The sequence below is a fragment of the Mchenga conophoros genome, linkage group LG6 (genome assembly GCF_057382185.1).
Source record: "Mchenga conophoros isolate Kocher_MC1m ecotype Shallow Benthic linkage group LG6, M_conophoros_male_GT1.1, whole genome shotgun sequence".
Classification (NCBI taxonomy): Eukaryota; Metazoa; Chordata; class Actinopteri; order Cichliformes; family Cichlidae; genus Mchenga; species Mchenga conophoros.
The window spans coordinates 13,261,821-13,383,801 of record NC_140531.1 but is presented as its reverse complement, the minus strand read 5'-3'; the positions used below and the strand labels follow the sequence as shown (position 1 = coordinate 13,383,801).

The window sequence follows — 121,981 nt, the reverse complement described above, 5'->3', positions numbered from 1 at the left end:
TTCCGCATGAGGACCTGGAGAAGTTTATTCACGCTTTTGTGACCTCCAGGTTGGATTATTGTAACTCCTTGTACTATGGTCTTCCCTCTTCTCTTCTTCTTAAACTGCAAACAGTCCAAAATGCAGCAGCCCGCCTTTTGACTGGTACCAGGAAATTTTGCCATATTACCCCTGTCCTAGCTAGCCTGCATTGGCTGCCCATAAAGTACCGTATTCAATTTAAAATATTACTCCTTACTTTCAAAACTATTAATAAATTAGCGCCAAGTTATCTTAGTGAACTTCTCAAACCACATACTCCTGCTAGAACACTCAGATCTGCCACTCAACTACTTCTGACCCAACCCAGATCTCGACTGAAGTCCCGGGGTGACCGTGCGTTTGCTCTGGCTGCCCCGGTACTGTGGAATACCCTTCCTCTCGACCTCCGCGCATCTGATTCCATTGCACTGTTCAAATCACGATTAAAAACCCACTTATTCAATCTTGCCTTTCCCTCTAGTTAATATTTCTTTTATGATTTTATATCATGCACTTTTATGCTCATTTAAATTCTTGTTTGCTCTGTACCTGTTGCTTTCCTATGTATTAGTGACAGTTATCTGCTTGCATATTTAGTACTTGCTTTGGTCCTATTTCTATTATCCTCCTCCTATACTCTATTTTACTTGTTAAGCACCTTGGCATACCCTTGGTTTTTAAGTGTGCTTTATAAATAAAGTTTATTATTATTATTATTATCAGAAGGAAAGAGCAATTATTTCCTTTGTAAGCACAATTTTCGGCACGTTGCTTATGATCAGACTCTCAGAGGGAAATGATCTCATATTTAAAGGCACTTGTGATATTATTAGTCATAATTATTAGGAGCTCTTCAAGTAACAGCACTGTTTTGGCAACAAGACTCAATTGGATTCTGGCACACATGCATGCTGATTTTCTGGAGAAGAGAATAGATTCCAGGCATATTTCCCAAGTCCCTGTACCTCCTGCTTCAGGTAGGTTGTCTTAAATGTATGACTGGAAGCTACTGTCTTGTGTTGAAGTGCGTGTGTGTATATGTTTGTGCTCCAAAATAAAAAAGAATCCACACCATTGTGTTAATGGTCTTATTTCTTTGTCTTAGAACAAAAGCTAAAGTAAATTGATCAGACTCAACAACTTAATGCACAGCTGGAACCTCAACTGGAATCTGGAGTAGTCACAATGAATAACCCATCTCCCCCCACAACTCCTCACTACAGAGGGGGCTGAGCTCCTTCTCCTTCTTTACCCTCTCTGCCATGAAGAACGCATCAGGAAATCATTCATACCATTCTCTAAAAAACACTCCGTGCTCTCCTTTTTGTGACAGGTAAACACACCTGTCAGGCTTCCACAGTTTCCACACACATTTACAAATTTTTGTATCAAACATTTTTTGCTGTTCTTCTTAGATTAGTGGTGTACATTTATTAATGCCATTTACACTATTTGCTAGAATTCTCTTTACACTGAAAAAAAGGGATTGGCCAGCTTTTGGATTTACATAAGCATCTTGCGTGTATTTAACACAAGTGCCTCATGCTTTAAAGCTAAGTGTAACTATATAGTGTAGAAACTACATGATATGCAGAGAGGCTAGATTAAATTGTTCATATCATGTTCGAGTGCAGTCAATAACTTACTACGACACTGCACGGGATTTCAGTCTCACGCGCTTTGGATCATGGTTTCAGGAAGGCATCCATCTCAGTCAAGTTGAGCAGTCGCCTCTACTTTTTTTGGTATACCGTAAAAGGTAAATTGGGTGGTTGTTACATTAAAAAAGTCTAACTTGTAATTTGAACACAATAATTTCATGTTTCTATGAACGTAATTAAATCATGAAGGATCTGTGTGAAATTCAACAACTTAATTTGTTCTTGTTGACATGATACAATCTAGTAAGAGTGGTTAGTTTCTGAACTCATGAAATTCACAAGATCACGCGAGATGTCAAACTGCAGGAAAACCACTGGAGTTATAAGAGGCAGACAACTACACACACACCACGTGCATGCTATTGCTATTTATTGTGGATTAACCTGTCAAGGACAAAAACATACAAAAAAATTCTGCATCAAGCCTTGAAATCATAGCTTTCCTACTTTTGTTAAGTCTGGATTGGTAGCATGGTGGTTAGTGCTGTTGCTTCACAGTAAGAAGGTCCTGGGTTCAAATCCACATTCTGGCTAGTTTGCAGGTTTCTCTCTGGGTATTCTGGTTTCTTCCCACAGTTAAAAGTCGTGCAGTTGTTAGAGTTAGGTTAACTGGTGATTCTAAATTACCTGTCAATGTAAGCGCAAATAGTGGTTTGCGATAGACTTGTGAGCTGTCCAGGGTGTACCCTGCCTTGTAACTATCCCTTCAGGGTTATTTCCCAACCCCCCTGCAACCAGGATAAAGATAGGAGGAAGTTGTAGATCCATTCAGTTTTCATGGTAACCAGACTCTAGACTTTGTTGAACATTATGTAATATGAAGACAACATGTCGTACTTAAGTGACCAAGTAGTATTGGGGTAAAAGTTATTGAATAGTGTTGAAATAAAATGACAAAATTGTGAAGGATTAAAATATTCCAAGAGCTCAACTTACTTCATTTAAACATGTTTCAATCGCGTTTTATGAACACAAAATGCACGTTTATTGAATATGAAAAAGTTGTGTTGATTTAACTCAGTTGTTTAAGTTTCTGCCAAAGCAAAACATTTGTGTGCAACCAATGTCCACTATTGAATCAAGTAAATCCAACATGGCCTTTTTTTCAGTTTACTGTATATAACATTTTGCACTGCCTCACATATAAGGCCTTCAGTATGGACAATTGGTACTTTTGTCAAAGTTGTTTTTATTGTAGATTATACTATTTTTATCCTTTGTGCTGCTAGCGCAACACTGCCCTTTATATTTTGATTACATTTCAGTAATTTAAGTTTATCTATTGAAAGTAATCATGTTGACCACTGGGAGTCGCCAAATTTCTTGGTGGAGGTCTACACAAGCTGACATCTAAACTTAACACAAAAAGTACAAAAACTTGTGTTTGGTGGATTATTTCTTTGTTGTAACAATGCTTCTTAGCAACAAAAATTACACCATTAGAAAGTCTTTTTATTTCCCCTAAAATGGTGTCACATTTATTAGAAAAATGCATTTGTGGGTTGAGCAGCAAAGTTGAGTATCTGAGTTGCGCCCATGAAGAACTTGCCAAACTTCTCTGCCAGTACCAAAAAGCTTGTTCTGCTGTTGACTTTTGTTTGAACTTCTGGTACCCCAGGTGCTGACATTCAGGCTCCTGACTGACACCAGCAGCAGAACCCTGCTACAGTTGGTGTCTGCTCCACGCAGACACATGGCACAGACACATGTGACTGATCTGGACATGGCTCATGCCACAGGGTAACCTGAAAATGGTGTTCTGCAAAGCCAAGCTACAGCATTTTTTGAATCTCCAAACTGAAGGCCAGGTTCCATATAATGGATGTGAGACACACGCCACAAAGTGGGCGTGCCAAGAAGACCAATTCCTCAACTTGTCAGCACTTAGGAACTGTAGGCAGTCTTTTACAGATTTGCAGTGAAGGTTTCCAGGACAAAGAGAAAACCAGACAATCCAGAACAGACTGCACACAGCTAATCTCTGGTCTCATAGAGCTGTCAGGAGGCCTGCCATAACTGCCCTTCACTGTCAGGCCCGTTTACACTGGTGTCACCAACATGTGCACTGGAACCTGAAGCTGTGGAGGAACGTTACGTTCAGTGATGAGTCCAGATTCTGCTGGATCATGGGGTCGAAGTGTGGAGAAGACACAGAGAACACTATGCTGATTGCTGCACTGATAGAATAACAGCTTTTGGTGGAGGCAGTGTGACAGTGTGTGGCAGCATCTCCCTCACTGGAAAAATAGGGCTCATCTTTACTGGAAGCAATCTCAGTGCAGAGAAATATCAAGATGAGATGGCAACCAGTGGCAATCCCATATCTCCACAGTCTGAGACTCAACTCTGTCCTCTAAGATGACAAAAACCTGCTCACACACAGTGGGGTTTTTCAGAGACTGCCTCCAGAATTTGGGATTGGAGAGGATGGAACGGAGCGACCTCAACCCCACTGAACACTTATGGGATCACAACCTGTTTGTGCCAGAGTGACCAAAACAACCGTACTGGGTGATGTGACAAATGCTGGTTGAAGAATGAGACAGTAGTAGTTGCAATGATGAGGTGACAGGCTGCTGTGGTTGTGTATGGTTCTTCCACATGCTACTGTCCTTTTTTTCAGTTTTAACAGTTATATTATGCCTGCAAAGCTGTTGGATAATCCCAGTCTTCATGCATTGTGTGGTGTGTGGCCTGTCCATGTGACTCCCTTTCTGAGTTTATCCTCTTATAATGGCTTGCATCTGAAAGTATCACTCATCCTGCTGAGCTGCTTGTCTGCTAGTATCAGTTTGAGCAGAGCCATGGAGAGACATGGGCAGAAAGTGGTGCTGATCACAGGCTGTTCCTCCGGCATCGGCCTGAGGATTGCCGTAATGCTGGCCGAGGATGAAAAGCAGCGCTATCACGGTGGGTACATGAGTGAGGAAGGTAGATGATACCTATATATTAGATTTTAACTGGTCTGGCACGAGAACAGGCTACAGTTGTGTTAAAAGACATAGGGAAACAGACAAAGTTCAGTGAAATAATTAAAAACTAATATAATTTATCACAGGAGCTTTATCCTCTACTGTCTTTTTTTAGTGTTGTTAAGTTGTAAAATGATCGTGTTTGTAATGCAACACTCTTAAAAAACAAATAAGTCTCTTACAAAGCTATTGGCTGAAATTTTTACTTTATGTAGAACCTGGAGGCCAAAGTTGACCTTCTTTGGAGCTCTTTGCTTCAGAAATGCAAAAGCGGAGGTGCAAATACCAATGATTTGAGGATATTTAAAGGAAATGGTTCATGTCCTCATCAACAGTATTCTGCCACATATATCATACAGTGGGGCAAAAAAGTATTTAGTCAGCCACCGATTGTGCAAGTTCCCCCACCTAAAATGATGACAGAGGTCAGTAATTTGCACCAGAGGTACACTTCAACTGTGAGAGACAGAATGTGGAAAAAAAATCCATGAATCCACATGGTAGGATTTGTAAAGAATTTATTCGTAAATTAGAGTGGAAAATAAGTGTTGCTCGGCGACAGCCCCAAAACATCACTGCTCTCGAGAAGATCTGCATGGAGGAATGGGCCAAAATACCAGCTACTGTGTGTGCAAACCTGGTAAAGACCTATAGTAAACGTTTGACCTCTGTTATTGCCAACAGAGGTTATGTTACAAAGTATTGAGTTGTATTTTTGTTATTGACCAAATACTTATTTTCCACCCTGATTTACGAATAAATTCTTTACAAATCCTACCATGTGGATTCATGGATTTTTTTTTTCACATTCTGTCTCTCACAGTTGAAGTGTACCTCTGGTGCAAATTACTGACCTCTGTCATCATTTTAGGTGGGGGAACTTGCACAATCGGTGGCTGACTAAATACTTTTTTGCCCCACTGTATATATTTCCTGAAGAGAACTGCTGTCATTTTCTCAGGTTATCGCCAAAAAACCTGTTAGCTCTACAAAACAGATCTCCAGTACTTGCACAGCTTGTTACAGACATGTGCGCCAGCATGAGAAGCAATTTTTTGCCAGTCTGCACTGAAATACAGCGCGTCGAGTTTTGCCAGAGAAACTAAGACTCTGCAGCATCAGACCAGATCTAATCCAAATCAAAGCTGCGTGCACTCCTTCAAAGGCTGCCTCCTACGCCCTCTCTGTTACATCCAATACCAAACTGTAGGAACACACGGCCTGTGTTAAAAATCATTACATCACCCAGTCACAGCTAATTATATATGTATGTAATGCTGCCTTTCTACTGTTCCATTTCTCCTGCTAGTCATATTAATGCCTCTCTGTGTCTTTTGATACTATTAAACAGTCATAAACAATGATATCATAGCATGGGAAAAATGCATACTTATACTCTGCTGCTGTAACAAAGCAAATTTCTTAACTGTGGGACTATTAAAGGCTATCTTGTCTTATCTTATGTTAAATGGTAAATGAACTGGTTCGTATATAGCACTTTTCCAATTTGATCGAGCACTTAGAGTGCTTCATACAACATGTCACATTCACTCAATCACACAGTGATTAATGTATTGGGAAACTCAAAAGTAGACTTTGGCATCCAGAGCAGTGAGAGATCAAATCACCAACCTTCAGATTACATGTCCTGCTCTACCTCTAGAACCATAGCCAAGAATTACTTGTTCAGAGGATGAAAAATGTAACTAGAAAGATTATGGACTTCGAAGCGGTCAGTGATTGTCAGTGGTGCTCAGGGTATTGCTCCAACATTAAGGCCAGAAACTGCATTTTGCAGTGAAAGGAAACACTCTCCTAGCTCGCTACATGCTGCTGTGTAGATGTCTGTGTTGCCAATTTCGACCTTAGTCTCTCTTAAAACATCAGACAACAGGTAAAAAGAGGAAGCCAGCCACAGTTAGTGTAATAATTGCTTTATTCAAGGATCTCACGGACGAGGCTGTGAAGGCTGACTGGGCTATTTTTGGAGCAGGCAGGTGATGTGTCATGGCAAGGCTAATGCCAGTCTGCATACTATGCATCATCACAGAAAGCTACTTAAGGTTTATCATTACTATGGTGGCTATCTATAGCATAAATTCCCCTTCTGCTATTTAGAAAGTGACAACTAATAAATAAGACATGTTTGAATCATGAAAAGTAGGCATGTGCGCACAGGATGAAGGCCATGTGTGTGGACTTTATCCTGTATGTTTACCTATAGGATATTATTCCACCTGACTCACAGCTGTTGATCGCATTGTGAACAGTAAGAGCTGTGAGAACTGTTTTATTGATAGCTTTATATATAGTATTTGGCCAGTGCGATCCTCTATGCTGTTGCATGCTGGGGGAGCAGGCTGAGGGTCGCAGATGCCAACAGACTTAATAAACTGATCCGTAAGGCCAGCAATGTTGTGGGGATGGAGCTGGACTCCCTCAAGGTGGTGTCGGAGAGGCGGATGCTGTCCAAGATAAAGACAATGTTGGATAACACCTCCCACCCACTCCATGACATGTTGGTCAGTCACAGGAGCTCGTTCAGTGAGAGACTGAGATTACCGAAAAGCACCACTGAACGACACAGGAAATCATTCCTGCCTGTGGCCATCTCCCTGTACAACGCATCCACTTAACACACTGTTTGCTGCTACAACTACACATGTTTCTTTTCCAACTATTTATTTATGAGTGACTTATGTATGTATGTATGTATGTATATATATGTATATATTGTACTATTCTTAGTTAGTGTATTGTCTGTCTTGTCTTAATGTTGGTTTAAAATGGAGCACTGTAACAAAAAATAATTTCCCCCAGGGATCAATAAAGTATTCTGATTCTGATTCTGATTTTGTGCTTTGCGGCCACTTTCCAGCCATCACCACCTGAACTTCCCTCTCCTCCATGTCCGGCATCACTGAAACAGGGAAAATGCATTTTCTAAAGTGCTTTCAGCTTCCCTGCCAGCCACCCTGGCAGTGCCCCTCGAGCCCGCTGCACCAACCCTCCCCTCCAGCGGAGCACACCCCTCTGCCACAGGCATGTACACAAGGACAGGCTCATTCAGATTGAAAATTCTCACGTAAAAGCTCAAAAATATGTGTAAATCCTATGTTGATGCTGCACCAGAGCCTTTCATTGGGTGAAATAAAAAACACTGTTTTTGTGCTCATTCATACCTTGTCAGTTTGAATACCGCTGTAGACACTGAACTTAGTCTGACTCTGCAATGTTGTCTGCATATAAGCATTTTACCTGCGGTTTCCTAATCATTTATTTACAGATGGAAGGTTGCATTGGTTCACGGTGCGTAAGATACATCTTCTAGGTTCTCAGGGGTTACGGGGCTGTTTTGGTCTGGTCGTTCAAAATCAGCAAGAGCTGATCAAGCCCAGACTTGCATCCAAACAGAAGCTACCCATGGATCAGCTTTTAATCCAAAGCCATCCAGTGGCTTTGTCTGTGGCTTCAATCTTGGATTTGGTCGATTAAGGCCTTTCCAGAGGAACAGTCCTGCAAAACCTCTCCAGCCAACCTCTGTGAGCTTATAGATCTTCCAGCTCCTGAGTTCCAGTGTGATCAGGTGTTTTGTCAGCTAAGATGATGATCATCTCTGATGGCTGGAGTGAAGTCGTGACATTATGTTGCAAAAACTTCAGTTGTTTGTCAAGGGCAACATGCAGTTGCCAATTCAAGTTTGTAGAGAGAAGCCCCGTCCTTGTTTTTGGCTTGAGGCAGGGTTTCTCTCCAGTTTTCACAGAGGAGGTCTTCTTTATAGCACGATGGCTCTAGCTGGATGGGGTGGCAGTGGCTAAACTCAGCAAACCAAAGTTTTTGCCACTTCTCAGCACGACTGCATTTCCATGTCCTTGCGAAATCATCACTGGGAACTTGTTCCTGCTTTTGATATGACTGTGTAAACATTTATTGTTTCTTTCTTTTGTTGTAATTTTAATATGTGTGTCTGAAACAGATGACAGAAACAAATGAGACACTGAGTCTCAGTGGGATTACCTATAAATAATGGTTAAATAAAAATGTCGCGTTTCTGTGGCAATCTTGTTTTTGCAAAGCTGATAGAGATGAAACAAATCACAGAATGAGGCTAAGATAACAAAACATGTGAACATTAATCCCAGCTTATTATTTTTTGTCTTTTTTCTCTTTTCTGTCACCATGTTGTCTGCAGTAATAGCTACGATGCGTGACCTGAAACGTAAAGATAATCTGGTGAAAGCTGCTGGGGATTTGTACGGCAAAACTGTTTTTGTGGCTGAACTGGACGTCTGCAGTGACGAGTCGGTGAAACAGTGTGTCGACAGCATCAAAGATCGACACATAGACATCCTCAGTGAGTACAACGAAGGCATCACTATACTTTGATACTATACTATATCACCTTTTCTTCAATTCATCCTTTTTCTCCAAACCAGTAAGTAATGCAGGCATCGGCCTGGTGGGTCCAGTGGAGAGCATCCCTATGGACGAGATGAACAACGTCTTTGAGACCAACTTCTATGGATTCGTTCGTCTGATCAAGGAGGTGATGCCTGACATGAAGAATAGGAGAGCGGGACGCATCATAGTGATCAGCAGTGTGATGGGACTCCAAGGTGAGCAGACGTAGACGTATGAAGGGAGAGGAGGTGTGGCGGGGGAAGTAACACGTCTGTCAGCTTCAGTTTGACGGTTAGGCGGGTGGACAGCAGGCTAATGGAAGTGCGGACATATGAAGAGACTAATGTGTATGACTTCAGAAACGTGTGAACAGCCGATCTGTGAGGTTACATGTACGCTTTGTTTTTCACAGGGGTGGCGTTTAACGAGGTATACGCAGCTTCCAAGTTTGCTCTTGAGGGCTTCTGCGAGGGTCTGGCTGCGCAGCTTTTGAGTTTTAATGTCATGTGAGTACAACTGACTGTTAAAAAGACAGTAATCAGTGGCTGTGAATAAAAGATGAACAAACAAACTTTGAGGTTACCCATTAGTCACTGAATTTCCATTAGTTTGGGAAGCCTCAAGCTGAAAGTTTTTTCACCGTCACACTGTTGACATTTTGAAGGCAAAGCATGGGGTGGAACTGATTTAGGAACATTACATTTCAGTGTAGTAATCTGTCAAGGTAGGCCCGCCTGTAGAGAGTATAAAAGATGGATGTAGACTCTGTGACATTATCCAGGGATTTTGGACTCCACAAAATGCTGCAAAAGAAAAACTTCTTGGATGGCCTGTACCAAACAGCAAATCAAAATATTACTCAGATTATCCATTAAATAAAGCTTCAAAAGGCTCCAATAGCACACACATGGTGCAGAAGTTCGGTTTAATGCACTGAAGTAGTGACCGTCTAGCAGGCTGTAAGTACCTGTGCTGGGATACCTGTCAATCAAAGAGGCCTCCCCCTAATTCCAGCATCAAGTAGGATAAGCTGCAAAAGTAAAAAAAAATATACAAATAACTGCTTCATGTTACTGTTTTGGTTGGTACACTACTACTTTGGTGCAAACTGAAATGTTCAACAAATATTCAACATTATCGTGACATTTTGTCCAAACATTTATGGTCCCAAGAGGATCCGTCTAATAACCTCGAGACATTTCACAAAAAACAATAAATATCAACGTAATGGCCGAGCTAAGGAACATTTCAGGGATCAACAGGCATGTTAGATGACTTACTCTAAAAAAAACTTACATGGCAATCCACTGTCCAAAAATTTTGTTAGTTGAATTTCAATCTGAAAAAAGGGATTAAACAAATAACTGATAAAACCAACAGAACAGCATAAGAATGTTTTGGTTTGGGGGTTTTTTCCCTCCTTTTTTCATTCAAAACAGTTTAACTATCCAGTTGTGTCAAAAATCCGAGCAAACTTGTGTTTAAAACAGTGAAAGCTCATTTTAATCTATTTAACTAAGCCATGTGGTTTACTTCTTTGTTGTGTGTTTTTCTCTCCGTAGATTATCAATGCTGGAGCCAGGCCCCGTGCACACAGAATTTGAGTTAAAGATGATTCAGGGCATGAAAGAGAAGGAGTGGCCTGGTGTTGATCCCGACACAGTGAATTACTTCAGGAATTTCTATCTCCCTGGTGCTGTGGATATATTTGAGATACTGGGACAAACACCTGATCACATTGCCAAAGTAAGTTCATAAACTGTGTCATTATGACTCACTCAGTCTAATCCATCTGACTCCTTTTGGATTAATCCTTTAAGTCTGACTGCAGATGGTGTCTTTCCATTTGTCTTATCTTTCTTTGTAGCGTACAATGAGCATGATCGAAGCCAGCAATCCATATTTCCACAATCTGACCAGCCCGCTGTACTCACCCATTTTAGCGCTGAAATATGGCGATGAAACTGGACACCTGTCTCTCCAGGCCTTGTACTGCATGCTCTTTACCCTGCGTCCTTTGATGAACGTCGGCATGCCCGTCCTGAAGTGCCTCACCTTTGGGTTCGTGAGGAAATGGAGAATTTCACCAAACTAGTGTGCAACAGTCTGAATAATAACACAAACACTATGAGTGTCTACTTTTGGGCTTTTGCAAAAAATGCATTTTGCTAATATGAACAACCCAAAGTTGCAAATCAATCGCAAATAAAGAAGACGATAAGAAATCTAATCTTACACTAACATTTTCAACGAGTTTTGTCACTTTTCACATTTCACGCTGTTGATATGCAGTCTGCATTGTAGTGAAGAGAAATACACTATACTCCCAAAAGTATTCACTTATCCTCCTTTGCATTCATATCACATTAAGTGACATCACATTCATAATCCATAGTGTTCAATATGATGCTAGTCCACTCTTTGAAGTTATAACAGCTTCAACTCTTCTGGGGAGGCTTTCCACGAGGCTTAGGAATGTGTTTCTGGGAATTTTGATCATTCTTCCAGAAGCACATTTCTAAGGTCAGACAATGATGTTGGATGAGGAGGCCAGTCAAGGTTTTCTACACCCAACTTCAATGTCTTATCGGACCGAGCTTTCTCCACTAGTGCTCAGAGATGTTAGAACAGTTCCCAAAATCAGCTGGAAGCATGAAATTATCCAAAATATCTTGGTATGCGGAAGGATTAAGAGTATATTTCACTGGAACTAAGGTGCCGAGCCAAACTCCTGAAAAACAAAGCCACACCATAATCCTCCCTCCACCAAACTTTACACTTGGCACAGTGCAGTCAGACAAATACGGTCCAAACTCACATTTTCACCACTGCATCCAACGCTTTGCATTCTGCATTCTGTTAATGTAAAGCTTGGATGGAAACCCTTTCCATGAAGCTCTCTACATACTGCTCTTGAGCTGATCTGAAGGCCACATGAAGTTTGGAGGTCTACACACTCTGCAGAAAGCTGGCGACCTCCGGACACTATACTCCTCAGCATCCACTTTTACATGGCCTCCCACTTCGTGGCTGTCTTGGTTTGGTTCCCAATCACTTCCACTTTGTTATACTACCGCTAGGAGTTGGCTGTGGAATATTTAGTAGTGAGGAAATTTCACAACCTTATTTGTTGCACAGGTGGCATCATGTCACGGTACCATGCTCGAATTCACTGAGCTCCTGAGAGCGAGCCATTCTTTCACAAATGTTTGCATGTGCATGTAGTAATTCAAGAATTTGGATCACTGAGTGAATACTTTTGACAATATAATGTATCTATGTTCTCCTTTATAGGATGTTATGTTTCTGAATATGAAGAAACTGTAGCCCAGTTCAGTTTAATTGATGCAGATTTTAAAGGATGTTATCCTATGCAGACTGCTAAACGAGCAGGATTCACGCTTACAAGACAACATAGCATTGCTTTACTTCATTGTTTTATCCTCATCAGTCCAAGACACTCTAATTTGTTCAGAGAGAACTCCATCACGTCTGTAGCCTGATCTGTAGCCACTGCATCATTGTTTGATTTCTTTTTCTCATCAGTATATTAAAGTAAACATCTTTGGGATTAAACATGGCAAATTATGTCTTTCAAAACTGTGCTAGCTGCTTCTCGCAGTCTTCAGAAAACACGGCTCTGTACAAAACCCGTCTATCTTTCCACTAATAAAACTGTAATAGTAATCTATTTTAATAAGATTATGCAATAAAATCACCTCGTGTCACCTATTATCATTAAGGATTTTTAATTAATAAATAAATAAAATATTGATTAATTATTAATTTATTAAGTTATTTAAGTCATTCAAAGTTTTTGTTACATTATTTGCATTTTTAGCCCAGTTAAAATACTTTGGCCTCGTTTGGATTTTTTTGTAGGCAGCTTGCTAGTTGGGTAATTTTTTTACTGCTAATAATTTAAGACGTTCAAAGAATTTCAGCAGGCTGAAAAAAATTAGTTTGGCAGCAATTTGATGCATTTTATTTTTACTGATATAAGCTAAACGTGATTTTGTAAGTTTAACAGTTAGCACGGGCGCTGTGGTAGGCTTGTTGTGAGCTAGTTAGTGATGCTACACACTTGTGTTGCTCTCATTGTCAATATGTTTGACAATATTTTTGAGTCTCCACAGAGGCCCAGAGTTGCTGATAATATCAAAATTAAATCTGGAAATGTAATGTTGTCTTTTGAGATTTTAGCATAAGACTGACAATGATATCAAACTGAAGATTTAAAGTTTTACATCCATTGCAGATTGAGAGCTCTGGAGCCTGAAAACTTTAAATAAAATGTTCGACTTATAAACACAACAGCAAAGGTTTCATAGAAGCACAATTTATTATTTTCATTTTACAGCAGGACCCAGAATCTGCTTTGTTATCAATAGCTATAATTACCCTGGAGGGGGGTAATGGATGAGGGAGATCATCAGGACCAAGCTGGGCCTGGATTCCTGGGTCCAGAGGTTTAGAGCCGCTTTCTCCCTCTCTTTCTTCACCGCTATCCTGTGCCAGATGTTCTGTTGACCAAGTGAGGTAGAAATCATGTCAGAAACATCTTCACCAGCAGCCTCCTCAGAGGGAAATCGTCTTCAGGCGTCCACCATAGATCCCCCACTGATGTTGAACAAAAACAGCACTTTTTGAACACTGTAACAGCGACCTTTGCTTTGTGTAATGTTACAAGTAGGCTATTTCACATGATCCTCAGATAATGCACAGAGACTCTGGACTTTTACATACTGATGGTATGTACAGGATGTATGTACAGGACTATTCAGTCCTGTAGAAATGATATCTTTAAAATATTATTCTGTATGGCAAAATGCACTGTAAAAGAATTCCTGATTAAAGTTTTCAGATCAGCATTTAAATACAGAACTTTGACTTTACGCCAGGTTTTATTTAATGCCGTCAAAGAACTTTATTTCTGCAGCTGACAATCAAAGCTGTCATCAAAATGCTGCACCCCAATTTTAATAGTAAAAATAAAACTTATGAGAATGATTATCCCTTAAAGACAAATCAGCGTGATGAGGACTAATAATAATTTTAAAAGGAATCTTTGGGGATAACAGGCGGCGGGGTTTATGACCTGGGACTCTCCACCATCGGGTGTTAGAATTGAAGAAGCTCCTGGAGGTGAAACGTCTTCAAGAAACGTAAAGAAGTCCAGCCGCTTTTCTTTCCAAGCTCCTTAGTTTATGACCTACACTGCAGCCAGACACGAGGGGGCGGCAGCAACGCTCGGGTTCATTTACCTACCGCTGATCGACTCATCGGCGCTCGACTGCTCGTGCCTGGCGATGTGAGTCGCGGGAAATTAGAACTAAATCGATAGCTGCCAAATCGACCGTCAAAACAAACTTGTAGCCCGGTGTAGTCACTGAAGAGCTCACCTTATGAAATAGCATGAACTACAGTAAAAGGCAAGTTGCACATTTAATAAAGTATCGGTGTTTATCAATAGCGGTGTAAGCTTCGGCTGTTGGCTGCTAACGTTTATGTTTCGTGTGGGTTTTTCAGTTAAAGAAAAATCACGTTATTGTCAAGTGAGCTAAAGTTTTAGGGAAATCTATATGGCAAAGGTTACGTCTGCCAGCTGTGCTAGCGCCATAGAAGCCGTGTCATGGCTACATTTAAGTCTTAGTCGTGTGTTGCTGTGACCAGAGAGCAGCATGGAGACCACTGTGGGAGATATTCTGCACTGTGAGGAGCAGCTGAGATCTACGCTGCATTCTGATGATAAGGAGAAGGTAACCTGCATTTGTCCTCACACCTGAGCCACATAAAATGCTGCCATGACCTCTGAGATTAATGTTGTCTTTTCTCAGCTTCGTAGGAAGTTGGCTGAATTACAAAGGGAATATCTCAGGACAGCCCAGAGACTGCAGGTGAGTGTCTTTCATTGTGCTATAAAAAGAAAAATGTAAAGAGCATTTTTGTCTCATATATATATATATATGCATACATCTGCAAACAGCGTGCCGAGCGCTTGGAGGCAGTACAGAAACATGTGAGGAGCAGGATCGCTGAACAAAACCACCTGGAGCAAAGAGACACGGAGGCTGCATCAAATCTCTGTCTCAATCCTTCTTCATTGATACTGAACCGCAGCGGTGACACAGCTCAGGGCTTAACTCAGAGCCAGAGACACACTGAAGGTAACACTTGATCATGGGACATTTGCTTTGTCATATGGATGAGACTACACTGTTATTACTGTCAGAGGCACAGCGTGTTTGGCCTGTAATAAAAGCAGAAAGTGAAATTCACAAATCATCTGATTTTTCGCCAGGTCCAGCTGAATCTGACAACTCAAGGAGAAACCAGGTGATCAAGTTCTCACTTCCATCTGATGCTTGCCCGCAAACGCCAGATCTCAGCCATGCTGAACCTACAGATTATAGAACAGGTTCTTCCCTGCGCCTCAGGTCACGACGCAGCCGCCTACGCTGGGAAAGTAGGAGCACAGAGAACAATGAAAAGGGACAGGAGCAGGGTGAGGGGATGGAAAGTGCCAAAAGAGCAGGAGAGGAGGAGAAACTCACATCAGATGAAGCAGATGCTATAAATGAAAGTGAAGAGCTTTTTTCTGGTACAGATTCTGAGTCTCCCTCTCTGCTGCTTACACACTGGAGCACACATGGATATACTGAACCAGGGGATATTCAGGGAAAAGACATCCCTAGATCCCAAGAACAAAAGGAAAAAGATGCTGAGGAAAAAGGTGAAGGGGAGAAAGAACCTGAGTCATTGTTGCTCACAACACAAACTGAAAACAAGGGGCAGGATGACACACAAAACAAACCGAGAAAAGAAGGGGCGAGAGGAGAGGATGGTGGAAATAGTAGAGGACGGAATGAAGAGAACATTAGTAAAGACACTGAACAAAATGTAGGGGACAAAACAGAAAGTAAAAAAAGGCATGATTATAGTGTGGAAGTAAAAGAGGAAAAGAATGAGTTGACTGGAGGTGGAAAAAGTGGGAGCCTTATGGACTCCTGTACATTAGTGGAGGGACTACTTTTCCCAGTGGAATACTACGTTCGAACCACAAGACGGATGACATTTTCACAGAGCCAGCCTGACATGCAGGCTGTAATAGAGTCCCAGCTGAGCAGGGGACGACATCGCAGGAGTCGAGGTCGTGCCAAAGGACAGAACAGGAGCACACAGAGCAGCGACCTTTCACAGCCGCACACTCAGACAGATTTCTTCTCTCTAACAACTGCATCTGGGGACCCTAACAAACCATCACAGGCTGTTGCATCTGTGTGTGCATCTGCTGAACACAGCCAGAACTCTGGTAAGATTTCAGCTTGTCAGATGGACTCTAGTTTTTCTCCCACGTCTGCTCGTCCAGCACGAGGCCGGAAGAGGAAGAGAGGCACGGGGAGAGGGAGATCTCAGACCGGACGAGCCTCTAGTTTGAACACACATCAGTCACCAGGTGAGCAAACCTCAGATGATCCCCAACCTACAGACATTCCAGTCTCTTCCTGTCAGTCTCTCCAAGAAGCTGATGGACCAGAGCCATGCCCAATCCCAGGAGAAACTGACCTAGCAACAAATGAACCACAGCACGTGCCCACACACATCACTGATCCTCCGCTTACTTCTGGAGATAATAGAGCTTCTTCCAGCTCTGCCTCTGGACATCCAGAGGAGGTCTATGAAATCTTTATGAAGAGGAACAACAAGGCTTACAGATCCCCACACATGAACCAAAGTAAGACTTGTATGAGTATGAATCAAATAGAGCCCAGCGTATATTTCGGGTAATATCAGATATTTGTTGATAGATCTGTATCTGCATTTATAATGGCTGATAAATTCAAATTTTAAGAAAGACATGAAATAACTTGTTAGGAGGGCACTCTCCAAGGTCCCAACAACCAGCTAATCTGAGCAGAGTCGGCAGTAAATGAATAATCTCTGATTTGTTGTCCCAGTGAAACAAGTGAACTTTTTAACAGCATTATTACATTACCTCAGTAAGGACTCGTAAATAACCACATACAACAAACGTTAGAATAATCTGTTTTTCATGTGTCTGAAAGAAAGAAATATTGGCTCATATATTGCATGTTTAAATGACAATTGTCTATCATTATTGGTCATATATTTGTTGGGCTCTGGTATCAGTCTTTGTCTATGTGTCTGTGCATCATTATAAAAATACCCTGAGACCTATGTTCACTCTATAAAGTGAATTGTGACGAAAGGGTGAGCGCAAGATCTATTTACACCCATTTCTAAAACAACCTTCCTCCTTAAGGTTATGTTCATGTCTATATGCTTTATCTGACACATATTCCACGCGTTCAGATTATAAAAACATCACAGAAATTGGAGAGACTCATCTCAAAGACTTTTGGATTAATTTGACTGTTGTGGCCAAAGAGACAGCGTTAAAAACATTATTTGCGTTGCACATTTTGATACAGCACAATGTTTCGATGCAGTTATGTAGTGGTATAAAGCAATGAGTGCCTCTGCAGTGTAGTGGTTAGCACATTTGCCTTACATGCAAAACATTCTTGGTTTAAGACTGGGAGGAGATGGTTTAAAATCTGGGCCAAATCAAGCGTGCATCCATCTGCTGTGCAGTCCCTTGGGAAATAAGAGATCAGCAGAAATTCCCAAACATGTTGCTGAGACCCACTTGAATGCACAGTTTGCTGCAATATACAGCCGCAATTTTTAATTCAGTGTGTCACACTTTGCATGCACTCTTTTAATTTTTTCCATAATAACCCTTCAAAAAGAACCTTCTGTCTTCAGCGTGAATCCTAACCCTCAGTGCACAGTTGCCATATGGTGGTGATTAAAGGGGTAGAAATGCCAAAGAAATGACGGCATTAGGTTAATTATAAGAATGGAAACTGGAAACTTTTGTTGTGTGAAGGAAACCACAGCCAATGCAGAGAACTGCACTTCTTCTTTTGATACAAGAAGTGCATCTAAGATGACACAGAGGCTATTTTGTGAGGAGATGAATGTAGATGTGCACTGAAAGTCTGGCTTGGTGTCTGGTGTCAGTTTAACTGTTTTAAAGTTCCCTGAACAGACCTACTGACATGATGACTGACAGGTTGTTCCTTCAGTCAGGTCATCACCCAGTATATACATAACAAGTTCTATATACAGTGACGAGCATGTTTTTGACTGAAGCTTTTATTTTCCACTTTGTGTTCTTCAGGTACATCGAGCTGGCGATCTCTCCTCTTGCCCTCCTTGTCACCGGCTCAAACGTCTCTGCTTCGTCTTCCCTCTCTGTTGTCTGGCCCGCTGATGAACTTGGACACCCACCAAGATTTTCATCTCCCAGATGACCAGTTTGCCTCCCTGAAGCTCCTCAAGCTTCGCCAAGTCACTGGAGAATCTGCAGTTGAACCTTTCTCATCCCCATCTTACAACACACGCAGCAGCTGGCGCCGCTTTGACTTTCGATGCACCGGCGCTGATGCAGCGACGCCTCTTCCTCTCCCGCTAAGCCTCACACCCACAATTGCAAGTTCACCAGGTCATAATGCAGAACAGCTGGCTGCTACCCAGTCCATACACATCCAGAGTGTATCAGAAGAACACAGGCTTACAGATAAAGTGATGAAGCACTCCTTCACTGAAGAGCAGCAGAGCTTGGCAGAGACTCACTCTAGCCCAACAGAGCCAGTGGGGCAAAAGTGTGCTAATGTCTGTAAGGAAACTGTGATTGTGAACTCTCATATTGAACTTCAGACTCTCATGAACTCTGCAGACAGACCAGTCTGCACAGAGAATGATGATGTCATCAATCACCCAGAAAAACTTAAAGTAAAACATCCTGAACCTGAAAAACACACATATTGTGGTGTGGTCCATGCTTCAGAGGATCTGAGGTGTATAAATCACAGTGAAGAAGATAAAGTTACCACTGAGCTGGTTTCCTTTGAGTCACCTGTAGAGGAACTCTCCTCCAGCAGCTGCGCTGATAAACAAGCATGTAATGAAACAAACCCTCCAGGAGAACCTCTGAAGACTCCAAACAGACTTCCTGAAAATCAGACCAAATCTTCACACGGTGTCATCTCTCAGCTCATGTTGAGTTCCCCTCTGGCTTCAGCACCCTCCCTCTTTATAACCCCACACCTGCCTTCATCCACCCTAAGTACCAGCCCAAAACTACCCTCCCTAGGTCTCACCCCCCACCCTGTCACCTGCAGCCTCCCTCTGACCTCCTCCCCCTCTGCCCCTTGTCTCAACCTGCCTCCACCATACAGCCCTTCCAGACAGGTTCTCTCTCCTCCACCCCTGTCTCCCTGTCCCTCCATCACTTACCTCCCTCCTAGCCCCTCTGCTCTCTCTCCATCTGGAGAGATCCACCATTTATCTAAGCCACCAGTTAGGGCCAATCAGCATCACACAGTTGAACTCACTTCTCCCCCGAGTCCCTCCGGCCATCAGCTGGAGGACTCAGCTGGGCAGTTGGACCTGAGAACAGAGGAAACGAAAGAAGAACTTGTAATTAGACACATGCACACATTGAGGGTAAAAAAACTGTTTTATCTGTTGCTGTATAGTTAAAGATTATTATTTAGCTTAAATATAATTTAAGGGTGTGTGCATCTAAAGCATCCGTGACATTGTTCTTGAGTGAGTTACAGTTTTTTGTGTGTGTTCAGGCTGCAGCAGGAGGCATTCTGGTAGATGCTTGCTGTTTTCCTGGATCCTCAGACACTTTGTGTGTAGCAGCAGCAGGAAAGTGGGCAGTGTGCCTTTGGAGTCAAGCTTCAGCATCTGAATGGAAATTAATACACACCTGGACCTTTAGTGAGGTGAGTTTCTTATGGGCCTGCATATCAGAATGACTCTGTGGAGGTTTGAACATTAGCTAGAACTACTTTTTCTTTTTTACTGTTCCACTGATTAACACCTGGTTTCAGTAATCTGCCAGGAGCCCTAGCTATACAATATAAATACATAGTTAAAGATGAGCGTAAAGAATCCACGTATTAGAATAAGTTTCATCTTTGTTGTAGCTCAGTGTTATTGCACAAACAATATAAATTATACATAAATGTGATTAGTAAACTGCAGTTTGAATGTTTGGGAGATGCATAAAATCACATGGCAGTAATTGGTGTTTATTTGCAGCCAGTGATCAGTGTGTTTCATGTCCCGGATGCTGCTGGGCTGATCTGTGTGACTCTGGGTCAGCTGGAAATCAGAGAAGTGAGGTGAATACTAAACCGTAAATGATTATCTCTACCATGTACTGTCATGTAAAAACTAAGTACACCCCTCCTGCTTCCATAGGTATTAAGAGGGTAAGGACCAGCCAGGTGCTACTGATTAACTGCACTTGATTAACTGATCATCGACAAATCAAATTCTACAGGCCTCGATTAAAATGTTGCAGTTCATGACGTTACAATTAGAAAAATACAGAAAATGAGTGGTTTGTTTGGAAGGTTTGCCAATAGAAAGGCTCTCAACAAAAGTGGAGATGTTTGGCAACAATACAGCAACATATTTGGAGAAAACCAAACACAGCACATCAGCACAAACAGCTCATACCAGCTGTAAAGCACGGGTGATGATTCTGACTTGCTTTGCAGTCACAGGACCAGTGTACCTTGCAGTCGTTGAGTTGATTAAAGTATTTAAGAATCAAATGTGAGGGAATCTGTCTGACACCTAAAGCGTGTCCCAAATTGGTTTTAACAGCAGGACAATGATTCCAAGTCTAGCAGCAAATCTATAACACAATATCTGAAAAAGAAAAGGATTCAGGTGCAACGATGCCGTCAAAGTCCAGACCTCAGCTTCAACCAAATGCTGGGGCAGGACCTTAAGAGAGCTGTGCTTGCAGACCTAAATGAACTGAAGCAACACTGTAAAAAAGAGTGGACCAAAATCCCTCCACAACGATGTGAGAGACTGACAAAATCATACAGGAAACCATTATTTCAAGTTATTCCTGCTAAAGGCGGTTCTACAAGCTGCTGAATCACGGGGTGTGTTTTTGCTTCGCCTGTGCAAATGAGCAGTTTTCATTAAGTTCAGTATAGTTTGTAAAATATTTGTATGTTGTCTGTGTGCACAGAGTGCTGTCATGCTCCAGCCTCATGCAAATATTGCTCTGTGCGGGGATTCTTCAGGCAGTGATTGGTGTGTCCCGGTCCAGAGTGGTGACCACCTCCCACTCAGCCACAGGTTCCACTCTGCAGGTGTTTACGCTGTCAGACTACAGGTAACACATCACAGTTTTCCTCTCCGCTGTCGCCTTTCATTGTGTCGATGTCACAGACTACATCTGCATTTGGGGTCCGAAGCTTACATAGAGTTGTCACGATTCGTGTCTCACTTCTCTTTTTTTCTTTTTCTTTTTCTCTCAGCTCACCAAACTCTCAGACTCTGGTATCTCCAGGTGTTTGCGTGGGAGCGCTTGCACCAGTTGACGGACTTCCTGATGCTCTCATTGGTACAGATGAGGGCGGACACCTTTTTGTCTGGTAAACATAAATGTGATGATAAAAAGTCTAATTTAAAGATCAAGACTGCTGAATTCTGTTTCGGGTTTCTCTTTGGCTCTTCATTCGTTTCTGATGTTGTTAGAATCAGTTATTCAAACAGAGCTAATGACATCAGTAGGCTTGTGCTCCATCGGGACCACCTGACCAGTCAGTGTGTCAACTGACAACAGATGGGACAAGAGGAAGTTTAAAGACTCATCTGTTTGTTTCTGCTGCCCCCTACAGACAGAAAAAACAGCTTAAATAACACAAAACAAAACGTAATCCTCCTGTCGTTTTGTTTTTGATAGAAAGAAATGTGATTTCAGCAGCAGCTTCATCTTTACCTCGAAGCTGCTCCCGCTTACAGTTAAATTGTTTCTGTTTGTTGTAGGAATCTAAAGACTGGACAGCTGCTGTGCAGAGTCCTCTTTGGAGAGGGTTTTTCTCACACAGCCTGCCTCAGAGGATATTCCTCCTGTGTAAGTAAAAGCAGTAAAAACAAAAAAACCATGCCCCTGTAACGCTGTCATTCTTTACATGATATAAGTCCTTTGCGTGTTTGTGCACAGGGAGTGTTGTTTGTCCTGCTGCAGCATCAGTTTCTAAGCTCTTTAGAAGACGAAGAAAAAGAAGGAAAAATAAAAGATCCTAAGACTGCATTTTTCTCCTTGGTCGCCATTAACCCTCTAAGTGGAAAATCCATCCCCGCTACTCAGCTGTACCCACCGGAAACCTGGGCTGGCAGGTGAGATGAGGAATGGAAGACGAGGTTTGTGTTTCTGCGTCACTTTTCAAACACACTGGCATATTTACATCTGTCACTTTGCTCTACAGGCTGTGTGAAGCCGACGTCAGTGGCTCCGGCGTGGTGGGCCTGAGTCAGAACGGCTGCGCCTGTGTGTGGGAGCTCGGGCACCCGGGGGCTTCGAGGATGGTGTGGGCTCCAGAGAGTGAAGGCTGGCAGCTGGCTCGATGGGGGGGATTAAACACGCTGGTGACTGGACATCACAACGGAGACGTGACTTTATACTGCTACAGTCAGAACTCACGCTGCTGCTAAAAACGGACTTTTAGACGACTTTTTAATCAAATATAAACATCTTTGTTTCAGTCTGCGTTGACATAAAGACATTGGGGGGTTTCAGCGTCATGGTGGGGCACGGACACGTTCCCTTCATTTGATTTGGTTACTGCTGTAAACTGTATTGCATTTCAGGAATTTACCTTCAGCTTGAGTAAATTTAACATAAAAATCCAAAAACATGAGCTTTCATGTACTGTAAACTGAGCATGTACCATAAACCAGTCGCTGCTGTACAAGCTTTCTAACACGTCACACCCTAGAGCTCCTTTTAGGTCACTGTAACGTCAGACTGGAAATGTGTGTTTTATTACTGCAGCTGTTTTTGACTTGTTTATGTATGTGTATGTTGTATTTGTTATATAGAAAAGAAATCTTACTAAAGTTGGTTTTAAGATTTACATTAAACATTTGTGAATTCTTTATTTTCTGTACATTTTATCTACTTTAAGCCACAACTGTGGCTCAAAACAACAGACCATGTTTTTAAAAAGTATGCAGCGTTGGAAATACGATTACTCGAGTATATTACTGAAATGGATCCTGTAGTAATAAAATTACTAAAGGCCAGAAGTTTACTTACACTCATCATGGACGTGAACGTCGGCTGTCCGTGTTAAACGTCCCCTAGAAAGATGACCAGATCCTTTTTGATAATCATCAGCAAGCTTTTGTCATAATTCTGTCCTGATATTTAATCGTAATTCTTGTCAGAATTGGTGGTGAATTTAAACAAGTTGATCGGGCATGAACCCGGCTTTAAATGTTTGTCGACAAATATTTAAAAGGGGGTTTGGGAACAAGATTTTAGAGGTTTGGTGTTAGCCTGCTTTATCCAATCAAAAACCAGTTTTGATGTGTCCTTTTAAATAATTATTAAAACAGTGAATATTTTTGAGTTTGAGGTGAAACTTAAGAATTTTAAGGCATTTTTCCATCCTCATAATTTCATCCACTTTCTTCAATGCACCAGTAGCACTGGCAGCAAAATAGTCCCAGAGCATGATGCTACCCCCACTGTGCCTGTCAGTTGGTACAGCTGACTACAGTGTTCTGTAGTTTTACTCCCCCAAACTCCTACTCTTGTCACTGTGACCAAATAGTTCAAGCTTTATCTTGTCTGACCATAAAACACGTGGGCTGTCCGTGAGTTCTTTGGACTTTATTTTGAAAAAATCCAAAATAAACTCAAGCTTGTGCACTCTTACTTTTTAAAAAGTCATAACAGATGTATGTTATGAAATGAAAGTTAGAGAAATCATTAAAAGCCCAAAATAACCGTGAGCTTACCAGGTATAAAAGCTATATAATTTAAATTTCATATTATATTATTTACCAGCTACAGGACAGTTAAAAAATAATGCAATACATCCGGTTTGGGGGGGGGGTTGTTTCAAATTCTTACCCCAAAATATACACTTTCCGGACACTTTAGCCCCTCCCCCTTCACCTTCAGGGCTGCTTTAATTAATCGTAGCAAAGATTACAAAAGGTGCAGGAAACATTCCTTGGAAATCGTGGCCCATGTTGCCATGATAGCATCACACAGATAGTGTAGATTTGTCCATGATGTGAATTTCACCACATCCCAAAAGTGCTCTATTTATAGATCTGGTGACTGTGGAAATGAGTGCAGTAAACTCATTGTCATCTTCAAAAAAGCAGCCAGAGAAGATTTGAACTTTGTGACATGGTGCATTATCCCACTGGAAGCAGCCATCAGAAGATGGGTACACTGTACTCATGATGGATGAACGTGCACAGCAACAATTTGCCTTCTAAATGTTGCAGCAGAAATCGAGACTCATCAGCCATGAAACATTTTTCCCATCTGTTGTCCAAATGTATTGGTTCTTAGCTGACAGGAGTGGCACATGTGGTGTAGTCTTCTGCTGCTGCAGTCCAAGATTCAATGTGTTGTGCTTTCAGAGATGCTCTTCTGCATATTTTTGTTTGTAACACCTTAGCGATGACTGTGTGGGAAAATCCCAGCAGATCAGCAGTTTCTGAAATACCCCGAGCCGTCTGTCTGTCACCAACAACCATGGAACATTCAAAGTCACTTAAATTACCTTTCTTCCCTATGCTGATGCTCAGGTTTATGCCTAAATGAAGAGGTTTGCTGCTGGTGATTGGCTGAATAGATGTTTGCATTACCAAGAAGTAAAACAGATGTACCTAACAAAGGGGGAGGTGATTGTTTATTTCCCTTTATGTAATAATGCCACCACAATGTTTCTCCTTATAAATATTATTTAACTGTCTCTGTAGTTACTATTCAATAGTTCTCCCCTAATGAAATATTCAGTTTTTCATTTCCCCTGTAGATTGTTTTCCATTTCATCATTAATAGTTTACTGGACCATGGTCACATTTTTTTCTTTAAGCAAATCTTTACGAGCCACAGTCATAAAAATAGGTGAGTTCCCAGTCAGGTCGTTGGTGACCAGCAGGCAACAGTGGGGTTCAGTTATTAATGAGTTCGACCCTACCACGTGGCCATTAATTGCTCATAAATTGCCCATAGGTGTGAATCTGAGTGTGAATGGTTGTTTGTCTCTATGTGTAGCCCTGTGACCCTGATAAGCAGAAGAGAATATATATATATATATATATATATATATATATATATATATATATTTAATACAGTACTTTTGTTCCATACACCACCACGGTATGTTGAAGCAATCAAGATGTGACTGAAGTTACTGATGTTTAGGAATTACTGACAATATTTTCAGATGCTCCATTTCCACAGACAGTAATAATTGCACAATTAAATAATAAGCGATATCGAAGTCACATGGGGTAGGATGCACTGGCCAGCTAAGCAACACCAAAGGCCTGAAAGAGACAAGTGAAGTGGATGATCACATGATCCTTTTTATGGTTCAAACCAGGGGTCTCAAACAGGGGCCAGAATGGGCCCAGTACAGACTCCAATCCACTGGATGGCTTTGGACAATGTGAAGGGCAACAGAAATTTTGGACTTTTAATTGCACTTCCATAGATTTTTTTTAGCTTTTTCTACTGATCAAGATTTCCCCCATAGCCATTCATACCAAACCACAGTAATTAAGTTCCAGATTTCTGTAATTTTACACATTTACTTCAGTTTAAGTCTCATCCTGACAGATTTATTTCAAATACTGCAGCAGCACTTCATTATAATGTAGAAAAAGACAATCTGTTAAAATAATACTTCAGCATTAAGGCATCTCTAGGATTAATGTGTAGTTAAAGTTCAGTACATTGACAGAAAGGACAGTTTCACTGGTCTGATGCAGATGAGATCAAAATGGGTTCTACATCAATGATTTAAAGCATCTCACCAAGTCAGAAAATGAAATTCAAGAGTGTTTAAGTGTGTAATATCAGAGGACACCTGCATTTATATTAAAGGGGGAAAAAAGAGAAAGTAGCTTACCTCAACATGTGACCTGAGAAGGGGTGAATCCTGTGCTGGGTGCATGAAAACAGGATATCCGTCCACGATTTCAGTCATACCATGAGTAGAAGTTCAGCCAGTTCTCAGCTGGTGTGGTATTTATTTGTTTTTCCCCCAGTTAACCACCCTGACTTGTAATACTAATCTTTGTTGCTGACAAATATCCAGATTGTACACTACCCCCCCTGAAGACATGAAGTGCCTTGTACAAGAGAATCTTTATTTAAACACAGGTAAAATTAATCCATCTTTACAACATGTCTTCATATTCATCAGTATGTACATGTTTGTACAACTTGTTGAAAATGCCATCTAAAAATAGAATTATAAAAAGTAAAACTAACAGAGAAAGAATGTACATGATGCAGACGTATTAACATGGTCCATTTCTCTACACACGACACAGAAAAAACAAACTAGAGAAGCAGACCAGAGAAGCTTTCGTCCACCCACACAGCCGGCCCGAGTCTCAACCTCCCACCTCACAGTCTGTCCACTCAGCATCGAGTTTGAAAAGCAGGACTTTATGTACAAACAAAAGATGCAGAGGAAACCTCGGAGGACCGTTCCAACTTTAAGTTCAATGTAAACCAAGGGAACATTCACGTTTTCCCGTCTAGACTCATCTGAACACACACACAGTCTGTGCTGTCAGCAGGAACGCAAGCTTCATCGAGAAAGTTACAAGAACAAGAGAGTTTCTATAAACAGGAAGACAATTTTTTAAAAGAGAAAACAGCGGCTGAAAGATGGGAATTTTCCATGTACAACATATATAAGATGAATTGTCACAGTAGGTGTGAAAGTGTTGGCAATAAAAAAGGATTACAACATGACCCATAAAACAGATGAAGACTGAAAGTTCGAGCCCGTCCTGAACTCACGGAGAAGCAGCCGGTGATTAAAGACACTTGGGGACTAATGTGCGGCGGGAGTTGGCTTGCTGTCCAACAGTTTCTCCACCATGAGCTTGGCGTAACGAATGCGGCTCGCCAGCTCCTTACTGCAACCGAACTCCTCCAGAAGAGACAGCTTGTAGGTGCGGAAGTCTCGTTTCTCATCTATGTAGGTCACTGCAGCCATCAGCGGACACAGGATCAGCTTGGTGTGGTCCTGCCAGAGACAAAGTAACAAAAGCATGAATAAAGGATCTGTATATGCCATCACAAGACAGGTAAACCAGTTAAGGACCGTAGGAAGGTGGTGTGGCGTCCTACCTGGAAGAAATTGATCTGAACCGTGCCGTTAGTGAGGTGCAGCACAATGGCGCTTTTGGTTCTGAACCAGAGGGAAAGGTACGGCAGTCGTGCCAGCTCATCTCCTTCCCGACGTGCTATGTTTGCGCCAGCCTTCAGCAGGTGCTCGCTCATGTAATTGCGGAAGTATTTCAGCAATGTTATCTACAAAGAAGAGAGAAACACTGAGTTGAGTATGAAAACGAGGGCGGAGACCATTTAAAACCTCGTCTCACACACAAAACAAAAGGTCTAACTTCTTACCTTCTTGTTGAGAGTGGAAGGGAAAGAGCGCACGCTCATGTAGGATTCAGTTGCAGTCTTGTCGATGTACTGCAGGCTGTCTCCGTCAGCGTACATGATCAGACGGGTGTAGTCGTTAAACAGAACGCCAACGCTGTTGTCACACAGCTGATATCCTGAAATGAAGATGAGAAACTCTTGTTTGAAATATTCATAAACACAAAATGTACTTAGCACAACGCTCAATACTTAAAATAACCAAATAACCTGCATTTAGACCAAAGTGTAAGACGAGGCACCCTACTTGTTAGTTAAGCAACACCTCAGTCAATCTAAGGCCAATTCCTTACAACAACGCTTGCTCTGTGGTTTCTTTTGAACTAGCAAACACGTCATCTGTGCTCCGAATTACAGTGAGCGTAATTCCTGCAATTGTTTGCAATAGATATTAACCGATGCATAAAGAGTATAAAAACTGGGACATAGATTCTGAGGTTCAAAAGTGAAGTTTAACCACAAGTCCCTTAAACGTGTCTTCTATTTAATGACCACCAGGGGGCGAAAGCCCAAGGTTGCAAAAAGAAATCCAGTCGCATGGCAGTCAAATAAATCCATGTGAAAACCTGCAGCTTTGGCATCACTAGCTCCACCTGTCTTATACCATCTGATCACTTTTGACTCCAAAATAAAGGAAATCTATATCTCTCTATATCTATATGCTCGCCCCAGCCCACCGATGGAGGCCAATGACTACCAATTTTCACAGTGAAAGTATAAATTCTCTTTAGGGTTCAATATTACACTATTAGTATTAGACAACTTCATAAATGAGCCAATATCACAGTTGTGTTTCCTTTGTTTTGGGGTTTTGTTCTGAACTAGGTGTTCAAGTGCAGATGGATGGATGTGGAGTCTAAGTGTAATACTTACCCAGTCCATATTTATCAGAGTAGTCCACCCATTTGCTGATCCAGAAGATGGGGATGCATGCAGGATCCTCTGCCTCCTCTGTTTATTAAAAGAATTTACATCTCTGTATGAAGCACTGACACGCAGATTATCCAGCTTAATGAAATATGCAGCACAGTCATAAAAAGACAGCACTCACCTTGGCGGACGAATGCCTTCTCAGAAGGCTTGGCAGCAATGATGCTGTTGAGCTGCTGCAGCATGTCTTTGAGGTGGTTCTCCGACGGTTCAACCTCCCTACACACAGATTACACCAGTCAAAACATCCAAATACATAAATGTGTCACAAAAAGCAAACCTGTACTTTATAAATATTTCCATTATTTCAAATTCAGTGGGACAAACATCTCACCGTGGTGCAGGCTCGTCCTTCATCTCCACCTTCTCCGTCCCTACTGGAAACACAAACCCGTATCATTAACATTCCTGCAAAAACTAAAATAATTCATCTCCAATATTTCAGCCTTGCTTTAAGCGTCTGAAGAGTTGGGGCTTCTTTCAACTCTCTTCCTGCTGGGAGGATTACCTTTGTTATTTATAGCTGTCAACGGGCGTCTCTGGCTGAGCTCGGTGGCTGTGGAAGGGGCAATAGAGAATCGCGGGGGCACTGTGAGACAAGTCGTGGGCAGGCGCAAGGGGATGTAGCCGGACGTGAAGAACTCGTCCGCTTGCAGCTCAGCAATGGTGGGTCTCTGGGTGGGATCGGCATGCAGCATCCTTTTGATGAGGGTGGTCGCTGCTGGGTTGATATGCTGCACGAAGACAATTGCCTTTAAGTTGATACGACTTAAACGAAAAAGCATCTTTGTATACAATTTTTTTTCTTTAAAAAAAAAAAAAAAAAAAAGCATCGTGTTAAACCGCCTCACCCAGGGGATTGTGTAGTTGTTTTTCTTGATGCGGTTGTAGGTCTCCTTCAGACAGGAGGTCTCAAATGGAGGCTTGCCCACCAACAAAGTGTACCTAAGAATTCAGACAAGGAGGAGGTAAAAGTGACTGTGCAGATTTTTGTTTTTAAAAAACTTTTAACTTTCTAATACATCATTAGAAGTAAGTCTTGGGAAAATATAAAACCATTAGGACTCATAAGGCTGCATTTTGTAAAAAGACAAAAAACCTATATTAAACAAGCAGATGTGCAAAGCTTGGCATTGGCATCAGAATGGACACTACAAGGTGTGAATGACTCAGTGGCCGTAACACCTCCGTTTCCAGGTGTGCTTGTGTATTCAGACTTACAATATACACCCAAGTGACCAGACATCCACTTCGTAGCTGTGGCCTTTCTTGCAGAGCACTTCAGGAGCTATGTAGTTAGGTGTTCCACACAAGGTCTTCTTCCGCTCACCATCAAACTCAATCTTTGTGGCAAGGCCAAAATCCCCTGTTTTAAAAGAAAAAAAGGGGGACATAACTGTAAAGAGGCACACTTGTGTGCAAAAGTTCATTCTTGAAGTATGAGAAATTACTGACGCAAGGACCTGGGTGTGCCTCATCCTTTTCTTCTAAAACCAGCAGGTTGCTGATATACCCAGTTGACATTTAGAGTCCCTGCCATCATGCTGAGTTGAGCAAATTACCTATCTTGACATCCATGTCGTCGTTGAGGAAGATGTTGCCCAGTTTCAGGTCTCTGTGGATCACTTTGTTGTTGTGCAGGTACTGGATACCCTTGAGCAGCTGAGTCATGTAGTATCGGGCCTCAGGCTCTGTGACAGCCTTACGACGCTTGTGCAGCTCCAGCAGGGACTGAATTGGATAAGAAAATGATTTTAAACTGGGGCACTGAGACAGTAAAGCAGCAACAAATATCAAGTATATCGGATGGTTACCATGTAGTGTAGAAAGAAAGGATTTTAAAAAGTACTAATGCCATCAAAATACTGAGTTTAGGAATAGTGGCTCATTTGAATTATGTTCAGAGCTCCTGTGGTTTTAAACAGGCCAAGCTTCCTGCACTGTGACGGGAAGAGACCGCCAGGGTAACCGTTGGCCGTCCGCAGTTAACAGAAAGGACACTTTCTCTGCACTCACCCTTCTCCTGCAGATTTCCAGGACGACAAACACAAAATCATCGTCCTCGAAGAACCCGTGGAAGCCCACGACGTTGGGGTGGTTGAGGCTTTGGTGAATGGAGATTTCCGAAGTCATCTTCTCCCTCTGGTGCTGCTTCAGGATCAGCGATTTGGGCACGATCTTTCCGGCGAAAACCTGCTTTGTCTCCACGTCTGTGATTTCGTAGCATTTTGCAAAACCACCTTTTCCGAGGAATCTCCCCCTAGTGTATCGTCTCATGGTGCGTGGGTCGACCAGAACATCTGGGATTTCTTTTAGAGTGGCCGATTTTGGGTCGACGTGCGGCATCGGGTTCGCCGGCTTTGCAACACCAGCGCTCATTTTGGATTAAAGTGCTCTTAGCCGGGAGTAAAAAGAAACGTTTTAAAGCCCCTTTGCAATAGAGTTATTAATGATAAACCCCAAGGAAGAGAGTATTGTTAACCCTACCTTAACTGACGTTAGTTTGGCCTTGGAAGCTAGCGTGCTCCCTGCACTTCTGAATTTAAATCAAAACTAGCTATAATACGCTTTAGACGCGGTTATTACTTAAACATTTCATTGACAATTAAAACACGGTGCAACTAGACTATAATTATTTTTTAAAAACGAAAATATTGAATAAAGTAATCGCCAGAGTTGTCCGTCGATGGCTGCAGCGTTAACCCGTCCTGCCTTTTGACAACAGTTTCTGCTACAAGTTTAAAATGCTGCCTCGGTCGTTACGGTGCTCTCTGATTGGTCCGCTCGATTTGAATTCTAAGGTATTGCAGCAAAGCATCGTGGGAGATTCAGGCAAACATAGCCAATCACTAAACGAGTATGTCACATTCCGCAGTGTTATTGGCTGAATCCCTGTTGTTGGTTTGTCCTTGTTTTCTCTAAGCGAGTACTGATGGGAAATGTAGTCGGGGTGGGCTTTAATCGTGACATACATCCGTTTTTTTCCCTTTCTTCTTCTTTTTTTTTTTTTTACCCAAGTAGATAACGTGGATTTAATGGTCATTTGATTTTTTTTCTTCTTCTTTTTTAAACTAAAAGCCCGGAATAAATAGTCGTCATCGTGGATTGTTGTAACCGATTTAGTTTTAGTCGAGGCAGCAGTCTATAGGCTAATTTATATGAGACTACTCACTGCAATAACCTTTGCTTATTTATACGCTGACCTCACTAGTTTTCGATAAGTATTGTTTCGTTATTACTCGTGTAATACTACTTTTCGTAATTATCAGTCGTGAGGTTGTCCAGTTTAATTAACTCTAAAGCATAACCAGCTACAACATGTAGACTGTACATTCATGTAAAACACACAACCTATTGTTATTACTGTTTTTAGCCAGTAGGGGGCACTGTCACTCCTATAACTTCCCGAATGCAATATAAAGCTATAACTTCATAGGGTCCCAATATTAACATATGTTGATATCACTACCATAACAAATTGCTGTTGTTGAAGGCTGTAGTTATACAGTGAACCAAAGGACTGAATTTCTTTGAATGGACTGTTCAAAAAGTGTCACCATATTTCCATTAAAACCTTTTCTGGATCAAGTATGATCGAGTGTTAGTCAGTGCAACGTCTGTGTTTCATTAGTTTCATTAAAAACTTTTGTGTACATTCAGGATATATTATAGTTCCACACAATAATTGATGGGATTGTCATTGCAACACCAACTAGACTTAACTTCAGGCGGAGCATTCATGAAAAAGGTTATGTAAATAATTTTTCACTGGAAGTGTAACTATGGAAAGAAGAATGATTAAGAATTGCGTGGAGTGGAAACAAAATTTGTGGCAAACATGGTCCACCTTGAAAGTCATGATAAACCAACCACCCAGGCCTTTGCTTCACCCCAGTCTTGACTCCATGGCTACAGCCTTGCTCTGCGTCATTGCCTTTAATGCCTTTTACTTCTAGCCTGCTGCTTCTACAATTGCCACTAATGCTAGTTCTGGTAAATGACAATTATTATCACACTCAATAAATAAAAATAAGAAAAACTGTATGTTGGCTTTACAAAAACCTTAATTGCTACGAAAGCTGATACACTTTATATATAGTGCTGTAATATTCTCTGAACCCTCCACCCCTGAGGTGCACTGGTGGATCATTTATGCTGTGTGTGTGTGTGTGTGTGTGTGTGTGTGTGTGTGTGTGTGTGTGTGGTTACTGTAAATCTATGCTAAGCTGTCATGAGTGTTCATCTCAGGCCTGATGAAACATTTCTGTTGTGATGGAAATAGTCTCTTCTAGCATCACAGCCTCCGTCCATAGTGCACTCAGTTGTTTCTCAAGAATGAAAATAATGGGATTCATCTTCATCCAAGACAAACACACATGGCATGTTTCAGAGATTTCTCTTAATCACATCATTGTCACCCATCTGTTTATATGTATTTTGAATCATTGTGCTTTTATTTATTCTGTATTTTTATCATCTTGTTTCATAAGATGTGTATATTGGTTTTCTTTTTTATTGATCTGTTCCTTATCTAAATGACTGAGAAGCCTGTCCAAGAGCACAGGTGTTCTTTTATTCTTGCCACGTGCAGCTGACAAATAAAGTAATTCAAACTTTAATTTTCATGTTGTTCACTCTTCTTGGTAAAAGATAAACAAAAGCTTTTAATCCAACAGTGTGACATTTTTGATGTGTAATGATGCAGATTCATCCTTGTCAGGAGCCTCTGTTCTTTAGCCCTTGTGTGCTGCATGAGCCTCTGCTCCTCATTCATATTAATGCTTTTGTGGCAGACACGATTAATATCTGCTTAGCAACAGATTTTACAACTGACATGGTGATAAAGAGAGGAAAATAAGAGGAGAACAAGTGGATGAAGAGAGGACAGATGATGAGACCAGCGTGTTTGCTTAGCCCCTTTGTTCTACTTCATATAAGTGTCTGTGTGTGTGTCTAAAACGTCACGACACAACTTCAAGCAAAGAAAGGAGCTATTTTTATGATGCACTATCTCACGCTAAGCCGAAAATGGCGCTTGTTGTTCATTATCACTAGAAAAAAATATGCTCATCGGCTTTGTACATCGATTTAATAACTCAGAGGAACGATTTTAAGATGTAAATCTTGGAAAGCTTGGAATGCGAGGATGTTAGGAATAAATGGAAGAGACTCCCATCAGAAATATTTTCTCAGAGGATAAATTTGAATAGTCACAGTAATTTGTAACTGATTTTCAGTGTCCATTTTCTCTAAAAAAAAAATATCACAGCATCGACAGACTGTGGGTTCAATTGCCAATTGCCATTCTGGTCACGTCCTCAGGGGCCCATGTATATTTGCGGGTACATCCAAGAGAAGAATTTAAAAAGACCAGAACTGTATCATCTCAAACTTTACTCATATTTTAACAAAACATAGATATAGTCTTTTGTTTAGTTTTTTTTTTTATATCATAACTGGTAAAATCTAGTAGTTTTATTTGCATTTGACCTGCCTTTTCCTCCCCTACACTGATAAAACTAATGGTATCTCCCAAGGTCAGCTAGCTACTTCCAAAATAAACGAAACAACATGAGAAAAAAAAAAAGGGGGGGGGGGTGTCTAGTTTTTTTTTTTTTTTAGAAAGTTTCCAGAAAGAGCCAGGCTGCCTTCACAAGATCATTTATCCATTAATTTATTCATTCACTTATTTATTGACAAAAAAAGAAGTTTATAAATGTTCTAAGTGGGGACCTCACAAAAGTGCTTTTTCTCATAAAAGCTCTCTGGGCTCTATCACTGAAAAAAAAAAGGCCATGTTGGATTTACTTGATTCAATAGTGGACATTGGTTGCACACAAATGTTTTGCTTTGGCAGAAACTTAAACAACTGAGTTAAATCAACTTTTTCATAATCAATAAACATCGGCATTTTGTGTTCATAAAACGCGATTGAAACATGTTCAGATGAAGTAAGTTGAGCTCTTGGAATATTTTAATCCTTCACAGTTTTGTCATTTTATTTCAACACTATTCAATAACTTTTATCCCAATACTATTGGTCACTTAAATACTACATGCTGTCTTCATATTACGTAATGTTCAACAACGGGCAGGGATAGCTCAGTAGGTAGAGTGGTGGCCCCATGATCGGAAGGTCGGGGGTTCGACTCCACTGAGCAAGGTACCATCCCTACACACTGCTCCCCGGGCGCTGCACTGGTGGCTGCCCACTGCTTCACTGGGTGAATGGGTTAAATGCAGAGGAACTGGTTACCATAAAAATTGAATAGGTCTTCAACAACTACCATCCTTCTATCTTTATCCTGGTTGCAGGGGGGTTGGGAAATAACCCTGAAGTGATAGGTTACAAGGCAGGGTACACCCTGGACAGCTGACTAGTCTATCACATAGAAACAAACAACCATTTACACTTACATTCACAGGTAATTTAGAATCACCAGTTAACCCTAACTCTAACAACTGCATGACTTTTAACTGCGGGAGGAAACCAGAATACCCAGAGAGAAACCTGCAAACTAGCCAGAATGTGGGTTTGAACACAGGACCTTCTTACTGTGAAGCAACAGCACTAACCACCATGCCAACAACCTAGCAAATGTAGGAAAGCTATGATTTCCTGTATTTGATGCAGAATTTTTTTGTTTTTGTAATAATCCACAATAAATAGCAATAGCATGCACGTGGTGTGTGTGTAGTTGTCTGCCTCTTATAACTCCAGTGATTTTCCTGCAGTTTGAAATCTTGTGCGATCTTGTGAATTCCATGAGTTCAGCAACTAAGCACTCTTACTAGATTGTATCATGTAATGTCAACAAGAACAAATTAAGTTGTTGAATTTCGTACAGATTCTTCATGATTTAATTACGTTCATAGAAACATGAAATTATTGTGTTTAAATTACAAGTTAGACTTTTTTTTAATGTAACAACCACCCAATTTACTTTTTTTGGTATACTAAAAAACAGTAGAGGTGGCTGCTCGACTTGACTGAGATGGATGCCTTCCTGAAACCACGATCTAAAGAGCGCGAGTCTGAAACCCGTGCAGTGTCGCGGGATTTAACATTGATATATTATTGACTTACTTCACTTGAACATGATATGAACAATTTAATCTAGCCTCTCTGCATATCATGTAGTTTCTACACTATGCAGTTAAAGTTAACTTTAAAGCATGAGGCACTTGTGTTAAATACACGCAAGATGCTTATGTAAATCCAGGAGCTGGCCAATCCCTTTTTTTCAGTGTACTCTATTGTTTCAACACTCATCCGGGAGCGGGACTGTAGCAGTCTACTGGCAAGAGAGGTGCTGAAAGGAGGAAAAAGAGGAGACCACCAAACAGACAAAGGGAATGAGAGGAGAAAAAGAACAGGTGTGTGTGCTTTGATGGTTACTTTAACCATCACATTATGAGATTTCTGATTATTGAAGAAAGAAAAAAGCTCTAGTGCCCATCAGACACTTGTTCACATTGGTGTTTAACTCTATGATCCACGCATAGACAGACTCGTTTGAGATGTGCCAAGACCAGTGGAAGGTTTACAAATGAAGCACCGGACACATTTTACAACAAAGTTATTTTACTGACACCATATAAAAATGTACACACAAAACAGGACTCAAATAAAGTGCATCATCCCGTTTGCTCCCCTTAAACTATGAGCATTACAGGCCCCGATGGCTTTCAGACACATTAAAGTGACCCGAGGAGCCGTCACCCGTGAACAGGTGTTAAACTGCAACACGCTCCAAAGCGTAACATTTTAGAGTGAGAACGGGCTCGAAACTGAGCAGGCGCAGTCCAGCTGCAGCGGTTTCTACGACAGAACACAGCTGTTGTGCTTCTTCGGCGAGGGTCTCTTCCTAGCTCGGGGCCTAGGCACGGTGTCTCTGCGTGTCCACGCCGCGGGGCTCAGTCGTGGCGGCAGGTTCACCTGTTGCAGCAGCGAGCTGAACACCCCGACCGCGTTTCTGCCCGTGCTCGCGGACGCCTCCACGAAGTCTGCGCCCCACTCAGCCTCCACCGTGGCCATGGCGTCACAGGCAACCGGCGCTCGACCTTCGCTCTCGGTCAGATCCGCTTTGCTGCGGACCACGGTGATGGGCACGCTCCTGCCGCCGCCGCGCAGCTCCAGAATCTCGGCGCGCAGTCGACGCACCTCCTCGAAGGAGTCGGGCTCGTCTGCCGCGTACACCAGGGCGAAGGCGTCGCTGTGTCGGATGCAGAGCTCCCTCATAGCCGGGAACGAGTAGCTGCCGCTCGTGTCCAGTATCTCCAGCCGCATCTTCTCCTCAGAGCCCGCGGTGTCATACTCGAGCACGTGAAGCTCCTCGACAGTGCGCGTGTACTTGTGCTCGAATCCGTCGTGGAGGAATCGGTGGATGAGCGCGGTCTTGCCAACCCCCGCTGCTCCCAGGAATACAAGCCGGACCGTGTTGGGACGCCCTGACGGAGACATCCCGACGATCCCGGCGCACGTGCAGCTTTATGCAGCTCCATGCAGCCAGGCTATTTATAGGCTGCTCCACCGATACGACCCCACCCGGTCGTTCTCCGCTCAAAATCGCTCAAGTTCAGACTCTGAAAGCCACGGAGCACACCCGATTTGGCAGCATGGAAACATAAATGATTTATGGATTTAATGTCTTTTCAGCGCTTATGTCAACATGTGTGAAAGAGTCGAACACGTGCGTTTGTTTGCAGCGTTTGTGAGTCATGGAACTCAATGCCAGTGTATTTCACAGGAACCCGGATATCATAAATCATTTCCACAGTTCACAACAGTGTGCATACAATAACAAGCTTCTGTCGAAGCTTTGTAGTTAATTTACAACCCATGGTTAGCCCTTTTACATCCCACCATTGCGTTTGCTTATTTACTGCAATGATCCTAATCCCCCCCCCCCCCCCTTTTTATTTTTTATTAATGGAACAATGGGGATGCTATACCTTTCTGAATCCTCATCGTAAAATTTAATTCTTGCAGCACTCTACTTCCCACCAGCAGAAATACAGCTCTGGCGGTGAGCAAGAACCCCCACCTGCTGATCAAACCCTGTGTTTGCAAAGGGTGGCCAATCAGAAGAAAGCTGGCTAAAAAAAACAGCTAGGAGGGAGCTGCAACTTGTTACTTGACAGAGGATGAATTAAGGGACTGCTACAAGGCCCAGTATAAAATAAATCATGATTCTGAACTGCGAAGAAGTTATTTTGATTTTCCTATCTAAAAGAAGCATGTAAGTCCCATTTCAGGTTCAGTGGTCAAACTTGAGACTTAACCACAGTGAGTCTGTCACCAGTAAATCTTCCCCTTCCCAACTAAATGTGTGCACCGTCTTCTGCTCTGTGATTACACCTTTGCTTTTGAATTATTGGCTCATTTCTCTCATTCCTTTGACTCAACATTTCCACCCACACCTGAATTTGTTATTGTGGTCACAACCTGAAGTCTGGTGGTAATAAAAAAAAAAAAAAAAACAGTCATACATGCTCGCAAACAAGGTCCTGTCACGTGCAGTTATGTTTACACCATGTGTGGAAGGTTTTTTTTTAATGACAGTCCTGCCACAAAGACCCATTGTTTGATGCAAATACACATGCTCTATAATCTGATGATTAAAGCGCACTACCTGTAATTAAAAGCGCTGCTGGCCTTCCAAAAGAAATTTGGCAAGCATCAGGCTGCCCAGTGGTAACTGGCTGTGCGGACCTACCAGCACCACCCTGAAGAAGCTGTCAGTGGTGTGATGATGCGAACACATTGACCGCACAGCAGGTGGCTGGCATGAGTAGAATTTATGTGATGCAAGTAATGGGGTTTAGAAAACTGTACTCGCTAAATTTTTCTTATGAAGCGTGTAATTACTGTCACGAAGTCATGGGCGTAACATTGCTGAACATTGCTGAACATTGGGGGGTCAAGATCTCTGTCTAAATAAATAAAAAAATCTGGGTAAATTCACAGATGATTAAACATGCAACTATTCTGCTGGTAATAACTGAAATGAGTAAAGAAAATCAACAGCCTATTTATGCAAGATAATTCATAATTTTATTGGGGGGTCATAACCCCCCTAACTCCCCCTGGAAATTACGCCCCTGCACGAAGTACAGAACTAAATTCTCTGTGTCTCGCTGACCAACTCTGTCTGGCGGGACGTGGCTATCACTTGGTAAATAGGTACTGTGATAGCTTGTCATTGTGCGCGTGTATTTGGGTGAGTGCATTTGCGTCTCTTATCTGTACCCTTGAAGAAGTGTATGCAGTAATATAAAGGAGCAAATAAGATGGGAACAAACTGTAAAAACAGAACAAGCCAACCTTGAAACTGACCTGAGGCCTGCTGGAACTCTCGTATAAGTGGTTGCAGCTTTAAGGGGGGGTTCTAAGTGCTTTGGGTCATTCCAGAATCTGGGTAAATCCATATGGTAGCTGCGAGGTGTGAAACACAAATTACCGGTAATACAACAATTTAGAACAACAAAAAAAAGTAGTGTGAAATTTCTTTTACACACTTGGCTTTTGTGCATTAAAACATTTTCAGATTGAAATCAGCAATGGCTTCACTGAAACATATTCCAGAAAGCTGGAAACACTTATTACCCTTCTGTCTATCCATTTTCTTCTGCTTATTTAAGTCAGGGCTGTGGGAAGGAGCTGGAGCCTATCCCAGCTGCCGTGGGCTGAGACACTGGGTAGACTCTGAACAGGTCACCAGTCTGTCATAGGGCTAAGACATAGAAACACACAACCATTCACACCTATGGGAAATTTTAAATCACCAATTAACATAATTCCTCACAGAAAGGCTGCAGCCAGGTGATGGATATGAACCCAGGACCTTTGGATTGTGAGACAATGCACCAGAATACTGCTCCACATACTCACCTAAAATATAAATATAAATATAAATGTTGCCAGGGCAATATTTGCCTTAATGCACAGTTATAATAATCATTTATCTTAATTAATAATATTAATTATAATAATATTTATCTTAATTAATAATATTAATTAAGGATATAGTTTAAGCTAGGAATAACAGAAGTGCCCATATACTTTGGTGATAAAGTGAAAATCAGGTTTAAAGCATTTTTAAATGATGTACACTAGATGGCAGCAGTAGACACATTAAAAAAGCATTGAGACAGTTGGAGTTGCAATTAAAAACTGGGAAGTTGCTGCTGTTGCAAGTATGTGATCTGTGCAGAAGTAACAGCAAAGAGTCATCGATATGTTACACAGGAATCATGGGTATAAATAATGAAATCGGCTTCATATCTTACAGTAGCTTACCCTTAAACAAAGTCTGTCCTGTCTCAGTCAGAGAGGCACATTAAAAGAAAACGTTTTCATGCAGTTTAGATGATTCTGAAGTGTGTCAACTGTGGGCTTCTTCAAAACACTAGCATCTGCTGCAGTTCTCTGATATATGTGTACATGTTTAGACATCCTTGTGAGGACAGAAAATTGCAATGCTACTGTACATGTGGGGACCAACAGTCACCTCTCCCCACGAGTTTGAAGGCATGTTTGAGGCTCAAACTGTGGTTTTAGTGTCAGGGTTACAATTAGGTTATAGTTAGATTTAGGCTAAGGGTTAGGGTTAGGCATTCATTTTTGATGGTTAGGGTAAGAGGCTGGGGAAGGCATTATGTCACTTAGATGTCCTCATTAAGACATGAACATGAGTGAGTGTGTATTTTATTATGGTTATGGTTTTTTACTTCAAGAATCATAAAAGATTTAACGTCCTTTTATGAGTTTGCATAAAGGGACACTGCTGCTAGACATAGTGTATGAGAACACTGTCATTGTGAGTGTGGTACATTCTAGTATTAGCATGTTACTCAAGAGTTCTCCCACTGGTATGACTATAGACACATTACATAATTTATCCTAAAAAAAGAATATATATATATATATATATATAAAAATAAAATAAAAAAACAACTGTTCTTACAGTTTTCTCAGGATGGTAAAACGCTGTCCCATTTCACTTTGAGGAGTTTCTTTATCACGTTTATTGCCCAGGAGAAAGAAAACCTCATTCCTGCTTTGTCTTCACTTCTGTTCATTGCTCTGTCCCTCCGCTCCAGTGCCATGTGAGCTTTTTTCTGGCAGGAGGATTTGGCTCAAACCCGACATGTGCTTTCTCTTAAAGACTTTATGCACACAGACTGAAAAAGGCATGGGAGGTTATCATATTACCTTGAGCACAGTGGACGCTCCAATCCTTTTAATAAGCACTCAGGCTTTTAATTTCCACAGTCCTCATGTGAGTGTGTCAGAAACTGTGTTTGTAGTTACACAGGGCGGTTCTGTTTTGGTTATTACAAGGTTTGCTGGGATTATTCAGCAATGTGTGTTCCATCTTTCAACAGTCATCTTCCTAAAGCCTCGCTCCTGCATTACTTGTTGCCATGGCAACACGCAGAGACCCTGCAGTGAAAGATGAAGGATGATCGTTCGTCTGCTTTTGCGTGTATTCAAACACGTAAGTTTTGCACCCATTATAGCGTTCAAGAGTTGAGATTTGGTCTGCAGAAGAGAGAAAGTGGAGTAGGTTACCTCGTTCTTGAGCTCGGCTGGCTTTCTCCTCTACCGTTTTGGCTCAGTGCACTCTCAGGGGGACGTGATGCAGGCTCTGTCTTCCTTCTCCCACACACAACAGCATTTGCTAAATAGCCTCATCAGAACAAGATGGTTGGAGGAAAAAATCTATGAAAAGAATAATAATGTAGGTCCACCTTCTTTTCTGTTTAGGTGTAACATGAAGAAACATGTGACCCAAATGCTGAGCTCAGTTGTTGCACAGACAGATCAGCTGAGCCCTGTTATTGATCCATATGCACAATTTAATAACAATAAAAACAGCATTATTAAGTATTATCAGGTTTATCTTTTTCACTATGTGCATTTTGTTCAAGCTGTCATCTCTCGACTCGAGCTGTTCAGTTTTAAAGTTACATCTATCAAGCGGATTCCTGTAAAGGGGCAGGATGACTTCTTGCTCCCAGAGTAGCTATCTTACCTAATCATGTGATCTGCAATATTGCTCTCACTTCCTTTTTCGGACTTGTTTTTATGGGATCAATTCAGTTATATTACGGGCAAGATTAGACCAGAGGCAGGGAACTTGTGAAGCTGTACTTTGAGCATGCTCAAAATGAAATTGTAAGCACACTACCATTTTGCAGCAGCAGAGCCAAGGGCTGGCTATATACACCTTATAAAATGTCTTGTCACTGCACACAATCATCATGATTGGAATATGACTGAAATGATCCTATAAAAACCAGAACAAGGAAGTGAGTGATTAGGCAAGACAGCTGCTCTGGCAGCAAGAAATCGCAGGTGCAAGCTTAACACTGAATAACTTACAAGTTATTGTAAGCACATTGTAAGAACTTTGGATTGAAAGGTCGTCAGGCAGTGAGGAAGCGTGTAGTTTCACACATCACATCCAGTTTAAATAACTCTGAAAAGTGATTTGTGCCCAAGGCTTCATAAGGAGATATCACTAACCCTTTCATCAAGGTTCACCACTTATAACTTTTATACTGTCCCTGTTTCTACAGTTATTGTTCCCATCAATCCTCTTCCGCTTATCTTTATCAGGGTCACATACAACCAACAATTTAAACTGCCATTAAAGAATTTAGTGTTGCATTGAAAAAGTTATTATAGGAGTTCTCATGGTGTAGTCCTGCCCAAACAAGCAAGGAATAAAGATATTTTGGCCTACATCAGTTTGCCCCACATAAAATAAATGAATGTCATATCAGTTTCTGTAACACTCTAATTGGCTGTAGATGGAAGCAGATGAACATGTAGATGGAAGTTAGTGTGAATCTTTAGAAATAATCCCTCAAACCCACAAATGCCCTCTCTTTGTGGAGCTAACCCTTTCAAGTAAAATCAACCAAGAGAAAAACAAGACGATCCACTGTTGAGAAGGTAAACTTTATTGGACTTTTCACTTGATTGAAATGTACGAGCATGAAAGGGAAAAGACAGAGTACTCTATGAAAGGCACAGCCAGAGAGATGACTCCACCATTGTGTTTACACACCAGCAGCAGCAGCAGCAGCAGCAGCACACAATCCAAGGCGGGCACTTCATCACCACAAACATGTGCTTTTAACGTAGTTCAAAAAGGACGCTGTAATATTGTGCTCATTTTTGGGCGCTGTGTTAGAACAGCTGGAATTAATGCATTTTTATTTATATGCATTTGTGTGCGTTTGAGTGCGTTGTGTGTCATTATTGTGCTAAGGCGACTCCTTCACTCGGTGAGTGAGTTTCGAAGCTCCTTTCAAACTGTTTTTATTTTATTCACCAAGAGTGTACAGGCAAAAAAAGACACATCTGCCAGCCCCTGGCTCTGTGTTTCCCATGGTTGCTATGGTTTCAATAATTGAGTGACAAAAAAAGAGCAGTATTTACAGCAGACGCGTGTAAATCAGTAACATTCCTTCATCTGATGAGCATTATGCGTTACACTTTGAACGAGAATAGGAGATGTAAGCAGCGTATAGAGGCAGCAGGACAATTAGCAGGAGAAGGTTAGATACTGCGAGTTATGGGTTATAGTATTCAACACGTTCATTTACACCATTAGTTACCACAGATAGGCACAACTTATAACAATAACTGTCCTGACGGTTATCAGGTACGGCATGTGTAAAGTTTAACTGGGAGTGAAACAAATACTGTGCAATCACACTACAATGCATTCAGTTAACAGCAAGTCGTTGTAAATCCAAGCCTCCAGTACAAAGACCAGTAAGATGAGATCATTACTGAGAAATTTTTAAAAAACAACAAAAACAAAACACCTTTAGCACTTTGGTTCCTCTCGTCAGCGTCATTTTTCCGCCACCCATCCAAACAAATTCAGAACTGCGCACACGCACACAGGCACGCACACATATGCAAAAGAAAGAAAGAACTGCTACCTACACTAACTACCTCTAGTTTGAAGCATAGTGGAGAAGTCCAGCTGTGCTTTCTCAATATTCCCAGAGGGTGGCGCTCTCCAGGGAGTCTGCACTCGCCTTGAGCCCTCCAGCGTGATCCCCTTTGAGATACTTCCCCCTCAGAGTACGAATGGCCATCTTGTTGAGGTCACAGAACTCGAGCAGGAACTGGACAGGCGATGAGTCGCCGCACACAATGGCTGTGCCATCTCCAAAACACCAGTACTTCCCCTGGGAGTCTGGACAAACAACACACTTAATGAGGCTCCGCAGACACACAGTACACATATATAAGTATATCAATTTTATCAATTTAGTTTAGGAATTCAAGGAAAAGATATGTGACATAATTTTATTTAAATGTTTAAAATACTTTGGGATCAGAATTTGCTGGCCAACAATACAATACAAGATGAAAAATAATGCATCATACTGGCTCCCTGTCAAGCCTGAGTATGATGGTTCAAATGGGAGATGGCCCCGGGTGAGTGATCCATACAGCTATAATGGCTTTCCCATTAGATGCTTAAATATTGACTTTCCCTTAAGCAGGGTGGGGTTGAAGAGGGTTGGGTTGTGGAGAACACTATTTTAAACACCATGGCAAACATCACCACATTCATTAGAAAATCAAATCAAAGCCACGAGACAAGAAAATAGAAGCATTGTTTATTGAACGATCTGAATCTGATACAGGCTCTTTTGCTACAGAGGTTTCAGTCAGCTTCTTTGTCTCATTCTAGCACAACTGCTGTGTTGTGTAGGTAGCTTCAGTTATATTAAGTATATCTATGACAAAACACTAAATATAACTGCACATTTCTTGTTATCCACATTAGACCCGGCTCCCTGGAAAGTATTCAAATGCATTAACTAGTCTCACATAAGTCACGTTCTGTGACTTCTAGTAAGAAAAAAACAGTATGACCTGCCAAAACAACACATTGCATCTAAGTGACACACAATTTTATTGTTCTATTCAAACAGTTACCCACCTTTGAAGGAGTAAGCACCATTGTGGAACTCCAGCTGAAAAACATCGTAGGATGCTCGGTTGGAGTCTAGGGTTGCCGTTCCAGCTTTTCGAGCCCCGATGAACCCGTGCTCCCCGCGGAGGACGATGATTGGACGGTTGATGAGCTTCATCAGGAACTGTTCGGCCTCCCCTGAAGTGAAAAAAGATTAAGGTTGGACCAAACTACTCTGTGGCTTGTTTCATAAAAGCACCTTACGCGGGTATATGGGGGCATTAGAGGACGTGGCATAGGTAACTCGAACATCTGCGCAGGCACCATCAATGCTGAACCATAACATCTTTTTTTCACACATATCACATTTAATATGTTGATATGTGCATCAAAGCTTTTTTTTGGTGAAAACGTTGTATTTGGGAATGTAAGGAGCATGGCTGACCTGCGCTGTCAATGGTAGCAGCCAGCTGCCCGTTCTTCTTAGCAGTCACATACTTGCCATTGGCTGCACGGATACACACACGGCCGTCACGCCACTCCAATTCAAAGTAACTGTTGGCAGACCTGAAACACACCCACACAATAAACAAGCCAGTTATTCCACTGAATGTTGGTTATGCATGAAATAAAATGGGTGTTAACCAACATTCAACATTATATGGTGTGTGCGTATGTGTGTTGTTACTTGGTGGAGGCAGTGCACTGCAGTCCTCCGGTAGCTGTGAGTGTCCAGTATTTTCCAGCAGCGGTCCTGAAAGCACACTTCCTGTCCTCACGGCTCATCTCCAGCTGAAAGACTTCCTGGTCCCCTTCCTCATCCTGATTGGCTGACAAATCCATGCCTAGAAAAGTGGGGCAGACTGCTGTCAGCTTTCCTTCTTGTCTCTGGATGTCTGAAACTTTCAAACCCTTAAATTTATGAACTTTCTCCCGAGAGACTCTTAAAGCCAGAGGATGTCTCAAACTCACAAAGATCTGGGCCTTACTGCACCCATTCAGTGGATTCACCAGTCCTGAATGGGACTAGATAAAAGAAGAAGAAGTAGATGTGGTCATTTGAGCAGAGTAACGATAAAGTAGAAAGTTTTTCCTCATCATTAAATGTTTCATTGATCAGTTAGAATTCTAATGTGTCGAGAACATCTCTGCTTATGATCCATTTGTCAGCCTGCTGACTCAAAACACGTACACTCCAACTATATGCTAAAGATTTGAAACTCAAAAGCAAACCATTCAAATCAAGTGCTGTGTAAAAACAAATGTGTGTGTTACATAGCCATATGTTAACACGCCTTGATCCAGAGCTGATCCAGTCAGCTGCTCCATGCAGAATTGTCTGCTGCTGATCAGGGGGATGACCACTGAGTTGGAGCCATGTTTGAGGTCAAATGACAAGTGCCCCTTAAATGTTCCCCACTTTAAGCTGTAATTCGTTTCACTTCATCTGCAAGGGGAAATAGCTACTTGAGTTCACCCCCAATCTGCTGTTTTTTTCTCCCTTTTTCTTTGTTTTTTACTGGACAACTATATTAAAGTGAATTAATTGTTTTTAAAAAGGCAGCCATCTGCAAATATAGGCTCTGAGACTAAAACCAAAACAATGAGCTAAATTGTAGAGCTGAAAAATAATTGTGAGTTCATCAAAACAAGAAAGAGTTCACCCATAAATCAAATCATGAATTAAATACATGTGCTGTAATGATATTTGTCTAAGCTTTTTTGGTGTGAGTTGCCAGTTTTGCAGATATAAGCGGTTTTCCTACAATATAATGGAACTAAATGGCACATAAAATTGCATTTTAAAAATTCAACTGCAATGTATTTTACATAAATCATGACATGGTTGCTCAGAACAAATCCACCAACCTTGTAATGAACAATTACATGAAGGGACTGGTATTCCACCATATCCCTCCATAGAGGGAATCGTGTTCTTACATATGAGGAGATGTTAGTGAGACCGTGATCAGAGTTAATGTATTTGGATATTAAGTTTAAACCAAGCATGAAAATGGAGAAGAGATGTGATTCAAGTAACAGTTTACAGAGAAGATAAATTACAGAGAAACAGCAGTTCTCTAGGCAAAAATGCCTTGTTGATGTCAGAGTTCAGAGAAGAATGGTCAGACTGCTTCAAGCTGATAGGACAGCAACAGGAAGGCAACCTCTGGACTGTACAGCATAGAAGATCTCACTGAGTGCCAGTCTTGTCAGCTAAGAACAGGAAACTGAGGCTACAATTTACAGAAGCTTACCAAACCTGGACAACAAAAGACTGGAAAAAGCTTTTCTTACTCTGTTGAGTTTCAATTTCTGCTGCAACATTTGGATAATTGGTTCAGGATTTGATATAAACAACATGAAAACATGGATCTATTTTACTGTATATTACTGGCTCAGGCTGGTGGTGTAATGGTGTGGTGGATATTTTCTTGTCATACTTTGGGCCCCTCAGTACCAACTGACCATTGTTTGAACACCATAGCCTACCTGAGTATTGTCGCTGACCATGTCCATCCCTTTGTGGCCGCAGCATACCACACCACGTCACAAAGCTTAAATCATCTTAAACCGGTACATGGAAACAAATTCACTGTACTCAAATAGCCTCCACAGTCATCCAGTAGAGCACCTTTGGGATGTGGTGAAATGGCAGAGCCCCATCATCTCTGCAACCCACATCGAGACAACATATTTTGAATACCAGAAGAAGAAACGTGTTAATATGTTTGAATATGAATTTAGCGCGAGTTTAACACATCTATTGATAGGGAAAATGGTTCCAGACAAAGAGCAAAAAGATTTGACCAGTAGATTTCTTACAAAGACACGAAACTGGACTCAGCCTCGCATTACATAAAACCAGTCCACCTTGGAAGAGTTGAGAGAGTAAAAATGTCTCTGTCCTCATTACTGACACCCAAGCTGCCAGTTAACAAAATGCTTGTGCAATGCCCATATTGAGCCCACTGAACCATTAGTGGTTTGTACAAATGCAGCAGCACTGTTATTTCTTTAACAAAGAAAGGAAATTGTGATGAATTATAAGTCCAAGTCCCCTGGTCCTGCTTTCCATCAGCCTTTCAATTATGGTCACAATTTAGGTCACAAGTCACTGCCTTACATACACTGACCTCATTCAAGCAAACCATCCTCTATTTCCCTTGGTATGCTCTCTGTCTGTCTCACACTCACTCACACACTGATAAATCCCCGCTAATGTTGTGCACAGAATCAATTAGAGACCGGGAGGCAACGAGACAATGAGGTTGCATGTGGGATAAAGACCTGTGTAAGGCACACCTCGCTCTTTGTGGCCCGCGTTCTCTGCCTCTCCACCATTTTCCCATTGTCTCCAAAGCAAATCTGCCCTCGTTTTCTGTCTGTTCTGAGATAAAGAACGATGCACAGCTGCAGACTGAAGCTGACCCGGGGCCAGCAACCACAGAGCAGGGGTAGAATTACTGCAGGAAAAATGTTAAACTGGCAGGGACTGCCCCCCGCCCCCCAACAACTACAAAAAAAGAGCGGAGGGGAGGGGGGCGATAATGAAAAACACATGGTGTGGGAGGAAAATGAGCTAACGGGGGTCTCTAATTCTGCTCTACTTTTTCATGCAGACACGCAACAGCTGCCTCCTGCTGTGTCCAGCTATGCGGTGACCTCACGGTGAAACTGCATTTCTTTTACTTGGTGTCTCTTGGGTCAGTGCAGCTGTACAGCCTCACCTTGCCTTGTGGAGACGTTTCTCTCGTTGCCTGCAGTCAGCACGACCTGCGCGTGGCTGCGCTCCAGGCCGAACTGTTCATCCTTTCCCACCCGGGTGCTCCTCCCAGACTTCATAGTGCCGGTGGGGCCTACGGGGGCCAGGTAGCGACCGTTACAGTCGCGGAATGCCACTTTCCCGGAGTGGAACTCGAGCATGTAGCCGGTATCCTTGTCCGTTGCGGTGGACAGGTTGCCGTCGTTGCGCAAAAACCGGTTGTCAGAAGTCTCGAGGTGGTAGCGCTGATCGCGGTACACCAGGGTCACAAGCGAGTCGACCCCCCAGGGGACATCCCGATCTATTGACACCTCCTGCCGGGCGCTCAGGTGGGCGAAGCGCTTGCGGGCGAAGCTGTAGAGGTTGACCTGCGGGTGCACGGCCAGGTGCATGCTCCATCTCTCCGCCGGCGAGGCGGTCTGCGCAAAGCAGGTGATCCGGTCCTCGCTGCCGCCGAGGAAGCGGCCGTAGGGCTCGGACTGCAACGACCACCGCCCGTCCTCGTGCACCGTTATGACGAAGCGGCAGTCCCGCTCGCGCGTCTCGCTGTCCGCGGTAACGTTGCCGTCTTTGTCCGTGGCGAGGTAGCGGCCCAGGTGGGACAGGAGGAACACGGCGCTGTCGTCTTCCCCTGTCTGCTCCAGGGTCCACGTCTGCTTCTTCTTCAGGCTGCTGGCCGAGGCGTTGATTTTGAAGCCGAATGTTTCCGCAGTCAGATACTTGCCCTCGCTGTTGATGAGGCCCAGAGGGATCTGCAGCAGGTCCCCGTCGGCGCCGTTTGAGGACATGATTGCAGCTTGACAAGAGGAGCAAAGAAAGGAGATGCTGGTCTTATAGAGAGGGATAGACAGACGGACAGAGGGAGGGAGAAAGACTGTGGGGGTGTTTGAAGGAGAGAGAGAGCTGCTGCTGATGGTGCTGATGGTGATCAGTGTCCCCTAACTGGGTAAAAATCCGGACTGGCTCGCTGGAGCTGCAGGAGTTGCAAGCTTGTGAGTTGTTTTTTTTTCCAAGGCAGTACACGCCCCAGATACAGGCAGAGGAGCTGGAGGGAGATGACTGCAATTTTGACAAACCACTCCACCCCTGCACTGATCTTCACATAGCCCCACACATATAACCAGTATCATCCACACCATCAGCACTAACTTTTCCATTGCTCCTGGAGAACTCTGTGGATTCACCACCTAACAGATTTGGTATGTTTGTGCTGGAAAGAGGCAGAAAAAGGCCATTTTCTGACAATGTCAGCATACAGAAGGCCATGTGCTGGGATCTCTTATGAGTCAAATGTCCCCTCTGAATCTGATGTGGGGTAGTTTGTAGTTTAATGTTCTCTTCCCCCTGTAGTTTTCACAAAATCTGTGCTGAAAAAAAATTACCAAACAAAAGATACTGAGTGTGGAACAATGCAAACATTGTGTTTTCACACATGAACATCGGAGAGATCAGAGACAAAAGTGCGAATTTACTCAGTTGTTTCCCTTCATTGAAATTCCACCCATTTTCCATCCTGTAGTCTGATCAGCCCTTCCGTCCTTCTCCCCCGTGCTTTGTCATAACTCCTGTCTACACATCCACCTATACTCTGAGAGAGAAAGAGAGAGAGAACGGCGGGTGCTTATCCTTTCCTCACGCCCACAACCCCAGGAGAGCTTTCTGAGGTATAAAAAGCTCCATGAGAAGCTAAATGAAGCTTTTCTCTTTTCTTCTTCTTTTCTTTTCCAGTAGTTGAACATATAATTGATTATGGTAATGGTGTTTTGATTTTGTACCGCAAAGTTATCTTCCTCATAGCTATAAGCCAGTGAAGTTTTCTCACAGCAGCTTTGCCTGTGTAGAGCTAAAAACCTTAATTCCTAATGTAATTCGAGGATGTAGTTGAAAGACGGGATAGTTCATGAACAGTTCACTTTGTATGCATACATTTTCAGTTACTTGGTTTTAATTTAGGGAGATTAGTGGCTTGCAAATTTGCTGCATGAAAAATTGGTGTGCTGCTGAGTCAGTAACCTGATAAAAATCAGGAAAATCTTTGACAACTTTTCACTTTAAGCTTTTGATCTTTGATAACTGTAAAACAAACGGAGGTTTTTGATTGGTTGATTGATTGATCTGGTCAAGATGAGCATTTTGATGGCACTACTTTTGCATCCCATGCTTGGATCTTTATTTATCATTAGTTATGGCTTATAAAATAATTAGATAATTGGTTATAAATCGCTAAAACGAGTAGCACGATATACCCAAAACAAAGAGAAGGGGTAGCAAGAGAGGAAAGGAATCCCAGATTTGCCCCACCAACAACATTGTCCAATGAAATGAACATGTAGGATAAGCAAACCATGAAAAGTACGGATTTTATATGAGCTTGTGCATATAGTTTGAAGCGGGAGGTTGTGCAGGACATGAAACCTGTGCTGGGACACAGCCTGCAAAGTTAGTGCGGAGGTGGGATATCTGGGGGAGAGGATATCTTACAGCTGGGACTACATCGCCCCCATCTGGCTTTTTGGAGAAAAGCAGCAAGGACAAGAATCTCGGAAAGAAAAAAAAGCAAATTCATCAAGTTAAGGAGAGTCTGGATGTTTTTCATTACCTAACAGTAAAGTCCTTGAGTCTTGGTAATGAACACTGAGTTGTGTATACTTTTGAAGTATAATGCCTGGTTGCCTGTATTTTAGATAGCTCGTGGTGAGAAAGTGTAATGAAGTATAACTCAGCTTGCTCAAATGATACAGTATTTACTACTCAAGTAATGTGAAGCACTGTAAGCCCCGTGAAGCATTCACGGGGCTTACAGTGCTGCGTTCACCCCCTTCCCATTTAATCACGTGTCAGATCATCAAACAAATGTTAATATCAGAAAACGATAATCAAGATTAACACAATATTTTATAATTATTATTTAATTTTTTAAAGAGAAAATGAACCAAACCTACTTGCCCCTATTAAATCATGAATGACCGGGGTTAAATTTCAATTCCACTAGCCAGAGCCCGGCCTGATTACTGGCGGAAGCACTGAATCAAGTTAAATGACAAAATGAAATAGACTAAAAGATCTCATAAAACAACAGCTGAGAAGCAAAATGATTGACAACTATCAGTCTAGATGGTGCTACAAAGGTACAATTACATCATTCACAGGCAGAAAGGTTTTCTATCAGGGAGTTTTCCTTTCATCCCTTTATCTGGATAAAAACAGAAATTCTCTCTTGAGAAGGAGAGACTCCAAAGGGAAACTTTGATATTTAAGATCATTGTTTGAGGACACCGGGCATCATGGTGGTCCAGTGGTTAGGACTCTTGCTTCAAAGCAAGAAGTCACTGGGTTTGAATTCATCTCACTGGTAGGGGTCGTTTCTGTGTGACCTTTGGATGGTTTCCCCTGATAATCTAGTTTTCTCCCACAGTCCAATGGTAAATTGGACCATACTTGTCTAGAATATGTCCCCTTTGCCCTGTGACAGCGGGGATAGGGTCCAGCTTTAGTAGGTGTTGACCAAAATGAAAAGACATCGTGGATGGTTTGTGGGAAGTCTTTATTTTATTATAAACTATGTGATGAAGTCAAGTTATTCAGCAGACATCTGCCCCTCCCTGAGCCTGGTTCTGCCGGAGGTCTCTTCCTGTTAAAGGGGAAGAAACCACTGTTGCCACGTTCATGTTCAAAGTGAGTCATCTGATTGTTTTCTCTGTATCATTGTGTTATTGTATTTTTTGTATTATTGCAGGGTATCTACCTTTCAATATAAAATGCCTTACGATGACTGCTGTTGCGTTTTTCTGTTACATAAATAAAATTGAAATGAATTTTAATTATACCATTATCATCTCTCTGTATATGAGCAAAATAGGTGACTGGTTTTATTCTAAAGATACAGACTGGTGAAGCTCTCTAAGAAAAAAGGGACAGCTGTACGATTAAATGGGTTACAATGACTTTGCTCTCCCTGAACAAAAATATGCTGGTCTGCCTGGTTGTGTGGCACTGGGGGTCCAGCACCTGTGTAAACAGTATGAGAAAATGATACAGGAACATGGCCACTCAGCTCGCTGCAGAGTTTGCAGCAAAGAGGAGAATTTGAGGAATGACAAAACTCAACTCCTGACAGTGGACATACAAAAGAGAAAGATTTGATCAGGTTTTTTTCAATTCAGGCAAATATTCTGAACAAGCCAAACTTACTCAGCATCAGAGAGGCTGATACATGTTTGATGTTAGGACAACACCCCTGTGTCTTCTATAAGGCAATAGGACTATTAGGTTCTGTCAGTTATTCTTTGAACTCCTCTTATTAGTTTTTCTGACTTTTTCAAACTGAGCTCAAAGGTTACTTTTACATCCTCATCCCCTTGACTCATGCTATATGGAACCAAGAATGGGTTCAAACAACTGGACTTCAGAATGGTCATATCTGGGCAACTGAATGGCTTTGCAAAGTGATAATAGAAGTCGATAATAATGTTATATTGGATATCTCAAGTTTTTTAGATCGTAAAGGATTAAAAACATTGTTACTCTTTAGTTTTAAAACGCACGTGAATGTTTTGCGCCTTTGTATATCCACTATGATGTATTACAGCGGTGTAAGCTGTAATGCACAAGTAAAAACTAACACACTTCCATCTGTTAATCATCTGTTTTGTAAATTATGGAGGTTTTTTTGGTCCACCCCAGATAGGATCAAATTGGGCTGTATGTGTCCCACGGACCTGAATGATTCTGGGAAGAAGAACCCACTTTCAGCCCCTCCTTGTAGCACCACTCCGAGAGCAGCGGGCAAAACACTACCTGGGCTGTGCTCTATCAAGGTAAACAGAGCTAACGGGTACAACCGGCCAATATTTTCAAAATAAGTTTCTTGTTTAAAGAAATGCGTTGCCCTTCGCTTGAAATCGAAGCGTAGTTTGCCAACTTAAAACACATTATTTCATAAACTACCATTAAATTAAGATAAGCATCACGCGTCACGTTTACTTTCGCCTGTCACGCGTTTACGTTTTTATTTTGAAGACGTCCTCATACAGTTCCGGCACCGCTCGGATTCTTTCTTGGTAATTTGACATCGCTGGTTAACGGCAGCCTGGTTGCTAGACGACTCAATCTGCGACGCCGATGGGAAATCAGTAACCTCTGTACCGAAAGACAGCCGCATTTTAACAGTTTTAAGGAAGCTATGCTCTACAGCCCACGTTACCGTATGAACTGCTTATTATTAAGGAAAGTTAGCTGTCCCAAAACACGTAAATTCCCAGTTGTAGCATAGCTAGCGTCTCTTTTGTTGCCCCCTCTGTGTATTTCTTAGCAAGAGAGGAGGCGACGTGAAGTGAGATTTGGGAGTTGGGAAAAGATGACCGAATTAGAAGTGGAAAAAGTCGAGTTTTCCAACCTAACATAACATTTATTTACTAGCGATGTTCAGTGCCAATGCTAAGACGTCTTTTCAGGCGAGTGATGTCCAAACAGATGAAGACTACGAGGAGCTGGTGAGTGTTCTGATCTGGCTGGGTTAAAGATACAGCTGTTTACTTAAAACTGACTTTACAGTGGTTCTTGTTGGAATTGCTTATTAAAAGCCTATAAGGTTCTATAATTTAAAGCCATGGTAGTTTATGGCAGTTGTTTTCAGCACTTTTGACTTCTCAATCAGAGGGGATTTCTGTCTTAGTATGGGTGTCTTACGCCTCCTAGGTTGAGGATGGCTTCTCGCTCCCTGCTGATGTTCCAGTAAAGGTAAACAAATGGACTCGTGAATCTAATCTGTGCCACATGAACACATTGTTATGTCTTTGTTTTTATGGCTGGGACATTTCCTTTGCTTTCGACGTGCTCTTCCGCATGAAACCAGTTTCATAAATACTCCTGTCATCTGCTTTGCCCCCTTCGTGTTTGTCCTCTATCAGAAAACGAAAAAGAAAGTCTCTTCTGGCAAGCCTCCTCCTTCTCCAGGTGAGTCCTGTTCGGCTGCACTGTAGGTAGTATTTTCAGACTCTGTAGGAAAACCCACCTTGAAAGTTATGTTTGCTTTTGTATTTGTAGGGTCTCCATACCTCACCAGTCTGAATGTGAATCACAGGAGAGCAGCAGTGGGTGCTTGGAGACTACCAAGGGCCTCTCTGGGGGACACCAGATTGGACACTCCCGGGGAGACTGGCCCAGCTCGCCTTACTTCCCTCAGCAACGGCCTTGGTAGGTGTCATGAAGGCACAACAAGCTCTGTGAATGGTGCCTACATAAATACATTAACAGTGAATGGGTTTATCTGCTTGCTTGAAATGAAACAGTTTATGGAAGGCTGTACAGCAAAAACAAGGAGGTAAAGGGAAATATAGGTTTTCAGTGATTTCGTCACATATCTGAACTTAAATGCATTATTCATGCTCTGCAGCGCGTCCTCGAAAAGTGTGAAAAGGCATGAGTCAGATGCAGTATTGACTCGTGTTGGAACAGTTTGTGTAAGCCAAACTTCTTTTTAATGTTTATTAGCACATCATCTAGGCTTAAAAACAAGCATGGCACAGGCATCTAACACTGCGTTATTAAAAACAATAGAAATCTGCCAAATGAATCAGGAAACCGAAGCATGTTGACAAGTAGCCTCTGTCTGTTTCTCTTTTTCAGATGTGTCTCAAACTCTGAGATCAGAGTGTGACGCCACACCAGAGCTCCTCATGCAGACCCTGAGCACGAGGAAATCCAAACATCTCCACTCTGCTTCCAACGGTGAGAGAACGCGTTTGTGTATCAGACTTAGAAATGGAGCGAAGAGGGAGACAGAGCTGAAGGTCAGGTTTTTGTGCTGAACAGGAGACGCTTAAAAAAAGGAAAAATACTGGCTGTGAAGGGAGTATGATGTGATATTAGTGCAGTCAGTGTTGTTTTTCACGACTTACAAAACCAAGCATGTGTTGTCTTCTTTGTGAAATCATTTACCTTCTCCCATCATTTGCAGGTTTGACTTTAGTTACAAGTGATTTCATGAAGAAGGAGGACATGTACGATGAGATCATTCACCTCAAGAAGGTAAGGAGTAACACAATCACACGTTAAAACAAGACATGCATGCCTGCACATCGGTGTAGTGACTTTTCCATCTCGTTTTTGTTCTTCTTCTCAAAAATTCTTCCTCTTTAATTTAGTCAGGCTTCTTTAAAATGTAAATCCTTATGCACTTATTATATGTTTGAGTAGTCACTGGTGCTGTTCTCTGCAGAGCCTTCATGAGCAGAAATCTGACAACCAGCAAATGAAAGCCAAAATACGACGCCTGGAGGAAGACAATGCCAAGAGAGAGAAACAGATAGAATCACTGTTGGATCCCACTAAGGTAAGAATAGAAAATTATTTGTTTTTTATTTTTTCGTGTGTCGTTTTTTTGTCAAAGAAACTAAAATGATGGAAAAAAAAAACCCCAACTGTGCAATGTTTTTCCTGTAGGGATCTGAATATACGCGTAGTTTGGTAGATAGGAAAAGAGAAGGGAGCGTGGTGAGTATATCCAGTGGGTTAGTGAACATGCCGGGAATAAATGTAATTTTTAGGATGTGTTTATAACAAGAAAAGCTGATCCTCTTTGTCAAGGTTATCAATGGACTGAGGCAGAGGATCCTAAAGCTGGAGCAGCAGTGCAGAGAGAAAGAAAACGCCCTGAGGTAATGCCGTCCTCCAACTTTGTCTCTGTATGTTTGGTTTCTGTGTAAAACAGAATGATGCTCATGTGATTTATTTATTTTTTTGCTTGTTCAGTAAACTGCAAAGTGAGCTGAGGGCCACCAACCTGGAAGAACTGAAGATTCGAGTCAAATCATACTTTGAGGAGGTAAAATCAGTCCCACTTTGCCCACTGTGAGTTTGGTGGTGTGTAAAGGAGTTCAGTAAAGTGGGTCTGTTTGCCTTTCCTTTTAGATCCAGAGACTGAGGATGCTTCTAGAAGCAGCTGAGAAAAGGTGACTGACACACACGTGTCTGAGTGTAGCCGAGTTCAGGAGAATCACGGATCTCCGTCGTCATCATTATAAAAGGTTAACGAATAAACGAGTATGTTTCTGGCATTGAGACTTCCTTATCTGCTCTGTTGCAGCTGTCGAGCCGAGAGCAAATGCTCCCAGAGGCAGCAAAAAGCTTTGAGCTCCACAGTTCACCGTCTGACTGAGAACCTGGAGCAGCTTCAACAAGAGAACGTGGCACTCAGAGAAGAACTCAACACCGACAGTCCTGCTGGAGGAGCCAAAGGTCTTTTCTCACACGCCACAACGTAGTGCTGAAAAAACCAGCAAGAGTCAGATATCAGTGTAAAACGCCTACAACTCGCTGTATATTTTACATACAGTATGTACATATGTATAAAACCGGGAGGAGTAAAAAACCAATGATACTGGAACCAGTGTGTTCTATATGTTGATTTAGGGTCCCGTTAAAGGAGCTTGTACTAGAAACATGCCTTCCTGTCTCCTAGTAAAGCTCGCTGCTATAAAACAATTGTATTGTTTTTAAATCCTAATTGGTTAATACAGTTTTTCTTTATGATCTACGTAGGTTGCCATTACTGATTACATTCCAGCTAACATTAAGTGCAATGCAAAGACAAAGGAAACAAAGGAATTGGTATTAGTCTTTACATCTGTGCTGTTGGGCGAAAGGGGCAAAAAGTCCTTGTGGTCATGGATGCAGGCAGCTTCCAGAAGACTCAAAAGTTGTAGTTTTTAAGCCACAACTAAAACAAAATGCTGTGCCTCCAATTAAACACACAAGGAGACTAAATGCACTTTGGTCACAAGTGAAAATCCTGGAGATCAAGAGGATGGTCATAAAGTGGTTACAGTTTTCTGCTGTGTGCTGTAATGTTACTGAAAATAGTGTAATGATGTGTCCCAGATTACAGAGAGTGGAGTAAACAGAGACTGTTGAGACGGCTGTTGGAGGTGGAGAAGGTGAGAGGAAGCCGTAACCAGTTGTTCATATAAACACGAGCAGTTGCCTGCCTCTGTTTCTAAGCTCGCAGCTAACAGACTCTCTCCTCCTGTCAGAGGCTGGAAGACAGCAAAAGACACGCCCAGTCACCAAAGAGCGCCATCCTATTGGATAAGGAAGTCCAGACCACACTCACTGAGAGTCTGGCGTTTACCATGGCAACAGAGGCAGTGGTCTCCGGGGGAACGCTCACTGATGAAAGGGAGGAGGTTTCGGAGTTGAGGGAACGCTTGAGCCAATTGGAGGAGGAGAAAATGGCACTTGAAGAGTTGCTGTCAAGTAGAGAGTGAGTGACGAGCAGCCTGAGACTGCTCAGTTAAAAAACAAAACACTACTTCTAAATGTAAAAGTCTAATAAATGAATGATGTGAACCTACCACATTATTACATCCGTAACAGCAGCTGTTGTTCTCTATACTTAATCTGTGTTGTCTGTGGTTCCAGTGATGAACTGAAACAGCTGAAGGCTGAAAGAGAAAAACTTGAGAAAGCGACAAAACAGTGGAAAGCTGAACAGAAAAAACTACACGATGAAGAGAGACGGCAGCATAAGTACACTTTCACTCCTGCATTTGGTGTTTGACATGGGTGTGATTCAGTGTGTCCACACTTTTCTTCAATTTGCATTGTTCATAAAATTGATCATTGTAGTTTTAAGTTAAAAGCCAAGTGTAATTCCATTTTAAGTCTTAAGTAATAGATAAATATGTAATAATAATACTAATACTAATAATTATGATGATTTGCAGGTGGAGTTTGCTTTTCATGCAAAGTTGTGTTTATTTACTGCTTTGCACGCGTGTGTTTTGTGTTTCCCAGACAGGAGTTGAAACAGTTGCGAACTCGGATCCAAACTCTGGAGGAGGAAAACAGTAAACTTGCACAGGCTGAGCTTTCCTCTCTTCCTCCCACATTGGCAGAGGAGACTCAGGGCAGCACAGGTGTGAGAGAGGGAGAGGAGAGGGACACGGGGAGCAAAGAGGAGGCAGAGGGAGGTGAGGAATCAGTCACAGATGACGGAGAGAAAGAAGAAATGGAGAAAGCAGCATTAGACATTCAGATATGCTGGAGGGAGCACAGAAACAGGGTATGTAACACGCTTATGCAAAGGAAGTTATTAATATCTGATAGAAATGTTATGTAAAAAAAAAAAATGTCTAGACACTGGCCCAGATTTCTCTTTCTGTCCATATCCGTCCTCTGCATTCTCTTTTAAGGACACGGTGATGCTGCAGTCAGCTTTAAGAGGCCACCTCTTCAGAGACTCGCAGCTGAAGGAGCTACCGGAAGATGCACTGAATCAGGTTTTACCCACACGCTTCCATGCGATGCACTCATATCAAGCCGTACTTGTAAAGCATCGAGAACAGTGTACTAATAAAAACAATAAATGCTACTTTTCATGGATACTTGAAGACTCATGTCTCGTGTTAAGGTTAATTTGAGCATAACGAGTGCTGATTTTGTTTTTCTAATGCTGGGTAATGATCAGCAGGTGTGTGAAGTATTTTCAGCAATGAAGGACTTAAATGTAATTTTGTTTTTCTTTCTTTTTTTCCTTCAAACCCAAACAAAAGGGGAAAAATTGATTAAACCAGAAATTACTTGTGTGCTGATGTACTTCCAACAATCCTACTAGAGATCATGATGTCCTTAATAAGCCAGAGTCAGCGTTGCAGCTAACACAAATAACCACTAGGTGGCTCTAAAAAACATTTTCTGGTGGGTTGGCTGTAAGCTTTTGTCCCTGCTGAAGCTTTCTTATCTCTTCCCCCTTTTTTGCTGTTTCCAGGTTGAAAAATCCTCAAACTTCAGCGATGAAGCTTCCTCCGTTGGTGACACGCTGGATGATGACGCCTTGACGATGATACAGTCGGCGTGCAGGGGACATCTGGCTCGATGTAGTCTTGCACAAGAAAGGTGACTCATTTATGCACTGAATTAAAAACCAAAACAACAAACAAACAGTCAAACCAAAGAAAAAAATCCACAATTGCTTGTTTGCGTTTGTGTGTTAGGTCTGTGCCTTCTTTAATGGAAAACAATTTTCCCACGCTGGCACCAAGAGGAAGTGCATTACCACACCCACCCAGCAAAAAAGGTGAGGTTCTCGCCATCTTTTAAAAATTGTTTCTATGCAAACACATCCACAGCAAACTATCAAAATATTCATCAGAACACAGCAAAAAACCAAAAAAAGTCACAGCTCTCCATCCATCTTCAGTTCAGGGATAGGGGTTGATGCACCCCAACACGCTGTACAAATGTATTCAGTGCCTTCGTGCTACACTGTAACTGCTCAGTGCTCAGACTTCATATTCACTGATGTATGCACCTCCCTGCTCTCAGGTTCCAAATCACTTATGATTCCTTCCCCCCGGCACTGCTTTGAGTATTGATGGATTTCGCTGGAGCAGTAATGTAATTCTATTGTCCCTGTCTGCTCAGCACCAGCGAGGGCACCGTCTGCCTCAAATAAAATAAAGACTTAAGAGGGCACTCAGCAGACCTTCACACCACTACTGCCTCTACTTTACTAGGAGTAAAAAAGACTGTTTAGGAGCTTAACTGTTTAAACAGAGGCGCAAATGACAAGAAGAAAAAAAGAGTTTGGAAAAATATCCCCCAAACTCTCTGCAAGTAATTCAATGTTAATTAAACTATACAGAATTATATTTAATGCGCTCACGTCAAGCGATCGCAACATCCGCGATGACTCAGGTCTGTCGCAGCTTCCCATCAGCAGAGCCATCACACAAACGATTGCAGGGATTTGACTGTGTCATGCTGTGATGCAGTTCATTTCAGCGCCGAAGTAGAACCATTTTTTCCTGTTAAATGCCAAAATAGGAAATCAGATGATGACAGTGATTAATTATGAACAGATCGAATGAGCATGGAACTTTCCATGTGACTGAACCGCTCTGTGAATTATCCTCAATCCTTCCTAAGCAAGAAAGTTAGGAGTTCTCTGAGAACATTGTGCGAAGCTGTTTCTGTTTCAGGAGTCCTGCCTTCACATCTGTCTGCCCTAACTGACTCCCCCATTACTTTCCCCGCCATGTCCCAGAGTATTGAGCATGTCACAGCATGCTTGTGCATAGAGCAAAGCAGTGATGTCAGCATTTTCCCCCCTATAATCTTACAAGGATGCCTCTGCATTTGATACCTTGTGGGCTTCACTGAGAGAGTTTAACCTGCATCGTTCCAGCTTCTTTTCGATCTGAGAACACGTGCTTTCTTATGGAGCTTTACAGTGTGTCGTATTGTGTCATGCTTCACTGGTTACATTGTAGTTATATTTTATAAGTTGTAAAGGACAGCCTCCAGTGAAGCTGTTTTTTACCATCTTCATTTGATGTTTTTAATAATGTGGTGAAAGGCCTATCATGAGCAACATGAACTCCCTCGCTGAGCTGTTCTAGATTCCTACAGACAGGGTTTTATTTGTTGAAAAGTTTAGTCAATGCCACGAGAGAAGAAATGGTCCATATTTAAATGCATGCTGTTAGCACTATAGCATCTGTACATGTGTCTCTGAGGGTGTGGCTGAATGGCATTAATTACTCTTTGCTGTTCTGTTAATAAGATGCTGCATCTCTCAGTGATGATGGTGAAGAGGAAGGTGTAAAGAAAAATACCCGGCCTGCGTCTAACATCTCTGCCTCCAGGAAGACACTCACAAAAGGTCAGACAGAGGTCACAGCAAGTGTTTATTTCTTTCATGGCCTTTGTTCTTAAATGTAAGTGTTAAAGGTAATTATAGAGGAGTGCGTCCACACACCTATAAACATGCGTGCTGTATGTCTCCTGCAGCCCAGAGCGAGTCTCGTGACATCGATGAAGACGCCGCTTTCTATTCTGATGATTCTGATGACATCATCGTGTCTCCGTCACGCCCATCGAGAAGCTGAGTAGTCACTAAGTATAGTTACTGAGTATAGTTACTAAGAAGTTTAACTTCTTACTGAAGCTGCAAATAAAAGCTGGGCTGTTCCAATAATGTTTGTAATATCAATGACAATATTCACTGTGTAACACGAGCTGCTCCCATGCCAATGCCAATAACAGGAATATTCTCAGAACGTGTCTCAGTGTTGATGTAAGGTTATGAGATGTTTTTTTTTTCTTTAATCAGACAAGAACATAAAACGAACAGCCCATTTTTGTTGAGTGTGTTATTCTTGAGCCAAATATCTCTGTTTAATTAGTCAGATTTATTTTTGCTTCTTTTTGCCTGCTGCATGGGAATTCAAATTGAAATTACAGTAATAAATGCATTTATTTCTGCTAACCTAGCAGGCATCACTTTAAATTCATCTGGCTTCATCAGGCTGTAATAATCCATAAAATCACATTTGCACATGCCTTATTTGGTAATACATGAAAGTCAGCACACTAATATATTTTGCATGCTTAGTTCGTTATAGCTGAGTCTGCGGTGTGGTTGAGGGAAAGCTCTTAACTGATGCACTATTGAGCCAAACTGTGAATAAGTTATAGATCAGGCTGCTGCAATACTGAAACGGTGAGAGCAGGGGAGGATACACAGGGACTGTGTCTAATGCCAATAATACTTGTGCTTTAAAACAGACAAATGAGTCAATAAAATCAACGATCGAGTGCATTTGTCTCCACATGATCAGTGTAACTTAATTTCTGATACAGTAAATAAAATGTTTTTCTAATAAAATCTCCAGTCTCATGTGGTCCTTCCCAGAAACTATTACCTGTACTTACACTTTGTGCTTATTTTCCCAAACACTTCTGAGAGAAGTAGCATGTACCCCCTATTTTTTTTTGTTGTTACACCCTTTGTGTCCATACACTTCTTAATGTTTGAAGTCAGCTAATATCAGTTCCACTGTGTATAAAATCAAGCACATAGCCATGCCGTCTGTCTTTACAAACCTTTGTGAATAATGTGTAGTTTTAAAGAGATGGCTGAGTGTTGTGCTGTAATAGGAACCACAACAAAAGCTGATTGAGGTGTAGTGAGAAAAAAAATCACCAACACTCTGCTGACTTTAGAACTGCACAGCTCCAGACCTGCTCTGGCACTGAGGATTGTACAAAAACCTCCCAACAGTATCATGATCAAGAGTTTTAGCTGAAACAAAAGAGAAACTCTTTACTAAAACTCCTCAGAATAGTGACAGAGTTAAGTGTCATTACTCCATAATGTTGTTCATGGATCTCTTCTCATGTAGAGAATAAGTCTGAGAACAAAAGGGGTGCCTCTGGGGAAAACACAGAGAACAACCAGTGAAATATAGGATTTTATTTCAAAATGTATGTATTTGAAATTAGCCCAGTGTTAAAAGTACAAGTGAAAATATAATTTCTATGTATTTATTATAATGTAATAAAAAATCACCCTCAACACTGAAGATGTGCATCCCCTGAGTCTGCAACCCTCAACCTCTGATATCATATTTATTTATATTTATTATTGGTAGGAGACATTAATATTGTTTGGGACTGTTTTTCTGATTTTTTTTTTTCAAATTTGGAAATATTCCAGGAAAACATTTAAAACAATTTCTAGTGAAAGACCCATTGTGTTGCTTTCCACCTGTGTCGTAGTCATATAGGCTTTCTAAAATAATCTTCACCATTGTGGAGGATAAAACGTCTAATGTGTACTTCCACCACTTCAACACCAGGGGGAGGCTTTTTTGCGCATTTGCCCTCTCACATACACATCTACAAACTCAGGCGCGCGCTTGCAGAAACACACGCGCTCACACGCGCGCGGAGCTGCCGCAAAGCCCCGTCCTTCAGGGCTTTTAAAGCACCGTGTTTGCTTCACGCTCCAACAATACCATCCAATTGAAGAGCCACAACGCTGAACCGGCGGTCACTGTGGGAAGACCGCCGACGAGCACGAACCGTGAGCAGGGGAGGACAGCAACTGTATTATTATTAAAAAAATAGATAGTGGTTTGCTGGTCAGATAATTTAACCCCTAATCTGCCGTGACGCTTTTGCGGAGGGTGAAGGCAGTCGAAACGGGAGGACGTCTCGGTGAAATGTGAGCGGACCGGGTCGGTGACCGTTATTCCGTTCTTTTCAATGTGGATGGGACTACAAGCGACTCGCTCGTTGCAGCTAGCTCGGTCCGGCCGCGTTGATGCAGCAACAGCGCACGGCTGTCGTGCTCAAATCTACCGCCGGATTCGGGAAGACAATAGGTGAAGTATACGCCGGTCTGGACCTCCAAGACTATACCAAACGAGGGTCTGCATCCGCTTGGGCTTCACTAGGTAGGTCATAACACGGTTCCTACCCACCCCAGCACACGGACTTGGATGTCCACAGGCACGCAGACCTCAAAATGAATTCTTCTTTTTCTCCCTTCTCGTTGCCTTGACGACTCTGTGGTACTGCGGTAGATTTAATGGACAAAGCGGGATAGAGCTAGCTAATCTGGGTTTGCTAACATTTTATTGAGCGCTGCGATAGATAAATAAGGCTTGAATGCTGAATGTGTAAGGGTACCCGCGAAGGGGCTGACCTACATGTACCCATACAGTAAATTCAGTACAACGGCCATCCCCCCCTCCCGTTCAAGACACATTTATTTCACGAAGCCTGTGTTTTTGCAGTATGGGCGTAAATTGGGTGACGCTGTCATGGATGCTCTTGTCATGCCATAATTCATGTACAGGTTTAACGTTTGGGCGAAATGTACACTTACTGAATGTCTTGTCGGGCTTTAATTACATTTAATAGGTTATCGGTGATAATTGTTGTGCGGTTGTTATATAGTATAATATAGTTATTATAATGCATTGTGATACTGGCAATAAGCCAAACATACATCACTGTAAAGGAAGGCAACCTCCCAAATAGTAAAGTCATATGTCATATTGCAGTCTTTTTGCCTTTGTAACAAAACACACAGAAACCTGTAACCCCTGTGTTTTACAGCAGGGGTGTTTTATATTGGTCCAATGGGAAATGATCACGAAAGATTCAGCAGCTATACTCTTATTGAAATTAATAAATTGTGAAAATATATGCATAACTAATGAATAAAGAGGGTATCCATTATATTGGCATTTTTGACCCGCCCTGTTAGTGGGTATTGATTACTGTTAGGTCATCACATTAGCCTTATGATAACATGCGAATGCTGCGTCTTACTCTTCATCTAATGCGTTTGGTGACATTAAAAGTTGCTTCGTGTCCTCCTCAGATGCAGTGATTGGCTGTTTCTTTTACAGTGTCCCTGTGAGGAATCGGGCTAAAGAGTGAAGTGAGAGCCGGCAGGCAGCTGCATCAGGATGGCGGCCGTGGTGAATTATTCTCCGCCTTGGTGGGTGAATCTGCTCCACCGGTTGCCTCATTTCAACATCGAGTTTCAGACAGTGAGCAGCGACTTCAGGCCAGAGGACTCTGAGTACCAGAAGGTAAGACAAGTGCGGGAGAATAATTACCTCCCACTCAGAAATTCATCATCTCCTTCATCGTGCAGCATTGCCTCATCATCGTACCTCCTGCCACATGCCCACACTGTAATTTCACAGCAGAGTGGCCAAGTGGTGACTGAAGCCGTCCTGCAGCCAGAGTTGTGGGGTCTCTCCCTGCATCGATCAGTGCGCTGTATGAATGTGTGTGTGTGTGTGTGAGAGAGAAAAAAAGAGAGAATAAAATCTGTGAGCCTATTCTTGTTCCACAGTCATAGACAGATGAATCTATATAAATAGATACTGCATATGAATAGCCTGACTCTGTAGAAAAGCGAGAAGGTAAAGGAATCTTTCTGTCTTCCATTTATTTTCTGCCAAATACGTTTGTAGTCCACGTAGAGAGTAAATAAGGGAATAGAAATGCAATCTCAAACCCACTCGTGCTTGTCTGACAGTGGTTTAGCCTCTATTAGCCTTTTTAAAGACGTATTTACATTTGTAAACAGTGACTGGTTCATTGAACTGAAGTCTTGCAACAGATATCCGGATATTTGAATTGCACTGTAAGTCCCAGACCGTGGAGAACCTGTAAATCAATGAATTTAGTAATCAGTTAAGACTTATTTTTTTGCAAATTAAATTTAGTTTGCTGTAGAACTCCTATTCTGACACATAAAATATCCAACATAACACAGCGTAGTACTAAGCACCGAAGGTACTTATAATTTCAAAAAATAAAATCAAACGAAGTAAGTAAACACTGTTTTACACTCTGAAACTATAAACCTTTGTTAACAGTGCTCCTGGTGTTTTTTTCACCTTGTAAAGCGCGTGGCATGATGCAGTGTTGGTAGGCTGGAGCAGCTACACAGAGCTGTGCAGGACCCCGTCTACGTGCTGAAACTGTACTGTCACCTGATGGCAGTGCCAAAAACACATGGAGCAGTCAGTAATGTGGGCTGTTTGTCCCATTGTTTGTGCTTTGACCCCTGTCATGATCAAACAGGAAAAAACAATGAAAAAAGACATTGTCTGAGGTCTTGTGATTTTTATTTTTTTATATTTACATTTTTTTGCCCTTCTTCTTGTTCATCGAGAACTCTGCTGTTGTTCCCCTCAATCTCCAAGCCAACTAGTCAGCCAATTAGCAGTCAACCTATGAATAGCATGATCGACGTTGGTTAAATTCCCATAATTCTTCACTCTGTTTAGCAAAAAAGGTACCAGTTGGACACCAGCACAGGCCATGAATCCATATTAAGTCGGTGTAATCATCTGTGGACAGATTGGGGTTTTTTTTTTACCTTTCAATGATAAAATGTGGTGGTTTGTGAAAGTATCATCACTCTTGATGAACTGCTTGCAGCTCATACATATATGCAATCTGCAGAGGTGGGACCAAGTCATTGTTTTGCAAGTCTCAAGTAAGTCTCAAGTCTTTATCCTCAAGTCTCAAGTCAAGTCTCAAGTAATGTCAGGCAAGTCAGAGTCGAGTCTCAAGTCACTGGTGTAAAAGTCCGAGTCAAGTCACAAGTCTGAAACTTTGAATTTCAAGTCCTTTCGAGTCTTTAAAAAAAAAACGAAAAAATAATGTTGCAGTTATGCTAAATGTAAATATTAGACCATGTAATTTTAAAATCTGTGTTTTTCTCAACACATGACAAAATAGTGAACTTAGAAAATATACACAAATTGTGAAATTACACCTCTTTAAAATGCAGCTCAATTAAACTTAGCTCCAAGAATAATTTTCACCGACAGTTCTGAGATACGCTGCATGTTATTCTTGGATGCGGTTGTAGGACCAGCTTTAAAATCGCATGACAAAGATATCATACACATTAAAAAGAACTGTATCACCAACGTAGCCTGGAAAACATTTGCTAGTTAGATGAAGTCAGCTATCTCATTGTAGCATATTTATATGCATATTTATAATCATACGGTTCTTGGAGTGAGTGCATACACTCGTGAAGTTTAGTAACTTCAGGTCACTGCAACAAGTCCAGGTACAGTTTACCGACGGATGGGTGCAGGACCTTGAAATGCACCGTGTAGAACGAAAGACCATCGTACGTATCATAAGTTTACCAGTCTCACAAATCGTCTTCATAAATACACATTCGTTAACCGTTTATTAATAGGACCTTTGAGCTCAACGGTAATTAATTAGTAGTGGAAATCATTTCTGGTAGCATCACAGAAATGTAGCAGTGACAACAATATTGTATGCTGTAATCGTACTGGGCAATTAGTGATACAAAAAAACCTGTTTTATCCTGTGAATAAAAGTATATGTTTTTGTCAGTGTACCATAATAACAGAAGCGAAACGCAATATTGTGTCAGGACAATTCACTATTTATGCACAATAAATAAAGGAGCATAGCGCGACAATTTCTGTTCAGCGCCAGACTTGCTTGTAACCTATATCACTAATTATGTTATGAAAATGACGTATTAACTACTAAAAAATATTGACCTTCGTGTAAATGCTTGGAGCAGACTAACCTGTGAGCTGGAGGGTTCTGGGACGTTATATTTGATCTTTGAATGGCTGCAATCCAGGCCATCCGTCGCGTCTTTGTTACTTCGGAAACATGGCTTGAACAATTTCTCTTCAACGACGTAATCCGATAACAACCGATCTCTTTACCCGTCGGCTTCCCGTGGCTGTCATGCGACCGGCTATTGCAGTTAATTATACAACAGCTTCTTGACATTTTTGTGTTTCTTTTTATCGCTGTGTGACTGATTTCAATTGAAAGCCTGCGTGCGCTACTACCGCTTGCCACGAGTTCCCAGAATCCTTTGCGGTTCTACCCGTGAATGACGTCACATTTTCAATCTCTATATAATATGCATGTTAAATTTTATATTTTGGGTAAAATATCAAGTCTTTTCAAGTAAACCGGTTCAAGTCCAATTCAAGTCCCAAGTCATTGGTGTAAAAGTCCAAGTCAAGTCACAAGTCTTAGAACATTTTTTCAAGTCAAGTCTAAAGTCATAAAATTAATGACTCGAGTCTGACTCGAGTCCAAGTCATGTGACTCGAGTCCACACCTCTGGCAATCTGTAATATGAGGTAGTGAGTAGGAATTGATTTCTTGGCTCTCTAGACACCATTAGAAGTGTAGGAACCAATGGCCACAAATAAATCACAGACAATTTTGAAAACCTATTAATATGTAAAGTCATTTATCACTGGCAGAAATCCCAATGTGATTGTCCTACTTGTATATCATTATCAGTGTAATATCTGCTGATTTGCGAGGGTTGGTTGGACAAAATATGCAGTCAGCACTTTGTGCTCTCCGATGGTCCGTTTTTCCACAAATTTTCAGCATTTTATTGGATTAAAATGAACCTGATACTTGGAAAAAACTAATGAGGAAAAATCCCAAATTAGATTTCTTTGAAAGCATAAAACTAATTGATATCATTCTTGGATTAAACACTGACTGAGTCAGGAACGGTGCATTGGAAAGCAGCTTCATCTTGAAAGGGGGGGGGGGATTTGCCCCAGTTTTGCTGCATTTCATTAGAATCCTCAAACAAGGTGACTCCCAGGTCTCTGCAGCAGTAAACCCAGCCTCGCTAGGCCATATAAAGCAAAGGCACATCACTCAGGATCTCACATTTCATGCACCGCAGTCATCCCTCAATGCATTTGCTGACACTACGGGGAGAGAAGGGAGGGCGTACAAGTTCATGCGCTGAGCGTGGGAAGGCACCCACAGCCACGAACAAGGGGAGGGAGATGAGAACCGTAGAGAGAAGAAGGGAGAGAGGAGGAGGAGGAGGAAGAGGAGTGAGAAACATAAAAAAGGGACTGATTGGAGCCGAGAGGAGAGAGAGAAGGCTCCATGAGCCATGGGAGGTGCTTCCAAATTGCCAAATAGCCACTTCCTGCGAGCTATTCAGTGTTTAACTAAGGGCCTTTGTAGATGTGTGTGCCAATGTGTTTGCCCACTGGAATTTTAAGGACCCCCCTTTTAGACTAATTACATCCTGACATATTTTAGCAAACGAGGCGGTTTCTATGTCAGTGAGGATTTTGTGCTATGACCATACGTTTGTTTGTACAGCTGTAGACGTTGCGTGCACTGTATTTATATATATATATATATATATATATATATATATATATATATATATATATATATATATATATATATACACACACACACACACATACATACATATATGTCACGTACAGTATGTTCGCTTTCTGTGTCAGCGCATTTAGAGCTTGCTCGTTGAGATGAGGTCACACAGCTCCCTTGGGGGGGTTTCGTGTGTGTTATTTCGCAAGTGTGTGTGTGTGTGTGAGTGAATGTAGGGGTTCCATTCAGGGTGAAATCGTTAATTCTGGCTAGACGCAGAGGAGGGAGAGATAGAGGTTGAGAAGGACAAGGAGAAGGAGGGTGAGTTGGACTGGGGGGAGGGTGAAGGGGAGGGCTGGAGTCTGTTGTGGAAGAATGCTCTCTTTCTTTCTTTCACTCTTTCACTGAAGCCCGTCTTTAGATTGGCTCAGTATATCTGTCTCAAAGGCTTTCATGCATCTACTCATCCAGCTGAGAAGCACATAAACACTCGGGCGCACACATAACAAACAAGGTCTTACACAGTGTCTTTCAGCACACGGTGTTCGTCACCGCACCACGACATTTCTCACACACACACACACACACACACACACACACACACACACACACACACACACACACACACACACACACAATAGAGAGAGATTCTTCTGTGCAGTGTTTTTCTTTCTGATGTGATTTGGCTCGGGTTCATTTGCATTCAGCTTTTGAAGCTGGTCACAAAAAAAAAGAAAAAAGCTCTCCTCTCACACCATGTCTCACTCACTCACTGGTCTGTGATGACTTTGACTGTAGTGGGGATGCTGACTCTGTGGCTTTGTGAAGAAAACCGTTTGCGTTTTTTTTCCTGGATAGCTGAAATAGGAGCTCTTATCCTGAGGTTCTGCATTTGTGTTCATCTGTTTGCGTTATGGTGGAATCGCAAAGTCAGCTCGCAGCCACAGTTAAGCAGCTGCAGAACATTACAGAGGAATCATGTGACCTGTAATAACACACACTTTCATATTGCCAGCTGTGGAAAGTAAGTCAGTAATTGGTATTTTGGATGGTTTGCTACAGTTTGCACTGAAGAAGGCATTTCCTCGTAGCAGTTTAGAAAGATGATGCTAGCGTTGAATGTTTTTTGTGTGCGCTGTCCATGCCTTTATGCTTTGGTAGCTCTTTGACCCAGTGGCACAGGTGAATATTAACAGAATGAACTTGAGGTCAGTGAATGCCTCAGGAAAGAAGTTGAGAGGATAGTAGGCCAAATTACAGAGTAACACACAGGCAGGGAGAGTGCAAGGACAACTCAGTGAAGTGGAAGTGATTGATCCTGTCATCTCAAACACACACACACATGCATGCACACTTGTGGGAGTGCATGTACACACACTTAAATGGGCAGATTGAAAGTAGATCAGTGTGCCGGGGTGTTTAACGTTTAGCCCCTCCTCCAGCCTGCAAGCTGATCTCTAGTGTGGAGATGTGCACGCACGCACACACTAATGTACACCCAGGCTCACCATGCTTATTAGGGGCTAATTGATCCACGCCTAATCTGCACTGATGGTTTGTTAGCCTGACAGTTAATCTAACAGCCATCAAGCACACCAGGAGGAGTTCTATGAGTACTAGGTCAGTTGTTGTTGCTTTGTAAACATAACAGTCATGACTCGCTGATTTGCACTTTTCACTGGCAGGTGATCATTCAAATCATATTTCCTGCAAACTGTGAGATATCTTTCATTTCTAGCTGCTTAAACATAAACTTTCACTTCATTACGTCTCTTAACCACACTAAGCACTGAGTAATTTTGGGGTTTGATAATCTTGATAAGCTTTATCGGAAATGGTGTCGGTGGAAGGGTGACTGTGAAGAAGTAATTCTTTAGGAGGGGAAAGAGGGAGAGAAAGCTGAGGTATGCCAAATTACACAAGAACTGCACTGAAAATCAGTGGCAGTGGGACTTACGGGGTGACGAATCCAAATTTGAAAGCTTTTGTCCAAAGTGTTGTTAGTCTGCACAGAAGAGGTAGAACAGTGAGTGTCTACAGCCATCTGTAAAACAGGGTGGAGACTGTCATTGTTTTGGGAGAATTATGAACAGAGAAAAGTATCATCAGATTTTGATCCACCGTGCAATACCATCTGGAAAGCATCTCATTGGCAAATCCTTTATTTTTCAGCATGACAATGATCCCAAACAGTGCTACAAAGGCATACCTGGATAGAAAAACTATCGGGCATGAATACTATCAGTGATAGCATTGGCCTTAGAGGAGGATCATCTTTATGGAACAAAACGCAGCCAGCATCCAAAGAAGAGCTTTGAATGTCCTTCAAGAAGCCTGGAATAAGAAATTAGAAGAAAGTTTGCCTAAAACGGTTTCGTCTGTGCTGAAGAATAAAAGGGGTTTAATATTCCAAATATTGACTTTCAAGCTCACTAAAATTGTACAAACTCTGTTTATGCCTTATATGGCGTATCTTATTAATTTTCATTTACACGTGTTTAGGTAAATTTCAATGGTGTTTTAAGACTTTTGCATTGGATTGTATATGTAATTCTTTATATGAACAGACTTAATAGTCTGTAGTATAGTTTATCTATAGATAGCTTTATTGTATGTAGTTGATTTTAGTTGCATTTGTTTGAACTACTTGCTTTTTTGATGATCTGTTTACTAGTTGTTTTTCAGACGCCCAGGTTTTCTGTGAAAATTGCTTTTTTAAAATCAAAAATGCACACTCTGAAAATGTGAGTTTATTGATGAAAAAATGACATTTAATTCGTTTTTAAATACTGTTTTGACTAATGCCAATTTTTAAGCCCTGCAGTTTGATTTCATGGCCTAGCCTACGTTTTTCATGAGTTTAAGCTGTGTTTGGAGGCTTGGGTTTTCACCTTTCAGCCCATCATATGGAAACAGGAGATTTTCTCTGTGTTCACAGTGAGTTTCTTTCCAATGTTGTAGCAAAGCATGTCGCAGCCTTGCTGTCTCACTCATGCTCTGTGTTTAATTGGGTTAACCAAACAATTGTATTAACCCTGAAAGACATGCTATAAACAGTCCAAAAATATTTCCCTGCCTAGCAACAGTAAGGCTGTAAATAAGACTTGCAAACACAAAAACAAATCTGCAGAAAGAATTACCTAGTCCCCTGATATCTGATGATCTTCTCATTCATTCAGGCCAGTACAGTATTCTTTTTTTCTTTTCCATTTTGGCTTAGTCATTGCATGAAACTGTTTCAGTGCCGAAGGCTGTCTTCAGACTGCAGGCAGAAGTCTAGTTATTTTTTCTGGTTTCTGAACTGAAATTTACATTCACAATTCTATTATGTAGTTAAAATAGCCTGTGACAACCTGAAAATTGTCTCTGTGAAGCAATTCATGGTACAATGCCACCACTCATGGCTCCGACTCTGCACCCACACATGCCACAAGAAATGCCATAATTAAAAAGCTGGCTGTCGTCTTTGTGCTCTTTGTCATCTGCTCACAAATTTTCCCACACAAACTTATGAAGTAGAAAATGTAAACACTAACTGTGACCTCCATGTTTATTTCTGTATGACATGTGACGTCTTTGCCATTGTTCTTTTGGGCATGTGAGTCACCACAGCATCATGAGCAGTTTGCTCTGAAATCAGATCTCGGCCACTTGAAAAAAAACATAATCCAACCAAAATTGAACTCTTATGAAAGGGGAAACCGTGAATTCATGTAATAATATTACTTTCTCTCCATGAATGTGTCCTACTAGTGACATGTATCATAATGTATATGTGCAGTTTCATTGCCAGTCTGTTACGGTTAATCTGTATCTCCATTTAGTTTAAATCCCTTTGTTGATTTTACATACACACATACCTATACATAATACCATAGACTAAGAATCAGGAAACTCATGTCATTTCCTCTCTCATCATCTTTAATCTGTTGGGAGGAGACAGTCAGGGATAGCTGGGTAATAACCAGATTTCTTCTCCTTGTCCTCCTCCTTCTTTCTGATGAGCAGGGCTCAACATTGCTAATAGCACATTTGCTGAGATGGACCCTCACTAATGAATATTTTTTCTTACAGTCAGAATTTGCACAATAAAATACTTAAATTTTTTAAAATAAAACTACTGGAGGGGATAATTTAAGACAGACCTGTTTGTTTTGTACAGCACAGCTATTTTAGGAATAAGCGTGTGGTAGTGTAATAAGACAACTTTTAAAACTACACAAATGGCAGACAATGGCCAAGGGACGTAGTGTGTAAACATCGCCAACACTGTGGACTCCATAACTGCAGAGCTCCAAACCTCCTCTGGCATTAACATCAGCAAAAAACTGCACCGGGAGCTTCGTTGGCTAGATTTTCAATGCTAAGCAGCTCCTGTAGGTATAAAGTATAGCTAGCTCAGTACTTTTGTCCATATACTATAGTTGTAACTTATCTTGTAATGAGGTACATCACATTTAAACATTGCACCAGGTCACAGCCATAACTGTAGGATCTCACACAGTAGACTGATGCGTTTAGTAAATAATGATGCCTGGCATGTTTCACTACACATATACTGTATGAAAAATTTTGCTGTAGTATTCTAATGAACCCATACCTGATTAGATTGGCTCTAGCCCCCTATGTGTTGGTATGGTGCTATAGTGCTGTTACATGTGCCTCAGCTCACACACCAAGAAGCACTGACATTATTAGGGTGCATAGTTTTTCTTAATGTGAAAAGAGATTTGTGCCTTCAAAGACAAGTTATCACTTATATGCTTTTGTGAGTAGCTAGCGTGAATTGTACTGCTTACTGAAAAAGTCCAATTTAAAGAGGCAGTGAAAGTAGAAATAGAAGTGAGAACATTGCAGTTTTAGCTGGCCCCTCATTCTAACATTTTAGACTAAGATGCTGAACACGCAAACGTGGCACAGTCTCTTACTAACAGGTTAGCACTGTTTTTTGTGCTCATGCTAGCATGCTAACATTGGCGTCTAGCTCAGTTGGATTTCCAGCTCAGAAAGTCCTTTACTTCAAAAGTAGTGCCATGCCTAGTGGTTTTGACATCGTATTGAATATAGGTGCTTAGCAACTCGTTTAGACCCATATTTACACATAGCTGGTTCAATCCTTAGGAGGATGTTCATGTTTCTCCATTATTTTTTCATTGGAACCATTCTAAGAGGCTCAAGGAAGAAGACCTTTAAAACTGCAGTGATTGTCTGTTTTTCTTCGTGTGTGTGTTCTTTTTTTTGCTCTTCTAATCCTTGCACGAATCCTGTTGGGTTAAGAGACACAGTCCCAGAGATTGCTTTTCCTGATATATTTTAATAAGCTTAAAGATGTAAGGGCATTGCCGTCTGGAAATCAGCAAAAATATGAGGTCAGTAGCAAAAAAGCAGCAGTTTAAAATCTTGGGAAGTCAGGAAGTGTTTGTGGAGTCCCATTGTGTTTATCATCAAGGGTCCCCAGAGTTGCACTGTTGCAGTTTGTCACCATGTAGCTCCGTGGCAGAATTCCTTTGTCTGCCTTAAGTAGTCTAGCAGGTGGAGATTTTTGGTTTTCCAGAAACGTGTAATTGTCCCTCATGGTCCTCCAGTACAATGACTTTTCCAGACAGTCCCAGAGGGGAAAGAAAAATCAACATTTCAGCGTGTGTGTAAGATAAAAAAAGATTTCATCAGTCCCAGCCAAACTGCTGTAACAGCTCTCGTGTCTGTCTTTACCGGCTTCTTCCTTTTTTAGAGTTCACTTCAGTCATTTTTCACATCTGCTTCCTTGTACGTCTCTCCAGCGTGTCTTTTTTTGTTTCAAATTTACTCCCCCTACTTCTCCTTCTGTCTACCCCCATCACCCCCACCCTCTTTTACACTTCAAAGCTTTTAGAGGGTATGTGATCTGTGTGGTGGGTCTCTGGTGCATACAGCTCCCCAGCAGCAGCGCTTCCTCTCACTTGTGGAGGTGTGTGTGTGCATGTGCTTGATGGTGTGCAAATACAGGAGAAGGTAAAAATTTTATGGTGTCTATCAAAAGCCCATTTAACAGTCACTATTTTGGGGGCCTCAAGTAGCAGGAGACAGGAACACAGTTTTGCAAATACATTCACATGTGTCTGGCAAATCATGTGGTCTGTTGGTGTGTCTGGTTTCTGTTCATATCAGCTAATTTGCTTCCTTAACCCACATCCTAAATGGCCCACTTCCTTGTGATAAAGGAAACCTCTCAAACACGATGCATCTGAATGAATCAAGACAAAGTTTAATGGAAAACGTGTAACACAAACTGTACAAAAATCACAAATGTCTTGTTTTTGCTAATTGGTTTTTTGTTTTTTCTCTCACTCTTTCCTCAGTCTGTGTTGCTCCTCGGTGCTGTGGCGTTGCTGTGTTTGGGCCTGGACCTTATTTTCCTCCTTTTCTACTCTTTCTGGCTTTGCTGCCGGCGGCGCAAGAGTGATGAGTCCTCACACTCCCATATGCACTCCCAGCAGCCTAGCGCTGACTGCTGCTGCACCGCTTGGTGCGTCATCATTGCCACACTCGTCTGCAGGTGAGACGTTATTCCTATGAGATCGACTCTTCTGTACAATGTGATGAAGCTGTTTGTGCTTGAGTGCGTTTAGCAACATCCACCTTTGCATCACAGTCTGTAAGATGAGTAAGGGAGGATTGTGTCTCATTGACTTTGAATGAAGTAATGTCGTGTGTTGCTGAACTGAATTGTGGATCTGCTGCTTCACTTTACTTATGCTGAAAAGTTGATGAAAGTTCAGAATGTCGAGCACCATATCAGCCACGTTTATTCAAATGGTCCAGCACTAGCTAGCTCTCGTTAATGTAAAGGTATCCACAGCAACTTGGTTGGCTTGCCTTAAGAGTGCCAGTGTTGCTAATACTTTATTTAAAGTTAGAAGTTGGAAATGTTGACTTCCAAGACTGAATTTATAACTGGAACGCCCCCTCAAGTTGGATTTCCAGCTCAGAAAGTCCTTTACTTCAAAATCCATGTTGGTGGAAGTGCACATAAAAACTGCAAAACCTCTCATCTGTACTACTACTGTTTTGTATTTGTGACTTACTAATAAATAAGTCACACACAGAGACCCAACCAGGCTCCATCTTTGTGTTTAAGGGCAGAAAAACAGACATTATACTGTATTGCTAGATGGATGCTTCTACATTGCTAGGAGCAAAACAAATCCTCTTCTTTCCTTTCTTTTCCGGCTTGAACGCAGTCAAGTCAGGAGTGATGTCATTCCCTGCTTTGACATCTGACTTCGGAGGTAAATGAAGCGCAGCATTAGACCATCAATCCTGCAAAAAAACAAAACAAAAGTCAGGGATGCCTTTGTTTGGCAGTGCTTAAGTGTAAATGCTCCCATAGGGCTGAGCCAGCATAATTAGCTATTCACTTGGAAGAGTTGCCCTCTAGCCCTGGACTCAAATTTTCTCAGGGGGTTGCTAAGAAAAGCGTTATACAGCCAGTTAGTGTACAGCGTGCAGCTGAAAAGGGATAGCAGGCTTGTAGTGCTTGACTAACAGGCTGAGCAGTGATGACTTAAGGCAAACGTTTTAATTTTCTTCAATCAGAACAAGTTTCTCTCATCATTACTTTGGAGCAGTGAGTAGCATGAGCAGAATGACTTTGGATTTTTTATTTGTCTCTTACTTGTATTATATGTGTATAACAAACACATGCAGTCAACATGTAAATAATTTTTGAATTAGTTATCATTAATAACTAGTTTTGTCTTAGCACACATTGCATCCAAGGTATACAGGAGAGCATTTCTGAAGCATCCTTGAAGCAAAAGGTCTACAGCAGCGGAAAACCACACCAAGTGACACTACAGTCAGCAAAGAGCAGGAAACTGAGGCTACAATTCACTCAGGCTCGCTGGCCTCAAGCCCTGTATTAACAGTTCAGGCTGCTGCTGGTGTAATGGTGTGGGAGATTGTTTTCTTGGCACACTTTGGGCCCCTTAGTATCAACTGATCATCATTTAAATACTATGACCACAGTATACCCATCTTCTGATGCAGGATAATTAATCATCTCAAACTGGTTTCTTTACATATTACAGTGACTTGCCTATACTCAGGTGCAGCATTTTGTAGTTATTTAAGATCGTGATCGTTTCCCCTCTCTCCACTGCTCTGTTTCAACATGCGTGTGTGAGTGTGTTTATCTGCTTTGCCATGTGTATGTTAGTGTGTGTTACGACCCGGCTCAGCACCCCACAGTGTTATTGCCATCACCTGGCCAACAACACTCACAAGTGATCCAACAAAATAGCCATATTCCCCACAACACTAAAGGTCACATCACAAAACGCTCACCTCACAAGGATCTCATTAGCATCTATCAACACTGACATATGCACACACATGGTGTACACACAATGCCAACTTAAAAAACAGCCTACCTCCCTCAGCTACAGACCATAATCATGAATGGTCTCAAACCTCCTACCAAGTTTGGTGCCACTGATTCACTATGTGCAACTCCCAGCCTAAAACACTAAAAACAACAAAACCCTTACTTTTCCTACCCTAGTCTTCAGTGGTGTACCAGGCTCGAGGCAACTTTAAACGCGAACTCGAGAGCAGGCAGCAGACCAGAGATAGTCTCCTACCAAACTCTGAAGCGTACCCCCACCCAGGATAGCCACCAAACACAATAAACTAAAACAATAAAGCAAAACAACAAACAAGTGCTTCGATGGAAGGGCAGCACAGCCACCCAGCTGAAACACACTAAAGGGAGTTTGCACAATTACACTGAACACCATCACTCACCCACTTAAAAGCAAAACAAAAAACCTGATATTCAGTCTCCACTAAAACGTCCAAAGATCCCGGACGAGCCCCCACTTATGTTACGACCCGGCTCAAAAGCCGCAACATAAAAAAAAAAGGAGATGAATAACAGAGTGTGGGTGAGAAGAGGTTTCATCCTAAAATGGAAAACCAGGTTGGCTAAAATGGCTGGTGCCACCAAGGCAAAGACTAGTGCACTGCCGGGAAGCTTGCCTCAGGTATGCTTTTATCCACACCTGACTAGGTGTGGCCAATTAGCACCAGCTGAAAACACTGAGACGATTAGAAGCTGCACAGGGACGTAACAGTGTGTTTATCTATTTAACCATATGTGTGTATGTGGGGCTAGCCAAGTAGAACATATAAAGTAAAGATAACAAAAGTGTGCAGATCAATGATAACTCGTCATGACACTGTAAGCGCTATAAAATCTTTCCAGAAAGTGTTAATGCCTGAAATGGTACGCCTCATGGTGGGTAAGCTAGTCCCGATGAGAGAATTAGCAGGTCTATTACAGCTGCACGCCCTGACAGGACAATAGATAAATAAAAAGAGGCCGAGGGTAAGAAGCTGACAGTGAAATGCAGAATAGGTGGCAATGGTGGCAAGTCACCATTCCAGCTGCTGTATCACATGCATGAAGCCCATGTGGCATATTTGGGAGCCAGCCAGGTGGTGACACTTCAGTGTTTGTGTTTATCTGACTCTGAAGGCTTTGTACGCTCTGGGTTCTTTAACCCAAGTGACCCAGTGGTAGGATATTTTGACCACAGATAGTGGAGTGTGTGTGGGCTCTGCTCTTACACAAAGACACAGACGAGCACATTTCTGCCTGCTTAGAGACACACAGACTGTTCCTCTTTCAGTTACCCTCTCATCAATTTTATGCCTCTCCTCTGCTGACTTTTTCCTTCCTCTCTTTCCATTTCTACATCTCTAGTCCTCCTCCTTTATTTATTATTTCTCTCTGTTCGGCCTTCTTCCTGGCCTAGAAAGGTTGCCATGGAGACAGAAGCAGATTTGATGCAGAGACGAGAAATGAATTATACAGTCGGGGAAGCTGTCTTTGTGTATGTGTGTGTGTGCATGTACGCACATTAGCGTGATTCAGAGCTGAAGATCGTTGTTTTGGAGGTTTTCATATGTTATGATTAGCTGTAATATTTCTTATTGAATATGGATCCGAGTATATGTGAACGCATTTGCGTGTGATTTTGTGTGCGTGCGGTTCCATGCGTTTTGTTTTTTTGGGTTTTTTTTTGGTTGGTCCACAATTTAATATGACATCATGTGTTATTTTTGGCTCAGCTCCAGCTACATGTGGGCTTCCTTCATTTGTGTGCAGCTGTAGTGTGTTTATACAGGAGACTCTGTAGCTTGCTTTAGGTTTTTTTTTGCTGTTGTTGTGAAAAGATCAGCCAAAAAACAAAAAGATCAACATATTTGATTATTAGTTATTTTCTCAAATAACAAACTGGCTGCCAAGAATGAACTGAACACTGTATCTGAGTAACTGATTGTAAAATGCATATTCAAAAACACATAGAGAACAGGTAAGGTAACATGAACTGCTGAACTGTGGATCAATGTAAATGGCTGGATTCCTGTGAAATTTGAATCTAGTAGAATGATCAAAACAATTACATAGAGAGATCATTGGATCAAAAAATATGCATAGCTCAAATGGCTGTTGCTGAAAAAAAAAAGTCAGCCATGTGTCTCATTTTCTCATATAATATTAGTGAGAATATCCAAAAGCAGAACACAGAGGGAGGCAGGGAAAGCAATAGAAAATGAGCATTTACTGTCAGATCAAACCCAGTCCAGAGTCCAGTCTGAAAAGGTAAACAAGAATCCATAAAGAAGCACCAAAAGAACAAGGAGCAAGGGAACAAACGGGAGAACAACAGGGAACAAACAGACGAGCCGACACACATTGATCGGTGTCTAGATGCAGGTGAAAACAGTGAACAGCGGACCGTCTCGAAGGAGGGAAACAAAAGCAGGAAGTAAAGCCAAAACAAGGCACACGAGAAAACTAACCTTCAAAGTAAAAATGGTAGAGGCAAATAACTAATGACGAGACATGAAGACAGCAACGCTGAACAAGGTGACAGAATCTTTGGGACTCACACAGAGGGAGAAAACAGTAAAACTACGGTAATAAAAACCACGGGCACTATGACACTCACCCTGTATGTATCATACACTTTGTATCAATTTTGATTAATCAAAATGTTTTTGATGACATTATTGCGGATAATGTATGAAATTAGAGCCAGAAAGGAGGCCTGGCCAGCACGAATTGGATTGGTGAATCCCCCAGAATAGTCTTAAGCTGCTTTGTTAGTAGCGGTTTTAATCATCAGAATGCTGTCTGCTAACTGAATGCATTTATTTTGGACTGCAGTGAATCTGTTTGCACTGGAAGTGATCATAACCCAGCGTTGTATTCAGCGTTTACTTTCTTATCTGCTGAGCTCCGTCTGACTGCACTTAAGTGTGCTCATTTAGGTAGAACAAAGCATTTTTAGCTCATGAAGTCAGTTCATTTCAGTTGAAAGTGGACTGAAGCAGAAACTAAACAGAGCGCAGTTTCTTTGAGGTGACCTCGTTAAGAACAGCTTGCTGTTCCTAAAAGGCAAAAAGATGTTCTAGTAACGTATTTGTATTCTCCCGTTTGGAGGTTGTTTGTGTTATCAGAACTAAGCTGGATAGTGTTTACTGTCTCTTATTTGATTTCTCAACTTTTGCCTTAAAGGAGGATCTCTGTCTGTTTCATATCCTAAGCTTATGCAATCTCCTGATAGGAGCAGCTGGTATTAAAACCAGGGAGATAAAACTCATGGAGAGAGGAAAGGAGGGATAAAAGGGAACTAAGGGACAGAATGGGTGTTGGGTGAGAAGAAGAGGATGTGTAAACAGGAGCTGAGGGAGGTGGTTGACTGTTTAAGCTGAGATCACATGGAGGATGGAGTGAGATGATGGGAGGCAGGGATGGGTGGGGAAATGATAACTGATGAAGTAGACAGTGGCTACATCAACGCACAAAGCACATTAAAGGGCTACTGTGCTTGTTTTTTATCACCACTCTGTTTTTCTTCTGTGTTTGCGGTTTTATGTCATGTATGTCATAAAGCTCTGAAACACACACGCAGACACACACACAGCGCAGACCCTGTTGTAAGAGGGGCTACTCAAAATCTAATGGGCTAGAATGAATAGCTGTAATAAGGGCCATAAATTTCTCTCTACAAATCTGTCTGGTGTTATTGTGCAGACAGCATCATCAATACAAAAGCATACAGTCGGGCACATGCATACAAGGGGAGGGCAGGAGCTTTTACAGGCTGAGTGAGGCTATAAAAGCATGGTGAGGAGGGGGGATGTCGGGGAAAAGGGGTCAGGAGTGACAAAACACAGAGTGGAGAAGATTTCTGTAACGGTGGTGGTGTTGGGCGGGCGACGGGTTAGTCGTAGCGTGAACATGGTTAAGGAGGACGTGGGCTTGAAATAAAGGAAAGTTGGGGGCCAGTAACCCCAGATATCGCAGCATATGTAATGTGTGAACGTGGGTGCAGAGCTGCAGAAGGATCATATTATTTGCGGTCTGGTGACCCAATTATTGTTTGGGCTCCGTGTGTGTGTGTGTGTGTGAGTGTGTGTGAATCATTTCTGGTAGTCCTGTGCTTGCCCGAGGCTTTAGGGTGACACCAAAGCCGAAAAGCCAAAGTGCTCAATGTCGCCTGTTGCTGGTTGAAAGAGCAACTGCACTCAGCAGTTCAACTGTCAGTGGGTAGTTCTGTATGATATGAATTTAAAGGTTAAATTATGTGCTGTGTTTACATGTGGGATGTCTTGTTTTCTGCCTCCTAGCGCTGGCATAGCCGTAGGATTCTATGGAAACGGAGAGTCGAGTGATGGAGCCGCGCGTTTAGCGTACTCCTTCCGTCATGCCAACCGCACCGTGTCTGGAGTGGAGAAACTGGTGAGTTGTCCACTGATTGCAAAAAATGTATTTATTTATTTATGGAAAACCTTCCTAATGACAGTTTTTTCTTTCTAGGTTTCAGACAGCGCCCTAGCCTTAAACCAGACTGTGGAGGAGAACTTGGTCCAGTTAGAGACAGCCTTCCAGGATCAGACAGATTATGTGTCCATCGTCCAGAAGCTCCAGGGACAGCTGGATGAGCTGGTGAGGCTGATGGTTGATGTTCCCTTCTGGTCCAATACTGAGATCTCCCTGGAGGACTTGGCCCGTAAAACGGAGGCCTTTGACTTTTACAGGTAACTACTGACCAGCATGGATTTTGTTTCTTACTCAGACTCAAGACTACTCTTACATTCTCTCATACACAAAGTGTTATACTGTAAGGTTAACTATTAAAACCACAGATGATGGACCATGTGTTCTGGTCATATCCTCAATCAAATCAAATAAGAATTTAAATATTTTAGGTGCACAACAGCAGAATTCAACAAATGTTAGCAAGAAAAGGCAAAATAACCAGTTCTAGTTCTAACCAGAATGAAGGCCACTCGCTTCCTCTGACAGACACATTGGATCAACAATGTCATGATGCACCTTTAAACGGAGAGGCTGAGATACATGCTAAAAGGAGCTCTTAAAAGCTATTCATGGATTATGTGGAGATTGTATCCTTCGCAGTAGTTTGTGAATGAATGGGTACTCTGATCTCATTCTTTAACTGTGAATGGCTTTCATCCCTCTTTTTCTGTTCATGTTAACCTGCTTTGTTGTTTTTGGGGCAATGACAGAAAAAGTGGTTGATAAAAAAAACAGATTGTGATGCTGTTACGTGTCGAGTCTTCTAGTAAAGCTTTAATTAGCTTTTCCTTTGCATTGCATATGTATCTGTTTGACTTGGTGTTGTATGTTTGTATGAAACACTGTGATAATTATTTTTATTTACAGGTGGTTGGGGTACCTTGGCCTGTTGCTCTTTGATGTTCTCATTTGTCTTCTGGTGCTGTTTGGACTGATACGCAACTCTAGAGGCACTCTTATTGGGTATGCTACCTTACATCACACACCAAAGCCTGCTCCTATTGGACAGATCAAATTGTGTCCTGCCTCTGTGTGTGCTGAGACTGCCTCCTGTATAACGTGTTGGTAAGCTGAATCTTGCTTTAAAAAGATATTTTTTTTGGGGGGGGTTGTTCTTCAGAGTGTGTCTGCTGGGTGTTCTGACTTTGATCATCAGCTGGGGATCGCTGGGCCTGGAGCTGGCTGTCGCTGCTGTAAGTGTAACCATGGCAACACTGCTGAGCTCTCCGGCTCTGCAGTGATGTAATCTTTACCCACTGCTCGAGTGAGTTTGTTCAGCACGTTACTGTAGCCTGATGTGTCATGTGCACTCGCCCCCCACAGTCAGCCAGCGACTTCTGCGTCTCCCCCGATACCTACATCACCAGGGTGACCAAGGAAAACGATGTCATTAACCAAGGTATGGAGACGAGAAAATAAATCATTGGCCTTTTTTCAAAACCTTTTGTGCTTCTTTCACATAATCATAAAATGAATTTAACAAATTGTATTGCGGTGTTGTTGGCTTTGAAATGATGGCTTTTAAGATGGGGACCAGGTCTGTGACCACTTGCAGTCAGTTGCCCTCTGTAAAGCAACTTTGGTGGATGAAACAGCAAGAAGTGCTGTTAACCTATGTGCCATCAGGTTGCGACTGGATGGAATCAAGTTGGAAATGAGGTCAAATCTGATAACAGCAATTAACTGATATATATCGACGCTAATTGGATATCTGTTGTTGTCTACATGCACAGAAATTTACTTACAGTCAGAGTCCAGCCAGAACCTCATAGATGTGATGTAGTTTCTTCAGGACAGTGAATTAACTGAAAAATGACAGGTTGTCTGTAACTTTGCTTTTATATAGAAATACAACCAGTGCAGTCGAATCTTCTGTTGGACAGAGATAATCACACACGAGTTACACTCATTGGCGCAGACTGACTCAGACTGTGAGCGTGTCTGTGTTTATGAATTATATTAATTTCACAGCTTTGCCAATCTGTCTGAGAGGGATTGCAGTCAGTCCAAGTTGGGTCACAATTCTTTGGAGACACACGACCTGTCGAGACCCATTGTGGTTGAAAGTAGTGCTGAGACACTTAGGATGTCGCATGCTTGACCTGTGGCAGGAAAAAACTAAAGAAAAAAAAGTAAATTAAAAGCAATCATAAGGCAAGGAGGTTATTATCCTATTTCTGTTGTTGTGTGACTGATCCATAATCCACCTGTATTGACATTGGCTGTAGTGTGTCTAAACGGTGCTGGTAAGATAGGCATGAAGTGCTACAGGGCTAAAACAGCCTTTTCCAGTCTTGCAGACCACTGCCATCTATTTCAAAGTCTGTAAATCTGTGTGCAGTCCAAACCTTAAACCACAACTGTGGTCATAAGACGAGCTCATGAAGTGTTTCTGTGTTTTCATTTACTCGTTTTTATCTTCTAACGATTTACTTGTTGAAGCTGATTCTCATTTAACACTTTTAGTTGCAGTATGCGATAGCCACATCTCCATTATGGTTTTTACATCATTAATGAAGTCTAAGGGAAGTTAACAATTAAAATATGTCAGATTCCCCCCCCCCCCCCCCCCCCCCCCCCCCAAAAAAAAATTAAAATCTGGTGGCTTTGTGCAAATAGTGATATTTCTTTTTTCAAATTTATATTATTTATATATCACACATAATTATAGTTTATATTATAATTTTTCCCATTTGTTTATCATATGCAAATTTTTCCTGTCTACTTGCAGTTTCTTCACAGCCCCACCAGGGGTCTGTGGCCTACCATTTGGGAATCTCTGGATAAAAGAATATTTACAGTTATTTATGCTGCTTGAAGACAAAAGCATCCCACATTTTGTTTTGGTTTTCACCAAATAAAATATCAGAATTTAAAGAAAGGGTGCGACACTTTTGGATCCAGAAGTCCTGGAGAAGGGATTGTCATGTTTAGAAATTCTCTGTTAATTATAAATCCTGAACATTTTATGGTAAAGGGATGTAGGGTACGACCCTTTATATGCAAATGCTGCATATTGACAAAAAGTGTGAGCTGAAATGTCTCAAACAGAGTCCATTTTCCTCACTGACAGTTGAATCTCACCCTGACATGTTGGTGCTATTTAAAGAAACAAGTGTGTGTGTTTGTGTGTGTGTGTATCCAGCAGGATTGTGTTTGATTGGCACTCTGGTATCTAAAAGCTCTCACTCTCTCTCTGTGCTCACTGCAATGCATCAGCAACCCTGTACTCCCTGCTCGCTCTGCCCTTGCTTGTCTCACATTCAGAAAAAAACCCCAACCTGACTACATTTCGTTTTTCATTTAATTGCATTTGTTCTCTCTTTCCATCCTGTTATATCCCTCTTTACTTCTCAGTTGCTCCGTTTCTTTGTCTCCATTTCTCTCCCTCGCTCGCCTCCTTTCACTCATCTAATGACTTCTGTTTGTCTGTCAGTTGTTTCCGCTTTGTCTGTTTGCTGTAGCGCACAGATGTTGCCTCTTTAACACACACACACTGAATTATGCCTGAGTGGAATTGCAATCATGGCTCAATACAGTCATACTGGATATTATTTTACACATGAGGTTTTTAAATGAAACTGTGCAGTCCAAACGTTCCCATCGTCATAGTGATCTGTATTTACTGGCATGTTCGCAGATATCCTGCAGTATTACCTGACCTGCAGCTCTGGACAGATTAACCCCTTTCAGCAGGTGAGGTCTTTGTCATTGCTGTTGCATCGTTGGAACACAGTTTTCTGCAATTTCTTCCTTTCACGAGGCTGTTTTGCTTTGTTTTTTTGTTTTTTGCAGAGGCTGTCGGGGAGCCACAAAGCATTGGTGGAGATGCAGGATGATGTGGCAGAGTTACTGAGATCAGCAGCACGTGACTTTGCCAGCACCAAGGTGTGTCTGTGTGTCTAGATGTACATAAGAGCAGATATTTACAGTATATTTGAGCATACATGTGTAACCTTCGCTCTGCGTGTGCAGGGGAATCTCGAGCAAATCCAGTCTGTGCTGAATTCCACCGAGGTGGGCCTGCACCAGCTGACTGCTCTCGTCGACTGTCGCAGCCTGCACATGGTGAGTTACAGGGTGTGTTGTGGTAAAGATAACGTCCGTAATTGAAGCTTAAAGTAGACGTGTGCAGTGACTCTACGGCACGGCTGACACCGTTTTACGCTGTGCAGTTACATTTCTGTTGAGATGCACACCAGATCATGACGCAGGCTTTCAGAGGTTATGGTGAAGTAGAAATCCCCTGCGACTTCTCTCCTCTCCTCGTGTGGTGGAAACATGCACAGTAGCTTTATTTTTTTTTCCTTTGTGTGACTGTAAATAAGGAATTGATTCATTAAAGGACTACTTTAGGGCCAAAGCTCTCCTCTACTCACCTCTCCTCGTAGGACTACGTCCAAGCACTGACTGGCTTGTGTTATGATGGCGTGGAGGGTCTCATCTACCTGGTTCTCTTCTCCTTTGTCACTGCTCTGATGTTCTCCTCTATTGTGTGCAGTGTGCCGCACACCTGGCCTGGCAAGAGGTAACACACACCCACCCTCACATTCTCTCATTCACACACACACACGCACACACACACACACACACACACACACACACACACACACACACACACACACACACACACACACACGCACACACACAAGCCTTTACATCCTTAAATCCATCTCTTCAGTTAACTAATGACTGACACATCACTAGCTCGTTAACATCTTACTGTAACTGTCTAACTGATCTCAGCTGGTGGACTCGATAACAGTGGGAAGACCCATAAAGAATCGACTCGGTGCCCATGCATGTCATTCTTTTTTAAGTGTACCTGCCTCCCAGACTGTCGTATCACTCTGTACTCTGTACTATCTTCTTGCCATCTTTGCATCTATACAGTTTATTTTATCGTTTGCCGGTGGACAAACCGGCAAACCGTTTGGCTGAACATTGTTTGTATGTTTGTACATACTTCTCATTTTTCTTTTCTCCTCTTTGGACTTGGAGCACCAATGTCGTGTTAGACTTTATATCACCACAGTTTTTTTTTTTTTTTTGTTTGTTTCCGTGCCCCACTTCCTCCTTATGTTCTTTCCCTTCCTCCTCTCCCCTGTGTCCTGATTTGGAAATGCTTTGGGCTTCAACGAATGGTGATGCATATGACCCCCACGGTCAGATTAACCACCGCTACCATTCATACAAATATTCGAACGAGCAAATAATTCTGCGATAAAATCAGAGAAAGAGACAGGTAGACTTTGCTCGCAGTGACCGTGTCACTCCGGTGAAGGATTTGAATATTGAAACAGCTGTGCCATGATAGTTTTTTTCTTTTGCTTCCTTTTACACTTGCTGTTTGCGGGCATAAATCAGCATGAATCGCAGTGTATGACCCAACAGGTATGAAAAATAATCAATCTCTCAGAACAAGTGCTCACTGGGTCTCTTGCCTGTAAAGACTGACTGTGTCGCAAACTCCATTTTGGTTTAATGAGTAACACGTCTCCATCTGGTGGCCAGTTGGGGCAACAACACCTGTCGCTTATTGTCTCTGTTAACACGGGGCTTAGGCTAATTTATTCATCATACAGCTTCCTGCCTCTTTACCTTAATTGAAACTCTTTCAGTCTGATGATATATTCTTAGCATATGGACAGCTGATATAGAGTTGCAAAAAAAAAATCACTGGAAAAAAAGAACCTTATAAATAATAAAGCCTACACGTACACATGCATTACTGTGACTGACCTTACTTAACAGAATCCAGTGCTTTTCTGCAGCTGCATCCAACTTCCAAATCAGCACGTATCTTATCTGATGCCTCATTTTGTTACGTTGCTGGCTGTTTTACATTTTTGACCATTTTTTTTTGTTTTTTTGTCTGAAAATGGTTTGCCCAAACCAGCCATATTATCTTTTTTTTCCTGATGTTTTTGCTTTAATTTCATGGAGCACACAGAGATGCATGAATTATATAAAAGGACATTCTTGAAATCGGACACTGTTTGAACAATGCGACCTGTTAATAAAAGGAGCAAACTCTCTCAGCCAACAGTGGATGACTGCATGAAGAAAATGACATGCATGTTTCTACCAATGACATGGAATACAGAAGGGTTTGCTACTTTATTACAGTTGATGATTACTTAACAACACATAGCAATAAAGGGAAATAAAAGTGTCCACTCTGGACCTCACTGCACTTGTGGTGGGTCTGTTTAGTAGATGAATGCTGCCCAATGTTCCTTTTCTTCTTGTCCAGCTGCTTTGGGGCCGGAGGGCGTAGCCTTACCCAGATTTTAATATCGGGGAACTCCTGATAGTACAAGTACACCTTCCCCCTTCTCCTAACCTCCTCTTCAACCACTTGTTTACACTCTGTTGTCTCTCTCGGATCTCCCTCTCCCTGTACCTTTCCCTCCCTCCCCCCTTCTTATTCATCATGCCCTTTCGTGCCTGGCCCTTACCCCGACCAATTGAAGGATGGATGAGGAAGACGGAGAGGACGAGTCGGGCGCCTCACGTGGCGGGGTGCACGATAACCTGTACCGCGTTCACATGCCCAGTCTCTACAGCTGTGGCTCCAGCTACGGTAGCGAAGCTAGCCTGCCCGCTACAGCCCACACTGTCAGCAATGCCCCCGTCACTGAATACATGTGAGTTAGCACCCACCGCTAGCTAGAGGCTAGCAGGATCATACACTGCCTGCCAATAGGTAGCTGATGCTTGCCCTCCCCCACACCATGTGATCTAGGCTAGAAGTGCAGCAGTGCTTACTGCTTGTGGTAATGATAAGTTAGAAAAGCTGTTAAATAGTTTTTTAAAATATGTATGGCTTGCATGTCGACTGCAACACACTGTCAGCGATATTTGTTACTCAGTGAGTTAGTACTTATCATCTTTGAGATGCTAAAAGAAAAACAGCTGCTTGCTGTATAAAAAAAATTCAGCTTTGCACTCGCATAGTTTAAGTTAATAGTTGCACCATGCTTGCTGTTGCCACAGGACTGAATTGCTTGTTCATAATAGGAAGTAGAGAAGATAAGTAAGCATATATCTCTCCACAATTAATAAACACAATGCAGTGTTTGCTGCAAAGGGAAGAATGATGGTTTTCAAGCCACAAAGAAACCAGAAAGTAAGACGTGCTAATTTGAGGTTTTTGGACCATCGAAGGACCACATTCACCAACCCTGTATGAGTCTATATTCCAAAGCATACCACAGGGTTTGGTTTGAGCTTTTCCTGAAAGTTAGATGGGAAGTCTCATCCAGTCATTACTTTCCTTTTTGCCATAGCTAAGCTGTCATTGCATAGGTACACAGTCTCATATGGTAGTTGAATCTGTTGAATATGACAAGCTCCAGATTGTCATCAATCCTGGAAAATAAGTTTCATAACATAGTTACAAGGTTTAGGAGCTGGTTTGGCAGTAATGCAAATCATATGTTTACAGTTAGATGAACAAAGCATGCAAATCCATCATTATTAAACCACAGTACACTAAAAAACCCTAAAAACTGAGTGTCGCATGAGCGCTGGCTGGCTTTGATTATATTGAGCTAAATAGAAAAAAAGTGCAGCTTATCCATGCCGGGGTTGTTGGTTTCTGTACCCACAGTGTCCGCTTGCAGTAATAGAATAAACAGCCTCCTCAGCATTTAGCTCCCTAATAAATTTTGCTTGCACAGGACATTTACAGACTGTTATTAAGTTAAAAAATATCTTGTTGAATCCTTTAATAGTTGAAATGTTGGCCTGAAAAAACGATTGCTGCAGAGTTCTTTTAAATGTGGGCCTGAGGCTAATCTCCGGTGGCTATCCATGATGATAACAGTCCTATTTCACTGAGTCCCATTGTGAGATTCAATATTTTGCCTTTGTTCTGAAAGTATGTTAATTATGTTAGACTGTGGCCGAGGTGTTTTAAGCCCCTGTAGTACCAAGCTTACGTCCTACGTTGGCAATAATTATTGAGGTAATTTTTCAGAGGCCATATGTCAGAGTCATTGTGTTTCAGCGATGAGCAGATCCGCACATCATGAGCTCAGCGGCAGGGTGACGACATGCAGTAACCTCTTATTCTATAATGCAGGAGCCAGAACGCAAACTTTCAGAACCCTCGGTGTGAGAACACCCCCCTGATTGGCAGGGAGTCCCCTCCACCCTCTGTAAGTGCACACTTTCTAGAACACATTCTCCCACAGCTATCTTCCAATAGCCACAGTGCTGCTGGGACACATTTCAAATCCCACACAGTTGGCATATTATTCATTTAAGCGTAACAAGCAAAGAACGGTGTAAATTATTCACTATTTCAGATGTTTCATAGCGCGCTATGTGTGGATATTGGAAGGTAGCGCCACCCACCCACCCCAAATCCCTAAAACACTGCAAGTGTCCTCCGTGCTCACGCTAGACCGTGATCACAGATCGCCTTCATGTAGGTCATTTTGGCAGCCTGGGAAAACTGGAAGCTTGAAAAAGAAGCCTGTCGTTATAGTAAGATCTGCACTTGCATCAAAAGAAGGAGGCAGACTGTTTCGATAAGCGCAACTGCCGGGTCATGTTTGGCTAAAGTTGTCTTCTATTTCTGATGTAAAACGTCTGGTTGGCGCTGGGTGATGTGCAGACCACATAGATTTTTTTTTTCTCCTCAAAGACTTTTTTTTTCAACCTCGAACTTTGTTTTTTTGTAAGAAATGAAATGCTGACTGTTATGGCTTTTAAAAAAGTGCTGCTGGGCCTGTAGTTGTGGATTTCGTTCCATGCAGTATCACCTGTACACTTCTACATTACAATACTGTGGAGTGACAGCATTTATTGAACAAATCTGGTGTTATTACTTCAGGGCTCGGGTTGCATTCCTCGCTCGGTGCAACCTGACCCCGAACCCTTGCGGGTCAGAGCTCATATAGCTTATATTGCAATTCTAGCAAAACTTGAGCCCAAGCCTCTTAAAAGTTCCCGCTCCTCCTTCCCTCCCTTGTTCCCACACCGTGTCTATGTGTGCATCTTCTGGTCGAGGTGTATGTGTCCTGTGTTTCCCCCTCACCCTTCACCATTGCACAGCCACAGGAGCACTTATTCCCCCACCTCCACTGTTGAAACGTAGCAGCCAGCAAAACGGCCTGCCGCTCGCCACTCTTAAGACAGGGCCGATGGCTGGGCCGCCGTCCTGTGCACAGCTGCTCTTCTGTCTTCTGCAGCGATGTGGAAACCGCAGACCTCCGACTGTAACTACCTCGGTGCTCCCGAGAGACCACTAACTCATACCAGGCTAACCTACTACATCAGAAGTAGAGCAACTAACTACGAATGAACCACATCTGCTAATTTACAATAACATCATCCTGACCTAATCAGCTGTTACACAATGAATAACTGTTGTAATCAAACCCCGGCTGTCCAAATGACTGGTCACAGTATTTCAGCTGTACATGTGTGTTTGTGTTTGCCTTTCATATCGATCTATCTACAAGCATTAATCTTTGTTTGTCCGTCGTTTCCTTGTCTTCTTTTCATCCTCTTCTCCTTTCTCGTCATTTCCCACTCTCGTCCCTTTCTGCTTCTTCTCTTCTTTTTTTGTATCCCCTGTCTCTTCAGTACACCTCCAGTATGAGAGCGAAATACCTGGCGACCAACCGACCAGACCAGAACCGACGCTCCGTTCCTAACGACCAACTGGATCCCGCTAGCCGGCCTCACCCCGCTGCTAGACCACAGTCCTCAGTCCACTAAGAAAGCACTTCAGCCACAACACTGCCTGAATCCAGTTCTCACAGCCAACAGCAAGATCCAACACGGCCCACAGCACCAGAGCTGGGTGCTTTTTTTCCCAGTTCTTTTTCCAGGTCCACTGAATTTAACCAACACTGACCGGTTCATCAGCAGAACTCATCAACCAGATACCACAGCACATGACTGCACTTTTAAAGCTCAACTTCTACTTCTTTCCTACATAAAACCAACATAACTGAAAAGGCAGAAGAGCACATCGTAGAAGATCAATGCTTCTGCTTCTCTTCTTTATGGACACACACATACATACACACGCCCAAGCTGCTTGATCCACCACTGCTGCGAAGCCATAGTTTCTTCCTCCCAACTTGCATCTGTCCACTGCCGTCCAGTGAAGGCATCCACGCTGCTCTCACTGCTCAACCGCCCCTGACACACTCACACACAGGCAAGCACACAAACACACACACACACACACACACTGTACAGAGCTGTAAATAGTGACCATGTGCTTTATTCTGAGTTCATGAAAAGTAGACTGTTCAATCCTTTACTGGTAACGTGGTGTGCTGTGTGTTTATCATGGAAATGTTTGCTGTATCTCTCATACAAACACACACACACATGCACACACAAGTAGGAAGATAGTCTAACCAAACACTCATTTGTGTAAATAATAAGCCAGTGAATCAGAAAGCCATGCTTAGATGAACTGTACCACCAGATCCCCATTCTCTCTTTAGCTTAACATTGTCGTCTAAGACTTGAATTGTAAGCTCAAAAAAAGAAAGAAAAAAAAGTGTGCCCGCGTGTCTTTTCCATACTTGTTAACGTGCGCATACGTTTCAGTTACGAGCCAGTAACCCTGTTGTGAAATGACTGCTTTTGAACTTTGGGAAAACGGAGTCTGAGACAACGGACATACGGAGGCTCAAACCTGTGCCAAAAAACTGAATAATTCAATGAGGGATGCCTGATTCTGCCCTCATTTCCTACTGCCTCCAGATATCTCGAGAAAGGACGGGGAAAAAAGAAACCTCACACGGAATCTTTTCCCTCCGTCTGTCAACGATAAGGGAAAGAGGAGAGACATTTGGAAAAGGGAAGGAGTGGACCGATAGTTGAAACTACACATTTGCCAGGTGCTATGTAAAGCGGTCGAGGATCCGGACTGAGGAGGGACAGAAATGTTTTTGTTACTTTTAATGCTTTTTTTCCTTTTCTTTTTTTTTAAATTCAGGGATTTGTTAAAGAAAAGCAGAGCGGCTTTCCGTGATTACTAAATGTAAATTGTGTCCCGAAGCCAGAAAAACTCCATTCCTGACTGAAAAAGATGTTACATCAAAGTTTGTTTTTATCATAAGCTGACATTGATGCTGTGATACTGTGACCAACTGTAGTATTCTGTTTCTTCCTGTGCTTTTATTTTGGTGACCTCAGATTTAACCTTTTAGCGCAGATATTGAATCTTTTATTTTCTTTCTTTCTTTTTCTACCCACAAGCACAAATTCTCTTCAAGGTGACTTTGTGAGATGGAGAAGTAAAACTCACTGCCTGGGTCACTGCCAGTGGCTTTTTCCCCTCCCACTCTGTGTACAGTATATAAAAAAATCCAAATACAGTAGTCGTGAACCCGCGTGTGTGTGACATCACTGCGACGTGATTGGCCGTTGCTCTATGTCACTGTTACTCTGTGTGAGTAGTGATTAAGTGACTGGCAAAGCAAGCAAAGGCTGGCCTATCTAGCCCGAGTCATTCCTATACTGACGTTGCACACACGTTAATGGACACACACATACACACTTTGTGCTTTACTGACACACACCTTCCATACATACTGCAGTATTCTTTAAAGCCCATCTTTCCCTACTTTTATCCTGTTTACATTCATATCTAGAGCGATAGTAGCAGCACGTCCCCCTCCACCATGCTGATAACCCCGTGCATTATGGGTGATGTAGTAGGTAGTAACCGAATTAAAGAGAAACCCCCAATTCTGTAGTCGACCACCCTGAACTCCCGTACGCTGTTGCACCACCCAATCCTGTACAGCATTTTAATACTGTCTTATTAATCGATGACCACTTCTCGTATTAGCGAGACAATCTTACATGTGTGATTTTACTAGGAAGGAAACGTCCATGTTATGGTAACAATGCTACCTATGGTCTAGTACTTTTACAATGTTTTATTGCACCATGGATGCAAACAGTGTTAAGATCTGTGGGACTAGTCACTGATTAATGGCCTTTCATAATGTTTTTAAACTCTTACAGCACTCTTCATATCACGACATGTCTTCTTCTTCTTCTTTTTTCTTTTTTTAAGTGTTTCGCTGTCTTGTAAAAATCAGACTTTAAAGATAAAATAATAGCTAGCTGTTTTGTAGGATAATAAAGGCAAGAGCAGCGTTTTTCCTCTCTTATTAATGGTGAATGACTCTCTGTCTTGCAACTGTTTTAATAAGACTATTACAGTGTCGTCCGCGCACCTGACGCAGTGCTGCGTTTGAAGTTCTGTGCCAGTGCTGTCTGTGATTTGGCTGCTCTGGTACAGTATGTCGTGACGGGTGGGAAGAGCCCAGTAAGAGTCAGTAACGAGTGGGCGCTTCTCCGTGTGGTAATTACAGGACTTCAAATGCACGACTGTTCAGATGTGACAGACAAACAATGTTTTCTATGGCTGTTTTTATTTTCTGATGGTTTAACTAAGATATTAATGATATACATGTCAAAACTGTGGTAATGATATCATTCAGCCTGGAATAAATGTTTTAAAAAAAGAAATTAAAGCAACTTTAACGTACTGATGAAGACCGTTGCGTCTGTTTTTCTTTTTCTTATCACCCTGTTCCCTGAAGGTTTTACCAGGTTTAACACAGATTTAACAAGGTGCTGCAAACATTGACATGACAACATTACACAGTTGCTGCAAATTTCTCTGCTGCACATCCAGGATGGAAATCTGTTCCACCACATCGTAAAGCTGCTCTACTGGACTGAGACTGCTGACTGCAGAGGCCATTTGAGTGCAGTGAACTTGTCGTTATGTGCGAGAAACCATTTTGAGATCATGTGAGCTTTGTGACGTGGGTTGCTTTCATGTTTTTTTCACACTAAATGTCTCAACTTCCTGTTCTTATCTGACAGGAGTGGTGTGGTCTTCTGCCGATGCAGAGATGCTCTTCTGCATACCTGGTTATTTGCGTTACTGTTGCTATTATCAGCTCAAAGCTTTAGCCATTCTCCTCTGCCCTCTGGCATTAACAAGGCGTTTCCACCCAGAGAAATACCACTCACTGAATATTTTCTCTCTTTAGGACCATTCTTAATAAATCCTACAGATGGTGGTTTGGGAAAATTCAAGTCGATCATCAGTTTCTGAAATTCTCAAAGCAGTCCATCTGCTACATTCAAAGTCACTTAAATCACCTTTCTTCCCCATCCCAAGTTTGAACAATCTTAGTGCCTTAATGGATTGATTTGCTGTCATTTCCTTGACTGATTAGACGTTCGCACTGACGACCAGCTGAACAAGTTTATCTAATAAAGTGGCGGATAAGCGTCTTTACTGTAAGCTGATATTGCAAATGTTTTAAAAGTGCTGGAATCTCTTCAGTGACACTGAAATATTGGTTTTTACAGCCATTTAATTTGGCAGACTCCATCATTTCATTATTGATGTGATGCTATTTACCAGCATCTTCTCCTGCACCATCAAAATGAATACCAGTACAAATCACATCAAGAGGAAAATAAAAGCGACTGGACCGATGTCAATGAACAGAGAGAGCTACTTCCATTAATCTTGACAGTGTAGATATTACAATAATGAGTGCAGCTGATGTGAAGCTTGAATCTCTATAGAGCTACATTTGCATGGCGAATGATTTGTTTGGTCGCTCTATGACCTCTAGATTCTTACAGATTAAGAGCAGCAGTTTTTACTGATGATTAATGAAACCTAGGAGAATAGTATAAGATACATTTAGCCTAGTATATTAATAAACAGCAAGTTTACGCCTCAATAAGAGGACTGTCATGGCCACTTCTCCACCTAGTGGTTGATAGAGCGTTTTCAGACTTGTGCGCAGAAGTAGCAGCAAGCACGATTCATGCATTCATGAGACTCCAGACGATGCAGATTACTTTGAGCAGGAAGCAGAGACTAACAATATCATTGCTACATTTACAAGTTCAGTGTTTTGAGAGAAGTGGCACTGAGAATCTACCATCCATAATAAAATATGCCATGTACAGTTTAGACATACCAAACAGGCCGCACGTTTAATGCTTTAGACAAAATTCATGAGAGGACAAAACTTTCGGCTTACTTTTTATTTTGCAATAATGTCTGGATTCTGGATTCTGGATTAAATAAGGGGAATGATTACTTAATAATCAGCGCAATTTAATTTGTAATTGCGTTGTTTAAAATTTAATCTTGAGAAAGACAAATTTTGGATCTCACAGGCTTGATGGTGGAGCTAAAACCTACAGTGTTAGGCGGATAAAAAGACATCTGACCTTGAAATGCAGCGCAGTTACACATACAGCCAGCAGGTGTCGCTGTCCACTCAGATGAGTGTGAAAGCCCAAAGTGATTTTTATTCACTGGCTAAGTTTTCCTCATGGTTAACACAGCCTGACACCGGTGGGTTCACAGCGGGAGAGAGTACACACACACACACAGCTAATCTTTGGGTTCTGCCTTTATCTCTTGCAGGCCCTTCTGCGTGGCTTGATCAGATAAGAGGACTGTTAGTGTGAATGTGTGAGGGAAATGTCAGGGTTATGAGTACGGAGGAGAAGTCCCGCCAGACAGAAACCCATAGATTCATGAACAAGTAAAAAAAGGTGAAAGGTCAAAGTGCATTTTTCTTCATAGCTCAAAGACTTCTTCAAACAAACGGCAGATTTCTTTTCATGTAAGAAGTGTGAGTGTATTTGCATGTGCAATTTTTATCACTCCAACTTGTTTGTGATTGGAGAATTCGCCAATAAGCAATTGAGTAAAGAGAACAAACAGCTGATTGATAAAACACTTTAATTATAACCATACAGTCCAGATACTGGAGAGAGCCTTTCTGCTTCAGGAGCAACAGTTATTATATATACACATTCACATGGGGAGGGGCGGGGGTGGACTTTTAATTGCACAAACTTCCTTCAACACACAGAAAGACATCAAGACGACTCAACATGAGTCAATGCTCAAAAACAAAAACATTTTCGAAGCAGTGCAGTCATGTTCCTTCCATTTGCATCAATAACAACCTTTACAAAGAAGTTTTTGTAAAGGACAGTTTGACATTTTGGGGAATCTGATTGTTTTCTTGGAGAATTAAATGAGAAGACTGACATTACATCATACGACAGAGTAGCCAGGCACAAACAAGAGAAGAAAGTCATTTCCCCAAAATGTCAGACTGTTCCTTTTAGTCTTTTAATCAAATGACAAACTGCAAACAGCAAAAATAAGAGAAAAACGTGAAGTTCTAAAATATATACACCCAAGAATGGGGTTTATATTGAACACTGATGTTAAAAAAACAAAACAAAAAAAAAACCCCACATTGTTTTAACACTATGGACACGTGGTTTTTTTTTTCCTTCATGATGGGGAAATGCAGTGATATACATTCTCTGCTGTAAAAAAAAATCTCTTGAAAGAAGAGAGAGGATGCTCAAAGGAAAGCAGGACAGGCTACACTATGCAGCAGTTTAGATCCAAGTGGGGCCAATTCTATAAAAGTCCTAATGGAGCGGCGCTACTGGTACTGAGCATCTCTCTACTTTCAGACTGTGTCATATCTTGCACACAAACTCCAGATAACACTGGTGAAATCAGATCGACACATTGTCCAAATTTGCCCTTTCTCGTGTAGCACGCAGCAGGAGAAAATCCGCCTCAGAGCGTGCAGAAGGCATGACTCATCGTGACTTCAATAGACTAATACCTGCTCGGCATTCTTCCACAGGCGCAATCACACATCACGCAGACTCTTGTGTTCGTGAACCGGCATGCTAAGGATCAGCCGATCTGACCGCAGCTTCCCTGGGTTATGTCGGCAAAAGTTCAGGCCTTGAGGTGCGTGCCTGAATCGTCGCTCCAGGCCTGATAAACTTGAAACTAAAATAGCTGAGAGTTTGCTATGAGTAAGCTGGCGTTGGCATTCCCTGTTCTCAGAGGATGAATGCGATCTTATGATCATAAAATGTGTTATAAATCCATGTAGTCAGACCAACATACAGACTTTAAAAAGCCCTGCTTGAAGGAGAAAAGCATCTTTGACTTTGACATTTTGAAGGCCTTTTGCATTACTGCAGAGTCAGATAAATAAAATTCATACTGTCGGGGTCAGCATTGCGAGTATGAAGGCACAATAAGCCGTCAGTTAGCACAGCTTGGCAAAAAAAAAAAAAAAAAAAAAAAAAAAAAGTCAATCTCCATCAGTTTTCCACGTAAAAGACACGTGACTTTTACACACTGGGTCAGAGTTCAAGTGTCCTAAAAAGCCTGTCTTCTAGTTGAGTTGTAGAGAGGCAAACACAAATCTCCCAACTGCCTCGAGACATTCTCCGGAGTCGGGAGCGGCGGGACTCGGCAGATATTTACGTTTTCTCCCCCATCGGTCCATCCCTTCCTCCCTCTTTTGTCTCTAGATGGGTGTTAAAGTCGCCAGGGGCCGGGGCACCAAGGAGTGTCTGGGTACAGCAGACAATGGACAGACCTAAATCTGAGAGAGAGGGGGGAAATGAGTGCGACAATGCCTGGAAGCTGCCAACTGGGGATTTCAAAATAAGGCCGTGGATACAATCAGTCACACACGCACGCACACAGACAGACAGAGGACAAAGCCAGGAAACTTGTAGTAAAACATGCACCACAAGTGCTTACATAAAGCTTACTACACATGTATGAAAACTATATTTGAAAGCAGACTGCCAAAGCAGCTGTGGGATTACGATGAATAGATTTAAAAAAATAAATGAAAAAAATAAAGAATAAAAGAAACTATTGCAGGCTTTACTGATTTTCTATTCCCCTCCATTAGCCGCCAGTGGCTCACAGCGAGCTTATCTCATTACCTCCCACCATCTAGGCACACTGCCATCAGCACCTGCTAACAAAGTAGATAAATAAAGAGAATTACCTCAATTCAATACACAACAATATAATTACTGGCCAAAGAGCCAAGGGAGGGGGGAAAGAAGGGAAGGAATCCCCTTAATGTTCTCCAGCCTTTTGTTTTGCTTTGCTTGGATGTGCTACGGTCCTTGAACTGTAAATAATCACAGTGAAGGTGACCTTTTGATTTTTTACTGACTATTTTAGAGATCAAACAATTACACCGTTGTGTCCTGTGCTCAACATTACATAAGGAAACAAACTAAACTACCAACGCCGTTGTCAATCACTTCCAGGGCCAAGTGTAAAGTATGGTAGAGGGGGATTGGAGTTGGGCTTGGCCAAGCCTTTCCAGTGAAAGGAACTCTTAATGCTTCAACATACCAAGAGATTTTTGGATAATTTTGTGCTCCCAACTTTGTGGGAACCGTTTGGGGATGACCCCTAACATGACTGCGCACCAGTATACAAAACGAGATGTGGATGAGTGAGGTTGGTGTGGAAGGACTTGACTGGCCTGCACAGAGTTCTGACCTTAACCTGATAAAACACTTCTGGGATAAAATGGATGCGAGCCAGGCCTCATCCAACATCAGGATCTGACCTCACAAATGAGATTCTGGAAGAATGATCAAAGATTCCCATAAACGCACTCTTATGCTTTGCGGAAAGTTTTCCCAGAAGAGTTGACGCTGTTAATATGATGTGCTGACATAATAATCCCTCATGTACGTGTGTGAGAAGGCAGACAAGCGAATGTTTTTGACAACATATGGTCACACGTTGACACAGAAAATTTACCTGGTGGGATCTTCTTCTATAGTAAACGGGCCTTTCACGTTAACAGTGTTCCTGCTGTTGTCCACTGTGCCATAGCTGAGAGTGACCTGATGGGAGGGCGACATATATGAGGCTTGTTAGTTTGTCTGTGAGCAAAAGCCACCAAGGCAAAGTTTGTGAAACTGAGCAAAAGGGAGAGATCCTCAAATTCTGATGCAGATCTTAATCACGCTCTTTAAAACTGTGATTGGTCTTTGTGCAAGATGTCTCCTCATCTGCCCTTTTCGTTTCTTTGGCGTCACAATGAGTCTTTGTGTGGACGTGTGTACCTGGTTGTGTATGTCTGACACCAGTCCCAGATTCTCCAGGTGGGAGTGAAACAGCCCTGAGCGGATGAGGCTCACGCCGAGCAGCGCCTCCACGATGTAACCAACCGTGCAGTCATCAGGGAGGCGGATGTGCTCAGCTGTGGTCATGAAAGTGCCATCGCTAGAACAGAGAAGGAAAGAATCAGTAGATGAGACCTGAGGCTGAAACGGTGCCAAGAAAATAAATTAATTAATTAAAAAAAAAACAAAAAAACAAATTCATCTTAAGTGAGGGCATACCTTGCCCAAGGTTTCATCTTCAGGGAGAGGCCACGGCTCAGACAGAACCCTGCTCCTCCGGTGGCAAACCAGAAACGCACTTGCTTCTACACACACACACACACACACAGCATGAATATAAATGGACTGTCCACTTCCTCTCTTATTAATTTATTCATTTTCCACTTTTGCAAATTTCTGAATGTCGATAAACAATCTTAGGACCATTGTGTGATAATTGTTTCAGCTTCATGTTTTTATTCTAGAGTAGCTTTGCGTGTCCCAGTGTCTGAAACAAGCTGTTGTCGCTGCCTTCCAACTAACTTTAAACCAGCTTTATTCTTATTGGTTGCCCCTCTCAAACAGCTAGTGGAAGGGGCTGCTGTACGGTGGCCCTGATCAGTCAAACACTTACAACAGCAGCAAATAGGCAAGATAAACGCTAACAAACCCCCACAGAACACAACTGAAGTGTTTTTGGGGAGACGATAACATGAGAACAGCTGGGGAAGTGACAAGCTAACAGTATCTGGCTAATTACAAACATATTGACACGATTATATGAATCATGCAATTAAAAAAAATAAAAAATAACCCCACACACAGTATCTTTTTCTCCCTGAAAACACTGATGTATCCTCCACCTTAAGCGTGTCTCAGTGTGACCCTTCCCATGTTTTGGTTTCTGTCACTTCCGCAGCTGTTCCATCACGTTACTGCGAGATCGTTTTTTTCTACTTCTTTTCATTCAGCTCCTGTTGTGTTTAGTGCGCTTTTGCAGCATTTTTTCTATTTGCTGGTGTTTTCTTATGTTACAGTCTGTTTGACCTCTCGGGGCCACCGTACTCCCGTCCGTCTGTGACGTCAAAGAGAGCCAGGAGTAGAAAGAAAGAAAACATGAGAGAGAAGGAGGAACAAAAAGGCGCAAGCCTGCATAGTTACAAACCTAAAACATTCAATATTTCAATTTTAAGGTAAAACTGTTCTACGAAATCATGCCAAATTACCATTTCGTCAGTGCCGGGCCTCTCCGTGGCCTCTATCGGTCGCTCCAGGCTGGGCCGCCCAATGTAAACGTCCTGTGTGTGGCTGTACTGAGACAAGAGTTTCAGCAGGGAGCCTGTGTTCAGGTAGTTATCATCATCAACGTGACAGAACCACCTGCGACATAACAATGCTGTGGGTTAGCAAACTGTGTATGTGGGTGTGTGGTGCAGTGTGGTGTGGGTTGCGCCTTACTTCTTCCCAGAGCTGATAAAAGCGTCATACTCCAGAGACATTTTACAGGACAGCGCCTGACGATTGTGTGCCTGCGAGCAGTTGGTGTTGATCAGGTGAGCTCCTGATGATCAATAAGAAGCAGAAATCAATGATCGAGGCAGCCTCGACTTAAGCAGTGGAGCTGTTTAAGTATTGGATTTCATTATATCCTGACTGCTTCAAAACACCCTTATAAAAACACCCCAATTACACATTTCTGCACTGTGCAATACAATGAGAAGAATAACTGATTGAAAGATGAACAATTCCATGAGTAAGAGGAGGAAAGGCCTGTTGATTAAACTGAAGTGACTTCCTGCACTTTGTGGAAACATTACTGCCCAGTCAGCAGCCTGGTCCCTGATTTCCTGCCTCGCACACTGTAGATAAGACTGCAGCTACTCAGCAAAACTGCTGTGTGTGTTTGTGTGCGTGTGCGCATGTGTGTGTGTGTGTCTCACCTATTCTTTTCCTCAGCTTCTCATCCTCCCCATCAGTGAACACGTATGTCTGTGGAACAAAGAAAAAAAACAAACAAAACACGACGGCGGTCATATTATTTCAGTAATCTTTCCCGAGTAGCACAGAAAGAAAAACAGCAACCACGCAGGTGATGACTGCATCAGCATTTCACAGATCACATTTGTGATTTCAGGTGAGACTCATCCCGTTTCCACGAAGCAGCAGTAAGCAGCGCCGACGCTGTGCTGACTGAGCGCCAGGCCAAAGGTAAGCCTCCCGTCTATCAGCAGCGCAGCAGCTGGCTTCGACCCCCTCGCTGCGCGTCTGTGTGAGCGTTAATGTGGTGAGTGACAGGGTTGAGGGTCACTGTGCACTCAGGAAGCTGTGCAGACCTCGTAACCCTCCACAGGAAGTAAAAAAAACCAAACATACAAGTCTCTAAATAGTCTGTTGTTTTGGCTTTTTTTGTTCCAGGACAATGTGTTTGAAATGAAAAAAATCGCAGGTATAATGTGCCCACTGTTGGGAGTAATTCTGAACCCGTTTATAGGTCCTGGGGGGGGTAAAGAGTTGTCATATTTAGTCCCCGCAAATGTTCAGGGGTAGAAGTAATGATGTGATCCCATGCTGAATTTGTAAGTGAGCAAACTTACAAATTCAGCAGGGGATCACATCATTAGTTCCCCCATTGTAGGATGATGCAGCCGGCCGTTTACACAAGGTATCTGATGATTTTACATCCTGTCAGCTCAGTCCAGCATAAAAGCAGTTAAAGTGTTAAAGAGCCAACTGATGAAAAAAACTGAAACCCCCCAAAAAGAAAAAGGGCGTATAGAGCTAAACGCTAACACCTAGCTTGTTGTGCTAATATGTTAAAGCTAAATACAGACTGTGGGTCTGAAAAGGGACATTCTTTCTCATGGCCAGCAGGGGGCGACTCTATTGAATAGAAGTCCATGAAAATCACCCAATTTCTCAATATCAAATTTAGGGTAAACAAGTGTGGCAAGTGCAAGTATCTAATACATAAGGTCATCACTGTACTTGGCAGACAGTTTGTTTCAGGAATCTCCGATTGAGTGGATTTAATCTGTCTCTCCGTTTTCCTTTCATTGTTGTTCATAAAGAGAATTCTTCATGGTTCGTTTATGACTTTATTGTCTATGTTCGAGTGAGGCGTTAGAAACTTAACATCTGAAGTCCCCAAAACTCCTACATAGAACAAAAAGATTCTACTGCATTTCGATGGTAAGAGGACAAAGAGCTGCAGCGAAATCATTTAGCAGCTAAAGATCATTTAAATGCTGTTAGTGCTACAGCTTTCCTTGAAGTCTACAGAACTTCTCCACAAAAGTTGCCAAGAAGTTTCTTGCTCTGCCAGCGGACAGATGAATACTTGATGCGAGAGGATGCTGCGGTCCAGACCTGGCAGCAGGGCAGATGTCCAAAGTCTGCTGCAACCTCCAGCCACAAACTGAATGCAAAGGACTTCCTAGGACACTAAATAGCAAAACCCATCATAGCACTGCGTTGTGTACCCTCCACAAATACCGCGGTAAAGTGAGCCGTCATTTGTGAGCCGCGGTCAAGCCAGCCGCCTCCTATCCGCCGCATAAATTTCCTTGCGCTTTTACACCAGTCTTTACGGTAGCGCCTTTTCGCTTTATGTGCCGATTGAAAGACTATACCCGCGCGCGCACAAATTACAATGTAGCAGCCCGATACAGTCAATACAATTATGGAAATGTCAGAAATTCATTAAAAATCATCCTGAGTAGTTGAGGTCCAACTTTCAACACATCCCCCCTCTAGGACACCTACTGTACCTGTGTGCCAATTTTCATCCAGATTTACTGTAGAATTCCTCAGAAATTAATGGAAACATTTATTCAATCTAATACAGCCAATGCACTACAATTGTGTCAATTTTAGAAAAATTCATTAAAAATCATCCTGAGTAGTTGATGTCCAACTTTCAACAGATTCCTTCTCTGGGACACCTACTGTACCTGTGTGCCAAGTTTCAGCCAGATTCACTGTAAAATTACTCAGAAATTAATGGACATTTATATGCAATTCAATACAGCCAATACACTACAATTATGGAAATTTCAGAAATTCATTAAAAATCATCCTGAGTAGTTGAGGTCCAACTTTCAACACATCCCTCCTCCGGGAAACCTGCTGTACGTCTGGGCCAAGTTTCAGCCAGATTTACTGTAATATTCTTCAGAAATTGCAGGGAACTTATGTTCAGTGCAAGAAAGGCTGAAAGACGACCACCACTGAACAAGACACACAAGCTGAAACGTCAAGACTGGGCCAAGAAATATCTCAAGACTGATTTTTCTAAGGTTTTATGGACTGATGAAATGAGAGTGAGTCTTGATGGGCCAGATGGATGGGCCCGTGGCTGGATTGGTAAAGGGCAGATAGCTCCAGTCTGACTCAGACGCCAGCAAGGTGGAGGTGGAGTACTGGTTTGGGCTGGTATCATTAAAGATGAGCTTGTGGGGCCTTTTCGGGTTGAGGATGGAGTCAAGCTCAACTCCCAGTCCTACTGCCAGTTTCTGGAAGACACCTTCTTCAAGCAGTGGTACAGGAAGAAGTCTGCATCCTTCAAGAAAAACATGATTTTCATGCAGGACAATGCTCCATCACACGCGTCCAAGTACTCCACAGCGTGGCTGGCAAGAAAGGGTATAAAAGAAGAAAAACTAATGACATGGCCTCCTTGTTCACCTGATCTGAACCCCATTGAGAACCTGTGGTCCATCATCAAATGTGAGATTTACAAGGAGGGAAAACAGTACACCTCTCTGAACAGTGTCTGGGAGGCTGTGGTTGCTGCTGCACGCAATGTTGATGGTGAACAGATCAAAACACTGACAGAATCCATGGATGGCAGGCTTTTGAGTGTCCTTGCAAAGAAAGGTGGCTATATTGGTCGCTGATTTGTTGTTGTTTTGTTTTTGAATGTCGGCGAGGATTCCGCACGGCACTCCCCTCCATTCACCTCGCGAATCTCCGCTCTCTTCCAAACAAAGTCGACGAATTACTGCTCTTAAACCGGACTAACAAGGACTTTGCACGCTCTGCTGCCCTCTGCTTCACTGAAACCTGGCTCAGTGAGCGAGTCCCAGACGCTGTCTTAAATCTGCTGGGCTTCCAACTTCACCGGGCGGACCGCGAAACAGAGCTCTCAGGGAAAACAAAGGGTGGTGGAGTCTGCTTCTACATTAATGAAGGTTGGTGTACTGATGTCACAGTGTTACAGAAACACTGCAGCCCACACTTGGAAAGTTTTCTCATCAACTGTAAACCTTTTTATTCACCGCGGGAGTTTTCTTCCTTCATGCTGGTCGGAGTTTACATCCCTCCACAGGCCAACGCGAACAACGCACTGTGCGAGCTGGCTGACCAGATTACTACCCTGGAGAGGAAATTCCCGGATTCCTTTACAATTATTCTTGGGGATTTTAACAGAGCAAACCTAAACTACGAACTCCCTAAATACAGACAGCATATAGACTGCCCCACCAGGGACAACATCATACTGGATCACTGTTACACCACTCTAAAAAATGCCTATCGCTCTGTGCCCCGGGCAGCTTTGGGACATTCTGATCACTGCATGGTCCATCTTATTCCAGTTTATAGGCAAAAACTCAAACGTGCCAAGCCTGTAGTCAAAACTGTGAAGAAGTGGACTAACGCAGCAAAGCAGGAACTGCAGGACTGTTTTGACTCCACTGATTGGACTGTTTTTGAAGCTGCATCTGAGAACCTAGATGAGCTCACGGACACTGTGACATCATACATCAGTTTCTGTGAAGACGTGTGTGTGCCAACAAAGACCTTTTGCACATACAACAACAATAAACCATGGTTCACTCCTAAACTCCAACATCTTCGCAAGGCCAAGGAGGACGCCTACAGAAGTGGTGACAGGGTCCTGTACAAGCAAGCCAGGAACACACTGACCAAGGAGATCAAAGCAGCTAAAAGGATCTACTCCCAGAAGCTGGAAGTCAAGTCAAGTCAAGTCAAGTTTATTTATAGAGCACATTTAAAAACAACCAAGGCTGACCAAAGTGCTGTACAGTAAATACAGATAAAAATACAATAGAACACAATTTCGTAATAACACCTCGCTGATAAAAATAAAATAAAAATATATAAAACAAATAAATTAAACCTTTCTAAAAGCCAATGAAAAGAGGTGAGTTTTAAGAGCGGTTTTAAAAGTTTCTAGGCTTTTGGAGAGTCTGACGTGAGGAGGTAAACTGTTCCACAGTCTGGGTGCAGCCACAGCAAACGCCCTCTCTCCCTTTGTCTTTAATTTATACCTGGGAACATCTAAAAGCATCAGGTCGGCTGACCTCAAAGATCTCCTGGGGCGATAAGTTCTAAGGAGTTCTGACAGGTAAGAAGGTGCAGTGCCATTTAAAACCTTAAAAGCCAGCAATAAGATTTTAAAATCAATCCTAAAGGCAACTGGGAGCCAGTGGAGAGAGCAGAGAACCGGAGTGATGTGGTCTCTTTTTTTTGAACCGGTCAACAGGCGAGCGGCAGCGTTCTGCACCAGTTGAAGGCGATGTAGACAGGAACGATCTAGGCCAGCATAGAGGGAATTGCAGTAGTCTAGCCGTGAAGTAATAAAAGCATGGACCACTCTTTCTAGATCGTTCCTGCAAAGGTAAGACTTGACTTTGGCTAAAATCCGCAAATGATAAAAAGATCCCTTAACTACAGAGCTGATTTGTTTATCAAGTTTAAAAGCATTGTCAAAAATAACACCAAGACTCTTAATGGAAGAAGTGCAATCGGAGGTTAGGGGTCCCAAAAAGTCAAGAGAGAAGTTGGGATCTTTAGGAAGCCCAAACACAATGACTTCAGTTTTGCTTTCATTAAGGTGTAAGAAGTTAAGAGTCATCCAAGTCTTAATGTCAGACAAGCAGGAGAGTAGCGGCTGCAAAGAAACATTGCAGTTCAACCTCAGAGGGAGGTAGATCTGAATATCATCGGCAAAGATGTGGAAGGACACATTATGTTTACGGAGCACATCGCCCAGAGGGAGCAAGTACAGAATAAACAACAGGGGGCCTAGTATGGACCCCTGAGGTACGCCACAGGTTAAAGGAGCTCTGGGAGATGACAGTTCACCAAGGTGAACAGAAAAACTCCTATTATTCAAATAGGACTGGAAAAACTTTAAGACAGTGCCCTTTAAACCGACACAATGTTGAAGGCGGGATAGCAGTATGTTGTGATCAACAGTGTCGAAGGCTGCTGTCAGGTCCAGGGTTACTAAGACAGCAGCACAACCAGAGTCAACAGTTAAAAGCAAATCATTAAAAACTCTCAGAAGGGCGGTTTCTGTGCTATGCCGAGCTCTAAAACCAGACTGGAACTTCTCATAGAGATTGTTATTGTCAAGAAATAGCTGGAGCTGCGTGAGGGCGGCTCGTTCCAGTACTTTAGACAGAAAAGGCTCTCAGCCAACGACCCTGCATCAGTGTGGAGGGGCCTGCAGGAAATCACCAGCTACAGACGCCCCCCACCCACTATTGAAGCAAACAAAGACCTGGCCAACGAGTTAAACACTTTCTATTGCAGGTTTGAGACGGACAGACTCCCACGCCCCACCCTCCCCTCCCCAGGGACATTGCTTCAGACATTGACCCCCAACACACCTTCCACCTCTCCCCCCTTCACCCTGCCCCTCCCCAATCAAGACTCAACGACCACCACCACCCTCTCCATCCCAGACTCAACGACCTCCACCACACCTCTCACCCCCCTTTCCTCCTCCCTGAAACTAAGAATACACACTCAGGATGTGAGCCGACTATTCCAGAAACAGAAGCCCAGGAAAGCCCCCGGACCAGATGGCGTCTCACCCTCCTGCCTCAAAACCTGTGCTGAACAGCTGGCTCCCATCTTTACTCGCATCTTCAACAGATCCCTGGAGCTGTGTGAAGTTCCCTCCTGCTTCAAACGCTCCACCATCATCCCTGTTCCCAAGAAACCCACCATCACAGGACTGGATGACTACAGACCTGTCGCCTTGACGTCTGTGGTCATGAAATCCTTCGAACGACTGGTGTTAGCCCATCTGAAAGACATTACAGGCCACCAGCTGGACCCTCTGCAGTTTGCCTACCGGGCAAACAGGTCAGTGGATGATGCAGTGAACATGGGGCTGCATTACATCCTGCAACACCTTGACCGCCTGGGAACTTATGCCAGGGTCCTGTTTGTGGACTTTAGTTCGGCTTTTAACACCATTGTGCCTGAACTTCTTTCCTCCAAACTCTCCCAGCTCAGCGTGTCACCAGCTACCTGTCAGTGGATCACCAGCTTCCTGACAGACAGAAAGCAACAAGTGAGGCTGGGGGAGATCACCTCTGAAACCCGGTCCCTCAGTATTGGTGCCCCTCAAGGATGTGTCCTCTCACCACTACTGTTCTCCCTCTACACTAACGACTGCACCTCCAATAACTCTGCTGTCAAACTCCTAAAGTTTGCAGATGACACCACTGTCATTGGCCTCATTCAAGATGGTGATGAGTCTGCATACCGGCAGGAAGTTGAGCGGCTGGTACTCTGGTGCAGTCAGCACAATCTGGAGCTGAACACTCTTAAAACTGTAGAGATGACAGTGGACTTCAGGAGACATCCCTCAACTCTGCTCCCCCTCACCATATCAGACAGCCCTGTGTCGACTGTGAAGATCTTCAAGTTCCTGGGTACAACCATCTCCCAGGACCTGAAGTGGGAGACCAACATCAACTCCATCCTCAAAAAGACCCAGCAGAGGATGTACTTCCTGAGACAACTGGGGAAGTACAGTCTTCCACAGGAGCTGCTGATCCAGTTCTACACTGCGGTCATTGAGTCTGTCCTGTGCTCCTCCATCACAGTCTGGTATGGAGCAGCCACTAAACAGGACAGGAGCAGACTGCAGCGGACTGTACGGGCAGCAGAAAGGATCATCAGCGCCCCCCTGCCCTCCATCCAGGATCTGTACCTCTCAAGAACCAGGAAACGGGCAGGGAAAATCATCGCAGACCCCTCACACCCTGCACACAGACTTTTTGATCTGCTGCCCTCTGGCAGACGGTACAGAAGCCTGCAGACCAGGACCACCCGACACAGGAACAGTTTCTTTCCCCTTGCCATCTCCCTTCTTAACAGTTGACCTGTCACACTGCTCCCACTGCCAGACTGCAACTGCACCTTATGTACATTTTGTAGTATTCATTCCACCTCATTCATTTCTGTATTTTATGTATATAAGTTTAGATTCGTTATTTATAGTTGGTTTACATAGCTTTGTGTATGTATGTGTAATGTGTATATATAGACACTTGTGTGTGTGTGTGTGATTTACATTGCTGTGCTTGAGAGCCACCATCTACCAGAACCAAATTCCCTGTATGTGTCTGCACATATACTTGGCCAATAAACACGATTCTGATTCTGATTCTGAGATGTATATTTGTGAATGTGGAGATGTTATATTGGTTTCACTGGTAAAAATAAATAATTGAAATGGGTATATATTTGTTTTTTGTTAAGTTGCCTAATAATTATGCACAGTAATAGTCACCTGCACACACAGATATCCCTCTAAAATAACTAAAACTAAAAACAAACTAAAAACTACTTCCAAAAACATTCAGCTTTGATATTAATGAGTTTTTTGGGTTCATTGAGAACATGGTTGTTGTTCAATAATAAAATGATTCCTCAAAAATACAACTTGCCTAATAATTCTGCACTCCCTGTAGGTCTGTTGACAGAGCTCTGTACAGGTCTGCTCGAGCTGACCTGAAAAGGGGTCCCACCTGTCCAGCAACAACACATGGCATGGAATAATAGACATCATAAACCACAGAGGCAGAACTGTGAAAACAGAAAACCTGAGTGTGCAGCTAGCAGAGGACATAAACAGCTTCTTTGCCCGCTTTGAAACACCACAACAGCAGCATTCATCTGCCTCAGCCCTGCTCCCATCCTCATCCTCACCTGGTTCCTGCACCGCTCCATTCACTGTAATGGAGCACGATGTCAGATGAGTGTTCCTAGCAGTGAACCCCAGGAAGGCGTCCAGACGGAATAAGTGGTAAAGTGCTAAGACCATGTGCCCACCAGCTCACCCTCATCTCCACCAGAATCTTCAACCTCTCACTGGATGAAGCAGCCATCCCATCCTGTCTAAAATCAGCCACAATCATCCCAGTACCAAAGAAGTCTCCCATCACCAGCCTGAACTATTATTGCCCTGTGGCCCTCACACCGGTAATCATGAAATGCTTTGAGAGACTAGTCCTTCAGCACACCAAGGATTACCTCCCCCCAGAATTCGACACCCACCAGTTTGCATACCGTGCAAACAGATTCACAGAAGATGCCATCACCCTCCACTCGGTGCTGAGTCACCTAGAACAGCGGCAGAGCTACGCCAGAATGCTCTTTGTGGACTACAGCTCACCCTTCCACCACTCGCCCATTGAGAGCCTACTAACTTACTGCATCACAGTATGGTACAGCAGCTGCACTAAGGCGGATAGAGCCACCCTCCCAGCATGTTTGCAATGAGTAGGAGATGCTCTGTATCTCACTGTACAACTGTATAGTGACAAAGGTATTGGGTTCTTTTCTAAAAATTGCTATAAACAGAGGAACCCAAACTGATGAAAAGTGGCGAATATTTTTCTTCAAATGACTATTTTTTTTTTTTCAGGTTTTTTTTTTTTTTTTTTTGGCCTGTCCCGTTTGGCTCTTTTGCCATCAGAATTGTTGTCTAAAGGCAAAGAAAGATGCCCAACGGATTTACTTTACCAAACTGACCATCCCAGCCTTGCCGTAATGGTCCATTTGATTCACCTTTTATTGTTTATTTTATTTTCACTTAATGAATACGGGACAGACTTGACTGGGGGAAAGAAGGGGAGAAAGAAAGAGGGAAAGAGAAACAGCTGAGAAGAGGGACGGGGGAGAAGGGCAAAAGACAAAAACCAACAGAACAGGCAGAGAAAAAAAAAATGCATACCGTATTTTCACGACCATAAGGCGCACTTAAAAGTCTTAGATTTTCTTCAAAAAGTGCGGCGCGCCCTATAGCGCAGTGCGCCCTATGTGTTGTAAGGAGGACGTAGTAGAGAACACCATGAGAACGTTAAAGGGTGAAGTGTGGGCGTTGATCGTATATACCGGGACAATCGCACATACCTGTATAAAAGAACAGGTATGTGCATTATGCAGGACATCGTTGTTTTAACAACCCTGAAAATGGCAAAGAGACACGCTTACGAAGCACAGTTTAAACTGAAGGCCATCAGCTACGCGGAGGAACATGGAAATCGAGCAGCGGCGAGAGAATTTAAGATAAACGAATCGATGGTTCGCAAATGGAGGAAGCTGGAAAACAAGCTCCGGCAGGTCAAGAAAACGCAGCTGAGTTTCCGCGGACATAAGGCGAGGTGGCCCGAGTTGGAGGAAAGACTCGAGCGGTGGATCATCGAGCAAAGAGCGAGCGGGAGAAGCGTTTCGACGGTCACCATTCGGCTAAAAGCAGTTTCACTAGCTGAAGAGATGAACATTGAACATTTCCAAGGAGGTCCGTCTTGGTGCTTTCGTTTTATGAAACGGTGCCATTTTTCCATCCGGACCAGGACTACGATAGCGCAGCAACTTCCAGCGGATTATAAGGAAAAGCTGGCCATCTTCCGCTCCTACTGCAGCAAACACATCGGCGACAAAAACATCCAGCCCAGCCACATCACAAACATGGACGAGGTCCCGCTCACTTTTGACATCCCGGTGAGTCACACTGTGGAGAAGAAGGGGACCAGCACGGTAGCGATACGCACAACGGGGTATGAAAAGTCTTCTTTTACTGTTGTGCTTGGCTGCCATGCTAATGGACAGAAACTGCCGCCTATGGTGATTTTTAAGCGAAAGACTTTGCCTAAAGAGAAGTTTCCAGCAGAAATCATCATTAAGGCAAATGAAAAGGGCTGGATGGATGAGGAAATGATGAAAGAGTGGCTGAGGGAGGTGTATGTAAGGAGACCAGGTGGTTTTTTCCACGCATCACCATCGCTGTTGATCTGTGACTCTATGCGTGCCCATCTCACAGCCGATGTGAAAAAAAACTTGTGAAGCAAATGAACTGTGAGCTTGCTGTCATTCCGGGAAGCCTGACAAAGGAACTCCAACCGCTGGACATCGGTGTGAACCGCCCGTTCAAAGTAAGGCTGCGAGCGGCCTGGGAGCGATGGATGACCGGTGGAGACCACAGTTTTACTAAGAGTGGAAGGCAGCGCCGGGCGAGTTACGCCACAATTTGCCAATGGATTGTAGATGCTTGGGCTAACATGTCTGCTGGCACTGTTGTTCGAGCTGTCGCAAAAGCCGGCATCGTTTCCGAGGAGCCGCACGGCACGGAAAGTGACTCTGACGGTGAAGACAGTGAACCTGGCATGTTTGATGGAGATTTAGCGCAGCTGTTCAATTCAGACACAGAGGATGAGGACTTCGATGGGTTTAATTGATGATAAAAATGTGAGTACCAAACTTTGTTTTGCTCCTGCTTTATTTTTAAATACGCACACTTGTATGCTTGTGTGTTGTTGATGATGACGATTATTGGTAATAAAAATGTGAGTACCAAACTCAGTTTTGCTCCTGCTTTATTTTTAAATATGCACACTTGTATGCTTGTGTGTTGTTGATGATGACGATTACCGGCAATAGAAATGTGAGTAAGGTACCGAATTCACGTTTGCTCCCGCTTTATTTTTAAATACGCATACGGTACTTGTATGCGCCCTATGGTCCAGTGTGCCTTATGTGTGTGTTAAATACAGTAAGGGCACACATAACTGAGACTGCGCCTTTTAGCACAGTGCGCCTTATGGTCGTGAAAATACGGTATATCAATCACCTGGATCACCTGCTGAGAAAGAAAAAAGAAAGCAAGCAGAAGAGAACAAGAGTAATAGAATAAACAACATCACAATGATATATGGGAATATGACAGTAAATACTAAATGTTAAACATTATTGTGCAGCACATAAGATCAACAGAACACAGTGTGCTTTGAGGTAGGAGCCAAAAAGGGTGTAGTTTGTGGGTGTGATCACCCGTGTGTACACCTGTGAGCATGGACGCGCTTGTTTTTTGTTTTTTTAAAAGGTTCCTTCATGTAATAATCTGCTAGAGGGTGTGGGGGGGCCACAGCCCCGTCCTCCAGGGCATGAAGCAGGTGTGGAGGAGATCAAAACTCCAGACATCCAGAGGCCCCCAGAACACAAGAGACCAAGGAAGACCAACAGAGGGGCAGCTGCGCCACTGTCCTGGAAAGAGCTGAGGAGAGTCCCAGATGAGGGCTCACTCAGCAGCCGCGGAGCAGAAGCCAGGGGGAGTTGCAGTGACGCGCCCGTGAGCTCCGCCGGCAGCCAGCTGCGCCTGAGTGACCGAGCCCCAGGCCGAGAGGCCGGGGGCACCCCACCTCCGAAGTGGCCCGAGCGAGCCCCAGGCTCCAGGCCCCGATAAGCGGCCGCCAATGAGTGAGCCAGTGTGTACCTGGACGCCCATCCCCGGACACAAAGAACCACCAACGCACCGATGTCTGAGGGGATCCGCCACTGGCAGGGGAAGTGGTGGTAGGGGGAGATAGGCCTCCAAACCTTGGAGGGCCTGAGATGTCCCCAGAGAGGTGGCGCCTGACACCCAACCTGACATATAGACACAGACATACAGGCACACACAGATACAAACATCCATTCCCACCCTCATGCTCTCATATGCACTTACTCCACACTCAACCAACGTGGAGACAGACATAAAGAGACGTTGTACACACGATCACACTCCCCAAGCGTACTCTACAAACCGGGTCTAGGTGCCCCCGCCCCTGGAGGGGGGAACTGCACCCAGACCCAGGTGGTGTTTCCCTTTTCCCTGCGGTGGGGGGAGGCAGACCGCCCCGACTCCGCAGCAGCAGGAAGGCTCCACACTCCAGACTGCAGTCGGACGGCCAACTCCTCCTCCTAGTCCTAGCCCCCCTGCTCCAGCAGGTCGCAGAGAACGGGGGTGAGAGAAGACTCCGAACCTCCCTCCACCCGCTCATTGTAGTGTTGATGCATGTGTGTTCTAAGGTGCATTTAAAACCCAGGAGGGCTTGGAGCTACCTGCCAGATGACTATTTTTAGTGGATTTTTGATATAGAAGCAGAATGACAGAATGTTAAAAGAAGTTACTTTTAGTCATTCTAAGCTGGGCATTGCATTCTCTGGCTGTTCAAAGCCATGGAACTTTAGACTTTCCAAGCAAATAATGATGGCCATACTGATGTTCTTTTCAGTACATTTTACTTTATGTTCATTTTCATTTTTATGATGTTTCTATTTTTACATAATTCCTCCCACATAGCAAAATTGGTATGGCCTGGATCTGTCCCACACAATGTGCTTACACATGGCCTGCGTACCGCAAAGAATGACGGCCCTATGGTGGCCCAGATCTGGTTTACCAGAGGTGGCCCACACATGAGCCAGCACAAGGCCAGTTGCAGACACACTGCTGGCCCTGTGCTGGCCCAGAACAGTTTCAGCTCTGGCCCCAGATGTCAGCCTAATGTGTACCTTAGCCATGTAAGCCATGTAATAACAACATGTGCTGGAACATAATAGTGCAAAAGTAACATGACGAAACTTTGTTCAGACAGTGAATGGACTGATTCTTATACAGCACTTTTTTACTCACCCATATTACTCAAAGTGCTCTATACAACATGTCACATTCACCCAATCAGGCCAAATGTGGCATGCCATCATATAAACAGTGCCATCTTACCATGCCAGAAGTCAGCCAGCAGTGCCGGCTTGACACCAGATCCAGGCAAGACCCGTCTGCTATGTGGGATGACTTGTTCTTTTGGCATTTTAGTTGTGGATTATGTTTGGACTGTGTCTCTTGCCCTTTCAGTATTGTTTCCTTGTGCTTCTAAGTGTCCCTTTGTTTCTTTTTAGGTTATGTAGTATGGGTTAGAGATATTTTGTATGTTGTTTTTGTTTAATAAATACGCCATTTGTATTATTCCCTGATGTGCCTGAGTTCTGTTATTTAGTGTCACTTAGAAAGGACACACATCCAGCATTGACATATAATTGTTCTTTCAATTTTTGATAAAGATTACAGTGAATTGAGATGTAACTTGGCCCAGAGGTACAGTAGGACGCCCAGAGTAAGAAAGTGTTGAAAGTTGGACCTCAACTATTATGGATGATTTTTAATGAATTTTTGAAATTTCCATAATTGTAGTGTATTGGCTGTATTGAATTGCATATAAATGTCCTTTAATTTCTGAGGAATTCTACAGTAAATCTGGCTGAAACCTGGCACACAGGTACAGTAGGTGTCCCAGAGAAGGATTCTGTTGAAAGTTGTACATCAACTACTCAGGATGATTTTTAATGAATTTCTGAAAATGACAATTCTATTGTATTGGCTGTATTGAATTGAATAAAGTACCCTTTAATTTCTGAGGAATTCTACAGTAAATCTGGCTGAAACTTGGCACACAGGTACAGTAGGTGTCCTAGAGGAGGGATGTGTTGAAAGTTGGACATCAACTACTCAGGATGATTTTTAAGGAATTTTTGAAAATTGACATAATTATATTGTATTGGCTGACTGCATTGGATACAAGTACCCTTTTATTTCTGAGGAATTCTACAGTAAATCTGGCTGAAACCTGGCACACAGGTACAGTAGGTGTCCCAGAGGGGGGATGTGTTGAAAGTTGGACATCAACTACTCAGGATGATTTTTAATTAATTTCTGAAAATTGACACATTTGTAGTGTATTGGCTGTATTAGATTGAATAAATGTTTCCATTAATTTCTGAGGAATTCTACAGTAAATCTGGCTGAAACTTGGCACACAGGTACAGTAGGTGTCCCAGAGGGGGGATGTGTTGAAAGTTGGACATCAACTACTCAGGATGATTTTTAATGAATTTTTGAAAATTGACATAATTCTATTGTATTGACTGTATTGAATTGAATAAATGTCTCCATTAATTTCTGAGGAATTCTACAGTAAATCTGGATGAAACTTGGCACACAGGTACAGTAGGTGTCCCAGAGGAGGGATGTGTTGAAAGTTGTACATCAACTACTCAGGATGATTTTTCATGAATTTTTGAAAATTGACATAATTGTAGTGTATTGGCCGACTGCATTGAATACAAGTACCCTTTAACCCTCTGATGCATAGTGGTCACTGGAGTGGACAGCTACTAAAACGTACATATCTCTTTAATGCATTGGTTTCTATGGTGGAACTGCATATTAGCCTCTAGAGTGCTCTCTGCTGCCATGCTCCATTGAGGTCAATTCAGTGTTCAGTTAGTGCAACTGCAAGTAAATTTCCTCTGAATCAAAGATGGCAGACAAACTGTCACCCCTGCCGACCACTGCTGGCATATCCTGTCAATCCTTCTATGCTAAAAGAGCCCAACAGGTTAAAAAAATATGATGATATGCAGTAACATCTAGGGAAGGATATTATCTGTTTGGAATAAGAAATTGTTATGTCTAATATGTAGAAAACTACGATTAACCATGTGTCCACTGTAGTGGACATCATGCATTACCCACTATATTTTTTTAACATAAGTCATAAATTGTCTCACTGTTTTTTGGGACTGTTTTGGTTATAAGTAAGCATATAATTGTTACATTTATAAGCTACTCATTTAAAATATATATTTCTGTGCAGATCAGCTGTAGTTTGAGTTACTATAATAATTATTTTATCATATTTTGTAGACTTCAAATGCAGCAAAGAATAAGGCAGCGTACAGAATAGTCCAGGAAATTCCATCCAGCTCCAGTGATGATGATTTCATTGATGAGTGCAGTGATGATGAGTTCAGTGATAAGTCCAGTGATGATGAGAGTGGCTGCCAGAGCAGAACAGAGACATAGGAACTACGGACAGCCTAGGTGTGATGAACACAGAAGTGTTTGGAGATGCAGAGACTAAGATGTCAGTTTGTGTTTTCTTCCAGCATGCTACTAAGGGCTTGGTAATACTGTCCTGCATCGTTATAGAACTGTGTAGACTCAAAAATGTTTCTCTTGTTGGAGATAGTTTGCCATATTCAGGTGTAGGATTCACAGCTAGGACTGTTGATTGGTTTTGTTATTTACGTCTAAACATTGGGGCCTTATGAGTTGAAAGTTCCAAAAAAATTGCTGAGATGTTTTTCAAAGGATACAAGCAAACAAGTGTTTGTATATTTACAATAGAACACAAGGTAATTAATTTTTATAGTAAATTCACAGTATTTCATGCTAAGTGCTCAGGCGCATGTAGTCCACTGGAGTGGACAAGTTTATAACTTTATAAAAAAACATATTTTTGGGGAAAAAAGAGTTGAACATTTTTTTTCATGTCCTGAGAAGAATAAAAGCACTTAAGAAAAAAATCTTGACCAAGGCTTTCATAATTCATGCATCAGAGGGTTAATTTCTGAGGAATTCTACAGTAAATCTGGATGAAAATTGGCACACAGGTACAGTAGGTGTCCCAGAGGGGGGATGTGTTGAAAGTTGGACCTCAACTATTCAGGATGACTTTTAATGAATTTTTGAAATAAACATAATTGTAGTCCATTGACTGTATTGCACTGAATATGAGTTTACTGTGATTTCTGAGTAATATTACAGTAAATCTGGCCCAGAGGTAAAGTAGGTGTCCGAGAAGAGGATTGTGTTGAAAGCTTGGCATCAACTTTTAAGAATGATTTTTAATGAATTTTTGAATATGCAACCAGACTGTCACGATGGCTGTATTGAGCTGTTCCATTGTAATTTGTGTGCGCGCGTGCGTGTGACTGTTCACGCGCGTGCGTGTGTGCGCGAGTCTAGGCTTTCAATCAGGATATAAAGCGAAAAGGCGCTACCGTAAAGACTGGTGTAAAAGCGCAAGGAAATTTATGCGGCGGATAGGAGGCGGCTGGCTTGACCGCGGCTCACAAATGACGGCTCACTTTACCGCAGTCCACAAATCTATCATGTACTGCACACTTTTTTCATTTGACAAAATAAATTCAAGTCTTTGCATCTTATAGGCTCTTTGTTTCCAGGCTCTTTCCTTGTTCTTGAGTCAGTTTATTCCCTCCTGACATGCAGCATGAATATATCAACAAATCTTTGCTTTAAGTACTACGTGATCAAGAGAGTAAATGTGACTGACCCCCCAAAAAAACAACACTCCAGCCAGCTGTGAGATTCTGTCAGTCTTTTTTTCCACTCTGAGCCTCTTAAGCCCCCAGAGTCAGCTTCTGCATCAGAACGCCTGCGTAAGAGTGCGTTCTATGACAAACCAGTGCACGCCTGAGCCAGTCTAAGAAGGCAGCAGCGCGGGGGGAGGAGGAGAAAATGTAGACCTTTTTTGCTTTTTGGGAGGTGGGGGTAGGTTGCCAGGAGTTGGGCTGGCAACCCAGGGAGAAAAAAAAAAAAAAAAAGCAGCAAAAGCCAGTCAGTGTGTGTGGTGGAGTGCGCGCGTGTTTATCCTCGTGATCAGACACGTTTGTAACTTCCCATGAGAAATCCTTCGAGTTCCCAGGGTATGTGTGCGTTTGTGAAGGTCTCTGACTGTGCGTGTTTCCATTACTCAGCAATGTTACAGTACAGAGGTGTGTCTGGGAAACAGGTAGGGTTACAAACACCTGACTGTGAGAGCTAATGCACGATTATGCCCCATACGCACACGCCAATTTCCACATAAACTGTATTTACATGTCAACAGTCTGGGTGTAGCACTGAACTCGAATGAGCTTCATCCCCTCAAACACTGAGGTTTAAATGGATGATCGCACGATCCGCAGTCACGTCTGACTTTGATTACGAGCTTTGAAGCTGCTGGGTGCACTCAACCGCTGGCCCATGTGTTTTATAGCAAGGGATTCATCCTTGACTCACTCACCACCGCACCTCAGACCAAAAAGCTGTCTGCTCGTCCTGTTTGATCTTAAATATTTATCTGTGAGGCACTGAAACTCCTCCTGTACCAGCCTCTCCCTAAAACTCCAGCACTTCTAAATCCTCATCACAGGACTAACGTTTAGAAAGGAAACTGTAGTGATCGGCCAATTCATTAATGACTCATTTGGGAGAAAGTTGAAAAATATTTTGTAGTCGTTTTCTTTTTTTTTTTTTTTTTAAATAGACACAATTACAAAAAAATCTGAAGACTTATTTTTTTCAGAACATGAAAATGATTAGTTGATGATTAGTCTTGTGCACACAGTCTGAGTGAAAACATTTATAGCACAAGAGACAAAAACATCTTGTTTGGGTAGCTTGAGGTTAAAATTCAGCTGCAAGCACAGTTTCATGTTGAATCCTGATGATAATTTGAAATAATTCATCTCAAAAGACTTAAAAAAAAAAAAAAAATCTGCAAAGTAAGTTGTCTTCCTCCCCTTAAGCCCCGACCACCAAGGCAGAATGTGGAGGTTTCTTCCTGTTAAAAATGAGTTTTTCCTTCCCAAGGTCGCCAAAGTACTTGCTTATAGGGGATCATCTCACTGTTGGTGTTTGTTCTGTTTTCTCTCTATTACTGTAAGATAGTTACCTTACAAAGTAAGGCGAGGCAGCTGTTGTTGTGATTTGATGCTATATAAATAAAATCGATAAGATTAAATGCGCAGCTCTTTCATGTTAATGTTATCGCAGAGACAGAGAAAAAAATGATCTGAATTGGCTCATGTCATTAGGCCTGCCTGTAGCTGTATCGTGTCAGCACATCAGCAGCAGTGTGATCAGCCTGTTTGCCCTCTGATCTCCATCTCATACATTACAGAAGGACCAATCTCCGTTTTACAGCTCCCTGCCTGGAGCATCAAAGAGCCATGAGTGCGGTTCAGGGCAGGACTGACAATCTGGGTTACAGGGGCATTTTCCTAGTGGGCCGAATATAAAGGATTCATGTAAAACGAATGGCTACTTTGACCATGAGCAACTACTAATAACTAAAACTTGGCTTTTAATTGTCACGTGCTGTGTGGCCGCCTAGACCCACATTTCCAGGGCCATGTTATTTTGTCCCAGTCCAGCCTGTCCCGGACTCACACAAAGACTTGGGGATGTAAATGGCAATCGCAGCCTTCGGTGTATGAAACCTTTAGGACACGCCTTCCCCAATTGTGCCTTTAGTGAGTTGACCTGAAACTAAAGGGTGCTAGAAACACAAGTATACAGACTACCGAAGGGCTGAAACCGAAGTGCTTAAAACCAAATCCTGTCGTCATGATGTGAAGAGAAGCTGGCCCGTTTCTGAGTAACAGGTGGGCCATCAAACCTACCTGTGGCATGTTCCTGGATATCCAGGTGTCCAAAAGAAGCTCCAGTCTCTGCCGGTGATACCTGCCGGTGGTTTTTACCGCTATGAACAGATCAGCCGGGGAGAGACGCTCCACCGGACCGGTTGGATCGCTGCTCCGCGGGGGGCCGCTCACCGCTCTTCTCTCCCGGGTCAGTTTGCTGAAATATGCTGAGAAAACTTTTCCGCTCGTACCCGCGGCTGGAAGCTCCTCCGGGACTCTGCAGTTTGGGTGTCCGCCAGTCACTACCAGCATCCCGGTCACCAGCAGACAGGTGACCGCGGCGGCAGCAGCGCGAGGTCCCGCGGAGCCGAGGAGGCCTTTTGATACCCACACAGGTTTCCACATCGTGGACGCTTTTAGAGTGAGAAAGTTTCTGAGAGCGCTTGTCTCCGGATTACAGCATCTCCACTGTAGTACCCAAATCACAGCCGTCCCGCGTGTCTCCTTCAGTGGATGACCTCCCACTGAGTGGCTTGCAGCTGTGTTTAACACAGAAGTTATCCACCAGTGGGCGGGACTGTTTTAGGTCCGGTTTGCATCCAGTGGCAGATTTGAGCGTTTAGTGTGGGCGGAGATCCAGCAAAGAAGCAGGGAAAGTCCGCTGCTGAATACACTTTAAAGGGACAGCTCACCCCAGCGTCCAATAGACATAGTTTTCCATTGGCCTGTACGTATGTGTATACAGGGGTGAACTGTCGCTTTAAAAGACAAACTTTCTCAAGTTCCCTATAAATCTTTTGGGACTTTGTCTTGAATAAAGATGCAACCAGTGTGATCAGCTGCAGAAGAAAAACAACTCATGTAACCCCCCCCCAGTCATTTAGAGGAACAATATCCCTGCTCATTAAATTTATTTTTTAATTTTATTGGCCATTTGCTGTGTTCCATTTTAAATTTCATACTTGTCCTTTTACAGCCTATTTGGTATTTCTCCAATTTCTGAGCAGAGGGGCAGAGTATCACTTGCTGTTCCTACACAAAGCAGTGTTTTTGTGTTGCTTATCTAGCCAATTTAATTTCAAACTTATATATAACTTCTTATTTCATAGTGTAATCTTCACATGCTTTATCAAAAGTACAGTCTGTTGATTCAGCCGCTAATTATTTTCACAGTATTTATGTCTTTAGGGAATCGCTAAGCTTAGCTTAGCTCATAGCTGACTCGCTAGCAACATGGCCTCTTCGAGAATCTTGGAGTCGTGTTTGACCAGGATATGTGCTTCAATGCGCATATTAAACAAATATGTAGGACTGCTTTCTTCCATTTGTGCAATATCTCCAAAATGAGAAACATCCTTCTCAGAGTGATGCTGAAAAACTAGTTCATGCATTTATTACTTCTATGCTGGACTACTGTAATTTGTTATTATCAACATGACCTAAAAACTCCCTGAAAGAGTGCTGACAGGGACTAGAAAGACAGAGCATATTTCTCCTATATTGGTTTCTCTTCATTGGGTCGCTGCCAAATCCAGAATCTAATATAAAATCCTACTCCTCACATACAAGGAATATCAGGCCCCATCTTATCTTGATTATAGTATTGTATCACTATTGTATCAGTCATTAGAGCTCTAGGTTCTCAGACTGCAGGCTTACTTATTGTTCCTAGAGTATTTAAAAGCAGAATGAGAGGCAGAGCCTTCGGCTTTCAGGCCCCTCTTTTGTGGAACCAGCTTCCAATTTGGATTCGAGAGACAGACAGTGTCTCTACTTATGCTGCAATAGTTCTAGGCTGCTGGGGGATTCCCATGATACACTGAGTGTTACTTCTTCAGTGATCCTTTTTGCTCACTATTTAACTATTTGTTATAATTAATCTCTGGCTCGCTTCCACAGCATGTCTTTGTCCTGTCTTCTTCCATTCACCTCCTGTAGGTCACGGCAGATGCCAGCATATGACCCCCTATAATCAAGCGCTTTGGCAGCAGTGGAAAGGAAAAACTCCCTTTTAACAGGA

At 42.5% G+C, this 121,981-nt stretch overlaps 8 protein-coding genes across 12 annotated transcripts; 4 read left to right on the top strand and 4 right to left on the bottom strand.

The window, feature by feature from the left end:
- The first annotated feature begins 4,459 nt into the window (after window positions 1-4,459).
- LOC146572251 (retinol dehydrogenase 8-like) lies at window positions 4,460-12,839 on the top strand. 2 transcript variants are annotated; one of them, XM_085276285.1, is made up of 6 exons: window positions 4,460-4,592; window positions 8,847-9,008; window positions 9,091-9,270; window positions 9,468-9,561; window positions 10,618-10,801; window positions 10,923-12,839. In XM_085276285.1, exons 1-6 carry the CDS (start codon window positions 4,487-4,489, stop codon window positions 11,148-11,150), a joined length of 954 nt encoding a protein of 317 aa, XP_085132411.1. In that variant the 5' UTR covers window positions 4,460-4,486; the 3' UTR covers window positions 11,151-12,839. The 2 variants fall into 2 exon arrangements, with proteins under 2 accessions (XP_085132411.1, XP_085132412.1); XM_085276286.1 differs by lacking the exon at window positions 4,460-4,592 and adding an exon at window positions 7,553-7,696 and having other exon boundaries at window positions 10,923-12,838.
- Window positions 12,840-13,022: 183 nt separating this feature from the next.
- On the top strand, window positions 13,023-23,055 carry palb2 (partner and localizer of BRCA2). 2 transcript variants are annotated; one of them, XM_085276283.1, is made up of 12 exons: window positions 13,023-14,814; window positions 14,893-14,952; window positions 15,042-15,222; window positions 15,357-16,790; window positions 18,264-19,591; window positions 19,726-19,878; window positions 20,261-20,280; window positions 21,150-21,296; window positions 21,442-21,558; window positions 21,953-22,040; window positions 22,131-22,306; window positions 22,396-23,055. In XM_085276283.1, exons 1-12 carry the CDS (start codon window positions 14,737-14,739, stop codon window positions 22,619-22,621), a joined length of 4,008 nt encoding a protein of 1,335 aa, XP_085132409.1. In that variant the 5' UTR covers window positions 13,023-14,736; the 3' UTR covers window positions 22,622-23,055. The 2 variants fall into 2 exon arrangements, with proteins under 2 accessions (XP_085132409.1, XP_085132408.1); XM_085276282.1 differs by having other exon boundaries at window positions 20,198-20,280.
- Window positions 23,056-26,292: 3,237 nt separating this feature from the next.
- Window positions 26,293-31,341, bottom strand: plk1 (polo-like kinase 1 (Drosophila)). The gene is made up of 12 exons (XM_085276284.1): window positions 31,044-31,341; window positions 30,573-30,951; window positions 30,119-30,287; window positions 29,778-29,922; window positions 29,408-29,501; window positions 29,065-29,290; window positions 28,891-28,933; window positions 28,678-28,775; window positions 28,500-28,577; window positions 27,591-27,745; window positions 27,309-27,491; window positions 26,293-27,204 (listed from the first exon to the last, which is right to left on the bottom strand). Exons 2-12 carry the CDS (start codon window positions 30,933-30,935, stop codon window positions 27,010-27,012), a joined length of 1,749 nt encoding a protein of 582 aa, XP_085132410.1. The 5' UTR covers window positions 30,936-30,951; window positions 31,044-31,341; the 3' UTR covers window positions 26,293-27,009.
- Window positions 31,342-36,123: 4,782 nt separating this feature from the next.
- Window positions 36,124-37,215, bottom strand: LOC146572248 (GTP-binding protein Rhes-like). Its single transcript, XM_085278618.1, has one exon. The coding sequence runs from the start codon at window positions 37,018-37,020 to the stop codon at window positions 36,379-36,381; it is 642 nt and encodes a 213-aa protein (XP_085134744.1). The 5' UTR covers window positions 37,021-37,215; the 3' UTR covers window positions 36,124-36,378.
- A 5,294-nt stretch (window positions 37,216-42,509) lies between these two features.
- Window positions 42,510-49,307, bottom strand: LOC146572247 (fascin-like). Its single transcript, XM_085276281.1, has 5 exons — window positions 48,244-49,307; window positions 45,201-45,357; window positions 44,958-45,079; window positions 44,540-44,710; window positions 42,510-43,783 (listed from the first exon to the last, which is right to left on the bottom strand). The coding sequence occupies exons 1-5, from the start codon at window positions 49,064-49,066 to the stop codon at window positions 43,578-43,580; spliced, it is 1,479 nt and encodes a 492-aa protein (XP_085132407.1). The 5' UTR covers window positions 49,067-49,307; the 3' UTR covers window positions 42,510-43,577.
- A 4,021-nt stretch (window positions 49,308-53,328) lies between these two features.
- On the top strand, window positions 53,329-61,947 carry iqce (IQ motif containing E). Of its 2 annotated transcripts, XM_085276277.1 has the most exons (21): window positions 53,329-53,770; window positions 53,976-54,017; window positions 54,188-54,233; window positions 54,324-54,473; window positions 54,906-55,007; window positions 55,237-55,307; window positions 55,498-55,611; window positions 55,722-55,772; window positions 55,866-55,936; window positions 56,031-56,103; window positions 56,190-56,230; window positions 56,365-56,516; window positions 57,159-57,214; window positions 57,311-57,540; window positions 57,699-57,806; window positions 58,074-58,341; window positions 58,472-58,558; window positions 59,047-59,174; window positions 59,273-59,355; window positions 60,844-60,942; window positions 61,071-61,947. In XM_085276277.1, the coding sequence occupies exons 1-21, from the start codon at window positions 53,699-53,701 to the stop codon at window positions 61,166-61,168; spliced, it is 2,142 nt and encodes a 713-aa protein (XP_085132403.1). In that variant the 5' UTR covers window positions 53,329-53,698; the 3' UTR covers window positions 61,169-61,947. The 2 variants fall into 2 exon arrangements, with proteins under 2 accessions (XP_085132403.1, XP_085132404.1); XM_085276278.1 differs by lacking the exon at window positions 53,329-53,770 and having other exon boundaries at window positions 54,000-54,017; window positions 54,361-54,473.
- Window positions 61,948-63,000: 1,053 nt separating this feature from the next.
- LOC146572245 (protein tweety homolog 3-like) lies at window positions 63,001-94,197 on the top strand. Of its 2 annotated transcripts, XM_085276279.1 has the most exons (15): window positions 63,001-63,520; window positions 64,484-64,669; window positions 75,113-75,309; window positions 81,456-81,567; window positions 81,646-81,866; window positions 82,516-82,611; window positions 82,769-82,841; window positions 82,972-83,047; window positions 85,289-85,344; window positions 85,444-85,536; window positions 85,624-85,716; window positions 86,040-86,176; window positions 88,125-88,298; window positions 89,738-89,813; window positions 91,249-94,197. In XM_085276279.1, the coding sequence occupies exons 2-15, from the start codon at window positions 64,544-64,546 to the stop codon at window positions 91,381-91,383; spliced, it is 1,665 nt and encodes a 554-aa protein (XP_085132405.1). In that variant the 5' UTR covers window positions 63,001-63,520; window positions 64,484-64,543; the 3' UTR covers window positions 91,384-94,197. The 2 variants fall into 2 exon arrangements, with proteins under 2 accessions (XP_085132405.1, XP_085132406.1); XM_085276280.1 differs by lacking the exon at window positions 88,125-88,298.
- Window positions 94,198-96,419: 2,222 nt separating this feature from the next.
- On the bottom strand, window positions 96,420-120,532 carry LOC146572244 (beta-1,3-N-acetylglucosaminyltransferase lunatic fringe-like). The gene is made up of 8 exons (XM_085276276.1): window positions 120,001-120,532; window positions 101,604-101,652; window positions 101,122-101,224; window positions 100,890-101,043; window positions 99,904-99,989; window positions 99,625-99,784; window positions 99,317-99,402; window positions 96,420-98,123 (listed from the first exon to the last, which is right to left on the bottom strand). Exons 1-8 carry the CDS (start codon window positions 120,364-120,366, stop codon window positions 98,057-98,059), a joined length of 1,071 nt encoding a protein of 356 aa, XP_085132402.1. The 5' UTR covers window positions 120,367-120,532; the 3' UTR covers window positions 96,420-98,056.
- Window positions 120,533-121,981: the final 1,449 nt, after the last annotated feature.

What these genes read in the sequence shown, in the direction of transcription:
- LOC146572247 (XM_085276281.1), bottom strand. Translation starts at nt 49,066, where the DNA reads ATGTCCTCAAACGGCGCCGACGGGGACCTGCTGCAGATCCCTCTGGGC. An exon ending in CAGTGCACTGCCTCCACCAA is followed by an intron (nt 45,080 to 45,200) that starts GTAACAACACAC and finishes GGTGTGTTTCAG; the next exon opens with GTCTGCCAACAGTTACTTTG. An exon ending in TGCTACCATTGACAGCGCAG is followed by an intron (nt 44,711 to 44,957) that starts GTCAGCCATGCT and finishes TTTTCACTTCAG; the next exon opens with GGGAGGCCGAACAGTTCCTG.
- LOC146572244 (XM_085276276.1), bottom strand. Translation starts at nt 120,366, where the DNA reads ATGTGGAAACCTGTGTGGGTATCAAAAGGCCTCCTCGGCTCCGCGGGA. An exon ending in TTTATCAGCTCTGGGAAGAA is followed by an intron (nt 101,044 to 101,121) that starts GTAAGGCGCAAC and finishes GTTATGTCGCAG; the next exon opens with GTGGTTCTGTCACGTTGATG. An exon ending in ATAGAAGAAGATCCCACCAG is followed by an intron (nt 98,124 to 99,316) that starts GTAAATTTTCTG and finishes CCTCTCTCTCAG; the next exon opens with ATTTAGGTCTGTCCATTGTC.
- LOC146572245 (XM_085276279.1), top strand. Translation starts at nt 64,544, where the DNA reads ATGGCGGCCGTGGTGAATTATTCTCCGCCTTGGTGGGTGAATCTGCTC. An exon ending in GTGACTTTGCCAGCACCAAG is followed by an intron (nt 85,537 to 85,623) that starts GTGTGTCTGTGT and finishes CTGCGTGTGCAG; the next exon opens with GGGAATCTCGAGCAAATCCA. An exon ending in ACTGTCGCAGCCTGCACATG is followed by an intron (nt 85,717 to 86,039) that starts GTGAGTTACAGG and finishes CTCTCCTCGTAG; the next exon opens with GACTACGTCCAAGCACTGAC.
- LOC146572251 (XM_085276285.1), top strand. Translation starts at nt 4,487, where the DNA reads ATGGAGAGACATGGGCAGAAAGTGGTGCTGATCACAGGCTGTTCCTCC. An exon ending in TGAAAAGCAGCGCTATCACG is followed by an intron (nt 4,593 to 8,846) that starts GTGGGTACATGA and finishes TGTTGTCTGCAG; the next exon opens with TAATAGCTACGATGCGTGAC. An exon ending in CTTTTGAGTTTTAATGTCAT is followed by an intron (nt 9,562 to 10,617) that starts GTGAGTACAACT and finishes TTCTCTCCGTAG; the next exon opens with ATTATCAATGCTGGAGCCAG.
- iqce (XM_085276277.1), top strand. Translation starts at nt 53,699, where the DNA reads ATGTTCAGTGCCAATGCTAAGACGTCTTTTCAGGCGAGTGATGTCCAA. An exon ending in GGCTGTTGGAGGTGGAGAAG is followed by an intron (nt 57,215 to 57,310) that starts GTGAGAGGAAGC and finishes TCCTCCTGTCAG; the next exon opens with AGGCTGGAAGACAGCAAAAG. An exon ending in CGGAAGATGCACTGAATCAG is followed by an intron (nt 58,559 to 59,046) that starts GTTTTACCCACA and finishes TGCTGTTTCCAG; the next exon opens with GTTGAAAAATCCTCAAACTT.
- LOC146572248 (XM_085278618.1), bottom strand. Translation starts at nt 37,020, where the DNA reads ATGTCTCCGTCAGGGCGTCCCAACACGGTCCGGCTTGTATTCCTGGGA.
- plk1 (XM_085276284.1), bottom strand. Translation starts at nt 30,935, where the DNA reads ATGAGCGCTGGTGTTGCAAAGCCGGCGAACCCGATGCCGCACGTCGAC. An exon ending in CGACATGGATGTCAAGATAG is followed by an intron (nt 29,923 to 30,118) that starts GTAATTTGCTCA and finishes CTTTTAAAACAG; the next exon opens with GGGATTTTGGCCTTGCCACA. An exon ending in GACAGCTATAAATAACAAAG is followed by an intron (nt 28,934 to 29,064) that starts GTAATCCTCCCA and finishes TTGTGTTTCCAG; the next exon opens with TAGGGACGGAGAAGGTGGAG.
- palb2 (XM_085276282.1), top strand. Translation starts at nt 14,737, where the DNA reads ATGGAGACCACTGTGGGAGATATTCTGCACTGTGAGGAGCAGCTGAGA. An exon ending in ATCCCCACACATGAACCAAA is followed by an intron (nt 16,791 to 18,263) that starts GTAAGACTTGTA and finishes TGTGTTCTTCAG; the next exon opens with GTACATCGAGCTGGCGATCT. An exon ending in ACACCTGGACCTTTAGTGAG is followed by an intron (nt 19,879 to 20,197) that starts GTGAGTTTCTTA and finishes GTTTATTTGCAG; the next exon opens with CCAGTGATCAGTGTGTTTCA.